We start from the raw sequence: 130,862 nt of genomic DNA on the forward strand, positions 1-130,862 counted from the left end.
AGTCTTGGTGGTTCCAAACATTTTCGATTTAAGAATGATGGAGGCCACTGTGTTTTTGGGGACCTTCAATGCTGCATAAATGTTTTGGTAATCTTCCCCAGATCTGTGCCTCGACACAATCCTGTCACGGAGCTCTACGGACAATTCCTTCAACCTCATGGCTTGGTTTTTGTTCTGACATGCACTGTCAACTGTGGGACATTATATAGGCAGATGTCTGCCTTTCCAAGTCATGTCCAATCAATTGAAATTACCACAGGTGAACTCCAATGAAGTTGTTGTGTAATGTGTATGCTGGGAGTCAGGAAGCAAGTACCGGGAGTGCAAATGTAATAATAAATAGACCATATTACAAAACAAGAAACACGAAAAGCGTACAGACACGAAACAGATTCAATAACACCTGAGGAAAGATCCAAAGGGAGTGACAGATATAGCGGAGGTAATCAGGAAGGTGATGGAGTCCAGGCGAGTCCTATAAGGCGCAGGTGCGCATAACGATGGTGACAGTTGTGATTTAATAATGAGTAAACTGTCGACAACGAGCGCCAGAGAAGAGGAGCAGGAGTAGACGTGACAGTACGAGTAAACGTCGACGTCAAGCGCGGGAGAGGGGGAGCAGGACTAGACGTGACAGTACCCCCTCCCCGACACGTGGTCCCGATGACCAGGAGCGGGCCGATCGCTTCTGCTGTGGCGCAGGAACCTGCATAGCCAGATGAAGCGTTATTCTGTAACATGTAGCTAATAATCGGGAAGCATGTACAGGGAGTACATTTAATAAATAAACAAACAAACATGGACCACCACAAGAAACACGAGAAGTGTACAGACATAAAACATATAAACAGAAAGAATAACGCCTCACCAAAGGGAGTGACAGATATAGGGGAGGTGATCAGGAAGGTGATGGAGTACAGGTGAGCCTCATGAGGCGCAAGTGCGCATAACTATGGTGACAGTGTGTAATAATGAGTAAATTGGAGACAACGAGCACCAGAGAGGAGGAGCAGGAGTAGACGTGGCATGTAGACTCATCTCAAGTATGATCAATGGAAACAGAATGCACCTGAGCTAAATTTCGAGTCTCATAGCAAAGGTGCTGAATACTTATGTAAATAAAGTTTCAGTCTTTTCTTTTTAATACATTTTCAAAAAAAAGTGTTTTCGCTTTGTCATTATGGGATATTGTGTGTAGATTGCTAAGGAAAAACATTTATTTAATCCGATTTAGAATAAGGCTGTAATGTAGCAAAATGTGGAAAAAGTCAAGGGGTCTAAATACTTTCCAAATGCACTGTATACTTCCATTAATGTTTTTAACTGGTACTGGGTGACCTTCAGTCGAGTCTTGTAAAGCCACGCGAGGCGCTGAAACCAGCCGAGCCGGTAAGGCGTGGGAACCTGTCGAGCCGGTTGAGGCATGGGAACCTGTCGATGGCATGGGGTATTGTATGTAGATTGCTGAGGAAAAACATTTATTTAATCCATTTTAGAATAAGGCTAAGTTAATGTACTTTTGTACATTTCTAGATTGTCTCTTGCGTGCTTTGTTAGGAGTTACTGTGTGTGATCCGTCTGGAATGTTCCAGAAGTGTTGTTGTTTTTTTTACAAATATTTTATAACATCACATTTTCCTCATTGCGTTTACAATGAGTTTACATTTTATAAACATAATTATAGATGCAATACTTTTTTAATTTCCCCCTCTTTTTGAACAAACCACACTTGTGCTACCCTGTGAATACTATGTCTCAAACAATTACCAACAATGCCTTGGACAATACCAAACCATACAACCATGTTATCACATAAAACTCATATCAAAGTCTAAAATCCTACCAATCATTAACTAGGACTCATGCCTCACTAACTTCCTTAGCCTTGTCACAAAAACATCTCTGGTCACTTATTCAACTATAACATAATATGCAAAGTCATCTTTAATCAAAGAATACTAAAATAAAAAAAACAAATTAACATAACAAATAGTTTATCAAAGATTCCGTATGATTTTTATGATTACTCACAATGCTCTATTTAGAGTAACAGTTACACATAACCAGTCAAAGTGATGAAATAGTATAATGAATAGTTCTTCCTCCAAGCCAAGTTATCAAACTTACCTTGGTATCCAAAATGCCAGGAGAAGATGAAGTATTGTATCACACTGTCTACGTATACCATCCAGGTGTAGAGATCAGTGAGTGACTGAGTGACGCCTCAAAACGCCTTGTGCCAAGCTACTCTCGGAGACGGCAGGTCAGGTAAAAAGGTGTGGCTGCTATTTTTGTTTCCTCTTCACCTGGTTGTCTGATGCAGCCAGGAAGTTTATCAAAGTATGAGTGTACTTTTATCATAGTTATTTAGACCTAACTCCACATTCAAAAAGTGAACTTGGAGCATAGTTTATTCTCTCTAATGAGTTCTAATCATTTTTTATTATCGTTGAAAGCTGTCAGAGACACTGTATATAATACAAGAGGGCGCAGTTAATAGGTTGGTCCACACCCCCTCGATAATGAGTAGCCTACAGTACGTAGGATTTGCATCAACACAATCAACGGGTTATTTTACCTGACAAATAGAGCCCTCAACAGTTTTGTCCCAGCATCAATACGACTTTAACTTCTTTGGTCTTGTACAGTATCTTTCATGTAGTGTGTTATTGTGCTATTATTTGTTGTACTGTAAGTTATTACCCCTGTGGTATTCCAAGTTCATTGTTTTGAGTTGTATATCAGTTGTATGGACATATCGAAGTAACTTTCTAGCTCACTTTCCATTTGAAAAACAACCTATGCTAATTTTACATTGGATTGTGAACCTGCCAAAAGCGAGACACACCATCAACTCCATGGTCACACCCCTATGGTTAAAATCGCTTTGATTAGACCTTAACATGATAGAACAAGAAGATTTTTATTCCCAAGAGACCTTACCTATTTCAATTTGTCTGACTCATTTATGGTTATGCCCACTAAGAGATCCTGATCATGCACAAATTCATGCTGTTCCTATGACCATAGAATGTGTATTCCTTAAAGAGGTGGGGTTTCAGGTGTCTCCGGAAGGTGGTGATTAACTCCGCTGTCCTGGCGTCGTGAGGGAGCTTGTTCCACCATTGGGGTGCCAGAGCAGCGAACAGTTTTGACTGGGCTGATCGGGAACTGTGCTTCCTCAGAGGTAGGGAGGCGAGCAGGCCAGAGGTGGATGAACGCAGTGCCCTTGTTTGGGTGTAGGGCCTGATCAGAGCCTGAAGGTACGGAGGTGCCGTTCCCCTCACAGCTCCGTAGGCAAGCACCATGGTCTTGTAGCGGATGCGAGCTTCAACTGGAAGCCAGTGGAGAGAGCGGAGGAGCGGGGTGACGTGAGAGAACTTGGGAAGGTTGAACACCAGACGGGCTGCGGCGTTCTGGATGAGTTGTAGGGGTTTAATGGCACAGGCAGGGAGCCCAGCCAACAGCGAGTTGCAGTAATCCAGACGGGAGATGACAAGTGCCTGGATTAGGACCTGCGCCGCTTCCTGTGTGAGGCAGGGTCGTACTCTGCGAATGTTGTAGAGCATGAACCTACAGGATCGGGTCACCGCCTTGATGTTAGTGGAGAACGACAGGGTGTTGTCCAGGGTCACGCCGTGATGGCGAGATCATGGAACGGGCAGTCCTTCCCCGGGAGGAAGAGCAGCTCCATCTTGCCGAGGTTCAGCTTGAGGTGGTGATCCGTCATCCACACTGATATGTCTGCCAGACATACAGAGATGCGATTCGCCACCTGGTTATCAGAAGGGGGAAAGGAGAAGATTAATTGTGTGTCGTCTGCGTAGCAATGATAGGAGAGACCATGTGAGGATATGACAGAGCCAAGTGACTTGGTGTAAAGCGAGAATAGGAGAGGGCCTAGAACAGAGCCCTGGGGGACACCGGTGGTGAGAGCGCGTGGTGCGGAGACAGATTCTCGCCACGCCACCTGGTAGGAGCGACCTGTCAGGTAGGACGCAATCCAAGCGTGGGCCGCGCCGGAGATGCCCAACTCGGAGAGGGTGGAGAGGAGGATCTGATGGTTCACAGTATCAAAGGCAGCAGATAGGTCTAGAAGGATGAGAGCAGAGGAGAGAGAGTTAGCTTTAGCAGTGCGGAGAGCCTCCGTGACACAGAGAAAAGCAGTCTCAGTTGAATGCCCAGTCTTGAAACCTGACTGATTAGGATCAAGAAGGTCATTCTGAGAGAGATAGCAGGAGAGCTGGCCAAGGACGGCACGTTCAAGAGTTTTGGAGAGAAAAGAAAGGGATACTGGTCTGTAGTTGTTGACATCGGAGGGATCGAGTGTAGGTTTTCAGAAGGAGTGCAACTCTCGCTCTCTTGAAGACGGAAGGGACGTAGCCAGTGGTCAAGGATGTGTTGATGAGCGAGGTGAGGTAGGGGAGAAGGTCTCCGGAAATGGTCTGGAGAAGAGAGGAGGGGATAGGGTCAAGCGGGCAGGTTGTTGGGCGGCCGGCCGTCACAAGACGCGAGATTTCATCTGGAGAGAGAGGGGAGAAAGAGGTCAAAGCACAGGGTAGGGCAGTGTGAGCAGGACCAGCTGTGTCGTTTGACTTAGCAAACGAGGATCGGATGTCGTCGACCTTCTTTTCAAAATGGTTGACGAAGTCATCCGCAGAGAGGGAGGAGGGGTAGGAGGATTCAGGAGGGAGGAGAAGGTGGCAAAGAGCTTCCTAGGGTTAGAGGCAGATGCTTGGAATTTAGAGTGGTAGAAAGTGGCTTTAGCAGCAGAGACAGAAGAGGAAAATGTAGAGAGGAGGGAGTGAAAGGATGCCAGGTCCGCAGGGAGGCGAGTTTTCCTCCATTTCCGCTCGGCTGCCCGGAGCCCTGTTCTGTGAGCTCGCAGTGAGTCGTCGAGCCACGGAGCAGGAGGGGAGGACCGGAAAAGGATACAAGGTAGTGGTCGGAGACTTGGAGGGGAGTTGCAATGAGATTAGTGGAAGAACAGCATCTAGTAAAGATGAGGTCAAGCGTATTGCCTGCCTTGTGAGTAGGGGGGAAGGTGAGAGGGTGAGGTCAAAAGAGGAGAGGAGTGGAAAGAAGGAGGCAGAAAGGAATGAGTCAAAGGTAGACGTGGGGAGGTTAAAGTCACCCAGAACTGTGAGAGGTGAGCCATCCTCAGGAAAGGAACTTATCAAGGCGTCAAGCTCATTGATGAACTCTCCAAGGGAACCTGGAGGGCGATAAATGATAAGGATGTTAAGCTTGAAAGGGCTGGTAACTGTGACAGCATGGAATTCAAATGAGGAGATAGACAGATGGGTCAGGGGAGAAAGAGAGAATGTCCACTTGGGAGAGATGAGGATTCCAGTGCTACCACCCCGCTGGCTCGATGCTCTAGGGGTATGCGAGAACACGTGGGCAGACGAGGAGAGAGCAGTAGGATCTGTGGTAATCCATGTTTCCGTCAGCGCCAGGAAGTCTAGGGACTGGAGTGTAGCATAGGCTGAGATGAACTCAGCCTTGTTGGCCGCAGACCGGCAGTTCCAGAGGCTGCCGGAGACCTGGAACTCCACGTGGGTCGTGCGCGCTGGGACCACCAGGTTAGAGTGGCAGCGGCCACGCGGTGTGAAGCGTTTGTATGGCCTGTGCAGAGGGGAGAGAACAGGGATAGACAGACACATAGTTGACAAGCTACAGAAGAGGCTACGCTAATGCAAAGGAGATTGGAATGACAGTCTCTTTGACAGTCTCTCTGTGGTCATGGTTTTAAAAGTCCTTCATTCCTATAGTCTTTGAGTAGTCGTCATTTTCTAGGTATCTACTAAAATGTCTCCCATAGGCCTCTACTTTGACATGCCTACTGAGCTCGTTGAACACCTGTACCCTCTTGTAGTTTGGGTTCCAGTTGCTCACTACCCAACAGGCTAACTTGTCCTTTTTGGGCAGCTCAAAGATTTTATCCTCACTGGTTACCTCGACAAGCAACCCAGCAGGAACCTTGATATCAGAATCCAGTCGATAACTCGCAGTCAAATTGAAGTCTATGTCAAAGGTGTGATCAAGTGGCCAAATCAAAATGATAGTCATCCTGAATGGTTGTCTGGGCATGGTGTGTTTGGTTCACCCTCTGGTTCCTTGCCCTACGTACTTGAGTGCAAGGAGGACAGCGAGCCTTTCCCGCGTGGGATGCCTGGTTGATAGGGCATGAGAGGAACTTGATCTAGGGTTTGTAGTACATTAAGGATAAGCCCAGTAAGAATGTCATCATCAGAACAGGCGGTAGAACACCCTGGAAAGCCGGAGTGGACATACCTTGACCCTTGAAAGAGAAAAGAGACCAATCAAATCCACTCTAGAATATCAACAATAGCCATCTTATAAAATGACAATACACCATGGAATCCAGGGAACAAAATACACAAGGAATACAAAATGCATCACTAGTGAAACATACCAACATTCAGTGCTGTTGATGAATTCAGCATTTATGTTGCCCATGTGTCAAACTCATTCCACAGAGGGTTGAGTGTCTATAGGTTTTTGCTCCTCCCTTGTACTTCATTGATTAATAAAGGTCACTAATTAGTAAGGAACTCCCCTCACCTGGTTGTTTAGGTCTTAATTGAAAGGAAAAACCAAAAACCCGCAGACACTCGGCCCTCCGTGGAATGAGTTTGACACCCCTGATGTGAACGCTCTGGTTGTCCTATATGATGACGTACACTACAACCTTCAAACACAACTCTGGATCTCGAAGCCAGTTCCACTGCATTCTTTCATTGTTCCCTTCTATTCAGGGACTGATTTAGACCTGGGACACCAGGTTGGTGCAATTACTTATCAAGTAGAACAGAAAACCAGCAGGCTCTGGACTTCGCAGGGTGAGAGTTGAATACCCTTGCACAGCAAACCATGTGCACAATACGTAGAGCTACGTAAACAGTGCTTTTGTACATTTGTAGTTTGGCTTGAGGGCATTGTTGGGAGTTACTGTGTGTGATGATAAGTCTGGATTGTTCCAGTTTCTGGTTCCATTTTTTGTAAATACTTATCATAATGTTGTCCTCTGTGTACATATTTTCAAATAAATGAAAGGCAATACTTTTCATTTCCCCCATCTTTTTGAATAAAGTCCACTTGTGTTATCCTGTGAATACGGCAAGTATAGGTTCAGCAATATCTTATACAAGGAACAAGAAGGTCTTAGACAATTCCAAACCATGTTATCACATCAAAATCATATCAAGCATTACTCCTACGGGGACTAATGAGAGTCCACCGGGACAGCTCGCAAGAACTGGCTGAACAAACAGGACACAAAAAACAAACTGTTACATGGAGCAAGTGTCAACCCTGAGCTGCTGCTGCTTCTTCAAGGTTTATTGACAGACTACACTCAAAAGGTGCATTGACTCCACCTACTGTAGAGTGTTGTGAGAGAGAAAAAATCTAACCTGAGCTGAGGAAAAGTACAGCACTTTTTTTATTTTACCTTTATTTAACCAGGTAGGCCAGTTGAGAACAAGTTCTCATTTACAACTGCGACCTGTTGTCATGACTGTCCTGATCAGGTCAGGGTACAGGAGACCACCACCCTACAGATTATCTCCCAAACCCCCAACAGAGGAGGAGAGATCTAGGGGTCTGAAGATGTGGGGGTTTTATGACACCTCATGCCCATAATAAACCTTAGGTCACAGAGAAATTCCTTTGTCCTAACAATGGAGAACTGGCCTCAGAACATTAAACATGCAATAAAGGGACTTTGGAACAATGGTTTCCGTCAGCCACAATGGTGGTCATGACGAGAGGTGGAATATTAAAATGTATGTAACTTTTGTATTGTTTTTAAAGGTTAAGAGATGACGTTATTATGAAAACATTGTACCTTTAAGAGTTTTCCCAGTATATGCCTGATGTTTATACATTGTACGTTGTGTGGAAAATATCCAAATCAAACAGAATGTTTTGGTAAAGATGAAATGTGAAGTTAGTGTCTAAAATTGGATTTTTAGTCAAATCTAGGCCTTGCCCCTTTACTTGGTCCGCCCAGAGAATTGCCCTACTTCTGACCCGAGGGTATAAGACAGGAGAGTGAAGAATTAACATAGGAGACTAATTGACCCCAAGCTGCAGCGAAGGTCTAACAAAGTCGACGAACCCCAAAACGAAACACAAGGTTGAAGACAAAGAAATCTTTTTCTACACGAGCTACGGACGAGTAGCTGTGTCTAAGCGGGTGAATTCAAGCCGAACCACCCAGTCTCCACTCTCCATCAAATCGTGGTATCTTCACCGTTCGAGTCCGACGCTGTGAGCTCTGAGCTACAGAGCTGTCTGTCCTCAGAAGACCGCGAGGGATCAGACCACTAAGCCAAGAAGGACACTGACATCGTGAGGACAACCAGAGAGTTGCGCCGGAGAAGTGCGTCATTGAGAAGGACCCACGCGGAGCTTCCCACCTGAGACCTCCAACACGTAATTACATCATTATATTCTGACCCATAAGAGCGGCAGTTCGGGGCAAGACTAGGTTTTAAATAAGCATAGCTGACAAATGAACCCAAATGTATATTTCTCTCGTGTACTTCCTTTGTTTCTCTCTCTTTTAAATCCCCATTTTGGGTAACACGCGCCATAGTGTGTTGGCCTGTTATGCTAAGTCCTAATCAATAGCTAGACTGTGTTTTGTGTATGTGTATTTTTATCATCATTTTAGCTTGCTAGTAAATAAATAATCAACTAAGATTGGTGTGGTAAATTCATTGGTGAAGCCCGGGTCCGTGCAGATTCCCGGATTATGCGACGTTCAGAATGAGACTGTAGAGGAAATTGATTAATTGAGCGACTGTTGTAAAATCGATATTCTGATATCCTTTGAGTTAATTTGGGAAATAGAAACTCAATCAAAACAATGTTCCCATGGTGCCCCAGGTTAATGAGTTAATAATTGCTTGATTCATTGCTTAATTCATTTAATCACGCAATTATAAACCGTTAATCATTCGATGAGCAACAGTCGTCACATTAACTAATACAACGTCACGACACTGGCCAAGATAAAGCAAAGCAGTGCGACAAAAACAACAACACAGAGTTACACATAAACGTACAGTCAATAACACAAAATAAAATAAAAATGGAAAAATCTATGTACAGTGTGTGCAAATGTCGAAGAGTAAGGAGGTAGGCAATAAATAGGCCCTAGAGGCGAAAATAATTACAATTTAGCATTAATACTGGAGTGATAGATGTGCAGATGATGATGTGCAAGTAGAGATACTGGGGTGCAAAAGAGCAAGAGGTTAAGTAATAATATGGGGAGGAGGTAGTCAGGTGTGCTATTTACAGATTGGCTGTGTACAGGTACAGTGATCGGTAAGCTGCTCAGACAGCTGATGCTTAAAGTTAGAGAGGGAGATCTAAGACTCCAGCTTCAGAGATGTTTGCAATTCGTTCCAGTCATTGGCCGCAGAGAACTGGAAGGAAAAGCGGCCAAAGGAAGTGTTGGCTTTAAGGATGACCAGTGCAATATACCTGCTGGAGCGTGTGCTACGGGTGGGTGTTGCTATGGTGACCAGTGAGCTGAGATAAGGCGGGGCTTTACCTAGCAAAGACTTATAGATAACCTGGAGCCAGTGGGTTTGGCGACGGATATGTAGTGAGGGCCAGCCAATGAGAGCATACAGGTCGCAGTGGTGGGTAGTATATGGGGCTTTGCTGATAAAACGGATGGCACTGTGATAGCAAACTGGATGCAGTCTGAGTAGAGTGTTTGGGGCTATTTTGTAAATGACATCGCCGAAGTCAAGGATCGGTAGGATAGTCAGTTTTACGAGGGTATGTTTGGCGGCATGAGTGAAGGAGGCTTTGTTGCGAAATAGGAAGCCGATTCTAGATTTAATTTTGGATTGGAGATGCTTAATGTGAGTCTGGAAGGAGACCTTACAGTCTAATCAGACACCTAGGTTATCCACATATTCTAGGTCAGAACCGTCCAGAGTAGTGATGCTAGTCGGGCGGGAGGGTGCGGGCAGCAATCGGTTGAAGAGCATGCACTTAGTTTTACTAGCATTTAAAAGCAGTTGGAGGCCACGGAAGGAGTGTTGTATGGCGATGAAGCTCGTTTGGGGGTTTGTTAACACAGTGTCCAAAGAAGGGCCAGATGTATAGAGGTGGATCAGAGAATCCCCAGCAGCAAGAGCGACATCATTGATATATACAGAGAAAAGAGTCGGCCCGAGAATTGGACCCTGTGGCACCCCCATAGAGACTACCAGAGGTCCGGACAACAGGCGCTCCGATTTGACACACTGAACTCTATCTGACAAGTAGTTGGTGAACCAGGCGAGGCAGTCATTTGAGAAGCCAAGGCTATTGAGTCTGCCAATAAGAATGCTATGATTGACAGAGTCGAAAGCCTTGGCCAGGTCGATGAAGATGGCTGCACAATACTGTCTTTTATCGATGGTGGTTATGATATCGTTTAGGACCTTGAGCGTGGCTGAGGTGCACCCATGACCAGCTCGGAAACCAGATTGCATAGTGGAGAAGGTACGGTGGGATTCGAAATGGTTGGTAATCTGTTTATTAACTTGGCTTTCGAAGATTTTAGAATGGCAGGGCAGGATGGATATAGGTCTATAACAGTTTGAGTCTACAGAGTCCCCCCTTTGAAGAGGGGGATGACCGCGGCAGCTTTCCAATCTTTGGGGATCTCAGACGATATGAAAGAGAGGTTGAATAGGCTAGTAATAGGGGTTGCAACAATTGCGGCGGATAATTTTAGAAAGAGAGGGTCCAGATTGTCTAGCCCAGCTGATTTGTAGGGATCCAGATTTTGCAGTTCTTTCAGAACATCAGCTGTCTGGATTTGGGTGAAGGAGAAGCAGGGGGGTTTGGGCAAGTTGCTGCAGGGCGTGCTGAGATGTTGGCCAGGGTAGGGGTAGCCAGGTGGAAAGCGTGGCCAGCCGTGGAAAAATGCTTATTGAAAATATCGATTATTGTAGATTTATCGGTGGTGACAGTGTTTCCTATCCTCAGGGCAGTGGGCAGCTGGGAGGAGGTGCTCTTATTCTCCATGGACTTTAGTGTCCCAAAACTTTTTGGAATTAGTGCTACAAGAAGCAAATTTCTGTTTGAAAAAGCTAGCCTTAGCTTTCCTAACTGACTGAGTATATTTATGTTTCTGACTTCCCTGAAAAGTTGCATATCAAGGGGGCTATTCAATGCTAATGCAGAACACCACAGGATGTTTTTGTCCTGGTCAATGGCAGTCAAGTCTGGGGTGAACCAAGGGCTATGTCTGTTCTTAGTTCTACCTTTTTTGAATGGGGCATGCTTATTTAAGATGGAGAGGAAAGCACATTTGAAGAGCAACCAGGCATCCTCTACTGATGGGATGAGGTCAATATTCTTCCAGGATACCCGGGCCAGGTCGATTAGAAAGGCCTGCTCGCCGAAGTGTTTTAGGGAGCGTTTGACAGTGATGAGGGGTGGTCGTTTGACCGCGGACCCAGTGCGCACGCAGGCAGTGATCGCTGAGATCCTGGTTGAAGACAGCAGAGGTGTATTTAGAGGGCAGATTGGTCAGGATGATATCTAAGAGGGTGCCCATGGTTACGGATTTATGGTTGTACCTGGAAGGTTCCTTGATGATTTGTGTGAGATTGAGGGCATCTAGCTTAGATTGTAGGATGGCCGGGGTGTTAAGCATGTCCCAGTTTAGGTCACCTAACAGTACGAACTCTGAAGATAGATGGGGGCGATCAATTCACATATGGTGTCCAGGGCACAGCTGGGGACCGAAGGGGGTCTATAACAACTTCTACCTTTGCTTCTAAACGCCACCCGTAATGATTAACCAATGAGAATGTACATTTAATTAGCTGAACTTTACTTTGTTAATTAGACCAGGTAATACTATGGAAAACATTATTTAAGTTAATTACATTTATTAGTTTAAATTACCATATTTAGTCAAGTACACGTTGGTTTAAAAGACAGCGCAGCATCAAATTGAACATGATTAGAGTTTCTACTTATAGTAATTAGGGAGACTGAATGCATGGGTGAGCAGCAGGCCAAGTATCTAACTCACCACACCTGGCTGAAACCTGAGCAATCAACTTGGTAGCAAACCATTAATAAGGTCAGGCACACCTAAAATGGTGGAGGCCCTTCTGTCTGCGCTATAGCCTAACTACAGCAAATAAAAAGGGTCAAGGGATCCGAGGACCTAGATGACAGAAGTGAGGGAGAGGCTGGAAGCTGTGGCTAGCGATCAATCGTTGATCAACAAACAATCAAACTGTTCTCGGTGTGGCGGTGGTTCAGCACTGGGTCAAAGATGGTAGATAGTGATGGAGACGAAAGTGAAGCAAGTATGGAGCATAGTGGTACAAATACATTTAGGAATAAGAAAGAGAAATGAAGCGGGAGAGAAAGGGAGTAATGGTTTGAAGGGGAGCGAAAGGTCTATGGAGGCAGAGAGGAGGCAGAAAAGGATGTTTGAGGAGAGCAACATAGCTTCCAACGCTAGCAGCAGTTCAGAGGTAGAGCGTGCCGAGGAAGGGCAAGATAAGTCGCGAGGGGAGCATGGCGGTGAGGAGGCGCATAAAGTGATTCTGAAGTTTAGGGAGGAAGGGGAAGATGGGGCAATGAGTCCGATAAGGTTGACGGCTGTGATAAGAGTTGATTGGGGAAGTTGTCCATGCTAAAGTGTTAAGAGACGGGAGCTTGTTGGTGTTCTGTAAGGACATGGCACAGAGGGGAAAAGTATAAGGTGGTGTCAAGCAGCTGGACTCATCAAGCAGGGAAGCAGTGGATTAAATGGGCAATAACAGGAGTGGGTGGGGGCGGCTGGATGGAAATGGCCAAGTGATGGAAAATCTGATAGAAAGGAAAGATCTGGTGTGCCTGAATGATGGCCGAGGGGCCAGGATTGATGTAGCCACAGGGAAAGAGTCTGCCTTGGACCTCACTCTGGTATCTAGTGTGATGGCTGGAATCTGTGAGTGGGAGGTATGGGAGGAGTTGACAGTAGGGAGTGATCATTACCCCATAGTATGCACAGTAGGCCAGAGGGAGGAGGAGGTGTCAGTGGATGGAGTGGGCAGGTGGGTGTTTGGAAGGGCAAAGTGGGCTCAGCTTCAGGAGCTGAGTGAGCAGGTGATGGCTCAGGTGGATATGAGAGGAAGTGGATAGTATGAATAACTGGGTGAGAAGTGTTAGTGGGGGCAGCTACTGAGGCTATACATAAGAGTTCAGGGAGGAGGAGTGTGAGGAGTAGGAACAGGGCATTTAGAGTACTGAAAAGGACTCATAACTTCCAACATCTGATTCAGTATAAGCAGGCCCTGGTGAGGAGAAATATCCGTCAGGTAAAGAGGTCATGTTGGCGTCGGTTCTGTGACACCATTGGAAGAGCGACACCCGTGGGAGATGATTAAGAGGATGAGTGAGTGGGATTATCCAGTATTGACGAGTGGGAAGGATGTGGCAGTAACAGATGAGAAGGCAAAGATGATGGCCAAAGTATTTGTCGAAGTGCATAGCTCTGCAAATTTGTCAGAGGAGGGGGAGAGAGAACGAGAGAGGAGCATCCTGGTGTGCTGGATAGGAGGGAGGATGTAAATGATGCGTTGAATGCACCATTTACCATGGCAGAGGTGAAAAGGGCAATAGATAAGGCTGGGTTAACTTCACCTGGGAAAGATGAGGTGTGCCATGCTATATTGGCCCATCTTTGTCATGAGGCACTGGATAAGGTGTTGGTGTTATACAACAGTGTGGGAGGAGCGGAAACTACCAGGCAGCTGGAAGGAGGCAGCAGTGTAAACAAGCCAGGGAAGGACCCAATGAGGTCAACAAGCTATCGGCCAATAGCTTTAACATCACATGTATATGTAAGATTACGGAAAGGCTAACTTTCTTCCTGGAGTGCAGGGGGCTAGTGTCGCCACATCAGAGTGGGTTCAGGAAGGGTAGGGGAACTATGGACCCAGTGCTCTTCTTAGAAGCAGAGGTCAGGAAGGCTCAGGTGAACAAGGAGACAGTTGTAGCTGTCTTTGTTTGATTTGGAGAAGGCGTATGATATGATTTGGAAGGAGGGGATGTTAATCAAGCTTGATATTATAGGGGTAGGAGGAAAAACGTACAACTCGATAAAATATTTCCTGTTTGGATGGTTTATCCAGGTGATGGTGGGGAAGTTTATCAGGAAGCTACCTGGTGGATAACGGTACACCGCAGGGGAGCGTGATTAGTCCTCTGTTGTTCTCAATCATGATCAATTATGTTTACTCTCAGGTAAGGACAGATATTGGGAGGTCGTTATTTGCAGATGATGGGGCCTTATGGAAGAAATGTGCCATACATAGTCAGGAAGGTACAGGAAGCAATTGATGAGGTAGAGCGATGCAATTAATGTGGGGATTCAGGTTCTCTGTAGAGAACTCGGTGTTCTTTACCAGGAGGAAGGTGGGAGATGAGGTAGGCTTGAGGTTATATGGGAGAAACTTGGAGAGAGTGGGGGCCTTCAGGTTCCTTGGGGTATACTTTGACTGACCTGGGCAGAACACGTTGAGAGAATGGTGGAAATGTGTAAGAAGGTGCTAAATGTGATGTGCTGTCTGACGGGGAAGGAGTGAGGGGCTGGGCGTTCCTCATTGAGGACCATGCATGTTGCGTTGATCCGATCTGTAATAGACTATGGCAGTGTAGCGTATGGTTCAGCAGGCTGGACCTCATTGCAAAGGCTATATCGTAGAGGGGCATGGACTCAGAATATGTAGTGGGGAGTTTCGGACCTCCCCAGTGTCTGAACTACAGGTTGAGCTGGGGGGGATATGCCATTGCAGATTAGGAGACAGCAGCTGGCAATTAATTATTGGATCAACCTACAGGGACATGGGGTGTCTCATCCTGCAAAAGGGATTTTACAGGCATGCTGGGAACATGAGTGAAGACAGAACACAAGCTTTGGGTGGGTGGGTAATACCCGGGCGAAGGAGATGGGACTGTATGGAAGAGAGTTTAGTCCAACGGTAGCTATTCCTGTAAATTCACCATGGCTACTCCCACCTCCAGTAGTTGATCTAGAAGTGTTGGAGAGACTACAGAAAGACATGATGTTTAAGAGTTGTCTGGATATGGTGTATCAGGATTTTGTAGCCATTTACACAGATGGTTCAAAAGATCCAAGGACAGGACGTACTGGGTCAGCATTTGTAATACAGGAATGTGGGGTGGCAGTCAGGAAATGTATTACAGATCATCTGGCTGTATATATACGGCGGAGCTGATGGCCATACTGTTGGTCTGGCAGTGGGTGGAGGAAGTCAAGCCAGACAGTGGTTATTTGCTCTGATTCATGTGCAGAGTTGATGAGTCTCGAGTCCTTTAGCTCACGTAGCAGACAAGACCTGCTTTATGAGGTGCTACAAACCCATTGCAGGATTAGACAAATTAGTATACAGATAAGATTTACTTGGGCCCCAGCCCATGTGGGGGTGGAGGGCAACGAGGCAGTTGGCTAAACAAGCACTTAGTAGTGGGGATGTTGAGGTTGTAGTTCCAATGAGCAAGACAGAGGCAAAAAGCCTGATATTGACAGTGATGGTGCAGAGATGGCAGGAGCAGTGGAATAGAGATACTAAGGGCAGGCAATTATTTAAAGTACAAAGGAGTCGGGGAGGCCGGCAGGAAGGGATCAAAGAGGAGGCTATTTTTACAAGATTAAGGGTGGGACACAGCCATTTGAAAAAGACCTTAAATGTGATGGGAAAGCGTCCAACAGGAAAGTGTGATTATTGCCAGGAAACAGAGACCGTGGAGCATATATTGCAACACAGTGGGCAATATCAAAGGGAAAGAGAGAGGCTGAGCTCTAGTATGAGGGAGAAGGGGATACAGGAAATGAGTTTAAAGAGTATATTGAGTAAAATGTCATTATATATAAACTCAAATATTTTATCTTTTTTTAAGAGCAACATGGCTGGCAGGTAGGATTTAGTTTCTCCCGGTCTCTGGCCCACACTCGAGTACAGTAGGTGTCGGTAATGCACCATAACGTTGGATGCCAACCGCCAATAAACCACACTGAAGAAGTAAAAATGGTGGATAACTATGCATGGCAATGAACTAGTGCACTTTTTCCAAATCACACTGTATAGCATTTTAGATTATAATATTAAAATATAATAGACCAGGCTAAGGCTGCACTATTACATGCCCAAGTTATCAAACTTACCTTGGTATCCACAATGCCAGGAGAAGATGAAGAATTGTATCACACTGTCCCCATATACCATCCAGGTGTAGAGATCAGTGAGTGACTGAGAGAAATGCCTTATACCTACCTTTCAGAGAGGGGACCGGGTCAGGTGAAAAGACATGGCTGCATTTTATGTTGTCTAATCACCTGGGGTGTGTTCAGTTCGCCTCAACGGTTGCGTGATGGTTTGTACTGTATGACACGTTTTCCCAAAATGGTGCGCACCGTTCTTTAACAACCTTTGAAGTACGTTTGGTACCGTTTGGTGGTTGTGGCGAGGTGTGGCCTGATCAATACGGGTGTGAAATGGAAGTGAATAAGGGAGAATTATCGGAGGTGGCATGTGCAGTGAAGTTCTCGGAGCTTGCACCGATGGTCAGGATAAAGATTAGTCTGACGGTAGGAGTGTTATTTTTTGACAAAGTGGACCCCTGCCTTTTTGCTGATCCACATGTGGTTTCAGGGTGGGTGAAAACAAAGTTGGGTGCAGTGGAATCGGTGAAGGTAACCTGAAGTGGTCTTGTGATAATTGTTTGTGTTTCTGCCAGTCAGAGGGAGCGGGTGCTTCACGCTAATTGGGACGAGAGCTGTGACTTGTTTTGCTCTCAAGAAAAGGGCACCATTGAAAGGAGTGATTACTGGGTAGCAGTAAATGTGAAAGTGGACCAGCTGAAGGGAAAGATTCCCGGTGTTTGTGATGCTTGTCGTTTGGTGTGACGCAAACATGGTGGTGTGAATGGTAAAACAGAAGAGTCATTGTCTGTTCTTTTGAGTTTTGATGTTAAGTATTTGCCCAACAAAGTGATGTTAGGAAATTTCAGTTATCCCGTACGAGCCTTGGTGCCGAATCCATTACGTTGTTACACGTGTCAAGCTTATGGGCATGTGGCAGCAATGTGTAGGTGTGAGGTTCCTAGGTGTGAGAAGTATGCAAAAAGAGATGAAACAAAGGAATGTGTTGTATTGGGGAAAGAAGTGGTCTGTGTTAATTGTATGGGTGCCTATGGGGCTGGGGATCAGAAGTGTCTGATGAGAGGCAGGTTGAGGTTACCAGGGTTAGAGTAGTGTTGAGGAAGATGGGTCAAGGGGGAGGGATCCTGAGAGGATTTGTGTGAGTAGTAGATCTGTGCCATCACAGAGGGATAGGTCATTGAGTGATATATGCTTCAGTAAGACTGGCTTTTTAGCGCTCATCAATGGGCCGATGGACTGCAGAGATGGAACATAAGTCACAGAAAAAAGAGGTTGTGGTGGCAGCTGCAGAGAAGTATTTAGGTGTACGAGATTTGACCAGTTACAGGGTGTTTTGAGTGGTGGTGTCCCATCCTCCCAGGCCATTGACCTGAGGTAGGACCAGATGGGTTTGAATAGGGTGGTGGGTTTTTAATGTGTAGGGTTAGATGGCAGGGTTTGTTTTTTTAAATGTTTTTTTCTCCCTTTTTCCACTCAAAGTATAAGGGATTTATACCCTTGTCTAGTTGGTGGCGGTAATGCAACATTTATTGGATGCCAACCGCCGTTAAACCTCATCGAAGAAGAAGCTACGTCACATCCTTTTTCACGATGGCGGGTGATTTAACTCCGAGGTTTAGACGATTGAACAGTCGAACACGGTGCCTTCGTGAAAATGTTCAACCAGGTGAGAAATTAACATGAAAATCTTTATTTTATAAACCGTAACAAGCTTTCAACGTTTTGTTTTCATATCCAAAAACACAGCCAGCGTACAAAGCTGTGTTCGCTCATCTGGCTAGCTTAACTTTAGCTAGTTAACCTCGTTGGTTAAACTGCTAGCTAAGTATAAACACATTAAATTCTAATTTAGCTAGCTACATGTCGTGTTTTATGGCATATGGCCACAACCCTTATATTTTACACAACTGAGTATACTGAAGTTAAACGACCATACTAGAGGCGTGTTATTATTGGAGTGAAGGGTAGCTAACTAACTAGATTCAGGAAGGTGACGTCATCACACACGGCGTGGCGACATCCTACAAAAATCAACAACCCCTCCTCAAAAATCTGAACTGACAGGAGCCAACAGCTCTCTTGGCAGATTTTAACTCTATCGTGGTGTTGTTTTATTTATTTTGCATGCAGTCGCCATACTGTTGATGAAATATGTCTGAGTCTACCTGACTATGTCATCACATAGGATTCTCTGGGCCCTTCCACGCAACACAGCTGTGGCACAACATCATCCAGGCACTGCAGACACAGGTGGAGGTGCGACGAAGGCGGCGAAACCTGCGTGTCCACCCTGACTGCTTCACGGGCTCGGATGCTGTAGACGCTGTGCTCAGCTACCTGATGCAGAACGTCGTCTTCTGCGCCAGCGAGGTGTCACGCCTCAAGGCCGCTAGGCTCTGTCAGGCGCTCATGGAGGCCAAGGTGTTTGAGGCGGTGGGGACCAAGCTGTTCCGCCAGGACAAGGAGACCACTTTCGAGGACACGGGCTGCAGCCTCTATCGTTTCCAGGACTGCAGCTTGCTGCCCGGCTCAGCCATTAAGGCTGGGACGGATGGGGACACAGAGAACATGGCCCCTGAGGACTTAGTGGGGAAGAGGAAGAAAGGCTCTAGGTTTGTCTGAGTCACAAACATGCACACACGTTCTTATTCTTTTTTTTCTTTCTCACACACGGTTTTACTATACCTCACTACATCATCACTGCTCTCTCTCTGCAGACTGAATGAGCTGAGGACCATCTCTAACCCCCTGGCGCTGGGCCCCTCAGACCGGAGGGTAGAGAGGCTGCTGAAGACCATCAACCTGCAGCCCTCCCTCCCTAAGGCCATTACCAAAGTCCCCACCACCATCTTCCTTTCAAAGACAGGTGAGATGACAAAGCCTGGCTGTCTCCACCTGGCCATGTTGGAAATTACTATATTGGAAAAGATAATGTACTTTTCTTTTTTCCTCTTTTCCATTCTTTGTATCCCTCTTTCCCCCCTCCCTTTTTCTGACTTATTTTTTTTCTTTCCCACTCTTGCTTGTCATTCTACCCCTCTCTCTCCTCCCTCTCTCCCTTCTCCTCTGTCCTCAGTGGTGGAGGAGGTGTGGAAGCAGCAGACATTGCTTCAGTTGCTGCAGACGGTGGAGCTACCCGTGCTGGACTGCATCCTGGCGACTCCGACCCGGGGGGCCCAGCCCCACCCCCAGGCTGCCGCCCTGCAGCTGCTGCAGAGCCACCACCAGGACCTGGTCATCTCCAACACCTGCCTGGACCGTGAGCTGCCCCAGACCCTCAACCTTCCCGAGTTAGTACCTAACCAGCCGCCATATGATTTCATGGAAAAGATACTAGGAATTCTAAGCATTATTTTGTTGGTCAAAACCAGGGATTGGAACCGGTTTATGGAACAGAACACTGAAAAAGTCATTTGAGGAACGGAAACTGAACTGGGAATGAAAGTGATCTCGTGTTCCGGGAAACAGAAACATTATTTTCAAATCTTTAGAATGAGTTAATAATGTTATTTTTGTTCCAAAAATATTCTTAATATCTAGTATATAATTTGGTATAAAGTTCTAATGCTAGTAATAGCCTAAACACATTCCAGTTCATGTCATGATGTTCAGCGCTTCAAGCCAAGCTTGTCTTTCTCCCCCCACTGGTAATAGTGCAGGCGTGAGATGCGACTGAAATATCTGACCAATCAACATGTAAACAACTAGCTTACGCTTCCATAGCAAGCTTCTCTATCAATGCTATTGTGTTGAGTAAATGAATGAGCTATTTTGTAAAAACTGTTGATTTCACTGAATGAAAAGGAACTATATGAACCGGTTCAGAACTTTTTCTGGTCGGAAACCTGGAACGGAATGAATTTAAAATGTTGGTTCCAACCCCTGGTCAAAACATTAACAACCTCCCATTAAATTATATTTAAGCTTCCTCTCCCTGTGACACTGTAGGCTGGACGCATGGCTGGTGGCAGCCGCTGACTGCCTGGAGCTCTTCCCTGACCAGCTAATTGTGTTGGCGGGGGAGCACCTCCTCCAGCAGGGCAGTACCACAGAAGAGACCAAGGGGGCAAAGAGGCTGGCCGGCCAGAAGAAACTGCTGTTTGACACCATGGCCAAGCACTACGGAGGCCAGGAGAGGTCCCCGCTGCTCACCGGACGCTACCTGGACATCCACATGGCCATACTGGACCTGCTGGGTGAGACTGGCTGGTTGAGGAATTATGGTGGGGTATTGAGTGTTAGTGTGTGATATAGTGTTTTCATCATGTTAGACTCCTGTGACTATACGTGTCTTTGACATACACTGACATACACTCCCACCCACTCTCTATCTTTCCTCTTCCTGTGTGTGTGTGTTCTCAGACTGTGGGAAGGTGGATGATGCTGTCAGGGCCTATCAGCTGTGTCTGCATCTGCTGGAGCCTGCTGGGAGAGATGAGCTGAGGAGGCTCCTGGCCTTCATGGCCACAGCAGCCCATCCAGATGCATGCCGTCTGCACAAACAGGTATTCCCACTCCACACACACCATTTGAAAACCATTGTTTCTCAAATAATGGGTCAGGGCCCAATGATAAATACTATAGACATCAGTAGTGGGCCAATCATACCCTGTGACTGTGGGTGTAGGTTTTTGCTTCAGCCAAAGTGGTAACACTGGTGGTCCACTGTGTGACTGACCACTCAATATGTCCAGACAGACAACAGGGCCCTGGTCAGCAGGACATTTCTGAAGGCCATCGTGCAGAATAAAGAGCTGTCTCGTACCCAGAGCGAGAGGCTGCTGCTGTTTCTGATGGACAACCACACTCGGCTCTTTAAGGTAGGCACATGAAATCCCTGATCCTCTTCCCTGGCCCTCTTCTGACAGACCCTCACCCGCAGTCCTCCGATACCAAAATAAACAAGTTTAGGGCTGCATTGTTGAACGGAAATAGTAGCTACAGAGGGAGGCTTTAAAATCAGGATTTGGACACATTGCCTTTATAAAGTCAGGCATCTGAAGACTTAATACTGCACCCTATTCTCAAGAGTGTAATCCGTACTACAACGGTAGGGAGGAGGTACTACAACGGTAGTTTCAATTTGTTTCGCGTATTTCTGACATTGCCTGATACATTAAGTGCAGCATGTATATAATTTGTTTATGTGAATAAAATAACCTTTTATCAACCCTTCTCTATCCATAATGGAAATAGACCCCCACATCGCTGATTGATGCTGTGAGGAGAACACTGCAAATCCTGCAGCAAGGAAGAGATCCGAACAACATTGCGAGTGAGTTCAATTCAACTTGAGTACATTCAGCCCCACTTGATACATCATTTTAGGACATGGTGATCTACAGTATATGCCCTTTTGTGCTTATGCTATTATCATAACAGTACTACATAAAATAGTGAGTCGTCCCTAATCTTCAGTAATGAAAAAAAACACCATCAGTGTCGTGTTCACTAGCCATGAAATGAAATAAAACCGACTGAAACGGGCAGGAACTACCAATGAGAAGCTAATTTCCGTTTTCCGTGATGCGTTCCCTAATAAATACACCCCTGTATTGACCCCCTTTTCCTCATCCTGTGTTGCAGTGTTTACGTTCTGCCAGCAGGTGTCGCTGCAGCAGTATGAGGACCAGCGAGAGGCAGCCACCCTGGAGAGCCTAAAGCAGCTTATCAGGGACATCTGCCTGAGCAAGGCCCTGTCTGTCAAGGAGAGGAGGAGGCTGGTCAAGGAGTTCCAGAAGCACCATCCCATAGTCTTCCTCCAGCACTTCTCCTCCACTTTCTAGGGGGGGAATGTAATGAGTGGTGGTAGACCCAACCTAAAATCAAACCTTACCCCGCCATGCATTTGTAGATTTGGAAGGATTGGATTAGTTATAAGCAATTCCAGGTATAAGTGTTCCACTTACCAATCAGAGGGTAAGGTCATTCCAGGGCCATGTTCAGTTGCTAAATGTTTTTGAACGTTACAGATTGAAATGAGCCGATGTGATTCCTTATTCTACATGTCAGAGGCATGTTTGATCTACATAGCATATTTATATCTGAACGTTTAATCCTGCTGAACATGCCCCTGGTCTACACAAGGGCATACTGCATAGAGGGTGGGCCTAGGGGTTGATTTTGGAATTGGGCAGTAGGGATCCTTGTCGCCTTAACAAGCGCGTTTTGTTCTTCGTTATGCCAACATTTTCCACAGTGCTGGCAATAGTTTTGTCCCAAGACAGGATATACAGTAAGTTTTTGCCAGGTGATTATCAGGACTGTTTGTGCTTTACATGGGATGAAATGACTATTTTGATTTGATGTAGGCCTAGTTAGTGTTATCTTTTAGCGATGTTACTCTTATGAGGCTTTGCTTTTCAAGCGTTCTTATGACTCTGGCTTACGGAATGCATTTGCACTAGTTTGTAGGCTATAGTATGTTCTCATCAACAGTAGATGCTAGTGGTATGATAGTAGCAATGTTTTGTTCTAACAAGGGGAGATGCACTTACCCAGGTGCCTCAAGGGTTTATTTCTGGTGAATGAGAGCATTCTCTGCTTTCCTTAGCTGATGCCTGTCAGGAAAACCTTTTGATTTTGTTGAAATCTACACAGTGGGGAATGTGTAATGTTGGTGGAACATTTATCTAAAACTAACAGGCATAGGATCTAAGTGAATTTATTCAGGGCTGGTTTTGGTATCACGTATCTAGTTTTCTCAGGTAGATTTTATTTAGGTACTGTAAATAGAAGTTTAGACTGGATATTAAGCTTGAAGAGGAATCTCTTTTTGATGAGTAAGCATTACACTTTATTTCTATACCTTAAATGAAATGTAACACACTTGTGTTGAGTCTTAACAAATGACATATTGTTTTGGATTTCGTTGATTGCATCTTATAACTGGTAAGGGAATAATGCTGGTAAATGTAACACTACTTTTATATCTGTACATTTTCTGTTGGGGACTAACTGAATTATTTGAAGTGGTATTAATTTAGTTTTTTGTGGAACTGTTTCCCACTGCTGTCAAGAACCTATATGAAATCTGTTAATCACATAGTTGACACTAACTATTCTATTGGATTGTAATAGGCTTTGATTGCATGGGTTTGCAAGTTTAATCATAAATTGGTAAATTTAAGGTGGAATGTTTAAAATGCAGCCAAAAGTTTTTACTTTTGTAGTTTATTGGTGGTCTTACAAATGAATGCTTTGTCTCAAATAAGTGCCATGTTCTTAACTTGAAGGTTGAGTGAATTTAATTTATTGAAATGAGTGTAAATCATATAATCCAGGGGTGTATTCATTAGTTGCACACCCTAGAACAAAGTTGTGCAACGAAAATGAGTTTCTGTTGGACAAATTCAAATGGGTCCCTGTTTGTTTCCGTTTTCCTCTGGTTCCTAGTGAATACACCCGGGTTACTTTTTGAGTTACATTGTTAATTAAGTTGTTGCATCATTGGTACTATGTTTTAAATTCTTGAGCATTTTCTGTACTGCATGTTGCTGCCTAGTTTTGAGCTTTACATATCTTAGTCAACAGAATAGTACACATGATATGTAACGTTGCCGATTCGGGTTTTATATTTAATGTTGAATAGTTTTGAAATGCACTTTGTTGAAAAACTGTATTAAATACAGTACAATGACTTTCATTAAACCATCATTGGAAGTTTCAGTTCTCATTTGAGCAACCATTGGACATATAGATATGCATGAAATATTTAAACACTATACAGAAGGGTATAATCGCCTATCTAGTATAATCATGAGAAAGGTGCTCCTAAATTAACAGAACGGAAACTTATCTAATAGAGTAGCCGGAAGTGACGTTTACAGTAAGTGGCAAGCTAGCTTAGCAAAGTCAACCAGAAATTTGGACTGGAGAGATGGAGGCTGTGTACCACAGCCATCACTGACAGCTGTTTTTCAATTTAAACAGTACTTGGAATCATAAAACCACTGACATTCCCTTCGTGACACAGGTAAGCAAGATATAGTTAGATTCGGACCCAGAAACGCAACACGGCATTTCAACAAACGTCAAAAGTGACGTCTCTCTAACTAGCTTCCTACCTAGCCTACTACTATGCGATAGCTATCCATGTCAGGTTATGCGGCTAGCTGACTGGGTAGCCACATTAACAAAAACCGGTTAAACAAGACGTATTGGTTTCGCCAATACGTTAGCTAGCTGGAAGATAATCGTAGCTAGCTCTAACCCTGTCACACAACCGCGTTCCTTCCGCAATTGCTGAACTGGCCATCGGCAGACTCACTGGTATGGATAGCCTATCCTAGAAGCCAGCGTAACGTTAACTAGCTGCTTGTGTTTGTTCAGCTTCAGAAACCCTGCCCGAGTCACGTGATCTGGCTACTTCGTTAGCTACACAGACGGTGAGGTGACGAGGGGAAAGTCGCTGTGATTGGCACATTCACATTTCCAGTGGGAAATAAATGCAACCAATTGTAACAAGTAGTTAAATTGATAACAATTTTATGATCACAAGGTCCATATTGAAGTGGAGTGTTAAATGTAGCCTAACTTATACATTATCCAGAGAGATACTTTAGATATATCATATTCCAACATTGCATTGCATTTTGCTTAGGATATAGAGTAGCTAGGTCTCCAAGCTTGCAGACATATATTTTGGTCTAATTCATACATTCATTCAGCTCTATTTCAATATCTGTCATCAATGTGAGGATCTCAATAGGACAGTAAGGTGAGATTCTGGAAATTGAAATACTCTTTATTGAAATGACACGACTGCATTCAGGAATAATATTATGTAAATCTTTTCACAGCAGACAGATGTAGACTTTGATACTTTTTAGGCAACATCAATCTTGATTCAGGATGTCTCTGCTGTAACCAAGAAGCTTGATCTTGACATCTAGCCACTTAGATAGCAAGTTAGAAAACAAAATGCATAGCTGGAGCCCTGACCTGGATATAATTTATTGGATACGTCTTACATTTCTTGTAGTTATATTTAACTTCTAGTTAGTTATAAGCAGTGGCGTAGCCCTAGTCCACACATTTAGTTTAGGACAGAATTTTCAGTTCATTGTTATGGTGACCGACGTGTGAATCATTGCTTTTTTTCTAGTGCGTGTTCCACAGTGTTTGGGACATGATGGATTAGGCAGTAATGAGAGACAGAAAGTTAGTCACACACACAGTGGGGAAGAGGCTGATTAAGTAATGGGTTTTATGGGCCGGTTGGTTTTCTCCCTGCTCAAGATTAAAGCCCTTGGCTCTGTCCACGTCCAGCAGTGTCCACTGACTCAATTATGGCTGTTGGCAACAACATCAGCACCCAGGTGTTGAGGAGAGCAATGACGTTATGCCCTGCCTGCAGGAGACCGACAGGACAGATAGAGGCTTCAGACAGTGACTCAATAAGGTTTATAATTAAACATGGGGTCAATGGCTTCCTCACTAGTCTGTTTGGCATGCGAACCCACATCTCCAGCATGCGTCCCAAATGGCACCCTATTCCCTATATAGTGCACTACTTTTGTCCAGGGCCTAGTGCACTTGCCCACTGTGTGTGTGTGTGTGTGGTACACGTCAGAGACATCGATAGCTCTGTCTACAGCCATCACAGGACACTTTAATGTGCAACATTTTGTGATTTTTGCTCTCGGTGGCAAGCTGTCAATGTGTGTTGCTAATAGACTACGTTTTTTCCCCATATTAAAGGGGTGTGTGTGTGTGTGTGTGTGTGTGTGTGTGTGTTAAGCCTTTTTTTCAGAATACCGTATAGTTGTGACCTCTTTGTCTCTCTTCCCCCCCAGGGGTCAAAGGTCAGGCTGAGTCACCATGGAGTCCATGCTGAACAAGCTCAAGAGCACTGTCACCAAGGTGACGGCCGACATGACCAGCGCCGTCATGGGCAACCCGGTGACGAGGGAATTTGAGGTGGGCCGCCACATCGCCAGCGGCGGGCCCGGCATGTGCTGGAGGATCTACAACGGAACCAAGAAGTCAACCAAACAGGTGAGACTGCCTGGGGGCTTCATGGACCGTTCTATACTTAACTAGAACAATGTCTCCCAACCCAGTCCTTGGGCAGCCTGAGAACTTACACATTTGTTTACCACAATTTGTTCAAAGGATAGATGGGACTCATTTTACCATCTCCAACTGACACAAACTGTCAGTGTCCTGATGCAGAAGGTAATTCCTGTTTTATTGTTTGTTCTTCCAGGAGGTGGCTGTGTTTGTGTTTGATAAGAAGATGGTGGATAAGTATCAGAAGTTTGACAAGGACCAGATCATTGAGTCTCTGAAGAGAGGTGTGCAGCAGCTCACCAGACTGCGTCACCCTCGTCTGCTCACTGTCCAGCACCCACTGGAGGAGTCGAGGTGGGTTAAGTCTGCTTCCCAGTCCAAACCGCGTATATTCTGACTACATTTTGTGACATTTTTGTTTGTTTTGGTGTTCTGCAGGATTTTTTGGGGCTGTTCGAACACACCATTTAATTTTTTTTTTTCTTGAGGCTTCTCCAAGTTTGGTAGCTGAAGTATACACCCCTTCGTCTGTGATTGGTCAACAGTAGAGATTCTTCAATGAAGTGTTTGTAGTTATTCAACGACAGACTAATCGTTTTCATGCAAATTCTTTCACTTCAGAAATACTCCTCCAAACATCTTGGTTAGATGTTAAATTGCGAGACTAAGACCTCATCTGCAAAAATGTCAAAATTATAATTACAGACCTCTTGAGGTATCTTAGATTAATTCAGACTATTTTAAGGATGTGTACTAGCTGCTACGGTGTCTCAAGCGGGACAAACAGTAATATTGCCACTTTTTTCTAGTTTTTCAAGTGAGGGTATTTTAAGGGAGTATGTGAGCACAGATGTTCACTTCGCCTAGCCGAGTTCTGCTAGGAGCCTTTACACACACACACGCGTCATGCATACACACAAGGAAGTCATGCTTACACACCCATGCAAAAAATGTATTAACACACACGACAGATGATGCAGCAAGATATGATGAGAAGTTTTGGGCCTAGCTCTACAGACTTGGCACTGAATAATACATACACCTGCCAGAGGAAGTGGAACAAGAGGTACTCACTCAGTCTCTCTCTCTCTCTCTCTGTCCTACTCTCTTTCTTTCTCACTCTATTTCAATTCAAAGGGCTTTATTGGAATGCTCACTGAGTCTGTACATAGTCAAAGCTTTCCTTAAGTTTGTGGTATTCTGCCACTGTGTACTCTCTGTTTAGGGACAAATAGCATTCTAGTTTGCTCTGTTCTTTTGTTAATTCTTGCCAATGTGTCAAGTAATTCTCTTTTTGTTTTTTCATGATTTGGTTGGGTCTAATTGTGTTGCTGTCCTGGGGCTCTATGGGGTCTGTTTGTGTTTGTGAACAGAGCCCCAGGCAGGACCAGCTTCCTTAGGGGACTCTTCTCCAGGTTCATCTCTCTGTAGGTGATGGCTTGGTTATGGAAGGTTTAGGAATCACTTCCTTTTAGGTCATTGTAGAATTGAACGGCTCTTTTCTGGATTTTGATAAGTAGAGGGTATCGTCCTAATTCTTCTCTGCATGCATTATTTGGTGTTTTACATTGTACACAGAGAATATTTTTTCAGATTTCTGCATGCAGAAATTTGGTGTTTGTTCCATTTTGTGAATTCTTGGTTTGTGAGTGGACCCCAGACCTCACAACCATAAAGGGCAATGGGTTCTATAACTGATTCATGTATTTTTAGCCAGATCCTAATTGGTATCTCTCACACTACCTCTCTCACACTACCTCTCTCACTTGCTCGCACACACACACACACACTACCTCTTTCTCGCTCTCTCTCTCACACACACTACCTCTTTCTCTACCTTTTTATTACTCAATCCTTCCTCTAGTTCACCACCATCCACCGTCTCTTTTGTTCTTTATCTTACTGTTCCTCTTCTCTTTTCTGTCATTTTTAACACACTCCTTCTTTCTTCATCGTTGTTTGTAATAATTGACACTGTTGTTTCCTTTCTCCCTCCCTCCTTCAGGGACTGCCTGGCGTTCTGTACAGAGCCAGTGTTTGCCAGTCTGTCCAATGTGCTGGGTCAGTGGGACAACCTGCCCAGCCCCGTGCCCACAGACATCAAGGACTACAAGCTGTACGACGTGGAGACCAAGTATGGCCTGTTGCAGGTGAGACCCAATACACACATGCAATCGTGCACATACACACACACAGTCTGAAATGAACACACACACGTCTTGTTGCTATGTATATTGCTTGGCAGATGTATGTTTCAAACCCAATTGAACTAACCACACCTCTCTTTCTGTTTATCAAATTGTGTCCCAGGCATATTTTTTGGAGATAATTGCCAAGTCACACAGCTATTTAAAGGGGCAATCTGTGATTGCTACATATATTTTCTTAACTTTTAAATTAACGATATCTACCCATTGATTCTTGAAGAATATAACTTATGAGCTTAGTTCAACTGTCATACCCCATCAGAACCCAAAGCTTGTTTTACTATTTATTTATTTTACCCCCTTTTCTCCCCAATTTCGTGGTATCCAATTGGTAGTAGTTGTCTCATCGCTGCAACTCCCGTACGAACTTGGGAGAGGTGAAGGTCAAGAGCCATGCGTCCTCCGAAACACAACCCAACCATGCCGCACTGCTTCTTGACACAGCGCCCATCCAACCCGGAATCCAGCCGCACCAATGTGTTGGAGGAAACACCGTACACCTGGCGACCTGGTCAGCGTGCACTGCGCCCGGCCCGCCACAGGAGTCGCTAGTGCGCGATGAGACGAGGATATCCCTGCCGGCCAAACCCTCTCTAACCCGGACGACGCTGGGCCAATTGTGCGTCGCCCCATTGTGCGTCTGCCACAGCCGGTCGTGGCCGGCTGTGGCAGAGCCTGGGCTCGAACCCAGAATCTCTGGTGGCACAGCTAGCACTGCGATGCAGTGCCTTAGACCACTGAGCCACCCGGGAGGCCTTGTTTTACTCATTTGTTTGGTATTGTAAACAAACACTAGCCTTAACATGGTTAAAACTATAATGTTGATGTAATGGATGGTCAGTTCTTGCATCCATAGCTCCGTCTAGGAGTTTGGGAGTGGTAAACATTTTCCAGCCCCAACCTTCGGCTTTTTACCAAAACATTGGCAGAGTTGCGCTTTGTTGTTGTTTGAACTGCAGATTGCCCCTTTAACATTTTAGTCATTTAGCAGACGCTCTTATCCAGAGCGACTTACAGTAATGAACGCATACATTTCATACAATTTCATACATATCATACATTTTTTTTCTGTGCTGGCCCCCCGTGGGAATCGAACCCACAACCCTGGTGTTGCAAACACCATGCTCTACCAACTGAGCTACAGGGAAGGCTAAAAAAGAAATCTCCTTATTGTCTACATTTTACATTACATTAAGGAGGAATGGTGTGAAATGTCAATGTTACATAATTGTTCTGGGTTGGAAAAAAACCTCCGTCAAGTACAGCTTCAATGTGTGTGTTATGGCGTGAATGTTTTTTTTTGTCGTCTTCTAAAATGCCTGGGACACGTGAGATGAAGTAATCAGACTAAACTTTACTGATCCCCAAGTCTTTAGTTAATATCACAGATTGTCTTTCTGCTTCTCTGCTCACTGTCTTACCTCTCCTATCTTTATCTGCTTCATGCCTCTTTCTTTTCCTTTGTCTTTTTCACTCTCTTTCTATTTTGTTATATCCTCTCCCTGTGACTACTCTCATCTCTCTCTTCTCCCTCCCTCCCTCTCTCTCCCCCTCCTTCACATCTCCCTCCCTTCCTCAGATCTCAGAGGGCTTGTCATTCCTCCACAGCGGGGTGAAGATGGTCCATGGGAACCTGTGTCTGGAGAACGTCATCCTCAACAAGAGCGGAGCCTGGAAGATCATGGGCTTTGACTTCAGCATCTCCTCCACCAACCCCTCCGATGCCGAGGTGAGACGCTCAGCGCATCTGCCTGTGTGTGGCCTGTGTGCACCTGTATGTAGCTCTTCCTCTGTGTGTATCTGTATACATCCATACATACCTGTCTCCACCTCCCTCAGCCCAAGTATTCCTGTAAGGAGTGGGAGCCCAACCTGCCGCCGCTCTGCCTGCCCAACCCAGAGTATCTGGCACCCGAGTACATCCTGTCGGTGAGCTGCGACGCCGCCTCGGACATGTACTCGCTGGGCGTGGTGATGCACGCCGTCTTCAACGAGGGCAAGCCCGTGTTCCAGGTCAACAAGCACGACATCTTCAAGAGCTTCAGCCGACAGCTGGACCAGGTGAGGGGGTGGGGAGTGAGATGAAGGCTTGATGGCCAAAACATGTCCACGTGATTGCTAATAAAAAAAATTACATCAAAGTTGTGAGTGCTGGCCCTCTTCATAAAGTTAGAGTTCTCTGGAGCGACAGCACCCAAGGACCTCATTCAGGCAGCAGACCTCAGGTAGAATGCATCACGTCTTATGTAGCATTTTGGGGAGAAAAGGACAGAGGGAGAGATATTAATGCCAAAGTATACTGCAATATTTGTAATGCTTCATTGATTCCATACTTTTTGAATTAGTAGATCTCTCTCTCTCTCCCCCCTGTCTGTCCATAGCTCAGCAGACTGTGTGATCTCTCTCTCTCTCCCCCCTGTCTGTCCATAGCTCAGCAGACTGTGTGATCTCTCTCTCCCTCCCCCCTGTCTGTCCATAGCTCAGCAGACTGTGATCTCTCTCTCCCTCCCCCCTGTCTGTCCATAGCTCAGCAGACTGTGTGATCTCTCTCTCTCTCTCCCCCCTGTCTGTCCATAGCTCAGCAGACTGTGTGATCTCTCTCTCTCTCCCCCCTGTCTGTCCATAGCTCAGCAGACTGTGTGATCTCTCTCCCTCCCCCCTGTCTGTCCATAGCTCAGCAGACTGTGTGATCTCTCTCTCCCTCCCCCCTGTCTGTCCATAGCTCAGCAGACTGTGTGATCTCTCTCTCCCTCCCCCCTGTCTGTCCATAGCTCAGCAGACTGTGTGATCTCTCTCCCTCCCCCCTGTCTGTCCATAGCTCAGCAGACTGTGTGATCTCTCTCTCTCTCTCTCTCTCCCCCCTGTCTGTCCATAGCTCAGCAGACTGAGCCCCACCATGTTGAATAAGATTCCTGAGGAGGTGAGGGAGCACGTCAAGATGCTGCTGAGTGTCACGCCCAACGTCCGGCCTGACGCTGACCAGATGACCAAGGTCAGATCACCCCCCCGTGTCACCAACTATGACCTTATGTCACTAATACAACAGGATACACAAGACTTTTTACATATTAAAACAGGCTCACTAAGTCAGCTAACTGATAAATAGATTTAGATTTTCCTTTAGATTTTCTGATTCATTAATTAATATGTGTCGTCGGGTGAATATGTGTCGTCGGTTGAAGGCCCGTTTCAAGATCGTCTTCCTAAAAAGTTATGTCAGAGAATTTAAGCAAGATGATGTCATTGATCCTGCTTCATGACAGACCAGCCTGGTCAGTTGAATCATCCCTTCTCTGTGTCTGGGTGCTTCAGATCCCCTTCTTTGATGACGTGGGGGCGGTGACGCTGGCCTACTTTGACTCCCTCTTCCAGAGGGACAACCTGCAGAAGTCCCAGTTCTACAAAAACCTGCCCAAGGTCTTGCCCAAGCTACCCAAGGTTAGTGTTCACTGTGTGTGTGTTGCTCTTACAGGTCATTTTGGTGTCCTAGCTGTACACTCCTGCAGTAGAATGCTTCATGCTCAGTGGACAGGTAGTTTGGAATGTGGTCTTTAATAATACAGTCAAATTGGGATTTGCCTTTTTTTTTTTTTTTTTTGTCTACTATATTCAACTGCAAATATGTGTTCAAAGGTGACTTAATACAAATGATTCTGATTAAAGCCACTATTCCTAACCCCATTGTGTCCTGTCTCTTCCTCTCCACCAGAGAGTGGTGGTGTATCGTATCCTCCCAGCCCTCACCTCAGAGTTCCTGAACCCAGACATGGTGCCGTTCGTCCTGCCCAACGTGCTGCTGATCGCAGAGGAGTGTACCAAGGACGAGTACGTCAGACTCATCCTGCCGGACCTCACCCCTGTGTTCAAGCAGCAGGAGCCTGTCCAGGTACACACACACACACATAGGATCTAAAGGACACACACACAGTGTATCCCCATACCCAGTTTCCAGGCCTATCTTCTATGTTTGCTTGATGTGTGTTACAGGGATGGCATGGTTAGATAACAGACTAGAGGATGCTGTACGCTTTATCTGGTGACAGGGCTGTATGTATCATACTGTTTCTCTCTCTTCTCCTTTCCACGCCTTCAGGCAAGCAATATGGTGAGTGGTCTTTGCTAAGAGTGTGTGTGTGTGTGTGTGTGTGTGTGTGTGACACTCTAATGCTTAAAAAAAGAGCTCACTTCATTCCTATTTTCATTTCACTGGTAGTTACACATCTCTCTCTTTGTATCCGTCACTCTCCCATCATTAAGCCTTGATGAACCGCGTTTAACCCTCTGTGTCTCTCAGATCCTGCTGATTTTCCTGCAAAAGATGGACCTGCTGCTGACCAAGACCCCACCGGAGGACATTAAGAACAGCGTTCTGCCCATGGTCTACAGAGCCCTGGAGGCCCCCTCCATCCAGATACAGGTACCAGGGACAAGCACATCATGAGTTTACAAAGTGTTTATTCCACCGGCAGAAAGAGAACTGCAATAGTAATGAAATAAGGTTTAGGATTGAGGTTAAAGTTACGTTTTAGTTTGAGTGTGATTCAAGGTAAGTATAAATTAGCATACTGTCATCCGTTGCCATACGTTTTCTGCCCGTTAAAAATACACCACCTTGATTTAATGCGTAATTTGTTGGCCAGGTACTGTACATTGTAAAAGACAGACATCTCTATTTACCTATCCAAATGAGTCAGTGATGTAGTGTAGGAGGATAATTGCAGCGTTAACGTCTAAACACTGATTGTGGTACAAGTTGCCCCTAACCACAGCTCTAGAATCCCATTGCCTGACCCCAAATCCTAAACTAATCATTGAGAGGATAAGAAAAACCTGACCCTGGACCAGTGGTTAGCAGCACATTCAACCAACTCTGTAAAACTCACATGGGAACCTCCACAGAGATTCTATAATACCCCTGACCAACACAGACAATATTTTGCCGTTGCTATGATCCCAATGTCCATTCGAGAGTTCTAGGCTTTATGTGATTCTATGGAAACCCCTGCCGTTAAGTCATCAGCAATGCTGTGCCATATATTTGTGTGCCCCCCCCAGGAGCTGTGTTTGAACATAATCCCTACCTTCGCCAACCTGATTGAGTATCCCTCCATGAAGAACGCACTCATCCCCCGCATCAAGTCTGCCTGTCTACAGACCTCCTCACTTGCAGTCAGTCTCTCGCTTTCATTTGACTCTTTCTTTGTCTGTCCTTCTCTGTCGGTCTCTCTCTCTCTCTCTGTTGATCAAATGCACACGGTTGTTTTTGACTGACTGTGTGTGCGTATGTTTGACCTGTGTGTGTAGGTGAGGGTGAACTCCCTGGTGTGCCTGGGGAAGATTCTGGAGTACCTGGACAAATGGTACGTCATTGACGAGATCCTTCCCTTCCTGCAACAGATCCCCTCCAGAGAACCAGCCGTACTCATGGGGGTTCTAGGTAACGGAACATCTAGAACGTCTTAGAATCTAGATGATAGTCCTAGGGACTGTTTGGGAAAAAAAAAGCTAACTAAGAAAATCTCAACAGAAAAATTATTAGTACTGTTGAAGAGTTCGATCTCATTTTAGAGTCTCCTAGGATAAAATTAATCAACTCACCTAGGATGAAATGAGTCAACTCACCTCGGATGAAATGAGTCAACTCACCTCGGATGAAATGAGTCAACAACTCACCTCGGATGAAATGAGTCAACAACTCACCTCGGATGAAATGAGTCAACAACTCACCTCGGATGAAATGAGTCAACAACTCACCTCGGATGAAATGAGTCAACAACTCACCTCGGATGAAATGAGTCAACAACTCACCCCGGATGAAATGACAAATTGAAATAGATCATGTTTTTAAGTGTTAGCCTATCGCTTTAACAGTATTGCTGCGTTGTGGTTCTGATCTATTGTGGAATGGTTGTTTCCTCCCATAGGGATCTACAAGTGTACATTCTCCCATAAGAAACTGGGCATCCCCAAAGAGCACCTAGCCGCCAAGAGTCTGCCTCACCTAGTCTCGCTCAGTATAGACAACAACCTCAACCTCAACCAGGTAGGTAGTTGCTGGCGCGCGCACACTCACTCACTCACTCACTCACTCACTCACTCACTCACTCACTCACTATAGACAACAACCTCAACCTCAACCAGGTAGGTAGTTGCTGGCGCGCGCACACTCACTCACTCACTCACTCACTCACTCACTCACTCACTATAGACAACAACCTCAACCTCAACCAGGTAGGTAGTTGCTGGCGCGCGCACACTCACTCACTCACTCACTCACTCACTCACTCACTCACACAGACAGACAGACAGACACATAGGTTGTATTCCCACCTCTCTCTGTATGTTTCAGTTTAACTCCTTCATGGCTGTGATCAAAGACATGCTGACTCGTATGGAGGCAGAACACAAGACCAAACTGGAGCAGCTACACAGCATGCAGGAACAACAGAGGTATCAGTCAAATCATTCTCTCCCTCCTGTCTTCCTCTGACGTTGTAATGTCACGTGCGCCAGTACAGTGAAATGTCTTTCTTGCAGCTCTAACCCCAACAATGCAGTAATCAATAACAATGTTTTACTAAAAATCAATGATGATGAATCCATAACAATGTTTTACAAAAAATAACAAGGTAGAACAAAAACGCATGAGATATAAAAAATAAGAACAACACAATAAAGTATGTATGCATACTATATACAGGGTCAGTTCCAGTAGGGATACTGGATCTATAGAGGTAGATATGTATAGGGGTAAGGTTACTATATACAGGGTCAGTTCCAGTAGGGATACTGGATCTATAGAGGTAGATATGTATAGGGGTAAGGTTACTATATACAGGGTCAGTTCCAGTAGGGATACTGGATCTATAGAGGTAGATATGTATAGGGGTAAGGTTACTATATACAGGGTCAGTTCCAGTAGGGATACTGGATCTATAGAGGTAGATATGTATAGGGGTAAGGTTACTATATACAGGGTCAGTTCCAGTAGGGATACTGGATCTATAGAGGTAGATATGTATAGGGGTAAGGTTACTATATACAGGGTCAGTTCCAGTAGGGATACTGGATCTATAGAGGTAGATATGTATAGGGGTAAGGTTACTATATACAGGGTCAGTTCCAGTAGGGATACTGGATCTATAGAGGTAGATATGTATAGGGGTAAGGTTACTATATACAGGGTCAGTTCCAGTAGGGATACTGGATCTATAGAGGTAGATATGTATAGGGGTAAGGTTACTATATACAGGGTCAGTTCCAGTAGGGATACTGGATCTATAGAGGTAGATATGTATAGGGGTAAGGTTACTATATACAGGGTCAGTTCCAGTAGGGATACTGGATCTATAGAGGTAGATATGTATAGGGGTAAGGTTACTATATACAGGGTCAGTTCCAGTAGGGATACTGGATCTATAGAGGTAGATATGTATAGGGGTAAGGTTACTATATACAGGGTCAGTTCCAGTAGGGATACTGGATCTATAGAGGTAGATATGTATAGGGGTAAGGTTACTATATACAGGGTAAGTTCCAGTAGGGATACTGGATCTATAGAGGTAGATATGTATAGGGGTAAGGTTACTATATACAGGGTCAGTTCCAGTAGGGATACTGGATCTATAGAGGTAGATATGTATAGGGGTAAGGTTACTATATACAGGGTCAGTTCCAGTAGGGATACTGGATCTATAGAGGTAGATGTGTATAGGGGTAAGGTTACTATATACAGGGTCAGTTCCAGTAGGGATACTGGATCTATAGAGGTAGATGTGTATAGGGGTAAGGTTACTATATACAGGGTCAGTTCCAGTAGGGATACTGGATCTATAGAGGTAGATGTGTATAGGGGTAAGGTTACTATATACAGGGTCAGTTCCAGTAGGGATACTGGATCTATAGAGGTAGATGTGTATAGGGGTAAGGTTACTATATACAGGGTCAGTTCCAGTAGGGATACTGGATCTATAGAGGTAGATGTGTATAGGGGTAAGGTTACTATATACAGGGTCAGTTCCAGTAGGGATACTGGATCTATAGAGGTAGATGTGTATAGGGGTAAGGTTACTATATACAGGGTCAGTTCCAGTAGGGATACTGGATCTATAGAGGTAGATGTGTATAGGGGTAAGGTTACTATATACAGGGTCAGTTCCAGTAGGGATACTGGATCTATAGAGGTAGATATGTATAGGGGTAAGGTTACTATATACAGGGTCAGTTCCAGTAGGGATACTGGATCTATAGAGGTAGATATGTATAGGGGTAAGGTTACTATATACAGGGTCAGTTCCAGTAGGGATACTGGATCTATAGAGGTAGATATGTATAGGGGTAAGGTTACTATATACAGGGTCAGTTCCAGTAGGGATACTGGATCTATAGAGGTAGATATGTATAGGGGTAAGGTTACTATATACAGGGTCAGTTCCAGTAGGGATACTGGGTCTATAGAGGTAGATATGTATAGGGGTAAGGTTACTATATACAGGGTCAGTTCCAGTTGGGATACTGGATCTATAGAGGTAGATATGTATAGGGGTAAGGTTACTATATACAGGGTCAGTTCCAGTTGGGATACTGGATCTATAGAGGTAGATATGTATAGGGGTAAGGTTACTATATACAGGGTCAGTTCCAGTAGGGATACTGGATCTATAGAGGTAGATATGTATAGGGGTAAGGTTACTATATACAGGGTCAGTTCCAGTTGGGATACTGGATCTATAGAGGTAGATATGTATAGGGGTAAGGTTACTATATACAGGGTCAGTTCCAGTAGGGATACTGGATCTATAGAGGTAGATATGTATAGGGGTAAGGTTACTATATACAGGGTCAGTTCCAGTAGGGATACTGGGTCTATAGAGGTAGATATGTATAGGGGTAAGGTTACTATATACAGGGTAAGTTCCAGTTGGGATACTGGATCTATAGAGGTAGATATGTATAGGGGTAAGGTTACTATATACAGGGTCAGTTCCAGTAGGGATACTGGGTCTATAGAGGTAGATATGTATAGGGGTAAGGTTACTATATACAGGGTCAGTTCCAGTAGGGATACTGGATCTATAGAGGTAGATATGTATAGGGGTAAGGTTACTATATACAGGGTCAGTTCCAGTTGGGATACTGGATCTATAGAGGTAGATATGTATAGGGGTAAGGTTACTATATACAGGGTCAGTTCCAGTAGGGATACTGGATCTATAGAGGTAGATATGTATAGGGGTAAGGTTACTATATACAGGGTCAGTTCCAGTAGGGATACTGGATCTATAGAGGTAGATATGTATAGGGGTAAGGTTACTATATACAGGGTCAGTTCCAGTTGGGATACTGGATCTATAGAGGTAGATATGTATAGGGGTAAGGTTACTATATACAGGGTCAGTTCCAGTAGGGATACTGGATCTATAGAGGTAGATATGTATAGGGGTAAGGTTACTATATACAGGGTCAGTTCCAGTAGGGATACTGGATCTATAGAGGTAGATATGTATAGGGGTAAGGTTACTATATACAGGGTCAGTTCCAGTAGGGATACTGGATCTATAGAGGTAGATATGTATAGGGGTAAGGTTACTATATACAGGGTCAGTTCCAGTAGGGATACTGGATCTATAGAGGTAGATATGTATAGGGGTAAGGTTACTATATACAGGGTCAGTTCCAGTAGGGATATTGGGTCGATAGAGGTAGATGTGTATAGGTTTGTGTATGTGTGTTGGAGTGTCAGTGTGGGTAGGGTGTAGAGCCCTGTGAGTGTGCATAGAGATGGTCAGACTTTTGTATTTTATTCTCTATGCACACTCACAGGGCTCTACACACTTTATGTTTTAGACTTCTGTTCTTTCTGTATTTACTATCTTCCTACTTCTCCTTTTATTAGTCAACAATGACTCAGGAAAGATGTGATGCAAGTTAATGTTCAGAATCTGATTAGAAAGATGAGGGTTGAGTATTGTTTGATTATGTTTGTGCGAGCCAAATTCCCCTGAATCAAATAGTTTGAGCTATCCTGTCTGTCCTCAGGAGTATGAATATTAATACCAGTCAGACCAACCAATCGGAAGAGACGAAGCATACCCCCAGCCCTGGCAACCAGGTGAGAGGTCATTTCCTTGACAACGAGGGGAGAGGCGATTGCCCAGATGAGGCAAATGCATGAAGGATTGATTTAATAAAGGCTTGTTGTATGTGATTTCATACACTTATAAGGCCAAATGTATAATAAAAATGTATTTTTCCAGATTGATGATGTCTTTGGAGGGAGTTCTGGGAGTGCAGGGGTTAATGGGAAAGCGAACGGAAACTCAGCTCCCCAACTCAACAGAGTACGTACTCTGCATCTTATTCAGTAGGCACAGACTGGAGCAAACGTATTGCACTGGAAGTCTGTTAACGTTCCTGTTAAATTAGCTTGGGTGGTGCATGTTCTGTTTGATTCTCTTTTTGTGATTGAACGTTACCAAACCCATCTTATCTACCCTAACCTTGTATAGCTGCTAGTGTATATTTCAGGGATAAGGGGTTATTATTGTTTTCTGTTCTTTTTCCCTTCCCCCCCTCTCCTCCTCTCTCTCTCTCTCTCCCCCTCTCTCTATAGATGTCTCTGACTCTGGAGGAGAAGCAGCGGTTAGCCAAGGAGCAGGAACAGGCAGCCAAACTAAGAAACCAGCCAGCACTAGCCCCCCAGAGTATCAAACCAGCTACTCCTTCTACCCAGGTAGTAGACACACACACATACTCACGTGAAAATGTAGCCATCCATGGTTACACGTTTTGAACTCCTCATATAGAACAATCACAATATATCTGTATGATTTATTAGTTTGATGTTTAGAGTGACGTAATCTACTTTAGTTCCCACTTCAAACCTGCCACCTATTTGTCATTGAGATGATGACCTGATGTGTTTGGCAGGCCAAGGACCTGACCAGCTGCCTGCTGAACAATATGACATCCCTGGGCAGCCTGTCCCTCACCTCTCCCCCCAGACCAGGCCTCATCCAGGGCAGCACCATCTCAGCCTACCCCTCCACCACTCCCATGGGCTCTATGGTCAGCAACGGCTACAACCCAACCATGGGCTTCCAGACAGGTGGGCTGGGCATGCGGCCCCCAGGCCCCGGCCTCTACGGAGGGATGGCCACCACCACCAGCACCCCTAACTTTGGTGCCCTGACCCACAACCAAGGGAGCACCAACACCCCTGACATGTCTGCCTTGGACTCCTTGTTCACTTCCAACAAGCCCAAAGTCAGCCTCAACCAAATGGCTCCTCCCAAGCCCACCCCTGGGACCACCGCCACCCCCTGGCTTAATCAGTTTGGTTCAGCCCAGCCCAGTCAGACTGCCCCGATGCAGGGCACGCCATTAGCCATGGGAGGGGGGACCAGCGGGTTCGGGATGCAGGCCAACCCTTTCTTCAGCCCGCAGAACTTCTCTCAGCCCACAGCCGCTCCCGGAATGAACGCGGGTGGTGGGCTCAGACACAGTTCGTCCGTCAACAACGACCTGAAAGACCTATTTGGCTGAAAACAACTTTCCCCTCTTTTAATGACGACAGACTGATGAAAGGGGAGTTGGACTTTTGAACTGCAAACAAGAAGAAAGAAAAATCCACTTTTTGGACCGACTGTGAAAATGATGATGAAATCCACTTGATATTTGTTGCTATTTGTATTTTAATCTCCTGTGGTTTGGGTTGCAGTGTGGTTCTTCTAAGCTCCCATCGAACTGAACACTGAAGACTCAGCTTTTCAATCTGCACGCGGATTCCAAACCTTCTTGACTAGAGAGAGATAGGGGGTTTCATATGGTTTCTTACCTGAGACACGTTGGGGTGAAAGGTTTATTCTAGAATGCATATCTTCTCCATAATCCCTGTTCTATGTGCTAGGATGAGCAGTGGCATGGAGACCAGTCTTTCTCAGTCCATTTATTTTCAGCCCAGTGCTAACACACGTTATTCATGCTGCCCACCTCAGCAGCCTGCTATATCATATCAACGTGGTTCTTTGTAGTGGGGTCCTGTTGCTGTAGAATCGCCGGCTAAACCGCACGGGCGGAAAGGCCAAGTCTCCATGGAAACGGTCTCCGCAGTAACACCCCACTCCATTTTGAGATTTTTAGTACCTATGCTTTCTGTTCTCTGCCTAGAAGGAGATGATGAATAAGGATTCAACAGTGATGTCATAAGTGTCAAGATTATTACAGTATAAATGAATCCAAATGAAACTGGATGGAAGTGAAAATCTAATCGAAGTTTATTGGTTGCGTACACAGTTTAGCAGATGTTATAGTGGGTGCGGTGAAATGTTACTAGCACTTCTGCAGTCTCTACATCTAGACCTAAAGAAAGGTTATTTTCTGAGCAGAAATTCAACGAACAGTTTGAAAAGGGAGGGGTTGATTGTGTTTAGGTTATAAGTCTGGTTAGGGATTGTTATCCACGCAGAATCCTGTGCGTGCTGTGAGGGTGACGTTACATATGTCTACCTTCTTAATTGAAGTAACTCACCTGCATATGTACTGAATGGTTTGCTGTAAGTGAGTGATTGGTCGATATATACTGGGAATTGTGAATGAATGTGAAGTAGAATACACAAATGGGTGCATATTGAAATGTCAGCACAATCATCATTCATTGAGTTAGTTTGCCCGGTGTCTGGTAACTTTAGCCCTGTGTGTTCCTGTTTTGTAATACCCCCTCTGACTTCATCAATGTGTTCCCTTCCATCATGTTACTGACCTGACCAAGCTGGGACACCACAAACAATTGTGATCCTGTTGAAATGTTGTGAATTTAGTAATGACTTATTTTATTCCACGCATCAAACCAGGCTGCTTTCAACAAAGCAAGCAGTCCATGCATTTTTAAGTTAATTGTTGGACATATCAAATGGAGTTTTTATATATATATATATATATATATATATATATATATATTATGAGTTGAGCACTTTTTCATTAAAGGGGACCTGTCCTAAATTGTAGATAAATACATCTATTTAAAATGGGAGAGCTCTTAAAGGGGCCCTTGGATTGTTGTGCTCTTGTGATGATGAATGAAAGGCCATAGAGGAGCGCTGTGTGCAGTAATAATCCTTGGCGGTGGAACTGCATCTCAATAGTCAAAAGTAGTCTCCTTTCCTCGTCCCCTTTGCCTATCTCCTTCCCTTCATCTGCACTGATCTGAAATCCCAGGATAGGTGAAAGCCCTATGGGCCAAATGGGACAGGAGAGTGTCATCTCACTGATCAACCTGTTGCAGACTAGTGCAGGTGAAGGAAGGAGATGAGAAAAGGACGCCATTGTAGACTTTTGAGACCAACCCCCTTGTGTGAATCCTCACTGAATGCTGCTTGCAGACCGGGGGATGTAGGTTTTGTTAGTTAACTGAACACATGCTCATTTATATTCACAGGTCTTTGTTGGATCTTAAAAAACAAAAGTATGCCTACTGTAAACCGTGACTAGGTGAGCTGTCACTGAGTTGGCACAATGATAATGTCATGGGCCAGTGTATAACAAAAAAGGTGGTCCTTCTGAGTTGTAAACCTCTTTCTATTGGACACAAGTGATGGAGGTCTGTCCTGATTGTGCAAAGACCTCTCTGATGTCCATCTTTCACGGAAGGTAGCCGCAATGTTCATGTAATTGTAACTATGACGACGGAAGCCTTTTTGAGGGCGAGAACTGGATTGCATTTCCTGTCATCGTGATTCGTGCGTTTGGACGCGAGGACAAAAAAACGAAAGCCTATTCTTCTACAAGAGTTCTGATCCTTTGTATACTACTGCTGTCGTATGTGTCGTGTGGCCTCTATGAACTATGTACTGTGTGGTGTTGTCTGAGGTGGTTCAGTGAAAATCTGTACATATATATGAAAATACACAATCTAATATTCTCTATGATGTCTGTGTATTTGCGTCTGAGCCAGAGATTTGAAGAGTAACTTTGAGTTCTGGAATACGATGGCCTTAATCGGTAGATACTTGAAAATCACCTTTATTCAAACTAAAGACAATGAAAATGTACATGCTAGCATGCTCAAAAGGCTTGTTCCTTTTGTACCATTGGCAGTGATAGGGTTCTTTTTCCAGTTCACATTTTTAAAAAAGTATTGTGCAGATTGTCAGAAGCTACTTTTCTAATAATAGTATTGGTTTTTAAGTATATGCACAATGTCGAAAAAATAACAGGAAATCCATGAAAACATATGTAAACAAGTTTCATTTTTAGGAGGAAGTGGAATGGAAGGGGTCCCATCTCAGTACCGGACAGTGACTTCACCTTCACTGTGCACATGAAGAAATGGAGTTGAGAGGAAGCCACTTTAGACAATTGAGATACACCCAGGGTACAGTGGAGGCTGGTGCGAGAAGCTATAGGAGGACGGGCTCATTAATGGCTGGAATGGAATAAAAGAAACGGAGTCAAACGTTTCCATGTGTTTGTGTTTGATGCTGTTCCATTTATTCCATTCCAGCCATTACAATGAGCCTGTCCTCCTATAGCTCCTCCCACCAGCCTCCACTGCCAGGGTATTGCATTTCGCCCCTGACAGAGGACAGTGTGGTGGGCAGTGATTAGTTCAGGCGTCGAACAGATCGGGTGGTCTGAGTGGACAGGTTTCTTTGGGTCAGTGCTGCGAATGACAAATCAAACAACTGTTGGGTCATGACAATAATGTTCTCCAACACAGGAAACACTTGGTTTGGAGTTTGGATTCATCAAATCAACTATTCCTCAACCTTCAACCAACCGCACTTGTCAAACTCATTCCACGGAGGGCTGAGTCTCGGCGGGTTTTCGATCCTCCCTTGTACTTGATTGATGAATTAAGGTCATTGATTAGAAAGGAACTTACCTGGTGGTTTAGGTCTTAATTACAAGGAAAAACCAGCGGACACTAGGCCCTCCATGGAATGAGTTTGACACCCCTCCTATAGGCACTTGTTCTGAGAAGATGATATATTTACCGGAGAAGTCCAGGTGATAGCTGAATCTCCTGGTAGTGAAGTTCATAGTTCCATTTGGGTTCTGCTGGTACTGGGCTTCAATGTCATGGCTGGATACACTGCAGGTGCCGCTTCTCTACAGGATTAAGTCAACATACACACGCTGCTCAGTCATGTGTTTTTAATGTAGTAATATGAAGACTACTCTTATGGAGTCTGATGAGGGAGAGCAGTAAAACGGTTCATCTTACTTTGGCAAAGTCTTTCCAGCTTCCGTCCACGTCTTGAAACTGCCAACGGGACTGTAAACCCATACCTCCACTGTGAGAGGAGGATGGGAATTAGACATTGAGGTTTTCATTATTTGTCACATTGTACAGTTGTTACACATGGGTTCTATCTAGCGGGTCTGAAAGGCCTTGACTAATGACCAGGACATCTTCCTGACTACATGACCAGACCAGGAAAAACCCTTGGCCCTAACTTATAGGGACAAGACTTTGGTCAAGACTTTGGTCAGTAAAACTCCTTGCTCTAGGTTCCCAGCCTGTATTGTCCATACCTGCTTGTTTGTTGAGCTTCACATTGAGTTCTCCTCACAATTCTTTTGGTCCCGATGCGAACGTTGGTCTGACACATGCCTGGAAGAGACACAGAACACTTCAGGAGTGTTCCTAGACAGGTCACGTTACGGTACACCAGTATTTAAGTCAGTCTGACCTGAGAAGTCGAGGGTGTAGGAATATCTCCCAGCTTTGAAGCGTATCTGTCCCTTAGGGTTCTTCTGGTAGCATCTCTCTATCCCAACACTGTCCAGTGAGCAACTCTGGAAATAGTCACATATTATGTGCTGCTATACCATGACTGTCTCCCTCCCCCTTTCTCACCTTAATGAGGGCATATACAATATACAATCTGTCATGTAGTGTGCTATTTGCAAGGGTTCAAGGAATAAAATAATGTCCCACTCACTGGAGTCTGGTATTTTATCCACACTCCCTCCTCACCCATGAATTCCCAGGTGTAGCCAGCAGAGGGAGGTGGTGAGGCAATTGCGGTGGGGGCTGATTGGGCAATGGATACGCTGCAAAGAAATAGTGAATTTATACTTCAGTGCTGCTGTGACAAGAAACTAGGTGTGAAACTATAGATGATCACACATATGTCAGGAAAGTATGGAAAGTTATCTTGACACTGAGTTGAGGTCAAAGGGGAAACCAATCACACTAGAGAGAAGCTGGAAATTTTTGTTATAAATAATGTATATTTAATTCTATTATGTTGTGGCTATTTTGTTTTGGTGTTTGTAACTTTTTCTGTATAGATTTGATGAAGATTTATATTGAATAACACCTACAAGATTCCTATAGGCCAGTTTGTATACAGAAAGTCTGCATTCCAGGCTGACTACGTTGCAGATGGCGGCCAGATCTCACAACGCCTGGATAGGTTTAAATAATCAGCTAAACACATCATATAATACAGCTGCCTGAGTGCTCAGCCGATGATGCAATACAATGAATGCAATGAAGTTGACCTGGAACGTTCCCATTCAAATAACTTTGGCAACATAACCATCACACAGGTTAAATTGAGGCAGGCGCTTAACGGTGTATATAGATGAGGTGATACCTGCTGTTCATCGTAGGTCCTAGGGGAAGAGGCTAGGGGCCAAAATACCTGCTGTTCATCGTAGGTCCTAGGGGAAGAGGCTAGGGGCCAAAATACCTGCTGTTCATCGTAGGTCCTAGGGGAAGAGGCTAGGGGCCAAAATACCTGCTGTTCATCGTAGGTCCTAGGGGAAGAGGCTAGGGGCCAAAATACCTGCTGTTCATCGTAGGTCCTAGGGGAAGAGGCTAGGGGCCAAAATACCTGCTGTTCATCGTAGGTCCTAGGGGAAGAGGCTAGGGGCCAAAATACCTGCTGTTCACCGTAGGTCCTAGGGGAAGAAGCTAGGGGCCAAAATACCTGCTGTTCATCGTAGGTCCTAGGGGAAGAGGCCAGGGGTCTAAATGGAATAAGGCTGTGGATAAAAACCTCATACCTGCCATTCCCTGAGACAACGGAGTTGAACTTTGGACGCCGCCGGACTTTTCTCTGTACCCGGGTGGCTGAATTGGTCTGTGTCATAGCTGAAGAGAAAGAGAAACCTTTGTACTGTATGGGAAAATGCTGTCTGGCAGGATATGCAAAGTATTGTCGATTGCTCTACAACAACAAGAAATAAGCTTAAAGCGGCAATCAGCAGTTGAAACAATAACAAATCATTCTTCATGCCCCTGTTTTGGTAAATAGGTAAGGGAGGAAGCTGGAGAAATGTAACCAATCTCAAATTCATAGAGCTATGATTGTAAGGACTGACCATCCATGATATCAAAAGTATAGTTTTCACCATGTTTTGAGGCTAATAAATGATTGTTTACATTTGCAAACACGAGTAAAACAAGCTTGTATTTTGGGTTCTGATGGGGGTATGACAGTTGAACTAAGCTCATAAGGCATAAGTTATATTCTTCAAGAGTTAATAGGTACATATCATTAAGTTCAAAAGGTGATGTAGCAACTGATCAATTCAATCCATAGTGCAGAAGACCTGCCTTGTAGTGCAGTTGACATTTAAAGGTCATTTACAATTGAGCCAAAATATGCAGCGTTTATGTGAATGCAGTCTCCGCAAACGTGGTAACATTGCCTTTAAATGTTAATCGTGCTAAAGCGCAGATCTTCCACGCTATGGATTGAATCAAACCCCAAATGCCAGATCTCAACCCCGGTGTTCCCTCTTTAGCTACTGGCTACTTTCTCTGTCACATCACACTGTATGTGGTGGGATAAGGGGTAAAATAGTACATCATTGGGAGGGATTATATGAATTTATTATGAGAAACACTTGTTTTGTTGTTTTTCTGCACGTTTCGAAACGTTTTGCTACAGCATGACCTACTGAATACGGCCCTGTGTGGAGTCTACCTGTGAAGTCTAACGTGTAGCTGTTGCTCCCCACAGTGAAGTGGAAGGTCCCCTGAGGTCTGAGGATGTACTGTTGTTCCACATCACCACTACTGACTGAGGACGAGCCCTGATCTGGACCCTGGGGTCGGGAGAGGGGGGGGAGCAGAAAGAGAGAGAGAGAGAAATGAAATATGCAGGGAGAATTTCAGTTTTATTTAATTCCAATTTAAAATGTTGTATTGTAGGACCATTTGGGAACTTTCAGATTCACTCACCAAAGAACCGTATTCACGCCATATCAGAATGTCTTTGAAGTACCACCCGATGTCTTCACTTTGACCCTGAGGTAGGAACGTCAGTCGCCGTACACACATGGCAGCGTTTTGAGCCTCAATCTGATCAAAATCTATATAGACCTGCCTAGAATACACAGAGCAGAAAGGCTACACACACAATCCGCCTGTTTGTTCAAAAACAGTCAGAACTTAGGTTACTGAACTATTGTATAACATATAACAAATACATAATCAGATCCTAGGTTTGAGTCTTAATTCTCTAAAAATGCTTCCTCTCCTGTTCACTTACTTGAACCAATATTATCTATCAAGGAAAGGGGACAAGGAATGAACACTATTCAAGACTATTGGGATGCAACTTGTATAATAGAAATTGCCACTAAACGGCTACTGTATACTGACCCCATGTGTGATGGGTAGATGTTCATTCCTTTGGCCCCAGGCTGGCAGTAGTGGGTCTCGATCACATGGTCATTGCCAATACTAAGCCATCTCCGTCCTTCATACAGCTGCCACTCAAAGTGGCTCCCCCTGGCTGTCGAAATAGGAATAGCTATAGCAATTGTGCATCATCTGAAGTTGCCCCCTTTGCACTGATCTAAGGTCAGTTTCTGTAGTTCTTTACCTTTAACTTACCTGAGGCAGTCTGACTAGATGTGCTCTGCTCATAGTTCTCTTCCTCCTCCTCCTCCTCCTCCTCCTCCTCCTCATATTCCTTCAATAAGGATTAGACCGGTAATAAACAAGTCTGAAACTATTTCCTATAAATAATGTACATCTACAGAATGATATACCGGCAGGTCTTTGGGCTCTTATTCATTGTTAAATACTTGATTTTCTGCTATGGCCGATTTATTGCTCAAGTAGTCAGTTGTGACATCAGCATTAGGCATTTGACAATAAAGTGTTTTGTTGGTGTGTTATTGACAATAGCCTATGCAAACAATAATGCAACTGAGAAATGTTGACCTGTAATGCTCGTAAACTTACCAGAGAACTGTTGCCAAACCCACGTAATGACACTGTAAATAACAGATATTAAACGTACTCATTATAACAAAGTTAAAAACAATCTAGGCAATGACGCGCCGACTTGCTTGCTTTAGAACAAAAAACCTCCCAAAAGATTAAATGCGTATTAAATCATGTATAGGAAAGTTATTTGAATGGCTAGTTATTTAAATATAATAGTCAAATGGTTGTATATAAAAAACACGTCTTACTTTTAGTTGAAAATATAGAGTGGAAGTTTCATTCGTCTTTACACATCAGTCATGACTTTCTTCTGTATTGCTTTCACTTTCATTTCTTGGGCATAACGGGCGCGGCTCTGTTTCGCATAAAACATAACTCTCAGATTGGAGAAAGATAAATAAAGATGAACAAAGGGTTGGTGAAACGCAGATTTATTAGAACCAAGAACAATCATGGAAACTACCAGAACACAAAATAAAAGCATTCAAACATTTCAGATTTTATTCTGCTTTTAATCAAAACCTTATTTCATGGAAACATACACTGTTTTTGTCTTTATTCATTGTGTACAGTAACAATATGGCAGTTTAAGCTTTCAATCATATTAAAGGTACCTAAAACGAGCGTCAGCCCCTTTTTAGGAACATTTTAACGCAGTGTTATTCCAACATTGATACTACCACATTACTGTAGATTGTAATGCATTGCTTTTCATAAAACATAATCAATTCATCATTGCTAAAAGTCAAACTGTTCAACTGTTCGTAACAGAATTTGTTTACTCACAGTTCTTCTGAGAATTTATTGCAGCAATAAAAATGTAACTCATCTAGGGGTAAAGTACAAGGCAGTCTGTTTATTCTGAACAGCCATGTTAGAAATGAACACAAGCTAGATGACCAATGATGTGTATATACATCATTGGCTATGACCCTTGATTCAAATAAATTATTCAATTAAAATATTAAGACTTATTTAACGATGGCTTTGAATATTCCCGTCTTTTCGAACAACACCCGAGATAAAAGGTATGACCTACATTTCAACATCATGCACACAAATGTTATCTAACTAAATGTCCCAGTTACTTGATCATGGCAATCTGCTACAGCATTCCTCATATATGTATACCCTACAAAGGCAAAGTGCAATATCTGCTTAAAATAATTAACAGAAAAATCTGACTTCAAAGTATTTTTCTGTCCAGACTTACAGCAATTTCTGGTACTTCATGATATATTCTGATTGACTGGGTTGTTCTTGTCAGGAAACTAAATGCCTTATTATCACATATTACACCAGGCCATTGCAACAGACCAAATCTTTTTTACCAAATTTGCATACACTGCACTTTACTTTTGCAGGACAAAAAAAAAAAAAAACACAGAAAAAGGTAAACAGTTTGTTATTGTGTATGTTGTTTCATACACAGTGTATACAGGAGTATATCCAATATCTGTAGTCCATTTCTGCAATAGGCATGTATTTCGTTAGTGAGCTAATGGCAGGTTCTTGTATGTAAACAGTAGCAACCCAATTCTACTTCCCCTAAAATAAACAGGCAATGATGATGTTGGAGTGTTGCGTTGTTCATCATGCTCTCTAGACACGCCTGATGTTGCGCGTCACCCTTGTAGACTGGTTGGTTTGCTTCATGGCTGCAAAAGACAGAGACATTTAGAGAATGCTTCAGACAAGGCCTAAATACATATTGTCATTCCTTTTCTAGAAAATCTAATTGATTAAGACCTACTATAAGAATGATGACCTCCAAAAGAGATCCCACTGAAGTTATCTCTCCTCTAACATGAGTTACACATCATCTGCAAGGCTACACGTCTTGAGGCCTTCTACCTGAGAAGTCCAGCTTGTAGGTCTGTCCGTTGACAGTGTAGGACATGCATCCCTTGAAGTCCTGCTGGTACTGGTGTTCAATGTCAGCACTGTCTTTGAAGGTGTGCCAGCGCCCACTTTTCCCCCCAAACTGCCACTCTGGAGATTCACTCTGGCCCACTGGGGACATCTTCACTCTCTGGAAAGCAGACGTCACTCGACCAATTCTGTTCAATCAGAGAGACCGTTTCGTTTATCTCAAGTAAAATATCAATACATTCAAATCAGCACATTCAAATAATGAGGGTTTTATCTACGGCACAGTCAATGTCTTCTCCTAAAGGGGCAATCCGTTCGATTGTGTTTGAACTTACAGATTTCCGCTTTGAGGTGGTTGGTACTTTGGACGACGGACAACTCTCCTCTTCCTCTTCCCGCTCACCTGTCTCATTTCTGACAAACACACAAACACATAATGAACAGAGAAATGAATAAGCAACGCAGAACATGTTTATTCACATACTTTCACTTTCCCAGTTACGTTGAGTCTTTCTGTTTTGAGTGAGTCACAGACTGGCAACCGCTTGGCATCGACCAGTGAAGGACATGGATCCGTTAGCGCGTACGGCCCAGTACATCCAGGAGCTCTATAACAGGCGGTGTATATATGTGTATTTATATATATACAGTTGAAGTCGGAAGTTTACATACACTTATGTTGGAGTCATTAAAACTTGTTTTTCAACCACTCCACAAACTTCTTGTTGACAAACTATAGTTTTGGCAAGTCGGTTAGGACATCTACTTTGTGCATGACACAATTCATTTTTCCAACAATTGTTTACAGACAGATTATTTCACTTAAAATTCACTGTATCACAATTCCAGTGAGTCAGAAGTGTACATACACTAAGTTGACTGTGCCTTTAAACAGCTTAGAAAATTCCAGAACATGATGTCATGGCTTTAGAAGCTTCTGATAGGCTAATTGACATAATTTGAGTCAATTGGAGGTGTACCTGTGAATGTATTTCAAAGCCTAGCTTCAAACTCAGTGCCTCTTTGCTTGACATCATGGGAAAATCAAAAGAAATCATCCGAGACCTCAACAAAATTGTAGACCTCAACAAGTCTGGGTCATCCTTGGGAGCAATTTCCAAACACCTGAAGGTATCACGTTCATCTGTACAAACAAAAGTACGCAAGTATAAACACCATGGGACCATGCAGCCGTCATACCGCTCAGGAAGGAGACGCGTTCTGTCTCCTAGAGATTAACGTACTTTGGTGCGAAAAGTGCAAATCAATCCCAGAACAACAGCAAAGGACCTTGTGAAGATGCTGGAGAAAACAGGTACTAAAGTATCTATATCCACAGTAAAACGAGTCCTATATCGACATAACCTGAAAGGCCGCTCAGTAAGAAAGAAGCCACTGCTCCAAAACCGCCATAAAAAAGCCAGACTACGGTTTGCAACTGCACACGGAGACAAAGATCGTACTTTTTGGAGAAATGTCCTCTGGTCTGATGAAAGAAAAATAGAACTGTTTGGTCATAATGACCATCGTTATGTTTGGAGGAAAAAGGGGGAGGCTTGCAAGCCGAAGAACACCATCCCAACCGTGAAGCACGGGGGTGGCAGCATCATGTTGTGGGGGTGCTTTGCTGAAGGAGGGACTGGTGCATTTCACAAAATAGATGGCATCATGAGGCAGGGAAATTATGTGGATATATTTAAGCAACATCTCAAGACATCAGTCAGGAAGTTAAAGCTTGGTTGCAAATGGGTCTACCAAATGGACAATGACCCCCAAGAATACTTCCAAAGTTGTGGAAAAATGGCTTAAGGACAACAAAGTTAAGGTATTGGAGTGGCCATCACAAAGCCCTGACCTCAATCCTACAGAAAATTTGTGGGCAGAACTGAAAAAGCTTGTGTGAGCAAGGAGGCCTAAAAATCTGACTACACCAGCTCTGTCAGGAGGAATGGGCCAAAATTCACCCAACTTATTGTGGGAAGCTTGTGGAAGGCTACCCGAAACATTTGACCCAAGTTAAACAACTGAAAGGCAATGCTACAAAATACTAATTGAGTGTATGTAAACTTCTGACCCACTGGGAATGTGATGAAAGAAATAAAAGCTGAAATAAATCATTCTCTCAACTATTATTCTGACATTTCACATTCTTAAAATAAAGTGGTGATCCTAACTGACCTAAGACAGATAATTTTTACTAGGATTAAATGTCAGGAATTGTGAAAAATTGAGTTTAAATGTATTTGGCTAAGGTGTACATAAACATCCGACTTCAACTGTATATATATATGCGTTATTGTTATTTTATTGTGTTACTATTTCCTTTTTTTCTTTAGCAAATGTTTCTTACTTTTTAACTCTGCATTGTTGGGAAAGGGCTCGTAAGTAAGTATTTCACGGTAAAGTCTTTACCAGTTGTATTTGGCGCATGTGACAAATAAAATGTGATTTGATTGATTTGACATGAACGTTTTAATGTCAATATAAGTGTTTGTCTAAGGTTTCTTTCAGTCTGACTCACGTCTGAATCGGATCTCGAAGATATCGGAGCCGATGTTGAACGTAAGAGAACCGTTACGGTTGCCTTGGAATTTCTTCTCGATCTCAGAACTCTGGATGGGGCCTGGGTTTCCCTTGGAATCCTGAGAGAAAAAACAAACACTCTTTCTGTCACTCAACAATAGTTTCTGTGACACTTTTTCTCTCAATAGCATTACATGTCATATGATATTATGTTTCTAAGCTGAATTAAGACTGGAGAAGAGGATTCCAGAGTTCCAGAAGAGGTTTCCATGGTTCAGTTTACTTCCTGAATTGACTGAATTGAAATGGAATTGACCTCAAACCTGGCATGTTCCTAAGTTCAGCTTCTAAAGATAACGGTACACTTGGGGTTGTTGCCTGGTGTTCTGCTGTACCTTTTCTCCATATTTGGTCCAGCCTTTGCTAGTTGAGTAGAACCAGATCCACTCTGTCTGCTGACCATCCAAACGCCTCACCCTCAGATTCTTCTTACCGCGGACTCTCATCGCCTTGAAATCAATACTCACTGCTCTACAGAGAGAGAGAAAGAGAGACGGACGGACAGAGGGAGGGAGGGAGAGTGAGTCTCAATTACCAAAAGTATTCTTTCAAAGTCCTTGAAAGAATTTTGATCAGTCAACCAAACCAAAACCGTTCAAAAGTTTGGGGTCACTTAGAAATGTCCTTGTTTTTGGAAGAAAAGCACATTGTTAATGTTGTAAATGACTATTGTAGCTGGAAATGGCAGATTTTTAATGGAATATCTACATAGGTATACAGAGGCCCATTATCAGCAACCATCACTCCTGTGTTCCAAGTGTATCATTTTAAAAGGCTAATTGATCATTAGAAAACCCTTTTGCAATTATGTTAGTACAGCTGAAATCTGTTGTCCTGATCAAAGAAGCAATAAAACTGGCCTTCTTTAGACTAGTTGAGTATCTGGAGCATCAGCATTTGTGGGTTCGATTACATGCTCAAAATGGCCAGAAACAAAGAACTTTCTTCTGAAACTCATCAGTGTATTCTTGTTCTGAGAAATGAAGGCTATTCCACGTGAGAAATTGCCAAGAAACTGAAGATCTCGTACAACGCTGTGCACTACTCCCTTCACAGAACAGCGCAAACTGGCCCTAACCAGAATAGAAAGAGGAGTGGGAGGCCCCAGTGCACAACTGAGCAAGAGGTTAAGTACATTAGAGTGTCTAGTTTGAGAAACAGATGCCTCACAAGTCCTTATATTATATATATATAGTATATAAAGATAATGTATGTAGGCCTATCTGGCTCTGAACTAAACTAATACCATCAGGTGTACTTCTTCTCCTTACCCGTAGGGGGTGTTGTAGATATTGATCCCCTTATTATTGGGTTGGGAGTACTGTGCCTCCAAAATGTGATCGTTGGCTATGTCCTTCCAGCCATGTCCATCTTCCAACTGCCATTTGTAGGGCCCGCTAAAGACACGCTGAGCCTCTGACAGGGAGGCACAAAATGAAAACAGGTCAATTACGCTCCCAACACGCTCATTCATTGCATACATAAATATCTCTGTTCATGGTCACAAACACAAACATATTAGCTTGATTTGGCCATTGTCCATTTTCAGTCTTGGTCAATTAACATTTCTAAACGTTTCAAGCTTTATGGATTGAATTGAAGCAAACATGTCGACTCCCTCCCTCCCTCCCTCCCTGACCTTATTACAGCCTAGTACACGTCTCACCTCTAGATGAAGACCTTTCCCTGGCCCGGTCTCTTCCTCTCCCTCCAGATGAAGACCTCCTCCTTTCTCTCCCACCTCCTCCTCTCCCTCCAGATGAAGACCTCCTCCTTTCTCTCCCACCTCCTCCTCTCCCTCCAGATGAAGACCTCCTCCTTTCTCTCCCACCTCCTCCTCTACCTCCAGATGAAGACCTCCTCCTGTCCCTCCTCTCACCACCTCCATTCCTGTCAGAGGAGGAGCTGGGGTGCTTGAGGAGACACTTGGCTCCATAGCGACAGTTGCCTCTCAGGGCGTATTTGCAGACGTGTCGGTAGTGGCATCTTTTCCCATCCCGGCAGCAACCACTGTTGTAGTACCGGCAAGGCTCTTCCTGATCCTGATCAAATATAATATTATCAATCAAACTGAAATAGATATGAGCGCATGAATTACACAGAATATGCAGTGCCTTCAGAAAGTATTTAGACCCCTTGATTTTGTTACGTTACAGCCTTATTATAAAATAGAATTTTTTAAAAATCCCTCAGCGATCTACACACAATATCTCATAATGACAAAGCGAAAACAGGTTTGTAGAAACTTTTGCAAATGTATTAAAAATAAAAAACAGAAATAAGGGAAAGGGGGATACCTAGTCAGTTGTCCAACCACCAAATGTATTCAGTTGAAATGTGTCTTCCGCATTTAACCAATAACCTATTTACACAAGTATTCAGACCCTTTGCTATGAGACTTGAAATTGAGCTCAGGTGCATCCTGTTTCCATTGATCATCCTTAAGATGTTTCTACAAGTTGATTGGAGTCCACCTGTGGTAAATTCAATTGATTGGACATGATATGGAAAGGCACACACCTGTCTATATAAAGTCCCACAGTTGACAGTGCATGTCAGAGCAAAAACCAAGCCATGAGGTCAAAGGAATTGTCCGTAGAGCTCAGAGAAAGGATTGTGTCGAGGCACAGATCAGGGGAAGTGTACCAAAACATTTCTGCAGCATTGAAGATCCACAAGAACACAGTGGCCTCCATTATTGTTAAATGTAAGAAGTTTGGAACCACCAAGACTCTTCCTAGAGCTGGCCGGCATGGCCAAACTGAGCAATCGGGGGAGAAGGGCCTTGGATAGGAAGAAGATAAGAGAACCTTACAGAAGGACAACCATCTCTGTAGCACTCACCAATCAGGCCTTTATGGTAGAGAGGCCAGACGGAAGCCACTCCTCAGTAAAAGGCACATGAAGCCCGCTGGGAGTTTGCCAAAAGGTACCTAAAGACTCTCAGACTTTGAGAAACAAGATTCTATGGTCTGATGAAAACAAGATTGAACTTTTTTGCCTGAATGCCAAGCATCATGTCTGGAGGAAACCTACCACCATACCTACAGTGAAGCATGTTGGTGGCAGCATCATGCTGTGGGGATGTTTTTCAGCGGCAGGGACTGGGAGACTAGTCAGGGTTGAGGCAAAAATGAATGGAGCAAAGTACAGAGATCCTTGATGACAACCTGCTCCAGAGCGCTCAGGACCTCTGGTTTACCTTCCAACAGGACAACGACGCTAAGCACACAGCCAAGACAACGCAGGAGGGTCTTCGGGACAAGTCTCAATGTCCTTGAGCGGCCCAGCCAGAGCCCGGACTTGAACCCGATCGAACATCTCTGGAGGCCTGAAATAGCTGTGCAACAATGCTCCCCATCCAACCTGACAGAGCTTGAGACGATCTGCAGAAAATAATGGGAGAAACTCCCCAAATATAGGTGTGCCAAGCTTGTTGCGTCATACCCAAGAAGACTCAATGCTGTAATCGCTGCCAAAGGTTCTTCAACAAACTACTGAGTAAAGGATCTGAATACTTACGTAGATGTCATATTTCATATTTGAAATGTTTTATACAACGGTCTAAAAAACGTTTTTTGCTTTGTCATTATGGGTATTGTTTGTAGATTGAGGGAAAAAAACTATTTCATATATGTTAGAATAAGGGTTAGGGTAAAACCATCCGCTAAATTACCATATTATATGATATCATATTATTCACACTTTTATTTTTAGAAGGAATTATATTGGGTGACGTTTGTAAAATTGAACAGTTCATTTGTACAGGCTATTTTATTTATTTTTTACGCAAAAGGTTTCATTTGAGCCCCAGATCGAAACGACAAAAAAATAGGATGCTTGATATTTTTAGGGGCTTAGTTCTGACCTGCTGACACTGGGCTGAGGTAGATGACGTGTGCCTCTGCCTGGGTCCTGCTGCATCACTGTCTGATTCCTCTTCTGTAGCACTGCTCTCAGAGTTACTCTCAGAGCAGCTGATGACCTCCCGGTAGCTGCTCCCTTGACTAGGGTCTGGACAGGGAAAATAGAATAGAAATACAATAGAATAGAACAATAGGAAATAGAAGAGAAGCTGTGATTACAGTGTGATATTGGACCAGTGTGATATCAAATTGTGTTTTGTACACTGTAAAAAAAATCCTGTAATTGTCACGGTAAATAAACGTATAATCAACAGCAACAAACTGTAAATGCTGAATAGAGTAGGTTACTGTAAATTACATTGCATTGTGGGGATTTTTTTTTACGACTGGGAAATATTTTAAGTATTTTGTACCGTAAAAAATGCTATGTAAAAACACAGTAGCAGTTCACTTACACAATACATTTAATATTTTATTATTTGTTAATTGGTACCAGTTTTGTTATTTTATATGGATTACTTTGTTTATGGCAGTGCTGTTTGTATATTTTTTGTATAATATAAATCAGAAAGGCACATCATACAAATAATTTTCCATTGTTAAAAGTAAACCACAAAAATAGGAGCTACATGTAAAATGCAGGCCTCATTTCAGTACCAGTAATGGTGCCGTCAATGGATTCCAGCCAGTGAGGTGGACAATTTGTGAATGCTCAGAAGACAAGTTACAAGTTGCTCCATGTTTCAGCTGTATTTGTGTGTGCATAATATGAGTGAATATTTTCAATATGATGTACACTGAGTGTACAAAACACTAGGAAAACCTGCCTTTTCCATGACATAAACTGTTCAGGTGAATCCAGGTGAAAGCTGTGATTTCTTATTGATGTCACCTGTTAAAGCTACAATATGTAACTTTTTTGGGGACCTGACCAAATTCACATAGAAATGTGTGTTATTGTTCTGTCATTCGCATTGAATGCCAGTCTAAGAAGCGGTAGATCTGTTCTATGTGCACTATTTCTATGCTTCCCGTTCTTAAGTGTTTTTTTTTTTTTACTTTCGGTTTTGTACACCAGCTTCAAACAGCTGAAAATACAATATTTTGGGTCATGGAAAATATATTTCACAGCGGTTTAGATGGTACAATGGTTCTCTACACTATACTTCCTTGTTTAGTCACATAAACTATTCTAATTTTAGCAACCAGGAAATGGCAGAGCAATTTCGGCATAGTGCATCTTTAAATACACTTCAATTAGTGTAGATGAAGGGGAGGAGACAGGTTAAATAATCATTTTTAAGCCTTGAGACGACTGAGACATGGATTGTGTATGTGTGCCTTTGAACAGGGTGCCAAGCGCACCGGTTTGAGTCTGTTAAGAACAGCAACGCTGCTGGGTTTTTCACGCCACCACCCAAAGGACATCCAGCCAACTTGACACAACTGTGGGAAGCATTGGAGTCACATGGGCCAGCATCCCTGTAGAACGCTTTTGACACCTTGTAGAGTCCATGCCCTGACGAATTGAGGCTGTTCTGAGGACAAAAAGGCATCCAACTTAATATTAGGAAGGTGTTCCTAATGTTTTGATAACTCATTGTATGTTACATGCTGTCGGGGGGAGAACTCTGTAAGATAATTATGTGCGTTGTCATTACTAGCCAGTTAGCCAGGCTAACTAGCTACCTTTCCCCTGTGTCCTACACTGTGTATGCCTTACTTGTAAGCAGGGTTGGGTAGGTTACTTTCTAAATGTAATCCGATATAGTTACAAGTTACCTGTCCAAAATTGTAATCAATAACGTAACTTTTGGATTACCCAAGCTCAGTAACGTAATCTGATTACATTCTGATTACATTTAGATTACTTTCCCCTTAAGAAGAGGCATTAGAAGAAGACAAAATGTATGTTACCAATTGAATGACATCTATTGCAGGATAAATCGATGTCAAAGTTTACATAGCGGGCCATATATGGATGTTAAATTTTACTTTACGGGTTGGTTACATAGGCTTCTTCTAACCCATCGCTTTCTACTACATATAATAACATGATTAAATTCTATCTTTACATTAAAAACCAAAGTATATCAGAATTCCAGTCATTCCAATAAATGTTATACCCCTTGATGTTCAAGAATAGGACTTGGAAATATGGAAGTATAGATTAGCCAAATTGTTTTACCTGAGCATGACCCCAAAACTAAGGACTTATTAGCCAGCCCTACCCTGTTGTTTATGATTTTGTTGTCATGGAGGACTGATTGGCCTCATAGATTTGAGTTGAAAAATAAATGCTGCGCTCATGGAATGGCATGCTTTGCCAAGAGTGTGCAAAGCTGTCATCAAGGCAAAGGGTGGCTACTTTGAAGAATCGAAAATATAAAATATATTTTGATTTGTTTATTACTACATGATTCCTTATGTGTTATTTCATAGTTTTAATGTCTTCACTATTATTCTACAATGTAAAAAAAAATATCTAAAAAAATTAAGAAAAACCCTGAGTAGGTGTGTCCAAACTTTTGACTGGTACTGTATATATAATTTATACGTCCAAAAATGGATGTAGCAACTACAGATTGCCCCTTTAAGTCTATCAAAAGTGTGTAAGTTTGAGCATGTGTCCATAATTTTTTTTATCAGCTTGAATTAGATTGAGCAATAAAAGCCCCACTTTTATTCCAAAAACTTGAATCCGCACTATGCAGCTGATGCAAGAACACATTTTTCACTAGGTGTCCACTCGTTTCAAAAACAATGATCGATAGGCAGTTTAAACTTCTTGAATTCAACCATTATTTCATTCAAATACACATTTAGATTTGTGAACAGCCATCCACAACAACCACAATCCGTAAGGTGCAAATAGCTAAACCAAATCAAATTTTATTAGTCACGTGCGCCGAATACAACAGCTGTAGACCTTACAGTGAAATGCTTACTTACGAGCCCCTAACCAACAATGCAGTTAAAAAAAATACAAATACGGATAAGAATAAGAAATAAAAGTAACAAGTAATTAAAGAGCAGCAGTAAAATAACAATAGCGAGACCATATACAGGGGGGTACCGGTACAGAATCAATGTGCTGGGGCACCGGTCAGTTGAGGTAATATGTACATGTAGGTAGAGTTATTAAAGTGACTATACATAGATGATAACAACAGAGAGTAGCAGCGGTGTAAAAGAAGGGGGGGGGATGCAAATAGTCTCGGTAGCCATTTGATTAAATGTTCAGGAGCCTTATGGCTTGGGGGTAGAAGCTGTTTAGAAGCCTCTTGGGCCTAGACTTGGCGCTCCGGTACTTCTTGCCGTGCGGTAGCAGAGAGAACAGTCTATGACTAGGGTGGCTGGAATCTTTGACAATTTTTAGGGCTTTCCTCTGACACCGCCTGGTATAGAGGTCTTGGATGGCAGGAAGATTGGCCCCAGTGATGTACTGGGCCGTTCGCACTACCCTCTGTAGTGCCTTGCGGTCGGAGGCCGAACAGTTGCCATACCAGACAGTGATGCAACCAGTCAGGATGCTCTCGATGGTGCAGATGTAGAACCTTTTGAGGATCTGAGGACCCATGCCAAAACTTTTCAGTCTTCTGAGGGGGAATAGGTTTTGTCGTGCCCTCTTCACGACTGTCTTGGTGTGCTTGGACCATGTTAGTTTGTGGGCTACACTGCAGCCCCGTTGATGAGAATGGAGTCGTGCTCGGTCCTCTATTTCCTGTAGTCCACAATCATCTCCTTTGTCTTGATCACGTTGAGGGAGAGGTTGTTGTCCTGGCTCCACACTGCCAGGTCTCTGACCTCCTCCCTATAGGCTGTCTCATCATTGTCGGTGAGCAGGCCTACCACTGTTGTGTCATCGGCAAACTTAATGATGATGTTGGAGTCGTGCCTGGCCGTGCAGTCATGAGTGAACAGGGAGTACAGGGGGGGGGGGGGTACTGAGCACGCACCCCTGAGGGGCCCCTGTGTTGAAGATCAGCGTGGCGGATGTGTTGTTACCTACCCTTACCACCTGGGGGTGGCCCGTCAGGAAGTCCAGGATCCAGTTGCAGAGAGAGGTGTTTAGTCCCAGGGTCCTTAGCTTATTGATGAGCTTTGAGGGCACTATGGTATTGAAAGCCGAGCTGTAGTCAATGATTAGCATTCTCACATAGGTGTTCCTTTCGTCCAGGTGGGAAAGGGCAGTGTGGAGTGCAATATAGATTGTGTCATCTGTGGATCTGTTGGGGCGGTATGCAAATTGGAGTGGGTCTAGGGTTTCTGGGATAATGGTGTTGATGTGATCCATGACCAGCCTTTCAAAGCACTTCATGGCTACAGACGTGAGTGCTACGGGTCGGTAGTCATTTAGGCAGGTTACCTTAGTGTTCTTGGGCACAGGCACTATGGTGGTCTGCTTAAAATATGTTGGTGTTACAGACTCGGACAGGGAGATGTTGAAAATGTCAGTGAAGACACTTTCCAGTTGGTCAGCGCATGCTCACAGTACACGTCCTGGTAATCCGTCTGGCCCTGCGGTCTTGTGAATGTTGACCTGTTTAAAGGTCTTACTCACATCGGCTGTGGAGAGCGTGATCACACAGTCTTCCGGAACAGCTGGTGCTCTCATGCATGTTTCAGTGTTATTTGAATCGAAGCAAGCATAGAAGTAGTTTAGCTTGTCTGGTAGGCTCATGTCACTGGGCAGCTCTCGGCTGTGCTTCCCTTTGTAGTCTGTAATGGTTTGCAAGCCCTGCCACATCCGACGATCCGTATGATTCGATCTTAGTCCTGTATTGATGCTTTGCCTGTTTGATGGTTCGTCGGAGGGCATAGTGGGATTTCTTATAAGCTTCTGGGTTAGAGTCCCGCTTCTTGAAAGCGGCAGCTCTACCCTTTAGCTCAATGCGGATGTTGCCTGTAATCCATGGCTTGCTGCGTATAGGCATGGCTTCCTTGTTTTTAGTCTACCAGTTTGTCTATCCTGAGCATTATAGGACATTGTTATGAGTTACAGAAATGAAAGTGAAAGCATGTTAGAACTTCCTAGAAACAAAATCCTACTATTATAGTAACTTTACCATAAAGACTATACCTGAGAACAAAGTAAACATAGAAACGTGAGTTTTATATAAAACGCCTAAATTAACTTTAACGTGTTGTCAAGTTGACTAGAACCTATTGAATCAAAGCCGTCAGTCTGACACGAAACAACAACAATTCACGCATCATACCGCTTGATATGAAACATAAAGGGAAGGGAATAAAACAAAAATAAAACATTGTAAGAAAATAATATAATCAGTTCATATTTAATGCGTCTTACCATTTACGCTGCTGGACGCCATGGGGAGAATAGTAATAGCTTTCGTTTCCCAGTGAAGCTTGCGCAATCATTTTACATTAGGGACAGATCGAAATTTATTTTGCTTTGGGGAGGGTTGTGTGTGTGTTTTCTTTTTATTGGGCACAGGGGATGGTAGTGTGTTTTTTCCTAGGTTGACATTCACTCTTTTGCATTTTTTACTATATAATTCTTCCATCCTAGCCAATGTCCCCATCTGCTTGCATGCGCCTCCCCTATAAACAAGGTGTTTTGGTACTTCCCTTGTGCACTACCTTTTCCTTGCACTAACTTTAATTATAAACTGGGTGGTTTGAACCCTGAATGCTGATTGGCTGACATATCAGACCGTATACCATAGGTATGACAAAACATTTGTTTTTCCTGCACTAATTAGGTTGGTAACCAGTTTATAATAGCAATAAGGCACTTTGGGGGTTTGTGGTATATAGCCAATATACCACGGCTAAGGGCTGTGTCCAGGCACTCCGCAACAGCCCTTAGCTGTGGTATGCCATATACCACACCCCCTTGTGCACTTTGTCACCAAAGCCCCATATACTACCCACCACTGCGACCTGTATACTCTCGTTGGCTGGTCCTCGCTTCATATTTGTCGCCAAACACACTGGCTCCAGGTCATCTATAAGTCTTTGCTAGGTAAAGCCCCGCCTTATCTCAGCTCACTGGTCACCATAGCAGCACCCACCCGTAGCACACGCTCCAGCAGGTATACCTCACTGGTCACCCCCAAAGTCAATTCCTCCTTTGGCCGCCTTTCCTTCCAGTTCTCTGCTGCCAATGACTGGAACGAATTGCAAAGATCACTGAAGCTGGAGACTCATATCTCCCTCACTAACTTTAAGCATCAGCTGTCAGATCAGCTCACAGATCATTGCACCTGTACATAGCCCATCTGTAAATAGCCCATCCAACTACCGCATCCCCATATTGTTCTTTTTTTTTCTTCTCTCCTTTGCACCCCAGTATTTCTACTTGCACATTCATCTTCTGCACATCTCTCACTTCAGTGTTTAATGGCTAAATTGTAATTATTTAGCCACTATCGCCTATTTATTGCCTTATCTCCCTAAACTTACTTAATTTGCACACACTGTATGTAGACTTTTCTATTGTGTTATTGACTGTACCTTTGTTTATTCCATGTGTAACTCTGTGTTGTTTGTGTCGCACTGCTTTGCTTTATCTTGGCCAGGTCACAGTTGTAAATGAGAACTTGTTCTCAACTGGTCTACCTGGTTAAATAAAGGTGAAATAAATAAAAATAGTCACTCCACCCTTACCTACATGTACAAATTACCTCTAACCTGTACCACTGCACACAGGGGGTACCTCGTTATTGTTATGTTATTGTGTTACTTTTTATTATTTTTACTTGAGTTTATTTGGTCAATATTTTCTTAACTCTTCTTCAACTGCACTGCTGGTTAAGGGCTTGTAAGTAAGCATTTCACGGTCAGGTCTACACTTGTTGTATTCGGCGCATGTGACAAATAAAGTTTGATTTGATATGTGGATAACACAAAATTCGTCCTAAATATGTACCTGGGCCGCTAGCTAGACTGTGACCCGCTGCATATCTTACAGCTTTAGTAATAAAACGTTCTGATGTAGGCAGTGGCACTTGCGAATGTGAGGTGAGGAATGGTAGTATGTGGTGCGTGTGCACAGTCTGAACTGTGGGTGGAAGCAACATGCCTAGATGCGACTAATCTGCGGCCGGAACCCAACACGAAGAAGAAGAGACGAAGGGCGGAAGAGACGAAGTGCACTCCGTTGTGGTCCCTTCACAGTGCTAGCTAACATGGATGCTACAATGGAAAATATCGAACACACGCTACCGCTATACTCTAATAATGCAAAAAAGAAAAGTAAAAAGAAAGTGAATTCAGAATACACATACAAATGTAAGTAGTCATTTTATCCTTTATATGTTTATTTCGGACTATAAATGAAGTAAGGAACTCCGAGCTAGTTAGCGAGAAAGCTAGCTAACGTTACCTACAAAGGGGACATCATGGCGCCTTGTCTCGAATACTTGTTCGAGCAGATGCGTGCCTAGGCATCAGACGGCGCGATCCACATTTGTCCTATTAATCAAAATGTGAATGTTATTTAATTTCAATTACATTGTATGTAGTGATTTAAAACAAATATCTATTTATTTCAGTGTCTGAATATGAAACAATGGACTTTGTGAAATTGCGCGTATCAAATCGCTACATGTTTACGGGGAGGAGAAATGCCTCTCGACTGGCCTGGAGGTGAGTTCAGATACTTACCCGATATCCTCCCAGTACACGTTTTGTTAGATGGGTTTTTTCATTTTTACCTGTCATTGAGACAAGTCAATGTGTATGTTTTGAAATCGAAATGATCATTGTGTACCTTTTTGTTGAAGGGCCATCCTCAAACACATGGGCTTGCAGGGGAAGATGACTGCCAGTCAGGCAATGAAAAAATGGGAAAATCTGAAGAAGAGATACAAGGTAGCAAATGCATCCTACATACACTACATATCCAAAAGTAAGTGGACATCTGCTTGTCGAACATTTCATTCCAAAATCGTGGGCATTAATATGGAGTTGGTCCCCTTTTGCTGCTATAACAGCCTCCACTCTTCTGGGAAGACTCTTCACTAGATGTTGGAACATTGCTGTGGGGACTTGCTTCCATTCAGCCACAAGAGCATTAGTGAGGGCGGGCACTTATGTTGGCTGATTAGGCCTGGCTCGCAGTCTGCATTCCAATTCATCCCAAAGTTGTTCGATGGGGGTCAAGGCTCTGTGCAGGCCAGTCGGTTGAGGTCAGGGCTCAACAAACCATTTCTGTATGGACCTTGCTTTGTGCATGGGGGCATTGTCATGCTGAAACAGGAAAGGGCCTTCCCTAAACTGTTGCCACAAACCTGGAAGCACAGAATCGTCTAGAATGTCATTGTATGCTGTAATGTTAAGATTTCCCTTCACTGGAACTAAGAGGCCAAGCCCGAACCATAAAAAAACAGCCCCAGACCATTATTCCTGCTCCACCAAACTTTATAGTTGGAACTATGCATTGGGGCAGGATGCGTTCTCCTGGCATCTGCCAAACCCGTCCGTCTGCCTGCCAGATGGTGAAGTGGGATTAATCTCTCCAGAGAACGCATGGCTGCAAGCTTTACACCACTCCAGCCGACGCTTGGCATTGTGCATGGTGTTCTTAGGTTAGTGCGCGGCTGCACGGCCATGGAAACCCATTTCATGAAACTCCCGACAAACAGTTCTTGTGCTGACATTGCTTCCAAAGGCATTTTGGAACTCTGTAGTGAGTGTCACAACCGAGTATAGGCAAAAAATTTTTTTACGTGATTCGTGTTTCAGCACTCGACGGTCCTGTTCTGTGAGCTTGTGTGGCCTACCACTTCGCAGCTGAGCCGTTGTTGCTCCTAGATTTCGCAGTAGCAGCACTTACAGTTGACCAGGGCAGAAATTTGACGAACTGACTTGGAAAGGTGGCATCCTATGACATCCTATGCCACGTTGAAAGTTACTGAGCTCTTCAGTAAGGCCATTCTACTGCCAATGTTTGTCTATGGAAATTGCATGGCTGTGTGCTTGATTTTATACACGTCAGCAACAGGTGTGGTTGAAATCGCAGAATCCGCTAATTTCAAGGGTTGGCCACATACTTTTGGCCATGCTGTGTACCTCAGGATGGAAACCTCTGAAATTGACCCTTTAATAGGCATCCTTGTTCTTAATAACCCTGCCCTACAGACATCCTGTGCCTACTACTTTGTCCAAGCCGAATGTCTACTCAACTATTCATCAAATCCTTCATTATCTGACTACCTACTAATACTGTTTATCCTTCTTTTGGGGACAGGAGCTGAAGTACCCTCCCCCAGGGGTGCAGGTGTTCCCCCACAGTTGGCGTTGGTACGATCTGATGAGTGACGCAATGGAGGGGCGTCTGGCAGGCTCAGCCCCCATCATCGGCCCACTCCCCCCGGGCACTAGCGATAGTGATTTTCTCCCTGATGCCCGGCCCAGGAAGAGATCCATGATGGGTGGAATAGGGGTGATGGGGATGCACTGCGACCTGGACGAGATGGACACCGAGAGGGCGACGCTGGAGACCGAACGGGCGGCATTGGAGGGCGAGCGAGAGGTGATGGGGAGAGAGCGGATGGCGCTGGAGAGAGAGCAAGCAGGGCTGGAACGAGAGATGGCCAACCTGGACCGGGAGCGTGCCCAACTGGAGAGGGAGAAGGCAGCGGTGGAGAGGGAGAGGGGTCTGATAGAGAAGGAGAAAGCACAGGTAGCCAGGGATAGGCTGGCTGTGGACAGAGATAGAGTTCTACTGGCGGAGGGTAGATCAGCGGAGGAGAACGGTGCGGAAGGACAAAGCTGTAAAACAGGAGGACAGAGGGTCGTTGGGTCGTTGGAAAGAACCGAGAGATTCCTCAAGATGTTTGAAAAGTTGGTTGAACGTATGTGAAGAACAATTACATGTTTGTTTACGCTAGACTAGACTATTCAATTGGAAAGTAATTGGATATAATTTGTATTGGTTTTATTTTCTATGAATGTACAAAGTTTTCAATGACAAATCCTTTTTGTATTGCTGTTCAGAGATGCCTGTATGCCTATTGTTATCTGGGCTAGAAGTATTTGAACATTAACTGCCTAAACAGTTGTACTCAATCAGTTCATTTCAAAATCAGTTTGCAGTTACACACCTTACCGGTCAATTCTCAATTAAAATGTTAAGCCATTGAGGTCATCAAAACAACTTTATTCAATTGTGGTATTTCCATACAAAGCACACAATAGCAGGCTGTTTCTTCTTGTTAACCCCATCCACACCCAACAGACCCCCCCCCCCCTCCCCAGTCATACAATAGTCTTGATCTTTATTGATATAGGCTATTGTTGTCATAACAATAACTTTGAAATGTAATATGCCAAATATTGCAGTTCATGTAAAAAAAGTTACTTCAGAATATATTTTTATATTACAGTAGACTTTACAAATGCTTGTTTAATTGCTTCTTTTATTGCATTGATATTCAATTTAGCGTTCCAGTAAGCTTCAGCTTCAATTAGTTTATGCTAGTATAATAGTTTTTTTAAATAGTGTAGATTTCTGTAATATAATTTTTTTTCCTTTACAAAAACATATTTAAACAATATTACTGGTTGTCATTGCCAGTCGTGAACAGACATGAAAGAATGTTTGATTGTTGGATCAATAAAATGTCACATTTTCATTGTCTTTTTGTTTGCTTCAAGTTGCTGAACAGTTTGGCTTTTGACAAAAAGTTATCTGGGGTGTATTTGTGTGTGTGTGTAGGAATGAGAGATACGCACCATCACTCTCACTGTGTGTTATGTATGCGATTAACAACTGACCAGGCTTAAATTAGGGAAGGTAGGTAGTGTGTTCCGGTGTTTACTGTATGTGCAGATTGCAATTGAACTGAGACTGGACAACTTTTAGGATCTGTCTCCAGTAGGTACGTGTGTGTATGGTATGTACATATGTCTCGTAGACAATGAGTTGAGCTGTGTGAAGATGCGTGTGTATTGATCAGTGTGTGGTTAGATGTGGTCTCCGATGGGGACGCGGGGCAGACACACATAGGCCTGTGGGGTCCTGCTGAGGTTAATGGGGTTGCCGTCCAGGCGAATGTCCTCCAGTGCGTTCCTGATGTAGTTGAAATCTTTCAGGTTGCAGAACGTGTCCTCGTGTATCATCTGAATGTTGTTGCGCTGGAAAACAAGGCATTGGAAATCTAAGAAAACACTCCGAAACAACACATTCATTAATCTATGGGCCTTAAAAAACGATCCATGACGAACTAATGCTTGTTTGAGATTCTGCACCGGTCTGACACAGTGCTGGAGAAAAGTACAGTTTAAAAATACGATAATTTGCACTAAAAGCTGAAACTGATGGCAGAGAATTGGCCAGAATGTTTTGAAACAGCTTGCAGAAAGAGGGGATACCGTGGTCAGTTGAGCAAAAATCCCTCTAGTCACCACCAGTGTACAGTGGGGAGGTAATCCTATAGTTCCCACATCACCCACATAGGGGCAGTAAAGAGGCAGAGGTGCAGGTACCTGTAGGTGCAGAGAGCGCAGGCTGTCCGGTAGGGGCACAGGGATGTGGTCGATGTGGTTGTCTGTTAGGTACAGGTACAGCAGACCTGTCATGTCCTAAACAAAACACGTTGTTTACATTTAGAGTGGAGTCATTTATGCCAGACAGTCTCTCAATACATCCCTGTTTTTGTTTAATCCCAGCACTCACACCTGATTCAACTCATCAAGGTCTTGGTGATTAGTCCAGTATGGGAATCAAATGTGATAATGCTGGGAAAAAGCAAATCAATTGTTTGTGATCCTTGTTAGACCTACATACCTTGAAAGCCTCTTTGTGGATGCCTGTGGCGCCAATGTTGTTGTGGCTGGCGTCGATAAGGGTCATCACGGGCGGAAGGGCAGGCAGCTGTGACACGCCGTTCTCACGGAGCACCAGCTCCTCCAGCACGGGCAGGCCGGAGAACGCATCATCAGCGATGGAAGCAATCTCGTTGGCGGTCAAGTCGATCCTCTTCAGCTTGTCTGCAAGAGAGAGAAGGTAGTTTAGTGCTTTCATTAATTGAAACAGCCATTGAAAAGCAGGAAATCTCACGGGCTGTGCCTTTAACATGTGACACCTACTCATCTGAGCGAAGTCGCCCTTGTTGATCTTGGTGATGTGGTTGTAGCGGGCGTAGAAGTGAGTGGTCTCTTTGGGGAGAGGCGGCACGCTCGTCAGCTTCACATCATCACAGTAGACAGAACCACCCAGACAGGTGCACAGCAGGCAGGTAGGCATACCTGAGACAGACAGGACAAGGAAGTAAGATGGAGGTAGGCGATACACTTGAGAGAACAGTTGATAGGTCTGAGAGGTTGTGTGATGAAGTTTAGGCCACCAGCCTTCGATGCAGTAACAATGGGTTTGTAGAATGGTGGAGACGTGTACTCAGTGTTGATATGATTTGTTTGTTTTACCTCTTGCATCACGAAATGTTGTCAAGTCTGGATTGGATGCAACTTTTGATGTGACAAAGGTGTGCACATTATGAGGGTTGTTGCTGAAGTGCTATGGTTGAGGTTTAGTGCATTACCAATGTTAGACATATTGTGTAAATGGTGTTCAGGACAGGTTATAACACAGACGTTAGGTGAAGATGACGATAACAGATGTTACAGACTCGTATCGTAGAGCAACTTGATAGTAAACACATGATACAGACAGACACCTGATAGTGTTTGTGACAGGTAAGGACAAGACATAAGTCATGTAACGGACATTACAGATATATATGGCTTCAACACAGTTTGTGATCAGTTTTAACAGGATGCACATAAGATTCAATAACCCTATTCAATCAAAACCAGGGTTTCTGGGGTGAAATGAAAGAGACAACTCGTATAAAGATATGAGAAAATATGTTTCAATATGGGAATGTGATAGACCCCATATACTGTATAGTGAAGTAGAATAGACCCTATAACAGGTTTTGATTGAATAGTTAGTGTTTGTGCTGGATACTGACCTTTAATGTCCAAGTCAACCTCTGGCAACCCAGAGCCCCCTGAGCCTACTGTACCTCCAGACTCCTGAGGCGTTTTCGGAGTAGTCAGGAGCACTTCCTCCTCTTGTTAGAGATAGAGATGAGGTATTAAAGAGACAGCATGGACAGACACGACAACAAGTGCTGTTTGCCACGGTGAGAAGTCACAAATAGCAAGGGAGTTATGTTGTTGTCGTTGTTTGTGACACATTTAACTGATTAAATTAGGTAATAGTTAAATGGAATCTTGGGAATGGATTTTGAGAGTTAATCAAATTATGTTATGTGGATATATGTTTAATATAAATACAGTTGAAGTCGGAAGTTAACATACACTAAGGTTGGAGTCATTAAAACTTGTTTTTCAACCACTCCACAAATGTCTTGTTAACAAACTATTATTTTGGCAAGTCGGTTAGGACATCTACTTTGTGCATGACACAATTCATTTTTCCAACAATTGTTTAACTACAGACCAGTATCCCTTCTTTCTTTTCTCTCCAAAACTCTTGAACGTGCCGTCCTTGGCCAGCTCTCCTGCTATCTCTCTCAGAATTACCTTCTTGATCCTAATCAGTCAGGTTTCAAGACTGGGCATTCAACTGAGACTGCTCTTCTCTGTGTCACGGAGGCTCTCCGCACTGCTAAAGCTAACTCTCTCTCCTCTGCTCTCATCCTTCTAGACCTATCTGCTGCCTTTGATACTGTGAACCATCAGATCCTCCTCTCCACCCTCTCCGAGTTGGGCATCTCCAGCGCGGCCCACGCTTGGATTGCGTCCTACCTGACAGGTCGCTCCTACCAGGTGGCGTGGCGAGAATCTGTCTCCACACCACGCGCTCTCACCACTGGTGTCCCCCAGGGCTCTGTTCTAGGCCCTCTCCTATTCTCGCTATACACCAAGTCACTTGGCTCTGTCATATCCTCACATGGTCTCTCCTATCATTGCTATGCAGATGACACACAATTAATCTTCTCCTTTCCCCCTTCTGATAACCAGGCGGCGAATCGCATCTCTGCATGTCTGGCAGACATATCAGTGTGGATGACGGATCACCACCTCAAGCTGAACCTCGGCAAGACGGAGCTGCTCTTCCTCCCGGGGAAGGACTGCCTGTTCCATGATCTCGCCATCACGGTTGACAACTCCCTTGTGTCCTCCTCCCAGAGTGCTAAGAACCTTGGCGTGATCCTGGACAACACCCTGTCGTTCTCCACTAACATCAAGGCGGTGACCCGATCCTGTAGGTTCATGCTCTACAACATTCGCAGAGTACGACCCTGCCTCACACAGGAAGCAACGCAGGTCCTAATCCAGGCACTTGTCATCTCCCGTCTGGATTACTGCAACTCGCTGTTGGCTGGGCTCCCTGCCTGTGCCATTAAACCCCTACAACTCATCCAGAACGCCGCAGCCCGTCTGGTGTTCAACCTTCCCAAGTTCTCTCACGTCACCCCGCTCCTCCGCTCTCTCCACTGGCTTCCAGTTGAAGCTCGCATCCGCTACAAGACCATGGTGCTTGCCTACGGAGCTGTGAGGGGAACGGCACCTCCATACCTTCAGGCTCTGATCAGGCCCTACACCCAAACAAGGGCACTGCGTTCATCCACCTCTGGCCTGCTGGCCCCCCTACCTCTGAGGAAGCACGGTTCCCTCAGCCCAGTCCAAACTGTTCGCTGCTCTGGCACCCCAATGGTGGAACAAGCTCCCTCACGACGCCAGGACAGCGGAGTCAATCACCACCTTCCGGAGACACCTGAAACCCCACCTCTTTAAGGAATACCTGGGATAGGATAAAGTAATCCTTCTAACCCCCAGTGGAACAACCACTTTACAATAGTGCATCTAAATCTTTTAAGGGGGGGGCCCCTTAAAAGATTTAGATGCACTATTGTAAAGTGGTTGTTCCACTGGATATCATAAGGTGAATGCACCAATTTGTAAGTCGCTCTGGATAAGAGCGTCTGCTAAATGACTTAAATGTAAATGTTTACAGACAGATGATTTCACTGTATCTTAATTCCAGTGGGTCAGAAGTTTACATACACCAAGTTGACTGTACCTTTAAACAGCTTGGAAAATTCCAGAAAATTATGTCAAGGCTTTAGAAGCTTCTGATAGGCTAGTTGACATCATTTGAGTCAATTGGAGGTGTACCTGTGGATGTATTTCAAGGCCTACCTTCAAACTCAGTGCCTCTTTGCTTGACATCATGGGAAAATCAAAATAAATCAGCCAAGACATCAGATTTTGTTTTTTAGACCTCCACAAGTCTGGTTCATCATTGGGAGCAATTTCCAAATGCCTGAAGGTACCACGTTCATCTCTACAAACAATAGTACGCAAGTATTAACACCATGGGACCACGCAGCTGTCTTACCGCTCAGGAAGGAGATGCTTTCTGTCTCCTAGAGATGAACGTACTTTGGTGCGAAAGTAAAAATCAATCCCAGAACAACAGCAAAGGACCTTGTGAAGATGCTGGAGGAAACAGGTACAAAAGTATCTATATCCACAGTAAAACAAGTCCTATATCGACATAACCTGAAAGGCCGCTCAGTAAGGAAGAAGCCACTGCTCCAAAACCGCCATAAAAAAGCCAGACTACAGTTTGCAACTGCACATGGGGACAAAGATCATATTTTTTGGAGAAATGTCCTCTGGTCTGATGAAAGAAAAATAGAACTGTTTGGCCATAATGACCATCGTTATGTTTGGAGGAAAAAGGGGGACGCTTGCAAGCCGAAGAACACCATCCCAACCGTGAAGCACGGGGGTGGCAGCATCATGTTGTGGGGGTGCTTTGCTGAAGGAGGGACTGGTGCACTTCACAAAATAGATGGCATCATGAGAAGAAAAATTATGTGGATATATTGAAGCAACATCTCAAGACATCAGTCAGGAAGTTAAAGCTTGGTCACAAATGGGTCTTCCAAATGGACAATGACCCCAAGCATACTTTCAAAGTTGTGGCAAAATGGCTTAAGGACAACAAATTCAAGGTATTGGAGTGGCCATCACAAAGCCCTGACCTCAATCCTATAGAAAATTTGTGGGCAGAACTGAAAAAGCTTTTGCGAGCAAGGAGGCCTACAATCCTGACTCAGTTACACCAGCTCTGTCAGGAGGAATGGGCCAAAATTCACCCAACTTATTGTGGGAAGCTTGTGGAAGGCTACGCCAAACATTTGACCCAAGTTAAACAATTGAAAGGCAATGCTACCAAATACTAATTGGTGTATGTAAACTTCTGACCCAATGAGAATATGATGAAAGAAATAAAAGCTGAAAGAAATACATTTCCACTATTATTCTGATACTTAAAACAGAGAATTTTTACTAGGATTAAATGTCAGAAATTGTGAAAACTGAACTGTATTTGGCTAAGGTGTATGTAAACTTCCGACTTTAACTGTAGGTACATTGGAACAGTGTTCTTAGCTGGAATTGGAGATTCATACTTGTCAACCACAAATCCTTTGAAAAGCACCTTCTCTTGTCCAAATACGGACATGACAACAGAGCATGCTTTCTGCTCAAAGTTTTTGGGACCTTTACCCCTGTTATCCTTACACATATGACACAATGGGTTGATACCATAGAGATCTGTTTTCTTATTGTTTCTTTATTTGGTGGTACTGACCTTCATCAGGGTCAGGGATTAATGTGACCTCTGACACACCAGAGTCGGAGCCCCCAGGCCCTGAGGCCCCTGAGGTGCCAGAGGCCCCGGACTCCCCAGAAGCACCCGATGCCTCCTGGGGGGTAGTGTCAGGAATGAGGGGCAGCTCCTCCTCTTGTTAGAGCCAAGGGGAGGGGTTAGGAGACAGGTTAGTGCTTCTCATGGGATGCGATGGACTGGCAATCAACAATCATTCAATCAGCCAATCAATCATTCTGAAACATGGTTTGACAGTGGGTTAGGTTGACAATGATTAGGAACTTATGGTAAGTAATGCAATGACAATGGTAGGACAATGAGTGACGTTTACAATCACAATGGTAGGACAAAGAGTGATGTTTACAATGACAATGATAACTGTAAGTGACAAAGCAATGACACAGGGTTTACAATTACGACAAGTAGCAAATCACAAGAAAGCATTATCAATCCACATTTAACCAGCACAAAGCAGTTAAATGAAAAGGCATATTTAGAAATCCCATATAGTCTTAGCGTATCAATCAGCGCTTGGAACTGTACTAGGTTGACAAGGTCACTATAGGCCCAACCAACTATCTGTATACTTCTACAGTCTAGTCTGTATAAGTATAGGTACTGACCTCCAGATATAATTATTATTCCTGAGTCCCCGGAACCTCCAGAACCTCCGGAACCCCCAGTACTGGAACCCAATATGTCCCTGGAACCCCCTGAGCCTAGGAGGGTGCCGGAACCTCCAGAGCCCCGGGAAACAAGATCCCCGACACCCCCAGAGCCTCCAGAACCAAGGTCCCTGGAACCCCCAGAGCCTCCAGAACCAAGGTCCCCGGAACCCACAGAGTCTCCGGATCCAAGGTCCCCGGAACCCACAGAGTCTCCGGGTCCAAGGTCCCCGGAACCCACAGAGTCTCCGGATCCAAGGTCACCGGAACTCACAGAGCCTCCGGATCCAAGGTCCCCGGAACCCACAGAGTCTCCGGATCCAAGGTCACCGGAACTCACAGAGCCTCCGGATCCAAGGTCCCTGGAACCCCCAGAGTCTCCGGAACCAAGGTCCCTGGAACCCCCAGAACCAAGATCCCCAGAACCTTCTGAACCAATTTCCCTGGAACCCCCTGAGCCTCCAGAAGCCAAAAGGTCCCCAGAACTGGAAGCCAAAAGGTCTCCAGAACCGGAAGCCAAAAGGTCTCCGGAACCCCCAGAACCTCCGGAAACCCCAGAGCCACCGGAACCTCCAGAACCCGTGGAACCCCCGAAGTCCCCGGAGATATGAAGAATGTCAATGGGACTCAGGCGCAGCTCCTCCTCTTGTTAGAGACAAGATTAGGTGTTAGAAGAGACAGGTTAGAGCAGAGTGGACCATGATTCCGTTTAGGGCTAGTGAGTCATGTTTCTAATGATGATTAGGTGACATTACAAAAAGTTAATGAGATTTATGGTTGAGTACCACACATTTAACTAATGTCAGACAGTTAAATGGAACTCATGCATTTGGAAATGACGAAGGATGATTGTAAAAAGGGGTCGATTTGCATGGGTAGGCATTAAGAGGGAAGGTTGTGTGTTATGTATCACTGTCAGTACTGGACACATACCTTCATCTCCCTGTGTGTATGGGCTCATAGTGTGAGGTGACAGAGTGGATGTGCTGTGGGTGTGTGTATACAGACCTCCCTGTGTGTATGGGCTCATAGTGTGAGGTGACAGAGTGGATGTGCTGTGGGTGTGTGTATACAGACCTCCCTGTGTGTATGGGCTCATAGTGTGAGGTGACACGGTGTATGTGTGTGTATGTGTGTATACAGACCTCCCTGTGCGTCGGGGCCCATGAGTACCCCAGACCCCCCTGAGCCTTGGGGGATGAGCTGAGGTCTTAGGGGCAACTCCTCCTCCTCCTCCTCCTCCAGTGATGCAGGGCCCCCAGGTCCAGGGTAGTTATAATCTGGTGGGGCCAGTGTGCCAATCTCTATCTGTGGGAAAGACAGCGACAGAGGGAATTTGTAAGTCGCTCTGGATAAGAGCGTCTGCTAAATGACGTAAATGTAAATGTGAATGAGTCAATGCTAATGCAGGAGGTGCGCTGCCAGAGAGCGCCAGAGACCACCAGAGACCGCCAGAGAGCGCCAGAGACCACCAGAGACCACCAGAGAGCGCCGGAGACCACCAGAGAGCGCCAGAGACCGCCAGAGACCGCCAGAGAGCGCCAGAGACCACCAGAGAGCACCAGAGACCACCAGAGAGAACCAGAGACCGCCAGAGAGTGCCAGAGACCACCAGAGACCGCCAGAGGACGCCGGAGACCACCAGAGAGCACCAGAGACCACCAGAGAGCATCAAAGAGCGCCAGAGACCGCCAGAGAGCGCCAGAGACCATCAGAGAGCGCCAGAGACCACCAGAGAGCGCCAGAGACCACCAGAGACCACCAGAGAGCTCCAGAGACCACCAGAGAGCTCCAGAGACCATCAGAGACCACCAGAGACCAGCAGAGACCACCAGAGACCGCCAGAGAGCGCCAGAGACCACCAGAGCGCGCCAGAGACCACCAGAGCGCGCCAGAGACCACCAGAGAGCGCCAGAGAGCGCCAGAGAGGGCCGGAGACCGTCAGAGACCACCAGAGAGCACCAGAGACCGCCAGAGAGCGCCAGAGACCATCAGAGAGCGCCAGAGACCACCAGAGAGCGCCAGAGACCACCAGAGAGCTCCAGAGACCATCAGAGACCACCAGAGAGCGCCAGAGACCAGCAGAGACCAGCAGAGACCGCCAGAGAGCGCCAGAGACCACCAGAGCGCGCCAGAGACCACCAGAGCGCGCCAGAGACCAGCAGAGAGCGCCAGAGACCACCAGAGAGCGCCAGAGACCACCAGAGAGAACCAGAGACCGCCAGAGAGTGCCAGAGACCACCAGAGACAGCCAGAGACCACCAGAGACCGTCAGAGGACACCGGAGACCACCAGAGAGCACCAGGGACCACCAGAGACCATCAAAGAGCGCCAGAGACCGCCAGAGAGCGCCAGAGACCACCAGAGAGCGCCAGAGACCACCAGAGACCATCAGAGACCACCAGAGAGTGCCAGAGACCACCAGAGAGCGCCAGAGACCAGCAGAGACCAGCAGAGAGCGCCAGAGACCACCAGAGAGCGCCAGAGACCACCAGAGTGCGCCGAGACCAGCAGAGAGCGCCAGAGACCACCAGAGAGCACCAGAGACTGTCAGAGACCACCAGAGAGCACCAGAGACCACCAGAGAGAACCAGAGACCGCCAGAGAGTGCCAGAGACCACCAGAGATAGCCAGAGACCACCAGAGACCGCCAGAGGACGCCGGAGACCACCAGAGAGCACCAGAGATCACCAGAGACCATCAAAGAGCGCCAGAGACTACCAGAGAGCGCCAGAGACCACCAGAGAGCACCAGAGACCATCAGAGACCACCAGAGACCACCAGAGAGCGCCAGAGACCATCAGAGAGCGCCAGAGACCACCAGAGACCACCAGAGAGCAGTAGCCTCACTTATTAAGTAACCGGAGGCTTCAAAAGCCAACTGTCGCTCATGGACCGGAAGCTCTACGTCTTTTGGTCTAGCCTTGCAGAGTGTGAAGCACTGATTTTGAGTTCAATATCAGTAATCATCTCATCAGTACCCAATTTATGTCACAGGACAATGTTATGTATGACCATGCTCAATAGGCAATAAAGCTTAACAGCAACCAAACAAGAATGAAATATTTGGATACAACACGAGTAGCTAAAGAGTGCCAGGAAAAGGACCAGGCACATGAGGACTTCTAGACATCCTGACTTCTACCGTTCAGAGAGAATAGAAGATCCAGAGACAGTTATAGTATCAGTCATTCACAGGTGTAGCTTAACAGGGGCACCTCAGGGCTATGCTGTTTCACCTCTACCATTTAAATACAGATGACTGAAGAAGAAACCAGGAACGGAGACACATCATTAAGTATGCAGATGACTCAGTCATGATAAACCTCCTAAATGATCATGACACTGGTAATGGCCAAGTAGTGGAAGACTTGGTGTATTGCTTCATATCTACAGGTGAATGTTTAAAAAAATGTAGGACATGAATATTGATTTGAGGAAGACCCTCAACGGTTGCCCTCCCCCCAAAAATCCCAGCCAGGAATTGGAAAACGTGGATACAAATGTCTGGGTACAATTTCGGACCACAAACTGAGATGAGAGAAGAATACAAGTGCAATCTGGGTAAAGGCACAACATAAAGTGTTTTTAGTGGGGAAACTTCACCTTCTAACCAAGGATTCTCACCCTATTTTACAGATATTTTATTATAGATTTTTTACTGTTACCACATTCTCCATGGTCTGTTGGTTTGTAAATATAATATGTTTGGTCAAAATTAACAGGATAGTGAGCATCAGTTCAAACATCACAGGTGTGGCACAAACCAACTTTTCGTCACTTTCCAATAGGAACGTCCTCTAAAAATGAAACATCATTTTCATTAAAGGAGAAGTTCAGTATTTTACAAATTAATGTAAGATACTTCCTCGCTCTGAAAGTAGTCTATGGACCAGGGGAAACCGTAATCCATGGTTGTTTTAAAAAAAAAAGACCTTTTCAGTGTGATGAACCATTCGACAACTTGTAAAATACTGAACTTCCCCTTTAACTGACTGTTGTGGGTCTTCAACTTGGGGACTGCATAACCTGCACAGTAGGCTTACCCATGGCAGTGGTGTCCTGGTAGGATGCTCTGTGACAATCACTTCCTGGGTCAAGTGACAGAATATACCCATAGGGGTCACATTCAGACAGTACATACAAACCAAAAAATGGAAGAATCCGTTGCAAATGGAGAAGTTAGAATGGCTACAGTGTGAAAATGTTGTAAACATGTCAAACCTGACCCAGCTGAGATTAACTATGACAAATTGTAAAGAGGAATTATGCCATTTATGAGCAGTTTGCGTGTTTCATGTGGAATGATGACCACAGCAGGTGTTTGGTTTGTTTAGAAAGCAAATAAACAGTCACACTACAAGGTAGGCCTACGTCAAAAGAAAATCTCCTAAACTCAGTCACATCTTATCCTGTTGACCTTTCACCTCTTCATGTTCTCACACTCCTCAGAACCCAATGAGGAGTGTGTGTGTGTCAGAAGGTCAAAGCATATCGACTCAAATTTACCGAACAGACAGCCGAAATATGCAATGTCAAGAGGACATTTTGAAATCCTAATGGCACACTTTCCAGAAGCGGTCTTTGGCTGTCAGAGGGCCCCCATAGTATGTTGTGATAGTGCCTCACAGCAAAGCACGACACACTCATTGTTTTAATACCAGTTATGATATCAACTGCAACTGCATCTATCTACTGTGCTTTAAGCCATACATCTCACCTCCTAAACAGATGAACATAATGCAAATCTTCCAACACAGCTACTTGTTCCTATGTTATGTAATGTGGAAGGGAGGGGTAAGAACTGTCATTCTTGTTTTGTTTGTTTGATGTTATGTCTGGCCTATGCCACCTGACCACAGTGCATTTTCTTGCACATAAAGCAAATATCTGAAAATCAGACAATAAAGAATGATCTACTCTCAACTAATGTTAAGAATGTGATAGAGACTTCAATGGCTATCTGCCTTCATTGTCCTTGCTGTTCAGCAAACCACCAGAGTAATGCCATGCAGTTTTATTATTAGCCACACAGGGGCGCTGAAACCCCACAATGTGCAAAAGGTAATATTTGACTCTCTTACACCCATGGGCTGATTCTATCTTCCAAAACAGGGAATGGTCCTTGTGGAACCAAGAGACACATGGTAGCTGCAAAAATGCATATTTCACTCCACTTCTCTCAACCAATGTTGAGAGAAGCTGTCCATCAACTTTCACTCCAAGTCAGACAGATTCCCAACCTGAGGTAGCCTGAGAGTTACCTAAAGGCAACTCTACACAAAGTGTATGTTGCTGTATAATGAAATTCCTAAAAGTAGATACACATTTAGATGCAAGGAAAGGCATGTACAGTAAAATGGGGACTTTGTAAATGTAGCCACGTAGAACGGGTATGAAATTGAAAATGCACGTCTTGAGAGTTTGGCAGTGATAGAGTTCAGGAGACAACAAGGTAGGCCTTTGAGTAGTCTTGCACAGAGTTAGTTTGCTTGCTGCTGATGCCCCTCCTCCTCCTCCCCCCAAAAAGCAAACATACAAACTCGGGGGAAACGAGGGGCGATAGCTTGGCTACCCCAAAAAAGAAACAACTCTGGGAAACAACGTGGGAATACAAAATGTGCAGAGAGAGAGTTTTGAAGTTCCATAATGTGAAATAGAGGAGCTGATTTGAAGCATACAGATCTTTGTGTGCAGCACTGCACTCTTGCTCACTCACAAACATTATTTTCTGGTCTATCACGCCAATGCATCTCTTTAGAAACTTCACAACTCTAGAGAGATCGATGCATAATACCATCACTCTTCCAAACCAAGCTGTGACACCCTAAAACACGTCACAAAACCAACCAAGGAATCCCATTTACCAAAAAGTCCTAGCCTCACAGAATGGTTTATATGTTAGGTCATTGTCAGAGTGTATACCACATATGATCACCCATTTGGATGTAGTTTATTTGCACAGATAAAACCAGGAAGTTAAAACAATGTGCAGGAAGAGGCTAAATGGGTTTGTCTAGGAGTCTTCTAGTTGTCAGACAATATCAGGCCTGTTTAGGACCAAGAAGATATACAATGGAACCCAAAACCGGCAAATGGAATGAATAACTTTAGAATATGTGCTTCTTTACATATAAACAAGAATGTTAAACAAATACAGTGCATTCAGAAAGTATTCGTACCCCTTCCATTGTTCCACATTTTGTTACGTTACACTTATTATAAAATTGATTCAATATTTTTTTTCTCATCAATCTATACACAGTACCCCATAATGAAAAAGCATTTTTGGTGTTGAATTTTTAGCAAATGTATAATAAAAAATAAAAATAAAAAAATACCTTATTTACATAAGTATTCAGACCCTTTGCTATGAGACTCAACATTGAGCTCAGGTGCATCCTGTTTCCATTGATCATCCTTTGAGATGTTTCTACAATTTGATTGGAGTCCACCTGTGGTAAATTCAATTGATAGGACATGATTTTGAAAGGCACACACCTGTCTATATAAGGTCCCACAGTTGACAGTGCATGTCATAGCAAAAACCAAGTCATGAGGTCAAAGGAATTGTCCATAGAGCTCCGAGACAAGATTGTGTCGCGGCACAGATCTTGGAAGGGTACCAAAGAATGTCTGCAGCATTGAAGGTCCCCAAGAACACAGTGGCCTCCATCATTCTTAAATGGGAGAAGTTTAGAACCACCAAGACTCTTCCTAGAGCTGGCCAAACTGAGCAATCTGGGGAGAAGGCCCTTGGTCAGGGAGGTGACCAAGAATCCGATGGTCACTCTGACAGAACTCCAGAGTTCCTCTGTGGAGATGGGAGAACAACCATCTCTGCAGCACTCCACCAATCAGGCCTTTATGGTAGAGTGGCCAGACGGAAGCCACTTCTCAGTAAAAGGCACATGACAGCCCTCTTGGAGTTTGTCAAAAGGCACCTAAAGACTCTCAGACCATGAGAAACAACATTCTCTGGTCTGATGAAACCAAGAATGAACTATTTGGCCTGAATGCCAAGCGTCACGTCTGGAGGAAACCTGGCACCATCCCTATGTTGAAGCATGGTGGTGGCAGTATCATGCTGTGGGGATGTTTTTCAGCGTCAGGGACTGGGAGACTAGTCAGTATTGAGGGGAAGATGAATGGAGCAAAGTACAGAGAGATCCTTGATGAAAACCTGCTCCAGAGCGCTCAGGACCTCAGACAGACGCAAGGTTTCACCATCCAATAGGACAACAACCCTAAGCACACTGCCAAGACAACGCAGGAGTGGCTTTGGAACAAGTCTCTGAATGTCCTTGAGTGGCCCAGCCAAAGCCCGGACTTGAACCCGATCTAACATCTCTGGAGAGACCTGAAAATAGCTGTGCAGCGACGCTCCCCATCCAACCTGACAGAACTTGAGAGGATCTTCAGAGAAGAATGGGAGAAACTACCCAAATACAGGTGTGCCAAGCTTGTAGCGTCATACCCAAGAAGACTCAAGGCTGTAATCGCTGACAAAGGTGCTTCAACAAAGTATTGAGTAAAGGGTCTGAATACTTATGTAAATGTGATAATAAAAAAATAATGTTAGCAAAAAATTATAAAAACCTGTTTTTGCTTTGTCTTTATGGGGTATTGTGCGTAGATTCATGAGAAAAAAACAATTTAATCCATTTTAGGATAAGGCCGTAAGGTAACAAAATGTGGAAAAAGTCAAGGGGTCTGAATACTTTCTGAATGCATTGTATGGGTTCAATGGCAGGCATATGGGACTGTACACACATTTACATCTGTATGCATACGTTCCATCTGCCTTTGTGTAGTATTCCGTGTATCTTTTTCAGGGCCCACTGCCCCTCTCTACGAAGGCCAACTTCGCTCAATGATGGCTTCATGATAACACAAGATACATTGCAGCCACACTGCAAAAAAATGTCAATCTTACGTAGATTTTTCTGTTGTATTGAGATAAGGAAGGTAACATGACTTGTTTTGAGTTTCTCTCACTCACCCAGAAAATGCATTTACTTTTTTTGGTTGATTTTGCTTCCCCAGGAAATACAAGATAATTCAGACTTGTTTCAATCCTGCCAGTGCACTAAAATAATTTACCTTGGTAAGACATCAAGTTAATGCATTCTAATGGTAAGAAATACAATATCTTGGTAAGATCAAAACATTTTGCAGAGCGCTTGTTTACAATATGTTGTCCATTGAAAGGCGTTCTGCTATAAAGCTTGGTGACCTAGTTACACGTGATGAAGGACTTAAACACTTGCTTAGCTCCCTGGGCTCACGTTTAGAGTTTAGCTAAGTGGGCTAATAGGGACTTGTGGTGCCCAGATGACCCGGGTTCAGCATGCGTGACCTATAAGTTGATGAAAACACTAATCCCTGTCCACGTGCAGCAACTGCCAATTACAAGGTCATAGGTCACCTGAGCGATCAGAGGTACATGTCTGTTTGTTTTCAAAGCAACAGCACAGACTTTAATTTGAGAAATAGCCGAAACAATGGCAAAGTAGTCATGTATTATGATATAATAAATAAAATGCATATGCAATGATTGTATTTTTTTTTTTAAATGGTGGATCTTATGTGGAATTGCAGTATAGATCAGACTTCGCTAAAATATTTAAAAAGTAAAATTTGAGCTGATCTTGATTTAATTTGAAATTGGAACTTTAGGGACTATTCTATTGGTTCTATTGTAACGGAAAAGCTAAATGAAGTGCAGCTCAAGTGTTTGAAAGTATTTTCCATAGCTGGCTGTATTTGACCCAGGTCTGGTATTAAGATCTTTAAGGACACCACTAGAGGCTAATGACAATCAGGTATAAACAGAATAAAGCTACGGATTTTTACTACATAACTTCACTTGTTTTCCAGGAGTGGCCCCTAGCACCGTCTCTAAAGCTGCTACTCTGAAGCTGCTTAGAGGTACCATTTAAATAGACCAAAGAGATCATTACAAGCTTCTATTTGCATGTTGCTGATGCAATGTGACCTGTGACCTATTCACAACAGACACTCTACAGTGCTCTAAACCAAGTCAGCTCCTGTTCTAGGAGTGTCTGCAAAGAGCTTTAAATGCACCAGATCACTAACTCTGGCCTTGGATTACAGTTTACAGGAGAAAAGTGTGAAGCTTCTTAGGGTTAGGGTTAGAGGAGCTGCAGAATAAAGAAAGGCAATAGAGAGCCGGAAAGAGAAAGCAGAGGTCATCATTGAGTCTCCTCTGACTTGGTGAGGGAGGACTCCTTCCAGTCTGCATGATCCCCTTACCCACTCTACATCCTTATTCCTAAATCTGCCCTCTCACCCTTCAGTAGCCTACTGTATCAAGGGTAAGGGCTGCCACACACTAACAAATATTCTATAATCACACTGAAAATGTTAATCATGTGAGAGCGATCTAGAATATATTTTCCCCGGCACACACACACCACTGAAGAGAAGGTCTGAAGGGAACTGCTGGAGTTTTTCCTGTCTTCTAGCTACACTATTGTCACGGGTTTGTTTTCTCCTGTATCAGTTTCTCTTTCCCCTGAATCATTCCAAGGCTTTTGGATTACATGCACTATACTCCATCTGTCCTGTTTATACTGAGAAGAAGAGTTTGCATTTGGACAATGTAAATGAGATGTAATTAGCTGTAATTGCTTGAAATAAAATGTGGGGATTTAACAGATGTGATTATCCAAAACAACACACACACACACACACACACACACACACACACACACACACACACACACACACACACACACACACACACACACACACACACACACACACACACACACACACACACACACAATGCATTAACATCACCTTCCTCCACCAAACTGAGCCATTAGAACATTCTCTGAGATTGCACATTGATAAACCAGCAGACTAATGAAAGACTACAACATTGTTTTGTACACAGATCCCTCATGTCATAATAGCCAAATGCGCATTGGATTGTGGGACTGACTTGGATGGTGGCATACCACATCGGGTTCAGTTTAAATGGTTTGGCTCAAGGGGAACTAGTCGAAAATCTGATCCCGCTGTTTAGCCTCATGCCAGCCTGACATCGGTTTGGCATTGTGTCTTTGTTACAAAAGAAAATAAACGGGAACGTTGGCTGAAATGGGCTGTTTTAGTGTTCTCTGTCCAAACCTGCATGGCAGACTAGTTGCATCACATCCAACTTGGGCCGTTGAAGGCTACTTCTGTCATGGGCAGCGCTCTCTCTGCTCACTCTCCTCTTTCCACAATTTTGGACTCATTTGGGTGCTTTTTATTGTTCAGATTGTTTAATGTCCGACAGAACCCTCTGGCCCACTAGAAACCCTTTGGGTTCTGGCTAGCACAGAGAAGTTTGGCCCATTTTAGCATGCTGATGTCAGACCTGGGCCAAATGTGGGTTAGAATTGAACTTAACAACAAGGGCTATAATATCCTTTGCCACATAGGCCATCAGTATCTACAGGCTACTGTAGAAGGTACTAACACCTCTCACAAACTGCAACGCCACTCATTTACTTTGACCCATACTTGCCATAATAGTTCCATGTCTAATGTAGCTACATTCCTATCCTAATTGTATCCCTTCCCCAGGCCTTTATGAATACATTGTATGCATGTGAGTTGAAAGGCTCGAACCCTGCAGCTGTATTTACTTATTTTATTTTTATTTAACATTTATTTAACTAGGCAAGTCAGTTAAGAACAAATTCTTATTTACAATGACGGCCTACCCCAGCCAAACCCGGACGATGCTGGGCCAATTGTGCACCGCCCTATGGGACTCCCAATCACGGCCGGATATGATACAATGCATACATTTCAATCCCCCCCCCCCCCAGCCCCAACACACAAGCACAATATTTTCATGCATGTTTTTCTTCTCCCCAAAGACAATTTGAAATATTCTGAAAAATGGGCAGTTTAAACCAGCAGTGACAGTAAATCAGATGTCTCGTAACATTGAACAATAACTGATCTAACTGACACATAGGCAGAAATATCCAGGTGGTAACGGCAGGATATAGGGCCTGCCCCCTACTGTGGATGAAGGGTTTAACCAGGCAAAAGGCATCATGATGAACTTGGTAATAAACCCAGAACCAACCAAGTAGTAATCCCAAAGCGGGGAAAGATACACCTGCTTTCAGAGTGAGATTGAGTACTTGAGTCTGACAATTGCATTGTATGCAAGGCTTTTGGATCCTATGGACTATACTCCATCTGTCCTGTTTATATTGAGAAGAAGAGTTTTAATTGGGCCAATGTAAATTAGATTTAATTAGATGTAATTGCTTGAAATAAAAATGTGGTAATTTAACAAGTGATTATCCGAAGCAACACACACGCCCACATGCACATGCACACACGCCCACACGCACACACACTCTGCATTAACATGACCTTCCTCCATCAAACTGAGCCATTAGAATATTCTCTGAGATTACGTAATCTGCAAAACTCATCAAATTCGAATCACTCTCATTAGAGAAAAAAAGGCTATGATATCATGTACACGTTGATAAACCAACACACTACTGCAAGACTACAGTATTGTTTGTAGTCTACAATCTCATCCCAGAGGGGGGAAATACAAAAATGAGTTGTATGAGCTCAGGTCAATGAGGCCTACAGGCCATAAATAGCAAATAGAAGTTCAAAACTTGTAATGTTCACAAGAACTGAAGTTGATAAAAAGATGAACACAACATTAGGTGATAATATGTATTATTGTGGATTTATAATCAGCTATAACGGGGTGGTCATTTTGGACCGGGAACACAGAACTAAATAACATGAAATAAACACAACAGGAAGGTTAACTAAAATGTCAAACAGTCCTACCGTGCATTATTAGTTCACCAAAGGCAGTGAACATAAAAGGGAGCGCAGCACACGGCTTTGAGGGAAATTCAGTACCTGACTCTGACTAACGATAAAGAAGATTTTCGACATAGATGAATAAAATGTTATTGTATGCATTATTCTCTGTCTGAAGGCATTGTAGCTGAGGAAAAATGTTCACTGAGCCCATCAAGTCATGTCTACAGACACAGCAACTGCAGTATTTGACTCTGAACGCTACACGGCTGTAATAGCCCTACATGTAATCTAACAATCAGAGTTGAGAAGCATGGAACCTCTAATCCCACCCAACTCAAAACTCAACTTCTCCCTTCAACCATTGCTCTTCATAGAAGAGTTAATTAGATGTCTCTCAAAAATGTTCAAGACTCCCTAGTTTCAGTCCATGCATACAGTACAATCCATCAGTGCCAATCAACCCTTGAGGGGGGAGTGAACGAGTGCAGTTTGGAGAGAAGGGGGAGGAAAGGGATACATGGAATTGGGCCAAAGTGACAATGTTGAAAACTACAGTCAGCTATGAGCATTCAAACTAATAAGCAGGAAAACTTGTGAGGTTCTATCTGACATTTTGGTCAAAAAAAGAATATTCACATAGAGTTGCTCTTTAAGTGGTCCTTTACAAGTAAATGTACAATATAATCCAAACATCTGAAAGTTTTATCTGCACAAACAGCTGTTCATTTGGTGCTATAAAGTTCTATATGCAATCCAATCACACAATGCTGGTTTGTCAATTAAAAATAATTGTATGTGACTGTATACATATTGAGTCACGAAAGAGGAAGACATCACAAAACAGTTCTGAGATCTGGGACTTGAAAATACAAATGATCTCAAAACGAGACATTTTGCAGATAAAAACGTATAGTCCCAAGTCCTTGGGTCTCGAACTCTTCCAATGTTTCAGTAATGCAGATTCCATCATCGAGGCTCAGGATACTGTAGGGTGTAAGCCATAATAAGTCCCCATCAACGAATTAACACACTATCTTCCACAAGATAGAATGTCAATGCTTTATCCGCCAACTTACATGGCACTTTGACATTGATGTCTGAGTCAGGAAATGAAGCTAGCAAAGTGCAGGCAACATCAACCAAGGCAAAACAGTAATGTGATACGTACCATGTACAAAATTCGAAGTAATACATTCACCTTCAAACATACCTTCAAACACTATGATGTGAGGTTCCTTCCTCTGTCACTGACCTGTCATAACTGAGTCAGTGTAAGCTATAGTATGTAATCTGATAGTTTCTTTTACCTATCGCACTGATTAGTGATTGCTTCAAGGACGTGTGGATAGAGGGATACATTCTTAGAATGTTCAAACGGGGTCTGAGGTCAAATCTCAGCATCTCTGTCACCCATCCCTCCAATTTCCCCCCAGTATCTTACCTGAGGTTCGTCAATAGTCAGTCCATCTTCATAATCATAGACATCCTGGTTCTCCAAATTCAAGTTTTCTAGATCCACATCATAGTTGGCGCTGTCGTACGTGTCTAATTCCAACTGCCGGGCAAATCTGGGGTTGGCCACCACTGCTTTGAGGACGAAGAGTCCCAATATGAGCCTCGCCAACATCCTCATAGTCCACCTGGAAACAAAAGACGAGAGAGATATGTCAACCAAGCACTGAACACAGAGAGTGAGATCATGAACCCTGAACCCAACCTGAACACTGATAAAGAAACATTTTGGTGAAGCGTTAATAGTACAAAGAAGACATATTGATTAAACCTTCAGTATATTTTATTTTACTGAGGAAAAGGGATTTTTTTTTTTTACTGAGACTTAGAAAGTAGTGGGCATTTACACTACCAGTCAACATTTTCAACACCTACTCATTGAAGGGTTTTTCTTAATTTTTACTATTTTCTACATAGTAGAATAATAGTGAAGACATCAACACTATGAAATAACACATATTGAATAATGTAATAACCCAAAAAGTGTTAAACAAATCAAAATATATTTTATATTTGAGATTCTTCAAGTAGCCACCCTTTGCCTTGATGACAGCGCTGCACATTCTTGGCATTCTCTCAACCAGCTTCATGAGGTAGTCACCTGGAATGCATTTCAATTAACAGGTGTGCCTTCTTAAAAGTTAATTTGTGGAATTTCTTCTTAATGCGTTTGAGCATATACAGAAGTTAGCCCTATTTGGTAAAAGACCAAGTCCATATTATGGCAAGAACAGCTCAAATAAGCAAAGAGAAATGACAGTCCATCAATACTTTAAAACATGAAGGTCAGTCAATGCGGAACATTTCAAGAACTTTGAACGTTTCTTCAAGTGCAGTCGCAAAAACCATCAAGTGCTGTGATGAAACTGGCTCTCATGAGGACCACCACAGGAAATGAAGACCCAGAGTTACCTCTGCTGCCGAGAATAAGTTCATTAGAGTTAACAGCCTCTAATGAACAAATTGCAGTCCAAATAAATGCTTCACAGAGTTCAAGTAACAGACACATCTCAACATCAACTGTTCAGAGGAGACTGTGTGAATCAGGCCTTCATGGTCAAATTGCTGCAACGAAACCACTACTAAATGACACCAATAATAATAAGAGACTTGCTTGAGCCAAGAAACACGAGCAATGGACATTAGACTGGTGGAAATTTGTCCTTTGGTCTGGTGTCCAAATTTGAGATTTTTGATTCCAACCGCCATGTCTTTGTGAGACGCGGTGTGGGTGAACGGATGTTCTCCGCATTTGTATTTCCCACCGTAAAGCATGGAGGAGGAGGTGTTATGTTGTGGAGGAGCTTTGCTGGTGACACTGTCTGTGATTTATTTAGAATTCAAGGCACACTTAACCAGCATGGCTACCACAGCGTTCTGCAGCGATACGCCGTCCCATTAGGCTTAGTGGGACTATCATTTATTTTTCAACAAGACAATAACCCAACATACTTACAGACTGTGTAAGGGCTATTTGACTAAGAAGGAGAGTGATGGAGTGCTGCATCAGATGACCTGGCTTCCACAATCCCCCAACCTCAACCAAATTGAGATGGTTTGGGATGAGTCAGACCGCAGAGTGAATGAAAAGCAGCCAACAAGTGCTCAGCATATGTGGGATCTCCTTCAAGACTGCTCGAAAAGCTATCCAGGTGAAGCTGGTTGAGAGAATGCCAAGAGTGAGCAAAGATGTTATCAAGGCAAAGGGTGGCTATTTGAAGATAAAATAAAACATATTTAAACACTTTTTTGGTTACTACATGATTCCTTACGTGTTATTTCATAGTTTTGGTGTCTTCACTATTATTCTACAATGTAGAAAATAGTTCAAATAAAGAAAAACCTTTGAATGAGTAGGTGTTCTAAAACCTTTGACCGGTAGTGTGTATGGCAAAGGCTGTATCATCCATCCTCAATCTTCAGAGACAACAAAGGAAGTCACAAATATCATTGCTATGTCTTCGCTAAATGTCATGGCATTCCTACAATGCATATACTGTACATGCAAGCCTTTGAATTTCATAGAGCGCCAACACACACATTGGAAGTCACATCTCTGCATTAGATACAGCTCTAATAGCCATGGAAACCAATCATATCCAAAGGAAAAGGATTTGTTTGCCCATGTTACAGTACCTGCAGGGACATTTCATGGTAACAGAGTGATGCTGAGACTAAAATGTATGTCAAACAAAAACCAGTAATTGTAAAGTTAAACAAACCATACAACTCATTGGATGACTTATAACAATTTCCACAGATTTTTTTACAAAATCACATTTACTTGAAGAACTTTGGTAACAGAATGGTGGCACCAACAGCACAAACAGTCATTGTTACCAGATTTTGCATCTGCAATGTTCTTCTAGTAAAGGTTTTTTGTTGTTGTGTGGAAACCATTAAAAGTAGTCCTTGTGCATATGGTTTGTTTAACTTTGCAGTCATTGGTTTTTGTATGACAGATTTGAAAGAGTCTCAGCATCACTCCGTTACCAACTGCATGGGTGTGCTGTGGGTCTGGTTTGGTTTGGTTGGTAGAACACACCTTTGAGGTCAGGGAACTCAATATTCATTACCAAGGTACAGACAGCCCAAATAGATGAAATATGAGTCCCCAAAATTCCCCTGAAACCTCCTTCCTTAAAGCCCGGAGCTCACTATTATAAGAGGTGGTGGCCATCTTGGTTTTAATCATTGGCTGCCTGTGGTGTGTCAAAGGTGAAGGGTCAGAGTTGATCTGGTAAATGCTGCTGTACCTGCAATTATATTCAGTGGTGTCGTGGGAATGTTTTTTTGCTGAATCTTCCCAGCACATTGGTTTACAAGGTGCTGGGAAATATGGGTTGTTTCCCCCTGTTCATTTTTGGGACATTTTGTCTTACTGCTGAATCACTATTGTTTTTTTATTCCCTACTAGAAAATGTCATAACATTTTGACTATGTTATCATAAGAAGTTTTGGTTCACTTGAATTGGTGAACATTTATCATGTGTGCTTTTCTGCTTGTTGTGCAGAAAACTCTGAGTCAGACCTCTTTCTCTCCCTCCCTCCCTCCCTCCCTCCCTCTCTCTGTCTCTCTCTCTCTCTCTCTCTGTCTCTCTCTGTCTCTCTGTCTCTCTCTGTCTCTCTCTCTGTCTCTCTCTGTCTCTATGTCTCTCTCTGTCTCTCCCTCTCTCTCTCTCTCTCTCTCTCTCTGTCACTCTCTCTCCCTCCCTCCCTCCCTCCCTCCCTCCCTCCCTCCCTCCCTCCCTCCCTCCCTCCCTCCCTCCCTCCCTCTCTCTGTCTCTCTCTCTCTCTCTCTCTGTCTCTCTCTGTCTCTCTGTCTCTCTCTGTCTCTCTCTCTGTCTCTCTCTGTCTCTCTGTCTCTCTCTCTCTCCCTCTCTCTCTCTCTCTCTGTCTCTGTCTCTCTGTCTCTCTCTCTCTCCCTCTCTCTCTCTCTCTCTCTCTGTCTCTCTCTCTCTCTCTGTCTCTCTGTCTCTCTCTCTCTCTCCCTCTCTCTCTCTGTCTCTGTCTCTCCCTCTCTCTCTCTCTCTCTCTCTCTGTCTCGCACCACCTCCTTGGACGAGAGCTTTGATGCTAGCCTTCGTACTTAATTCCCCACGCACTCCACACAAACAGTAACAGTGTCTGACACGACCATCTGTAGGTTATAAAGGACTATCTCTGGACACTATAAAAGAAAGAATGACAATTCCAGATGGACTGTTGGCTGTGAAGATACTGAGCCCAGGAAAAGAAAAGGCCAGTCTAACTGATGTTCAGTAGATCATTGACAGCTACATTCTGTAATGTGTAGAAGGGCCAGACAGCCACTTGTGAGTGCAGCCGCTACAGTAACACAGGGTCTGACTTTGGGCTGAACTGAAACAGGCCGGTCAAAAAAGGCCCTGGAAAATGAGAGGAGAGAGAGAGTCCTCTAGGCCGGCAGGGAAACGGAGAGCGAGGGGAGAGAGAGTCCTTTAGGCCGGCAGGGAAACGGAGAGCGAGGGGAGAGAGAGAGTCCTCTAGGCCGGCAGGGAAACGGAGAGCGAGGGGAGAGAGAGAGTCCTCTAGGCCGGCAGGGAAACGGAGAGCGAGGGGAGAGAGAGAGTCCTCTAGGCCGGCAGGGAAACGGAGAGCGAGGGGAGAGAGAGAGTCCTTTAGGCCGGCAGGGAAACGGAGAGCGAGGGAAGAGAGAGAGTCCTTTAGGCCGGCAGGGAAACGGAGAGCGAGGGGAGAGAGAGAGTCCTTTTGGCCGGCAGGGAAACGGAGAGCGAGGGGAGAGAGAGAGTCCTTTAGGCCGGCAGGGAAACGGAGAGCGAGGGAAGAGAGAGAGTCCTTTAGGCCGGCAGGGAAACGGAGAGCGAGGGGAGAGAGAGAGGATTGCGAGAGACGTGGATGAGGCACTGGCCCTCAGGGTTAGCTGGAGAGAGTGAGGGAAAATATCACTGTGAGAGAGAGAGAGAGAGAGCTGACTCGCCCCCTCGGCCTTCACAGTGGTTCTTTATGAGTCCAAGTCCCGGCCTGTCTCAGCACTGACACTCGAAATTCCACCGAGGTTTGTAGACAGGATGGCAGTGAGTTACGACTGCAAGGAAAACCTTCATTCAATGCACACACACACACACACACACACACACACACACACACTTGCAGACACACACATACACTTAAACACTGACTCACACAAATACCACTCTCACAGAGACACACACACCTAAGACACCTATCTTTCAGAAAGAACATTGAGTCTCTATTTTTAGGATGAGTGCTGATTAAAAAAACAAAAAACAGCTTATTTTAGTCAGAAATCCATTCTTTGTTGATATGAGGTAGAGATTAATCTAAATGTGGTTTTATACCTCTGCTATTTATAAAAGCACACTTTCTACTCTTTATTGGTGCATAGAGGAAGGTCTGGGACCTGTCAGTTTTCATAATGTCATGAAACCATGACAACGCATGGCAACGGTGAAAGAGGGACTATACTAAAGACAGAGGCTTGCTTTTATACACGCCATCACAGCACACAGTGTGTGTGTGTGTGTGTGTGTGAGTGTGTGTGTGTAGCCTACAGACTGCCTCTGTGTTTTGCTTGGCTCTGCGTTGGGCATTCCTGATATTCAGTGATTTGACAGTTTTTCTTATTCTTCCCAATAGCTGGAAGCAAAGCTGATTTATATTTGACAGACTTACATACACAAAATTAGCAGTGAGACTAATTTGTGCAAAACTGAAGAGCCAAAAGTACAATCAATTACTGTAAATTGAAATTCAGGCAAAAATGGCCCAGTGTTACTAGATCAAAATATGAATAGACCAATTGCCAAATATAACATCTCCAATCACTTCAACCTGCTGATTCCAATCCAGGGTGCCAATTTCCCTGTCACCACAATGGTTATTAGAAGGGATCAAAACTCTTGATACAACGCGCTAACAATCCAACGAAAGGATCCAATCAAGAATGTGTGTAACTTCATCCCTAAAAAGTATGTCAACCACTGCTCTGTTCAGTATGAAATTTGACATCGGACAAATGTTAAGGTCCCAATTGAGGACGTGTCAAAAGTGCCGTCTCTACTCCTCGAAGTCACCTGCTCACCTATACCTGAACGGTCACAATTACCAAGCCAGTTGTGCACTAAGCAAGAAATAGGGAAACACTCAATAAATAAATAAATATATTTACTTGATATTATCAAACACTAGACATGCAAACCAAGAATAGATGTAAAAATCCCAAAGCAATAAAAAAATTGAATATCAAAACCTCTATCAGAAATTAGCCAACGTGTCCATGCACTGCACAAACCCCTGTGAACAGCGCTTTTTAGAGGGGTTCATTTTGCTAGAGTGCCTTGCAAATCCTGCATACTAAAACCCATAACCCATAGTGAAGATAGCACCCAGAAGGCTTACCTCTGTCTCCTGTTTTCTTGAATGGTCCCTTCAGCCGTGATGGAGATGCTGAGGGCTAGGGGACCTGGCCAATGGTGAGAGGTTGCTCAGGGTGCTGGGAAGAGAGAGGGTGGGTGTGTATAGGTGTGTATGTGTGTAGGTGTGTATCGGTGTGTATGTGTAGGTGTGTTTAGGTGTGCGTGCTCTGGCAGACCAGAGCAGTGTGCCCTACCTTGCGTGTGTGAAGGTAGGCACTGAGAACGATCGGAGGGGAGCGGACTGCTTTTGGTCACTCGGACTTGGGCTGTGCACCCACCCCGTACCATGAAAACTTTTCACACACACACACACACCCACTCTCACTCACATGGAGAACCTGCTATAACAACAGACACCAGATAGACACACACACACACACACACACAGAGAGAGAGAGACAGAGAGGGACAGATAGAGAAGCACCCAAATTGACAAAATATCTTTATCCCTAACAAGAGTAGCCTTTATTTTTCTAGAGGGGTGCGTGGCTTAATCAGACCTGCAGTGTGACTCAGAAATGTTTGTCTTCCTTTTCATAAGGTGAAACTCTGGCATGTGCGGCTTTCATGTGTGGTGAGGAATCTACGGGGTCCCAGAAGATAATGGGGCCTCTGTGAGGAGCCTCTGATAGCACGCTGCCGAGAGGAAGTCCCTGCCTGGAGGAGAACGGCCTCAGCTCTCCATACACTGGTATCGCTCAGCTACGTTTCCTCCTAACCACAGGTCAGTTTTATCTTCAATTCCTATTGTTGTTTCCTCCTAACCACAGGTCAGTTTTATCTTCAATTCCTATTGTTGTTTCCTCCTAACCACAGGTCAGTTTTATCTTCAATTCCTATTGTTGTTTCCTCCTAACCACAGGTCAGTTTTATCTTCAATTCCTATTGTTGTTTCCTCCTAACCACAGGTCAGTTTTATCTTCAATTCCTATTGTTGTTTCCTCCTAACCACAGGTCAGTTTTATCTTCAATTCCTATTGTTGTTTCCTCCTAACCACAGGTCAGTTTTATCTTCAATTCTTATTGTTCAAGACTTGGACTGGGAAATCAAATCCTGTATCTGTGGTTAGGTCTTGGTGCAGCACAGTCAAGGCCCAATGCAGGCAGAGGTTGGGATTAAATGCAGATCCAGGGTCAACTCACTCAATTCTAATTCCTAATGTTAAACCGATAGGAGGGAAATACAAACTGACCTAGGACCTGCTATTCCTACTTCCACCCAGGCCGGAGCAGTAGACACAGACTGGAAGTACCTTACTTGCTTTCATGTGTCAGTTTAATCCTACGTTTCTGGTTTTCTGGCCTCAATTGTCACTTGACCCCCCAAACCTATCTCTTTCTTTCTCCCCAAGTAAGTGGAGCTTTCGCTGAGTGAGTGAAATTAAACTATGCTGGAATGCTGGGAATTGTTTGGAATCGTTTAGAATCATTGGGAATCGTTGGGAATCGTGCTACACCTGCTACCAGGAATGGTGACATATGCTAAGTGTACAAAACATTAGGAACACCTTCCTAATATTGAGTTTCACCCCCTTTTGCCCTCAAAACAGCCTCAATTTGTCAGGGTGTTGAAAGTATTCCACAGGGATGCTGGTCCATATTGACTTCAATGTTTCCCACAGTTGTGTCAAGTTGGCTGGATGTCCTTTGGGTGGTGGACCATTCTTGATACACACGGGAAACTGTTGAGCGTAAAAATTACCAGCAGCATTGCTGTTCTTGACACACTCAAACTGGTGCGCCTGGCACCTACTACCATACCTCGTTTAAAGGCACTTAAATCTTTTCTCTTGAACATTCACCCTCTGAATGGCACACATACACAATACATGTCTCAAGACTTAAAAATCCTTCTTTGACCTGGCTCCTCCCCTTCATCTACACTGATTGAAGTTGATTTAGCAGGTGACATCAATAAGGGATCATAGCTTTCACCTGGATTTACCTGGTCAGTCTATGTCATTTTATAATCCAAGATGGCATAGCAGTCAGACGTCCTTTGTCCTCGTCTTGTCATGTCCCGTGTATATATATATTTACATATTTTCTTCACATATCTTTTTATATATATTTTTTCTAAAAACTCAACTTCAAAACACTCTCCTGCAACCCGCCTCACCAATTAAAAAAAAAAGTATTATTTACCTCAAATCTGAAATCCACACCAGAAGTTAGCCAGAAGTTAGCCAGTTCACTAGCTAACGTTAGAATTCAGCTAACCACGGTTGGCAGTCATCAGCTATCCCTTAGCTCAAAAAGCTATCGGCAGTTTTGTACAACGTGATTCAGACCAGAGCATACTGGACCTATTTTCTCTCCATATCACCGGATTTCTACCGCAAGCTCTGGACATTTACACCTGGATCTTGCAGCTAGCTAGCTGCTATCCGAGTGACTATTGGCTAACGTCGGTCCCGGAGCTAGCATCAATTATTCCGGAGCTAGCCAGTTGAAGAGTTCCATCAGCCACTCCTGGGCTACAATCACCACCCGGACCCGTTTTACTGCCGATGCGGAGCCCCATCGGGCCTTCATGACTGGGCTACCGGCGTTATCTGCCCGAGGGAGTTATCCAACTGGCCCCTCCGTCGCGACGTAATCTGAACGCCCATCTGCCGGCAGCTAATTGTTAGCTGTCTTATCGGCTGCTATCTGAATGGGTCTATTGGCCAATTTTCTTGGGCCACTATAACTATAACTATTTTTGCCAATTGGATTGGTCCCCTCTACCACACGGAACCCCACTACTCTACCGACGGAAACGCACGAGGTGGCTAAAAACAGACCATCTTCTGCCAACTTGCTACCCATAGCTGTCTGAATTGCCGTGACCGCAACCGACCTCACTACTCACTGGACCCTTTGATTACTTGGCTAAGCATGCCTCTCCTTAATGTCAATATGCCTTGTCCATTGCTGTTCTGGTTAGTGTTTATTGGCTTATTTCACTGTAGAGCCTCTAGCCCTGCTCATTATACCTTATCCAACCTCTCAGTTCCACCACCCACACATGCGATGACATCACCTGGTTTCAATGATGTTTCTAGAGACAATAGCTCTTTCATCATCACTCAGTGCCTAGGTTTACCCCCACTGTATTCACATCCTACCATGCCCTTGTCTTTACATTATACCTTGAAACTATTTTATCGCCCCCAGAAACCTGCTCCTTTTACTCTCTGTTCCAGACGTCCTAGACGACCAATTCTCATAGCTTTTAGCCGTACCCTTATCCTACTCCTCTGTTCCTCTGGCGATGTAGAGTTAAATCCAGGCCCTGCAGTGCCTAGCTCCACTCCTATTTCCCAGGCGCTTGATGACTTCTGTAACCGTAATAGCCTTGGTTTCATGCATGTTAACATTAGAAGCCTCCTCCCTAAGTTTGTTTTATTCACTGCTTTAGCACACTCTGCCAACCCGGATATCCTAGCCGTGTCTGAATCCTGGCTTAGGAAAACCACCAAAAACTCTGAAATCTCCATCCCTAACTACAACATTTTCAGACAAGATAGAATGGCCAAAGAGGGCGGTGTTGCAATCTACTGCAGAGATAGCCTGCAGAGTTCTGTCCTACTATCCAGGTCTGTACCCAAACAATTTGAACTTGTACCTTTAAAAATCCACCTCTCTAAAAATAAGTCTCTCACCGTTGCTGCCTGCTATAGACCACCCTCTGCCTCGAGCTGTGCTCTGGACACCATATGTGAACTGATTGCCCCCATCTATCTTCAGAGCTTGTGCTGCTAGGTGACCTAAGCTGGGACATGCTTAACACCCCAGCCACCCTACAATCTAAGCTTGATGTCCTCAATCTCACACAAATTATCAATGAACCTACCAGGTACCACCCCAAAGCCGTAAACACGGGCACCCTCATAGATATCATCCTAACCAACTTGCCCTCGAAATAAACCTCTGCTGTTTTCAACCAAGATCTCAGCGATTACTGCCTCATTGCCTGCATCCATAATGGGTCAGCGGTCAAATGACCTCCACTCATCACTGTCAAATGCTACCTGAAACACTTCAGGGAGCAAGCCTTTCTAATTGACCTGGCCCGGGTATCCTGGAAGGATATTGGCCTCATCCCTTCAGTAGAGGATGCCTGGTTATTTTTTTTCAATGTTTTCCTCACCATCTTAAATAAGCATGCCCCATTCAAGAAATTTAGAACCAGGAACAGATATAGCCCTTGGTTCTCTCCAGACCTGACTGCCCTTAACCAACACAAAAACATCCTGTGGCATTCTGCATTAGCATCGAACAGCCCCCGTGATATGCAACTTTTCAGGGAAGTTAGAAACCAATATACACAGGCAGATAGAAAAACAAAGGCTAGCATTTTCAAGCAGAAATGTACTTCCTGCAACACAAACTCAAAAAAGTTCTGGGACACTGTAAAGTCCTTGGAGAATAAGAGCACCTCCTCCCAGCTGCCCACTGCACTGAGGATAGGAAACTCTGTCACCCCCGATAAATCCACTATAATTGAGAATTTCAATAAGCATTTTTCTACGGCTGGCCATGCTTTCCACCTGGCTACCCCTACCCCGGTCAACAGCACTGCACCCCCCACAGCAATTCGCCCAAGCCTTCCCCATTACTCCTTCTCCCAAATCCAGTCAGCTGATGTTCTGAAAGAGCTGCAAAATCTAGACCCCTACAAATCAGCTGGGCTAGACAATCTGGACCCTTTCCTTCTAAAATTATCTGCCGAAATTGTTGCAACCCCTATTACTAGCCTGTTCAACCTCTCTTTCGTGTCGTCTGAGATTCCCAAAGATTGGAAAGCAGCTGCGGTCATCCCCCTCTTCAAAGGGGGGACACTCTTGACCCGAACTGCTACAAACCTATATCTATCCGACCCTGCCTTTCTAAACTCTTCGAAAGCCAAGTCAACAAACAGATTGCCGACCATTTCGAATCCCACTGCACCTTTTCCGCTATGCAATCTGGTTTCAGAGCTGGTCATGGGTGCACCTCAGCCACGCTCAAGGTCCTAAACTATATCTTAAACGCCATCGATAAGAAACAATACTGTGCAGCCGTATTCATTGACCTGGCCAAGGCTTTCGACTCTGTCAATCACCACATCCTCATCGGCAGACTCAATAGCCTTGGTTTCTCAAATGATTGCCTCGCCTGGTTCACCAACTACTTCTCTGATAGAGTTCAGTGTGTCAGATCGGGGGGCCTGTTGTCCGGGCCTCTGGCAGTCTCTATGGGGGTGCCACAGGGTTCAATTCTTGGGCCCACTCTTTTCTCTGTATACGTCAATGATGTTGCTCTTGCTGCTGGTGAGTCTCTGATCCACCTCCATGCAGACGACACCATTCTGTATACTTCTGGCCCTTCTTTGGACACTGTGTTAACTACCCTCCAGACGAGCTTCAATGCCATACAACTCTCCTTCCGTTGCCTCCAACTGCTCTTAAATACAAGTAAAACTAAATGCATGCTCTTCAACCGATCGCTGCCTGCACCTGCCCGCCCGTCCAGCATCGCTACTCTGGATGGTTCTGACTTAGAATATGTGGACAACTACAAATACCTAGGTGTCTGGTTAGACTGTAAACTCTAGAAAATAATGGAAAGCCGCACACTCTAAGAGCTCAGATGCAAAAATGTAATAACCAACGTTTCGACAGCAAAGCTGTCTTCATCAGGGTATCATCACAAACACTGCGAGATGAGTCATTTATAGTGTCAAGAGACACAAAGGTGTTTGTAATCATGGCCAAGTGTGGCCTAATATCATTGGTTAACTCAAATATTTAAAAAAATGGCATACAAGAACATACAAAAAGATAAACAAATGGATAGCATACGATCACAGCATTTGTAGTCTAAAATGTATCTAACAAACAATTACAATGGCAAAATCACAATAATCACAAGAATGGCTTCAGATCAAAGTCTATGTTGAGACCGAAGGGAGCAAGGGTCTTTAAATTAAAGATCCAGGCAGCCTCTCATTTTAACAATAAATTATCAAGGTCACCCCCTCTCCTCGGGAGGGTGACATGTTCGATGCCAATATAACGCAGAGACAAAATCGAATGGTTTGCTTCCAAAAAGTGTGCCGCAACTGGGTAAGTCAAGTTTTTGCACCTAATGGTGCTACGATGCTCTGAGATACGTACTTTTAATTCACGCTTTGTTTTACCCACATAATTTTTACCACAAGGACAAGTTATAAGATAAATAACTGCCTTAGTGGAACACGTAATAACACCTTTAATTGGGATAGATTTCCCTGTTTGGGGGTGTTTGAAGGATCTACATTTATAAGTGCCATTGCATTGAGCACAGCCATTACACTTGTAATTTCCATCCAGTATGGGCGCAAATAGACGTTGTTCAGGAATATCTTGGGGTGGTAAATCAGAGTGTACCAATTGGTCTCTGAGATTTCTGCCCCGCGAGAATACGACCAGGGGAAGATCAGAAAACACATTACTGAGACTATCATCATATTTCAGAATGTGCCAATGTTTGTGAACGATTCCTTTAATTTGTTCAGAGCACTTTGAATAGCGGGTAGTGAGAACGCAGGAATGACTGTAAACTCTACTTCCAGACTCACATCAACCAACTCCAATCCAAAGTTAAATCTAGATGTGGCGGCTTCCTATTTCGCAACAAAGCATCTTTCACTCATGCTGCCAAACATACCCTCGTAAAACTGACCATCCTACCGATCCTCGACTTCAGCGACGTCATTTACAAAATAGCCTTCAACACCCTACTCAATAAATTGGATGCAGTCTATCACAGTGCCATCCGTTTGGTCACCAAAGCCCCATATACTACCCACCACTGCGACCTGTATGCTCTCGTTGGCTGGCCCTCGCTTCATACTCGTCGCCAAATCCACTGGCTCCAGGTCATCTACAGACCCTGCTCGGTAAAGTTCCCCCTTATCTCAGCTTGCTGGTCACCATAGCAGCACCCACCTGTAGCACGAGCTCCAGCAGGTATATCGGCCAATTCCTCCTTCGGCCGCCTCTCCTTCCAGTTCTCTACTGCCAATGACTGTCTCCCTCACTAGCTTTAAGCACCAGCTGTCAGAGCAGCTCACAGATTACTGCACCTGTACATAGCCCATCTATAATTTAGCCCAAACAACTACGTCTTCCCCTACTGTATTTATTTATTTATTTATTTAGCTCCTTTGCACCCCATTATTTATATTTCTACTTTGCACTTTCTTCCACTGCAAATCTACCATTCCAGTGTTTTACTTGCTATATTGTATTTACTTCGCCACCATGGCCTTTTTTGCCTTTACCTCCCTTATCTCACCTCATTTGCTCACATTGTATATAGACTTATTTTCTACTATATTATTGACTGTAGGTTTGTTTTACTCCATGTGTAACTCTGTGTTGTTGTATGTGTCAAACTGCTTTGCTTTATCTTGGCCAGGTCGCAATTGTAAATGAGAACTTGTTCTCAACTTGCCTACCTGGTTAAATAAAGGTGAAATAAATAAAATAAAAAAATACATTGAAAAAGCATGTGTTCATAATGTTTTGTACATTCAGTGTATAGCTATGGTCAGGTGGAGTTCTGATTTTACTAACCCCAGCATGATTCAGAGAAGGGATTGGTTTATGATGGTGGTTAATTTATTAATATTTCAATCTGAGACTGTTACCAGCTAAAATATAAAGCTACAATCAATTAAAAACACCAACCATGAAAAGGAAAGAGAGGTTTAGAGAGGGAGAGAAAGTTCTGAAGAAGGCGATATGAAGCGAGAGTGATTGATCACATCTGACACGAGGAATGCTTGCTTCTGGCACACAATAACAATCCCTGTCAATTCTTGCACGTTGTTGCATTACTGAGTGTGTTCACCACTGTTGTGGTATTCCTGCAAGAATAGTATTCTGACTGCTGTCGATTCCATCGGTCACCAAACATTGGCTATAGCAGAATGGTGGAAATGTGTCCTGAGAGAGACCATAAAGTGACAACATCTTCATGATATCATTACCAGGCCAGCAGCTTGAGACTCAGTGTTTTCTCTGGTCTTCCTCTGGCACTGCTTCCTTGGTGCATGTGGAAGTGCATTCTGGGAGATCTTAGCTCTCCAGCTATTAAGCAGTAAGTCATAGAGACTACCGCAAATATGCACTCAAAGAATGTGTGGTTTCTAGGTCTGTGTGAGTGTGATTGAGTCTCTCTGTCTGTGTGTGTGTTTGTTACTTAGTGTGATTGAGTCTCTCTCTGTCTGTGTCTGTCTGTGTGTATCTGTCTGTGTGTGTGTGTTTGTGAGTGTGTCTATAGAAGTGAAGGTGATTCATGTAACATATTTCTTCCTTCATTTCATGTTTTTCCAGAAAAATGTTTTATTTAAATTATTGACTATGTAAGGAATTCACAACTTAACATATTCTTAAAAAAATGTAAGCATTCCAAAATTGCTTTGGCATTTCCAAAATATGTAAGATGACTGCAAAAAGATTGACCCATTGAGTACAAAATGGAATTTCACATTTGAGACAGTGATCAAGAATTCAGTGAATTCAGTGAAAAACAGACAATTAAATAAATGAGCTAAATGTGAAAGAGCAAACAATTGCATGTTTGTGTGGAATAACGTGTCTAAAGTTACCTCAACATATTCCTATTCACAGAGAACTTGAAAATAAAATAATTTGCATTTAATTTGGTTTCAAGTCTGATATCATCAATTGAAGTTATTCTGTCAGAGGGGAGCAGTATAAAATGTTTAAAAAGTATTAGTTTGGTATTCACAAAAGATGATCTTCCATTCAAAGAAAGCGAATGGGGACAATGAGTCATCAGAAGATTCAACATGCCTTAAATACATACTGTTTATAAACAATATTCCTCCTATCTTGTTCCGATCACATTGTCATAGTAAATTATTGTCTTTTTTAGAGTTTTGGAAAAACACAATTTCAAGGTTTTCTACCACTTTCAAACCAATGTGTGCTGTATTGAAGCAGCACACTTAGACATACTGCACTGTTGCATTAAGCACTTGTGACTATAGGACTAACATAAGGCACAACTAGTGGTCAAAAGACAGTAGTGCAGTCCAATCACACTATCTACAGATTGTCAGGTGACCTTCACCCAACAAGGTCGAGGTCAATTCCATTCCCATTCTACCAATTCAGGAGACTCAATTCAACAACTGAAAATGGCCCATTATTTTCTATTGACCAATTAATTGCATTAATTCTTAAATTGATCGAGTTTGGTTTGACCCCAACCCTGGCGTCTAATATGTGGTTCTCAACATAAGTATGCAAATGAGTAGTCCACAGATCAAAAATCCATATAGATTAGCATAGTCACTTCCATTCGTTAGTAATCATCTGTCCTTGGATCCGGGAGACTATAGCTAGATGCGATTGGCTGGTGGAAGTGTATTTCTTATATGACGATGGACCTGAGGAGACGGAAGCACACCATAAGGTCTCTGGGTATTGGTGGCTTGACCTCATTGCCATCGAGACGGAGGTAGCGGAGTTTAGGAGCGGTCTCAGTGGCATAGCCCTCCAGAGCATCAGCCGACACAGGGCAGATATCAGATCCATTCACACCTGCAATTGCAAATACACCATCTTAGCAAAACAGTCCTACAACTCATCAAAGACATTTTCCACTGATTATAATAATACAATTATCTGGATTTAAAAACAATCATCAGTTAACCATACAGGCAGTCAGTCAATGTATCAATGAAACTAGAACAGTGTCAAAAACGCACTCTTAATCTGGTTGTGGTCCAGGTGGAGGTGTTCCAGGCCTGAGGGGATCATAGGAACCTGAGTTAGCTGGTTATGGGACAACTGCAGGTCCAGGATGCTGGACATGTTGAACACGTTCTTGGGCAGCCCGCCGTTTCCCAGCTTGTTGCGGTTGAGCCTGAGGAAGGCCACCTTGGGTAGACCCTTGAAGTAGTCAGCGGGGATCTTCTCAATGGCATTGTTGTCCAGGAAGAGCTGGGTGATGGTGATGGGGAGGCCCAGGGGCATGGTGGTAAGCTGGTTCTTGGCCAGGTTGATCTGGACCAGGTTGCTCAGGCCCTTCAGGCTCAACTCGGTCACTGTGTCATCCTGGAGCTTGTTCCCCTGCAGTTCCAGCAGTGTCAGCCGATCCAGACCTGAGAACACCCCGGCGGGGATCTTGGAGATGCGGTTGCGGGAGAGGCGCAGCTGCTCCAGGCTGGAGGGCAGCTTGGCTGGGATGGAGCTCAGCAGGTTGTCATCCATGTAGAGGTGGACCAGGCGGAGCATGGCGGCCAGGGCACCCTCCTCCATGCCCTCGCTGGTGATGCGGTTGTGGTTGAGGTTGATCCAGCGGAGCTGCGTGGCGTTGCGGAAAGCGTCTATTGACAGTACGTCAATGAGGTTGTTCTGCAGGTAGAGATACCAGGTGTGTGGGGGGATAGTGGGGATGCGCTTCAGAGCCTTGTTGTCGCAGTAGACGGCATTGGGGAAGCTGGGTGGGCAGCGGCACTCTTTGGGACAGGCCTGTACCTGGGCCATGTAGTCTTCGTAGGACATGTCCGGGCTCTGTGCCAGAGCCGGACCGACCAGAAGGAGGACGGAGGAAAGGGCCAGGAGAAGGGCCATCTTAACACTCAGCCTGGGGTAGAGGAGAGAGAAAACACATGAGATGAGACTGACTCTTATGCAAAACACAGACACAGATACCGGCACAGACACAAACCCTGAAGACAAGATCAAGAACGTGGTTGAACAAACACACCGATCCAAATACACAGATGATGATCTCTGCATGTTCCAAGATAACTCAACATGGACCGGATTGAGGACTAGGCGTTAGCACTTCATTGGGACCTATCCTGTTTTTTTTTATAGGCGAGTCTCGTTTCCTCTCACCTTATTTTAGATTAAGTGCTTTCAAGTACAGATGAGCTTATTTGGACATGGTGCATTAAGCGTGCAAGTGTTCATTAAGCTGCCTTAAGTTCATTCACATGTAAACAACAACGATTCCAGGTGTCTCATTAATTTAGTCCCTTATTGAAAAAACTGCCAGGCCTTCCATCAATGGCTAGCCCAAACTAGCTGTAGCTAGCTTCAAATCTCCTGCATTGACGCAAGGTCATTAGCATTCGAGTTTACATGAAGTTAATGAGTGTTGGCACATCATGCGGTCAGGCCAGCTGTCCACTGGGTCCATGGGAGATTATAAGCTTTCTTAAGGACAGGATGCACTGCCAGGTCAACTAATGGCCTTACACGAATACTTCTGATTGGATGCTAATCTGTCAAATCGGCACATGCAGGAGGCAGTTGAGGTTGGGCTGAGGTTGTGTGCTCCTTTAGGAGTAAAACACAGAGCAAACCAAATCCACCTGACTCTGTTGTGGATGAAGCACAATCTGTTACACCAGACATTGGTAATGAATTAAAATGCCCACCAACACACCTAGCCGTGGAATGCCATATAAGCATTTATACATACAGTACACAGATGCATATAAAAGCAGTTACATTCTCCACGCAATCATGACAGAGAAAGTGGAATTAACCTACATAGTAGAGGAAAAACATGGAGAAAAGAGGAACTGGGGATGATAGTGAGACAAGAAGCCAAAGTGACAAAGAGATTGACAGAGGCAGACAATAACTCAGTGGCATCTAAACTCTGCAATAGCACATCCACCCATCCTGTCCCAGAATGCTTGATTCCTCTCAACTGTCATCTGGTGCTGGTTTAAATTCTTGGTGTGTGCTCCACACGTTGGTCTGGAACTCATTTTCAACAGGCCTGGTTATGCCATGGCTGGGCCCACTTCAAAGATGTGGCCCGCTCACCTGGTTCTGGGGCCCCTGGCACCGCGTATCTCACTGTATGGGGCCAAAGATCTATGGAACACCATGTGTCCATGCCCCTAACCTTAGAGACCCAACTGTTGGGTTAAACTTTCCACCTGACCATAACTAGAGCTGCTAGTATTTAGTTTGGCCAAGGTCAGGAAAAGTTACAATTACTTATCACATTTGTCAAATGTGAAATTCCTGTTAAGCAAACTGCCGTAAAGACCATAACTGGAATCTCTCCAGAGCCTCACTCGTTCAAAGCTTCAAAGCCATTCACAAGTTCTGGCTTTTCAGTGCAAGATGACCTACAGTATAGTACAAATGAACACAGAAAATCGCCAAATAAAGGTCTAGCCACTCAATTTGCCTCATCTGTCACCTCCCAAAACTGAACTCACATTGTCTTTGTGACCATTAGTTTGCAAGCAAAGTCCCATCTATACCTACTTTTCCTCAAACTGGAAACCCAATTTAATCGTCCACTAGAACCACACGTACCTTTGAGTTCAAGTGATTTTCCAAAGTCTGTCTATGCACCCTGTTTCTGCCTTGCTCAAGAAATGTGGTTGCAACTGCAGTCCCAAACTCAGAGAAACACCGCTCACCTCCCCTGTATTTGTACCATCGGTGTCTTCATTCAGTTGGTGGGAACCCTTCATTGACAGTCACACTGTAGTTCCTCTCGGCCAATCAGAGGCCTGTAATCAGAGGTCATAATCCATGCAGTGACTTTTTCCCTGTTAAGCCTGCGGCGGTGTGGTAGCTGAGGCCTTGAGACTTTGCCCACTTCAAAATCAGGCTAATACGGGCCTATACTCACTATGAAACCACCCAAACCCTTCTGTCCACTCCCTGTTCTCCCACAGTTGGCACTTGGCACCATCTCTCTGTTTATGTCCTTCAGGTAAATGTCCTGCTGAGATCTCTAATGTTCTTAGCGCTAATCAGACAGCGATGTCTGAATGGAACAACTCAACTCTGTTTGAAAGAAACAAATCTACATCTTCTTCTCATTTTTCTGTGCAGAATGGTGCAATAGCAATCCATGTGTTCCTCATAATAGTGACTTGGCCATAAAAACCCAGGAGAAATATGGTCACAGTGTCTCCTTGTGTTGGCATGATAAGGGATATGCTGATGGCCCTCTTTTGGGCCAACTCCCAACAATAGGATTATCCTACTTATCCTACGTATGGCTTTGACAATGTCTTTCAGTCCTTGGTGTTCTTTCTGACAGTTCTCTGAATTGGAATTCAGAGAACTGTAAACAAATACACTGTGGGAACAAATTGGCTTTTGCTAATGATTCAGATTTGTTTAAATCCTTTCTGATGCGGACCCACCCAACAATCTTCAAGCACAATCGGACACAATCAGACTCTGACCTTAAAAGACATCAAACCCAGTACAATTAAGTACACATCGGTCTGTCCAGACATGAGACTTAATGGGGTAGGGTTACAGTGAAAATAAGGGGATTTAAAAGGTGTAGACTGGGTTGGCAAAGGTTTCTCAAGTTAGCATTGGGGTTGGGCTAGCTAGTTAAGTTGGGGTGGGTAGGTTATTTTGTTTTGCTCATTCTCATTTCCTTTGAAGCTGCCATAGGCCCACCTAATACCTTGAGATAATCCCATCTGATTGGCTTGTCCAGGTTGGAGCTAGCCTTGATCCAAGATGTGCCGCGAGAGACCAATAGGGATCGTCTCGTGTCTGGCAAGCTGCTTGCGCACAATACAGTCACTCCTCAACACAATGCGAGAGGTAGAAACACTCTAACCCCTTATTAAGAGAATTTAGCTACCTTAAATCCCGAACACATTTAAACTGACTACACTTCAAAGGTCAAAGCGTAAAACGCAAGGTAAACGAATGAACAGTGACTGTGCATCAATCACGGTGCCTATCTCCTCACAGGTTATTTTACCTCAATGGGAACAGACACCATGTTGCTCACACTCAAAAATAGAAAACTGTTTTCAAAACCCTGGAAGTTGCAAATCAGTGATGCATATTGTTTACGTCATGTCCACTTATATAACGAAAATATGTGAGTTTCTGGTTTGGCATATACAGCATCTCATCTGACATGCTCTCAGATAAAGGTCTACAGTTTGTTTGACCTCCATCTCCATCACAAAACACCTTGCTGTTGAAAAGACACCCTCGGCATACGCCCACCACTCTATAGTGGTAGCAGTCTAGCAGAGCTGGTATATCAATAAAGATGGAGAAAGGTGTGGTCATTGCCAGAGTCAAGTGCTCCAAACCTACACATCATCCCCAGCTTCCAATTGGCTCATTCATCCCCCTCCTCTCCCCTGTAACAATTCCCCAGGTCATTGCTGTAAATGAGAATGTGTTCTCAGTCAACTTACATTATAAAATAAGGGTTACATTTTATTTAAAAAATAATCTGTTTCTCTTTAGAGGCACTTACACATCAGCAGTAACTATATAGTAAAACTGGTCATGAGAAATGTGCATGAAATCGACACACAACAGTTAATGAAGTGTTCTGCACTGCAAACCCACTACAGCAACTTGGCAGTACTTCAGTCATGTTTTTACCTTATCTTGATGGAAATCAGATGTCTCTAATCAAATGAAAGATTAGACTGCAGATATGCACCTCAAGGGAATCCATCCATTAGGATTTTCATTATACATTACTATTGATTTAATGGCAAAGTTTTCAGAATCTCACTGTATTGACTTGTGACTCAGGGCTTCTCACTATGTTGCAGAATGGAACAAAACAGGCTTGAAAACAAATGCTGGCCACTTTCCTGTTTGACAATCTGAAAGGAAACATGTGGAGGAGTATGATAATGTGAATTTCCTGGAAGAGGTTTCCAGTCAAAGCCAGCTATGTTAATTAGTTAAAGGACTGTGTTTGAACGGGCTTCAGTTGGGTTCAGCTCTACTTGATGACTGCGCTGAAATGAAATTGACTTCTCTCCAGCATTGATCAGAGGACATTCAGCTCAGTTACAGCTGTGTTAAACAAGCCCTGTGTCTACGTAAGACTACAAGGCTCTGGAAAGCACAACTATGTCTGGCATTGGAATATCAAACATGATGCAGTTTTTATCTCTGCAGATTTTCCAACCGTATCTATGGATATTTACAAGAGACTGATTATGGAATAAACTCTTCAACTTGAAAAGAACAGAGGCCCGCACACTGAATATGCTCTCAATTGACCACCTGCTTTTGACCTGACAAAGTTCAGTGCTGGATTGAACCGTTGCCTGTAAAAGGTGGTAAATTGGGAGCATATTCATTATGCTCTGTTTTTTTCAAGTTTAATTCTTTAGCCCAGCACCTACGTTTTTAAGGATGTGTGTATGACCACACACATTTCTATAAACTCTTCCACTGCTATCATAATCAATCGGTTACTGCATTATTTCTTTCCACTAACAAACTTCAAAACATACTTTTCAAGGGAGACATTTAACTAAGAAATAATCTGTGAGTACACTTGTGCCAAAAACCTGTTGTAATTCTAATTGAATTTCACACCCCTGCAAGACCGCAGCAAACTGCACAAGATACTGCTAGATCTCTTGAACGCATTGCTCCTTTTTGGAACAGAAACTGGCACAAGATCAAAGGTAAAGACCAGAATACTTCTCATATCAATCTCTCCAGATGTAAATAATGCCCCCCAAAAGAAAAGAACCGAAAAGGATGACCCATCTACACCCCTTTTAGCCTTTCACCCCTCTTCAGGAAAAACAATACCTGCTTCTCCAAACGGTGTTTGTTGGTAGTGTATGGCCAGGTGATGCTTGGCTCAGGGGTAGTAGTGGTCGTCTGGTCCTCCAGTACTCTTCTCTGGTGCTGGTCCACAGTGCTCTAACAGTCTCAGTTGCTCCCTGCGACCAAGGAGGAGAGAGAGAGAAAGCCCTATCAGATTCTGTATTGTTTTTAATATTATTTCCTCAAGGCTGTACCTTTGACATCCCCTGGTGAAGCAGAGAGAGGGTGTGTGTGAGGGTGAGAGTGGGGGGGTAAGAGTGGGGGTAAGGGTGAAGGTGGGGGTGTGTGTGAGGGCGGGTGGGGGGTACGGGTGGTGGTGTATTTGTGGGTGAGGGTGGGGGTAGGGGTGAGGGTGGGGTGTGTGTGAGGGTGGGGTGTACGGGTGTACGGGTGAGGATGGGGGTGAGGGTGTTTGTGTGTGCAGGTAAGGGTGGGGGTATGGGTTTGTGGGGATTGTCTTTTCCGGAGTGTTAATTGGCTACTTTTCAACAGCCCAGCATACAGCAGGTTTTTAAAGGACCAAAGAGTTTGGTCTGCTTTTTATTGACATTTTTGCCATGGAAATAAATATGGTGATACTGGTATTGTCCCGGCCCTAGCTGGAACATCGGCCTGTACCCCATCATCATCGATAGCAATGCACATGACCTCTCCATAGGTTATGTTTATCATAGTGTCAGTCCAGGACTGAGTGGAGCTTAGGGAATTGTTCAGGCACCTTGATAATCAAGAATGTAAGTACTGAGTACTGACACTCACAGGCATTTAGTGACACAAACAGAGCAACATGCATGCACACACACAAAGAACATTGACAGGGTTAACATTGCAGCCCTCTACCTCTCTCTCTACTCTCCCCCTTCATCCCTTCAGGCCCTCTGTTTATGTATTCCGTTCTCTCTCTCTCTCTCTCTCTCTCTCTCTCTCTCTCTCTCTCTCTGTTTGTGTGTGATAAACAGGGCTGGCCCAGGGAGGACAGGAGCAGAGCGGGGACATCTGGACCATCTGGATCCTGCTCTCTGTGGAGAGAGAGAGGGAGAACGAAACGGGGAGATGGAGAATTGAGGGGTCGAGAGAATAGAGGGATATGGGAAAGAGAGTAGGGAGAAAACTTGCCCCCCAAGTTTTCTGAGCAGAAATGATTTTCATTGTTGGATATAAGAATATAAAAACACCAGGAAATCAGTGATTTAGGAAATCTCTTCCCAAGCATTCTCATGCATAGTACAGAGACACACAGATTGTATACAAATGTAAGCAAGATTTAAAATTATTTTGTTTTAGTCAAATATTATATCTGTTTGGGCTTCTTGCAATGAATTTGCAGTCTACAAATGATTTGTAATTATATTCCAGCCCCTCGACCATCCTCTCAAGAAAAAGATTGTCCCATGGCTGAATCTAGTTGATGATCCCAGGAATGGACTATTCAGACAGAGAAAATAGAGAAAGGAGGGAGGGAGAGAGGGGAGACAAAAACATTTCACAGAGGAGGAAAGAAAGAGCAGAGTGAGAACAGCTGGAGAAGGTGCCTAGGATGGGCCTTTGAGCCGAACGTCCTGGCCAGGCAGCTGATTAAACTTTCATGAAACATTTCCAAAGGCAGGGAAGAGGAAGTGCGGGCCATGACTTTATGAAGGGCTTTATTGTCTAGACACGGCAGCAAGAGCTCCAAGCTATTCTCCAACGGAGGAATGGCGAGGAGGAAGAGGAGGAAATTATATTGGATTTGGGATCAGTATGAATGGTTGTGCAAAAACACAGTAAGACGTGAGCAATATTGTAAAGACTAATACGATACATGTCATCTAGGTAATTTAGGGGTTTTATAAATCCTGCCGCCATGCTTCAATTGGTTCAAATTTCCGTAGGACGTCATTTGAGGTAGGTCTCTTGTTTAGGTCACAGAATATCCAGGAATATTTTAGAGCGACTAGACATATAGAAGCACCGGCAGAATAGCACTCAGCCTACAGTGAAAGAAAACCACTGTGTCAAATATAATATAGCTCTCTCAACGATATTATTTGTGCAAGAGGAGCAATTGCAAGGTGTGATTGACTATAACAGCGGGATCTTATTACGAGTAACAGGCTGGAAAAATTGAACGTCTGGCAACCCGTTCAGTGATACTCGCTAAAGACGTTAAGCTAATCAGCTGACCTGGAGCCTGTAGATAGTGCCTGCTCTAATTAGGCATGCACGAGTTAGCCGACACCACTGATCCCAGCACAGATCCCATCCAAAATTCGACTTTACAAAGGCAGCATGCTAACAGTTCACTCCTACGACACATTAAAACAGAAATGTCTTCAGTATAAAACTACACAAGAAAACCAAAAGATGCATATTTCCACGTGAGGGAGTAAATGTTTTAAAGTATCCCTCCGGCAACACCGGCACTTTCGTGATTTCTCAGCCTCTGCGTTTGAACTGGAAGAATTACTTCATCAAATTAGTCCAACGTTCCCCACTCTGGACGGTATATTTTTCTGTGGACTGTCTGCGCCATTAATTTGCAATGTCTGGTCTTTGAAAAAGATGAGGAGGAGTGAATGGGATTACGGCTTGGTACAATGTGAGAAATGCATTAGTCCACTGGTTCTGCTCATCCATCAGCTCTTCCCTGAAATCCCCTCTCCCTATCCCAAATGGACTCCCCCAGTCCCACCCACCCTGGACACTTTAGAGAGGTTGTCAACATCTGCAAAACCAACTGCAAAAACAACCAGTGCCTACGTGTACACCTGTTTGGAACACGTAGGCACTGGCTTACGTGTTTATGTAATTCTGATGGAAAATCACCACTGGGCCATACTTTAGTTATGATCCTGTGTTGGAGGTGGTGCACACTGCACAAATGACTCTCAAAGCACTGAGTGTTTTGGCACAAAATTGCCGCCAAACATCACCCAAGTGGCAGCTTGACCTGTTTGGTGTTACTTACTGTTGATTAAGTTACAGGCATCCTTCTGTCAAATCACCATGTAAGGAACACCAAAAACCTGTTTACCACACATTATTACATCAAAACTAACCGTGTGGATAGTTACAGCTACCTCAACTGAGCAGTTCAGCTCTGATTTCCAGTCAAACCCTGCAACCCCTGCAGCCCTCCAGGACCATAGGATCTACATACCTACATGCCTGCACTGGCACTACATCCACCCACCCACCCTCCCACCCATCCACCAAACCCACCCACCCACCCATCCAAGGAGAATATGGAACAGATCAGAATGTTCCACTTGATATTCATGTGCAGAGACACAGCATGACACTGGGAGAATATCCATTTCCTGCAGGAAGAGAGTTGCCAACCATCGTGGTGCAGGCCCAAACACAACACATTAACCCCTAAAACACAAACCACTCAGGAAAGCTTAAAGTAAGAAGCAACATTCATGTGTCAGTGTAGGGCCTGGGGGGTAAGAGACTAGATAGATCCCATTCTTCTTGTGTCACGTGTAGGGCCTGGGGGGTAAGAGACTAGATAGATCCCATTCTTCTTGTGTCACGTGTAGGGCCTGGGGGGTTTGAGACTAGATAGATCCCATTCTTCTTGTGTCACGTGTAGGGCCTGGGGGGTAAGAGACTAGATAGATCCCATTCTTCTTGTGTCACGTGTAGGGCCTGGGGGGTTTGAGACTAGATAGATCCCATTCTTCTTGTGTCACGTGTAGGGCCTGGGGGGTAAGAGACTAGATAGATCCCATTCTTCTTGTGTCACGTGTAGGGCCTGGGGGGTAAGAGACTAGATAGATCCCATTCTTCTTGTGTCACGTGTCCTCAGGAAACAGTATATGGTAAATGTAGTCATTTAAAAAAATCTTCTGCTGAATTTACGACTGAGTATTATTGGTTTAAAACAAACATTTACCACACATGAGTATTGGAAATGTAGTTTATTCAAATGTATTTTATGTCCTCACAGTAAATTCACCAGCGATTACTGAGTCAAAAGCCATAATGAAAATAAATCTGGATATACTCTGCCCAAATAGCACATGACAATCCACCAACGTTGCAACAACAGAGCAAGATAAAGTTAGCGTCACAACAAATTGTTGTTATTCTGATAAAGCTATACGGGCAAAAGCACACATCAAACATGGCAAACAAGGTAACCATGAATGGACAAAAACTTCAAATGCTAGCTTTTATTATCATACAGAGTTACCATGAGATGCATGCAAGCAATGCAAATGTTGTATAAATGTCGGCATAACAACGGTGATCTGCAATAAATGGGCAATTGACTCTTATTTAACTGCATAATAACTCGTTAAAAAAACAGTAAATTACTTCAACAGAGCTATTCAGTGTCAAGCCTTTTAATCTTGTCGATAAGGATTATTAATAACTTGTTTTTTAAAAACTTTCCCCCCAACATTCATACAGAAAGATGGGTAATATACCACAGCTTTTGGCATGACATATGAGTTTTAATTTGGTTCCAAAAGTGTTCCACTGTTCAACATTTCCCCAGTAGACATTACACCAGAGTACACAACACAGCTCTTGTAGATACTTTTATTCCTTACCTGCAGGTCTTTTGCACAGCAATATGATTCTGGGTGTGTACTGACTAAATACAAGGAACCTTTAAAAAACATCATGACAAACATACAATAGAGGAATGGGCAATGCATTTATTTGCAAGTGAGATTTATTCCCATATTCCTCAATGTACTTCTCTGAAAACAACATGTGCCACTACTTTTGGAATGTTTGAAGTGTGTGAGCTGCTTTTTCATTAAAACCAGTTCATTCAGGAATCACTATGTTCCTATATTGTCTCTTTTGCACAAGAAAAGGCACCTGTTGTTTGAAACAAGTACAGACAAGTACAGTTTGAGTGCTTTTTACGAGGCACCATTACATTATATTGTGGCCGATTGTTTGATTTGCCGCAAATTTGGGTAAAACTATTGGTACAGGGCCAGCCATTTGCTACGGCCAAAATACCCTATGGTTGTCATGAGAACACCATGATGCACTGCAAAATAAAAGGTTTCTCCGGGGTTTATAACCTTTGTTGGTTTGTTATTTCATAGTCTGTGTTTACAGAAAGGACTACCGATGAGTTGACAGAGGTGACCTCGATTTCGCCGGTAGGGGGAAGGATGCATATTTAGGGTTATCCACACTAGCATTCCACTTAGAATAAAGAAACATATTGGGCATATACTCTGAGTAGTATGCTATTGTAGATATTGAAATATAGCCACATTGTGTATATCGGGGTTTGAAGGATTAGTTTAGGGTAGGTCGTGGTGCCGGGGGAGGGTCACACAGGGAGACTTGCGGATGAGGGGAGGGTCCTTAGTCGAAGATGATGTCAGAGGCCTGGCGCAGGCAGTTGGAGGAGTCATGGGGTAGGTCGGCATGTGTGAGGTTGTTTCCATCCAGACGCAGGGTCTTCAGTCTGGAGTAGTTCAGAGGGCCAGAGAACTTGCAAATATTCTCCAGGTTGAACTCTGGAAGGGTGGGAAGGGGTTTGGTGAACTGACTCATACATGATTCAACATTTCCTACTGTATGTACACATCCTACACCGATTGCCTGACACTTGCTGGAGGCAGACTTGAGGATGGATTATGACTGATTTAGATTTACTTGTAATTGCAATGTCGAAATAGAGAAAGAGAACGGAAAGAGAATGTTGAAAGAGAGAAAAGAGAATAGAGAAAAGAGAGAGAAGAGAAAGAGAGAAGAGAAAAGAGAATGAAAAAAATAGGAAATACAAAGAAAATCACTCACTGTTGATTTGGTTGACCTGCAGATAGAGATGCTCCAGCTGTTCGTTGATCTCAGGGATGGACTGCAGCTTGTTGTAGGACAGATCCAGCTCGATCAGGCTCGTCACGTTTAACACGCCCGCCGGAATCCCTGCGTCCGCCATCTGATTGTAGGCCAACCTCAGGTACGCCAGCTTGGGCAGCTCTTTGAGGTCCCCGGCGGCGATGCTGCTGATGTCATTGTGATCGCCATAGAAGGTCTCCAGCGAACTGGGCATGCCTGAGGGCAGCTTCTTCAGCTTGTTGTTGGTTAAATCTATGGCTACCAGCTTGTTGAGGCCCTTGAAGACCCCGTTAAGAGCTTTAGAGGTCAGCTCGTTGTTCTGGAGGTGGACCGAGGTCAGGTTCTGCATGCCGGCCAGACTCCCTGCAGGGAACTTGGACAGCTGGTTGTTCATCATCTTTAGCTCGTCCAATGACTTGGAGGGAGGGATCACAGCTTCCGTCAGTTTGTTGAAGCTGAACAAGATCTTATGAAGTCCGGTCAGCTTGTCGATGGTTCCCTTGGCCACCTTCTCATTGGTGATCTGGTTATGGTCCAGGACCAGCCAACGGAGTTCAGCCGTGACGTTGTCGAAGACCCCAGCCTTGATCTCCTCGATCAGGTTGTTCTGCAGGTACAGGTACTTGATGCCTGAGGGCACAATGGGCACAAACTTAAGGTTGCGGGAGTCACAGTACATGGCAGTGGGGAAGTTGATGGGGCACTCGCATTCCTGGGCACAGTTGGCGCTGGATGGGCCGTACTGGGAGGCCGGCTGGTAGTCGTAGTCATCGTACTGACCCACGGTCAGGCTGACCAGCACGGCAAAGATGGGGACACGGAGGGGAAACATAACTGTACTGGGGAGAGGAAAACAGACAGTGGGAGAAATGGAGACAAAGAGAAAAATGTAAAGTGAAACGGGGAGAAAGTCAGCAAAAGTTTGTCTACCACATCTTGAACATTTCATACATAGTCTTACCTACTATTATCCTGAGTGGTACTTTGATTTTAAAATCTACAGGGAACAAACTCTATTTGAACAGTTAAATACATGACATTTCAATTGCATGATAGACGACATAAACTGGTAAAGAATGGACTTGTTACAGATTCCAAGTTAGAAACATTAATCTCAGGCTACTAGGGTTCCCTGAGAGAGAAAAAACATCTATTGAAAAAGCTCAATTGACCAAAACTATTCATGAATCCCCCTAAAGCAGCAATATGGTAAAACCAGTGAACTGCAAATCTCTTTAAAAAAATAGGCAGATCCCTACTGTAAATACTCAGAACTATCTATGAACCAACAATGCAGGTTTTTCAGTGAACACACACTTTATAATGTCAACAAATAAAGGCAATAAATATCATCATAACATATTGAAACTTTTAAGATGATTTAACTCAATGTGTTGACTTAAAGTATGACATGTAATCACATGATAATACCGTACTGCAAATGCAAACACATTAATGCCTTTGCCTAACAAGACTTTGACTAGCAATACTGTGCATCAATACAGTGTATTCATTTTATAAATGCATTCATGCCATGGTGCAATATAAGAACAACACATTGTCCAATGCAACATGAAAAGCATCAGATAACTTCAAAGTACAAAAATCTCTCCACTCCTTTCCCTTGTCAAGTGACAACTAGTTAACCCTGTATCACACACAATCCTCCCCCAGAGTTTAGCTGGGACTGGGATAGCTATTAATCCCAGCATGGAAAGACCAAATACCTAGGGACAACCGAGCAGGAACCCTTCAGGAAATGACAAGAGTCCATTCCTCTTACCTTTCTCTCCTCTCTCTCTCTCTCTTCCTCTGCGTGTGGGATGGAAGGTCAGCAGGTAAGAAGACTGTGGTTGCTCAAAAGCCAGATGTCTCTGGAGAGAGGGAGGAGAACGAGGGAGAAAGGGAGAGGGAGGGGGAGATAAAGAGAGTGAGAGATAGAGAGAGCGAGGGAAAGGGGTGGGAAAGCTACTGCTTCTTCAGATGACTGTGGTCCCGGATTGACAGAAGGCAGCTGCCCAAACTGAAGTTACACTGTAGTATACAACAACGACGGCATCAACATGAGTTTTTAAGGCATGGAATCGGAGAATTATGGGCTCCGCCGAACAAGTCACAGGTGCACCAGTGCAGTCTGGGATACGAGGTCCGCTTCATGCGTGAATGAGGATGCGAAGCCTCACAAAAGACACATGGCATCATATATATCTGTCATTTTTCCTCCCTCTCAACCAAACAACCACCTCCCTTTCTTCCTTTCCCCTACTAACAAAAAAGCGAAGTGGATACAAGTTAAAACAAAAGGTTCCTGGAATGGTAAAGAAAGTGTATGGAAAAAATCTGTCTGCAGCCAGAGCCAGCTGCCAATTATTATGCTGCAGCATGAAACCTTAAATAGGGTCTCGGAAAAAGTGACGAGGTCTTAGTGGACCAGAAAAGGATTATAAAACAGCCTATGCTGAATCCCAAATTGACCCCTAGCCCCTAACCTAACGTAGCAGGTGTCAGAAGACTCCTGAGTCCCCACATCCGTTTTTCAGGGGAAACGGAAGTAAGGTTGAAAATACCGTATCCCTGAAAACTGTAAACATCCGCTTTCTTCCGAGCGCGTGGAGAGTGCCTAGCCCCTAAACCCTAACCTAATCTGCCTCTTCATGGTAAACACATGGTACCATAATAGAGGAAAGTAAGGTGAGGCAGACGTGAGTCCAATGAATTTCATATGTCCCCAGCAGAGGAGGCTGGTGGGAGGAGATATGGGAGGACAGGCTCATTGAACCCGTATCAAACACATCAAACATATGGAAACCACATGTTTGACTATGTTCAATTCATTCCATTTCAGCCATTACAATGAGCCTGTCCTCCTATAGCTCCTCCCGCCAACCTCCTCTGATCCCCACTGTAAATCACTCAAGTGTCGTCAGACCCCTTCCTTCTCCTCCTCCCTCCATTTATCTTCACACACTTCAAAGTGCTCTTCATCTCCTTCCATATCCAACTATCCGTCTGCAGACTGCACTGCATCTACAGTACACGTTTCAAGACAATGGCTCTTCTAGAAGATTTTGTTGAAATTGCTGAAGAAGACTGACACTGTAATGGTTTCCCATTTTCACCTTTCTTTGTTTATGTTCAATTCTTGCGTCACTGCAGGGCTGTCGTCTGCATTCAATTGGTCACAGTCCCATGTGTGACTCCACGCACATGTCTTTCAGTCGTCACTAGTTACCACAGCCACAAAATCATAAACCCCACCCATTTCAAAAGAATATCTTCTTAAAATGTGATTTTAAACCTAACCTTAACCACACTGATAACCTTATGCCTAACGCTAACCTTAAATTAAGACCAAATAAGTAATTTTTGTTTTCAAATATTTTTACGATATAGCCAATTTTGACTTTGTGGCTGTGGTTACTAGTGGAAACCATAGCTGTGTACGAATACCCATACTAACATACTGTATACTACATACTTCATGAGTATATACTATACACTATATACTATTAGTTCATTTTAGTATACTATAAACGAACAGTATGCTTTCATTTGAGCGTACTAGCTCTTCGCCTGTCTACCGGAAGTTGATGCTGTTGCTATGCAACCTCTTGTTAGCTAGTTAGCATAGCAAATGACTAGTTAGACATTCCCCAACTTCGGGTGTGTTCTTAAATTCAATGTGGAGCGCCAGAGTGCGCTTGTAAATTCAGAGCGTTTCGCTCTCTGGCAACAATTTAATTACGCTTTTTTTGCCGATGTTTACATGACACCGGCCATTTTCAATGGGTGTTTTGCCAACGTTTACTGACACTGGCCATTTTCAAAGGGGTGTTGAGCGCTCGTAAATTCATTATTCTGCACTCTGGTACACTCAGACGAGAGTGCTCTGAAATCGGAGTAGATAGCCAGGCCGAATTTACGAAAGCACCCGAACGTCCATTGAGCACGCACAACGACTATACCATTTAGCAAAGCTAAGAATGACTGGAATAATCAAGTCAATAAACGCTGGGTAGTTAGATAGCCTATAGTTAATATACTGGCAAGTTTGACATACCGGTACATACTGGTGTAATGATATGCTATGTGGTTCGTAAGGACAGCGTAGCTAACAAATTGTCAGTCAACATAACGTGTAAGGTAACTTATTTGAAAAGTCATTACTTTATTACATTGCTCAAACTTTTCTTAACATTTGTCATAATTAGTTAAAGCAATGAATTTGTATCTGCTCTCGTTGTACTTCGGCTGCATATTTTCCGCCATTTTCTACAAATCTGAAAACGATGTGAAGCCACGCCCATTTCCTGAAGAATTGCATTATGGGCCCTAAAGTACGGAAATAGTGTCCTCTGCGTGTATACTTCATATTTTGGCGACACCCGGGAACTTTTGGCATACCAACTATATCCATACTATGACCAATAAACATACTATATACTCAATTCACGTCACAAATAGTACAGTTACTGCGGTTAGAATGAGTACTCGAACACAGCTCATGCCTTTCTGGTGGCCATCTTAGATTGAAAAGACTTCCCGCATCAACCTTGGACTGCAGAAATGATTTGTGGAGGAGCATGTGTGTACTTCTTTTTTGAGTGTTTCCAAAGGAACCACCGTGGCCTACAGCTGTGTAGCCTATCGCTACAAAAACCCATGATTCATTTAACAATGAACATTCTTATTACTCACACCCTAGTTTTCTTGGAAACAAAACCACTGTGGCCTACTGGGAAGCTTATGGCTACAAAAACCAATGATTAATTTGACAATGAACATTTGTCCTACTCACACCTAACCGAATTGCTCAAGATTCTAGACTTGACAAATTGCAGTAGCTTCCAGACACTTCTGATAAGACTAGTATCCTCGAGAGCTTTGACCATATGTATTGCTTTCCAACCATTTTAAAAAGCCATGTCCTTGCTTGCTTCTGTGTTCACCTCCATCCTTCTTATCTTTAGATAATTTTCTTCTTCATGTCCCCCATGGTCGTCCCAAACTAAAGCAACTGTCCCTCGATATCTCCTCCATCTCACCATCTATCTAGTTGAAGACCTAGGTCATGGTTTTAAGTGGAAACATGACCGAATACAAACAGTGTAGTTATTCCCTCCGCAAGGCAATCAAACAAGCAAAGTGTCAGTATAGAGACAAATTGGAGCTGCAATTCAATGGCTCAAACACAAGACGTATGTGGCAGGATCTACAGACAATCACGGATCACAAAAAGAAAACCAGCCTCGTCGCGGACATCAAAGTCTTGCTCCCAGACAAATTAAACAACTTCTTTGCGCGCTTTGAGGACAATACAGTGCCACCGACACGGCCCGCTACTCCTTCTCCATGGCCGACGTGAGTAAAACATTTAAACATGTTAACGCTCGCAAGGCTGCCGGCCCAGACGACATCCCTAGCCGCGTCCTCAGAGCATGTGCAGACCAGCTGGCTGGTGTATTTACGGACATATTCAATCAATCCCTATCCCAGTCTGCTGTCCCCACATGCTTCAAGATGGCCACCGTTGTTCCTGTTCCCAAGAAAGCTAAGGTAACTGAACTAAATGACTATCCCCCTGTAGCACTCACTTCTGTCATCATGAAGTACTTTGAGAGACTAGTCAAGGATCTTATCACTTCCACCCTACCTGTCGCCCTAGACCCACTCCAATTTGCTTACCGCCCCAATAGGTCTACAGACGATGCAATTGCCATCACACTGCACACTACCCTAACCCATCTGGACAAGAGGAATACCTATGTAAGAATGCTGTTCATTGACTACATCTCAGCATTCAATACCATAGTACCCTCCAAACTCGACATTAAGCTTGAGACCCTGGGTCTTGACCCCGCCCTGTGCAACTGGGCCCTGGACTTTCTGACGGGCCGCCCCCAGGTGGTGAAAGTAGGAAACAACATCTCCACGCTGCTGATCCTCAACACTGGGGCCCTACAAGGGAGTGTTCTCAGTTCTCTCCTGTACTCCCTGTTCACCCATGACTGCATGGTCATGCACGCCTCCAACTCAATCATCAAGTTTGCAGACGACACTACAGTGGTAGTGAGGTGAGGGCCCTCGGAGGGTGGTGTCAGGAAAATGGTACATCCACACAGACAGCGTGGTGAAGAAGGTGCAACAGTGCCTCTTCAACCTCAGGAGGCTGAAGAAATTTGGCCTGTCATCTCAATTCCTCACAAACTTTTACTGATGCACAATCGAAAGCATCCTGTCAGGCTGTATCACCGCCTGGTACGACAACTGCACCGCCCTCAACCGCAAGGCTCTCCAGAGGGTAGTGTGGTCTGCACAACGCATCACCAGTGGCAAACTACCTGCCCTCCAGGACACCTACAGCACCCAATGTCACAGGAAGGCCAAAAAGATCATCAAGGACAACAACCACCCAAGCCACTGCCTGTTCACCCCGCTATCATCCAGAAGGCGAGGTCAGTACGGGTGCATCAAAGCTGGGACCGAGAGACTGAAAAACAGCTTCTATCTCAAGGCCATCAGACTGTTAAACAGCCATCACTAACATAGAGAGGCTGCTGCCAACATACAGACTCAATCACTGACCACTTTAATAAATGGATTTAATAAAGGTATCACTAGTCACTTTAAATAATGCCACTTTAATAATGTTTACATATCCTACGTTACTCATCTCATATGTATATACAATATTTTATACCGTCTATTGCATCTTGCCTATGCCGCACGGCCATCACTCATCCATATATTTATATGTACATATTCTTATTCCTATCTCTTTACATTTGTTTGTATAAGGTAGTCGTTGTGAATTTGTTAGATTACTTGATAGATATTACTGCACTGTTGGAACTAGAAGCACAATCATTTCGCTACACTCGCATTAACATCTGCTAACCATGTGTATGTGACCAATACAATTTGATTTGATTTGATGATACTGTAAAGGACTTGGGTTGTGCTGACCTTAGAAGCAAGGGAAGTTTACATGGTTAGCTGGACGGTTAGGATTAAACAAATGGAAAGAGCTAATTGCTCATTGAATGCACGCATGTTGCAGGTCTAAGTAATGCATAATGTTTATTTTGGAATGAGCATCCATTTTGGCAGCTTTGATTCTAACTCTGATACATTCTGTAGTAGACATGAATACCAGTTCAGACATCTGAATCCATGTCCTCCACCCTGCACTAGTGGTGGCCTTTACACATGACTTTTACATGTTGATCTGGTCTCCTAATTAGACAGTCACCTCTACCACCTGCTCTCTGCATCTTGCTACTGTTATTTTAGTAACCGGAGACAGACCCCCTAAAGAGGTGGTGCTGTTTATTCTCACTAAGCTATTAGCATGATTAATTAGGGGTCAAGAATGTATTACCTGTTAACGATCAGTAAACACAGTCATTAGATATACTGATCTACTTTTAGGCTGAGTGGTTAAATGTGTTACATTTATCCAAATACGTTCCCTTAGCTGATAACATTCAAAGTGGGCATTCTGGCATTGAACAAGGCAATTTATTGTTTCAATCATCTCTCGAAGGGCAGAAGATTGACAAAAGGTGGAAAATATACTGTTATGAATCCGCCAGAAAAGAGTGCAATCCCACTGGTTGAATCAACATTGTTTCCAGGTAATTTCAATGAAATTACGTTGAACCAACATTGAATTGACATTTTTGCCCAGTGGGATGTTTCTTAGTGCTTTCCATTGTCCAGTCCTGTCCTTGTGGGTTGGTTTACCACCTCATCATCACCCTGTGCAGAGTGTTTATGTCTTGAAGGTGATGTGTTGACGTTTCAGTCCTGTTATTGCTGCACTTTCCTTTGGAAAGACTCCAAACCCCTATTCAAACCCTCAAAAGTTCGGAAAACAGATGTTCTTTCCAGTCACCTTGCTTCCTCTGTTCGCTTTGATGACGTCAACCCTGATGCTCTCACATCCTCTCCACGTCTCAGAACTGAGCCAAGGGTTTGAAAATGATGAGTCTTGGCTCTAAGGACTATTTTCCCCATTTATATTTCAGTAACATTGTTTTTCCTTTTCTGGTGTTAATACTGGCCACGTTCTAAGTCTCTAATGGATGGCACTGGAACGTTATGTCATCAAAAGCTGTTTCGGTACAGAATACAACCTGTTTCCAGTCCCATTTTCTTCCCAAACCAGTAACCCACAGTTCTTCCCAAATGAACTATTGCAATATATGTAAACACGTCAAATTATGTCTGTTTCATTGATGGAAATATTGGAAGTATCTTTTTGCTTTCTCAGCAACTTCTTAATTACATCTATACATTTAGATGAACTGCAAGACTCTGCTCCAACACATTGAAATAGGTATTTATACCATTTGCTATTAAGCTAGCTTATTTAGCTAATGAGCTAAATCACTCTATTTCTGTAGGTTTATTGATGTCTAGCCATTAGGTACAGCATATGGTTTCAATAAACCAAAAAACATGTATACAGAACATTATGTCAGCTCAGTTAAACAATGCATCACAACTTTATACAATCAATCCAGAAATAACAAACTCCATTCTGTTCTGTTTATTGGGATGCTCAAATTTTCCAGACATTCCATATGTAACACTTCCATTCTATTCTGTTTATTGGGATGCTCAAATTTTCCAGACGTTCCAGATTTAACACTTCCATTCTATTCTGTTTATTGGAATGCTCAAATTTTCCAGACGTTCCAGATTTAACACTTCCATTCTATTCTGTTTATTGGAATGCTCAAATTTTCCAGACGTTCCAGATTTAACACTTCCATATGTGAATGTAGAACACAAGCACACTCTCGCACACGCGCACGGACACACACAGACAGACACACAAAATGATATGTCCACAACAGGAAATACACTGGTACGTTCCTGGGAAACCAACAGCTTGTTAACCAGGTCATGATCTTAATAATGATCTCATGCTAAACCATACTCTGAGCTATCATTGGATGACACAAACACACACACACGCCTCTTGAGCCATCCCAAACTGTACACACACCCCTTATGTCTACAGGGAGAAAATGGGATGTCATGCACGCCCACGCACGCACGCACACACACGCACGCACACACACGCAGGCACGCACACACACATACACACACTTTTTGTTCGCACTCTGTGTTTAATTTGTCTTATAACAGACTGGCTCATCCCTGGCCAGATCAGCCCATCCCCTCATCCTGGCACTCACACACTGCATGAGGTACTACATGTGCAGCAGGACCATTGACCAGCGCTGACCGAAGCATTAAAATTACAACCAATAGATGCACTTAATGTAAGATGGACTAAGCTGGTTAAGCCGAATTTATACAACACACACACTTGAGTATCCACACAAACACAGACACACACGCACAGAGCATTTGGTTTCTAGGATTTCAAATCAAAATCCCATTTTATTTGTCACAAGTTTCAGGTGTAGACTAACATGAAATGCTTAATGACGGGTCCTTTTCCAACAATGCAGAGTTAAAGATAAAGATAAATGAGATAAAATAGAAATAGTAACACAGGGAATAAATACAGTGAATAATGAATAACAGCTAGTAAAAATACATGGCTATATACAAAGAGTACCAGTAACGTGTGAATTGTGGGGGACCGGGGGGGCTCAGCTCCCCTGAATGAGATGTTAGCTCCCCTAAATGCAACAAAATTTGAACTTTGGGGGGGGGGGGGTTCAGGTGCGCGTGGGTACTGGTGTTCTCCGTGCCGTCCGGTGCCAGAAGTACCAGACCATTTATATAGCTTTATTACTTTCTATCAATATTTGTTTTCTTTCCTGGATCAGCTGATGATGATCGACAATACCACTAGACAACTATCCTACAGCTAGACACCAATGCGCATCCAATCCATCCATCAAGTATATGTTAATGACAGTAGGTCTATAGTTGACTCTTTGGGTTAGAAGCGTTACATTTTGCAATGGCATAGTCCTACATTATTTTGAATTTGTGTGCCCATGAGAACTGTTTTCATAAAGAAACATCATTAAATGTTACGTAGGCATAGTTAAACTTACAGTGCATTTTTCGAGATCTCCAAGATCCATGATTCGTACAGGGTTTAAGTTACATTCTCTAATTCAATTGGTAAATGCTTAGTAATTGTCACGCCCTGATCTGTTTCACCTGTCTTTGGGATTGTCTCCACCCCCCTCCAGGTGTCGCCCATCTTCCCCATTATCCCCTGTGTACTTATACCTGTGTTTTCTGTTTGTCTGTCACCAGTTGGTCTTGTCAAGCTTACCAGCGTTCATCCTGTCAGCTCCTGTCTTTTCCCAGCCTCTCTTTTTCTCGTCCTCCTGGTTTTTGACCCTTGCCTGTCCTGACCCTGTACCTGCCTGCCGTCCTGTACCTTTGCTCCTACTCTGGATTGTCGACCCCTGCCTGCCTTGACCTGTCGTTTGTCTGCCCCGGTGCTTACAATAAACATTATTACTTCACACAGTCTGCACTTGGGTCTTACCTTGATTCTTGATAGTAATGACAAATAACACTGTCATAAATGCCATTAATGTAAAGAAAGAAAGGTTATGTTTTATGTCACACGATCTGTGAAGACTCCAAGCATTTAACTCATTAAATATGGACAACTCATGAACTATGGTGTAAAACATGTTTTAATGGAACTCATGTATTATATTGAAAGTAGACTACCTATTCTGCGTGTGTTCGTGTGTTTAAAATTGCCTTGGCTGAGATGGTAGGCTACCGGCAGGGGTGTAGGCCTAGTTGAGGGTAAACCCACCTAAAAAAAACAAAAAAACACTGAAAGCATAGGTAGAGATACGCTAATTGGAGTGGGTCCATGGTGTCTGGGGGGATGGTGTTGATGTGAGCCATGACAAGCCTTTCAAAGCATTTCATGGCTATAGATGTGAGTACTACGACGTGATAGTAATTTAGGCAGGTTACTTTGGCGTTCTTGGGCACGGGGACTACAGTGGTCCGTGGTAGTCTGCTTGAAAGAAGTTGGTATTACAGACCGGGTCAAGGATAGGTGATTTCTTATTTTTTGTTATTTTTACTGGATTGTTGGGTATAGAGCTTGCAAGAAAAGCATTTCACTGTACTTGTGCACATGACATTAAAACTTGAAAATTGAAAATGTCAGTGAAGACACTTTCCAGCTAGTCAGAGCATGCTCTGAGTATGCATCGTTGTATTCCATCTGGCCCCGTGGCCTTGTGAATGTTAACCTGTTTAAAGGTCTTACTCACATCGGCTATGGAGAGCGAGATCACACAGTCTTCCGGAACAGCAGGTGCTCTCATGCATGGTTCAGTGTTGTTTGTGAGCATTGAAGACATTTAGCTCTGGCAGGATCGCGTTGCTGGGCATCTCACGGCTGGGTTTCCCTTTTGTAATCCGTGATAGTTTGCAAGCCCTGCCACATCTGACGTGTATTGACACCTCCTTTTTGATGGCTATATATGTTGTGCTCATTCCAGGCAACATGTTTGTCATACAAAAGATCACCGTTCTGATCAAAATACCATAACATTTCAAATAGACAGGAAGGCACATTATTCAGTGTGTGTTCCAAATACTGCCACTCACAATTGCATCCCATGCAGTTGACTTACTTTAAATAATCATGATGCAGAGATTGTTTTATGATATGTTTTGCACAGATCTGATGCTCTTTTGCTTGACAATAATGTCACCCTCCATTTGCAGAGTGATGTTTTTCTGTTTGATTTGCCCAGCACAGGTGGGTATTAAGCATGAATATACTGTATATATTTTACCATGCAATATATATATATATATATATATATATATATATATATATATATATATATATATATATATATATATATATATATATACAGTATATATATATAATATACCATAGAGTCAAAGATAGGGTTGGATTGAACCCTATCTAATAAGAGCTACAGTACATGCATATATGCATTTAAACCTATGTTTGTACAAGGCTAACGAATAATGAGTGCTGGTATCAGGTTAATGTTGCTCAATATGTCAGTAAGGATACAACTGAACGCATTCAACCAATATGTGTCTTCTGCATTTAACCCAACCCCTCTGAATCATGGAGGTGCAGGGGGCTACCTTAATCCACGTCATTACCGCCCGGGGAGCAGTTGTTGTTGCTGGTCACTGCTTCGGTCAAGGGCAGAAAGGCATATCTCACTCACATACATACTGTAGTCTCACTCACACGTACTGTAGTCTCACTCACACACAAACTGTAGTCTCACTCACTCACACCTACTGTAGTCTCACTCACACCTACTGTAGTCTCACTCACACACATACTGTAGTCTCACTCACACATACTGTAGTCTCATTCACACACATACTGTAGTCTCACTCACACACATACTGTAGTCTCACTCACACCTACTGTAGTCTCACTCACACACATACGGTAGTCTCACTCACACCTACTGTAGTCCCACTCACACACATACTGTAGTCTCACTCACACATAATGTAGTCTCACTCACACCTAGTGTAGTCTCACTAACACCTAGTGTAGTCTCACTCACACACATACTGTAGTCTCACTCACACCTATTGTAGTCTCACTCACACTTAGTGTAGTCTCACTCACACACATACTGTAGTCTCACTCACACCTAGTGTAGTCTCACTCACACACATACTGTAGTCTCACTCACACCTAGTGTAGTCTCACTCACACACAAACTGTAGTCTCACTCACTCACACCTACTGTAGTCTCACTCACACCTACTGTAGTCTCACTCACACACATACTGTAGTCTCACTCACACCTAGTGTAGTCTCACTCACACACATACTGTAGTCTCACTCACACACATACTGTAGTCTCACTCACACCTACCGTAGTCTCACTCACACATAATGTAGTCTCACTCACACACATACTGTAGTCTCACTCACACCTACTGTAGTCTCACTCACACTCATACTGTAGTCTCACTCACACACATACTGTAGTCTCACCCACAGATACTGTAGTCTCATTCACACGCACTGTAGTCTCACTCACACCTACTGTAGTCTCACTCACACCTAGTGTAGTCTCACTCACACCTACTGTAGTCTCACTCACACCTAGTGTAGTCTCACTCACACCTAGTGTAGTCTCACTGACACCTAGTGTAGTTTCACTCACACCTAGTGTAGTCTCACTCACACCTAGTGTAGTCTCACTCACACCTACTGTAGTCTCACTCTCACCTAGTGTAGTCTCACTCACACCTAGTGTAGTCTCACTCACACCTAGTGTAGTCTCACACACCTAGTGTAGTCTCACTCACACCTAGTGTAGTCTCACTCACACCTATTGTAGTCTCACACACCTAGTGTAGTCTCACTCACACCTACTGTAGTCTCACTCACACCTAGTGTAGTGTCACTCACACCTAGTGTAGTTTCATTCTGACACGGTTTCACTCTGACATATGGGTACATGGATAGAGACATTCACACTGTCATGCACCTTCTCCTGCCTGTCTCTCCCTCACACACACACATATGCACATGATGCAAGCCATAACACACACATGCATGTACCTGCCAACCCGTGTGTGCATTATGTATACACACACATGCACACACACTCACTCTCTCACACACACACACACACACACACACACACACACACACACACACACACACACACACAGAGAGAGTGTGTGTGTGTGTGTGAGAGAGAGTGTGTGTCTGTGTGTGTGCAGAGGGGGTCGACAGAGAGAGCGATGGAGAGAAGCCAATACCCACCACATGGGGGCGACAGAGAGGGGCAGGAGACCCATGATGCTGTAGTGTGACTAACAGATGTGTGTGTGCCACTGCCAGAGGCTCCAACACTGATGCATTTCTGTCATGGATCTACATGCTTCACCTTCCTTATAATGTCCACCAATCACCTTACTGGTTGGGGCTCCAGCCCTGTCAAATAGCTCTCTGGTAATCCTTATGTTATGGACAGTTATTTAATTGAAGACCTTGTTTGATTATACAGCAAGTCATAAAAATCATAAATCTCTCTAGAAATAACAGTTTTTAGATGGACAGTGCAATTTGTGTTCTGGTAGAATAGGCTTATTTGGCACCTACCTTTTCTTCTGTTAGAGAAGAGCATTCTGTAGAGCATTTAGTATTACTGTGTATTACACACTAAATAACAGGCCCCATTGTGACAAGAGGTACATAACACCAGAATACTGTTCCATTCCCTCATCTGATATATTCCAGGTGAGGTGAATTGGGTTAAGGTTAGAATAAGGGTTAGGGGAAGGGTTAAACTAAAATGCAACGTTTGGGAGTAACTGATTACGTAGTCAGTTACATGCCATTTGATTACAAACAAACTGTAATAAGTTACGTTACCAGCAAAAATATTCTAATCAGTAATAGGATTCCAGATACTTTGAAAGTCAGAGAATACTATGATGACACACCAAATGCATTTGATGGGTCCTTTTTGTCTTCTTCTAATGCTTCTTAAGGGGAAAGTAATCCAAAAGAAACTGAAAGTAGTCATATTATTTGACTGAGTTTGGGTAATCCAAAAGTTACATTACTATTCACAATTTTGGACTGGTAACTAGTAACTAACGGATTACATTTAGAAAGTGACATACCCAATCCTGCTAAAATGCTACAGTTGTCCCCGATATGACTTGAACACGCAACCTTTTGCTAGACGGTCGCGGTTTAAGCCAACCCTTCCTCCCCGACCAACCTCCATACTTTCTGTCTGAAGTAGCTAGACCATTAGTACATATCATATGTCTTAGAGGTGCTCAGAAATAGACGTGTTGGCTGACAATGTCACGAAAATGATGCACGCACAGCGATGTGGTCGGAAGTGATTCTGAACGATCAGAAAGCTAGCAAAAATGATAAGCTGCTATGTGGGGAATCATAGGTGGCTCGTTTCACCTAGTTTAATCTTGTTCTTGATACCACGTCTTGTTTTGAGGTGTTTTGACTGATTTCATGTCAATGCTAAAATGGCTAAAATTCTGTAACAACGTATTTAAGAGACAACAAGTGCTCATTGTGCAAATTCACTTGTTTTCAATAAACATTTGGAGACTAAATATAGTTGACATGTTGTCAACAATCTAATTTTGCCCCATAGTTGCGCACGCGTTGGTTTTGTTGCTAAACAACCAACTCGCCTATATGTATAGTATGTTTCGTATGGCTCTGAGGCCAGGCTGAGCGCACCTGATTTTAATCTAGGTTTGAATATAAGTTGACCAGTTGGGAGTACTCACTGAGAGGTTTGGGGAACACTGCTGTATAAATATCTCCCTGTCAATATGCAATATGTGTATTGTCTGGTATCTCAGTGTGTGTAAGTGACCCAAATCTGCAAGGAATCATGGAGGCTTTACAGACATATCTTACACCGTGAATGATATCAATACGATTACGGTAAATATACTATATCGGGTTTCGTACGTTTTTTTTTTAAAGAGTCAAGGGAGCCAACTTGTTTTAAAGTGTCTATCTCTGTTGTTAACACAACCTTCCAATAGTTCATAGGTCCAGGGCATGCTGCCTGTTGTGCGGGAGTATGATTCATGAAAAAGACTGAACATGTCCCCCAGACATGTTTTTGAGGAGAAATCTTTTTTTTTTTACCACAGTTATCTGGGTGTCACTGGCCTCGTATGAAATCTGTCAGCTATTAAACAATATACAGTATTTACGATGTATCTTGATACCCAAGACTATTCAACCACAACCATAGGCAATTTACATTTTACTTGATTGGTTGTCGCTTTTAAATATTTAATCTAAAATCCAGAAATGTAGCTCATATCCACTGAAGCGGTGTGAGTTTTAACACTCCTGTTGCCTTCAGCTTGTTGTTGATATAATATTATTCTGGTGTATCTACATTACATCACTCTTACTGTTTACCTTGGATCCTGTTTTTTTCAGATGTCCAGTCCCCTCCCTGAACTTCTCTGAAAACCCCACAACAGAGAGACAGCACAACAATAGTTCTGGCAACTACAGAAAACATTGCCCCTTATAAATACACCATTCAATTCAGGCTTGATAGCCCATCAATCCCCTAAAGCCTTGATATTTCACCTTATGGTTATAGTTGTTGTTTTGCACAAAATCACTTATGCTTACTTGTTATGAGGGCCTTTCAACTTTTAAGAGTGTTCTAAGAGTCTCTCAAGTACTCTGTGTTTGGTGTGTGATCGTAGAATATTACAGTGTGAATACTTTCTCACCTGTTCCTCCTCACGACCTTGTTCACCTGGAAACTCCGTCCATCACTGTGAAGTCTATACTCGTTTGACTGTTCCACAGCTCCATCTAGTTACAGGGCAAGTAGCGCCCTCCACACACCGACCATAGTTGGTTAGAGGGCACACCTGCCACAAAACCTATACTATCACAGAAGCAATAATGTCAAAGATAGGAGGTGGGCCCTCTTTCCAACTCTATGACAACGACACGTACAATGTGGACATACCAAGGGTTATGACCTCTGATGGCGACACCCCCAGAAAAATGCTGCTTTTTAATTGGTATTTTTATTTGGTTCAGGACGCCTTAGGCGGAGCCCCTGCTCAGAAAAAAGAGAGGAACATCTTTATTGTTGATATATTAAGTCTGAACTACTGTAAGTGCTTGTGCTTTTAAGCAATGAGAGTTTTTTTTATACAGCATTTATATACAGCGTCTATACATACAAACATTCACACTAACATGGGCAGTGAAGGCATGACAGTTCGCCTGCAGCCTCCAATTCTCTTCAGACTTAAAACAAAAAGGAAAAAAGAAAGGCAAAGAAGAAAAGAAGAGAAACAAAACAGGCATTAATATGGCATTCCAGAAACCACAACCTTGCTTCAAGTCAAAAGAAGAAAAGCATGCGTATAGATCTTTGGGCATGGCTTCTGTTTGGGA

At 43.8% G+C, this 130,862-nt stretch overlaps 10 protein-coding genes and 1 long non-coding RNA gene across 15 annotated transcripts in view; 3 read left to right on the forward strand and 8 right to left on the reverse strand.

The window, feature by feature from the left end:
- LOC115199079 (alpha-(1,3)-fucosyltransferase 9-like) overlaps nucleotides 1–2,377 on the reverse strand; it is a 15,048-nt gene extending 12,671 nt beyond the window's left edge. The window contains exon 1 of the mRNA XM_029761631.1: nucleotides 2,128–2,377. The gene's annotated coding sequence lies outside the window, so the exon portion shown is untranslated. The remainder of the gene's footprint in view (nucleotides 1–2,127) is intronic.
- A 15,348-nt stretch (nucleotides 2,378–17,725) lies between these two features.
- Nucleotides 17,726–23,896, forward strand: depdc4 (DEP domain containing 4). The gene is made up of 9 exons (XM_029761634.1): nucleotides 17,726–17,900; nucleotides 18,420–18,846; nucleotides 18,952–19,100; nucleotides 19,311–19,524; nucleotides 20,183–20,430; nucleotides 20,597–20,739; nucleotides 20,929–21,054; nucleotides 21,431–21,509; nucleotides 21,821–23,896. Exons 1-9 carry the CDS (start codon nucleotides 17,768–17,770, stop codon nucleotides 22,018–22,020), a joined length of 1,719 nt encoding a protein of 572 aa, XP_029617494.1. The 5' UTR covers nucleotides 17,726–17,767; the 3' UTR covers nucleotides 22,021–23,896.
- Nucleotides 23,897–24,075: 179 nt separating this feature from the next.
- Nucleotides 24,076–42,375, forward strand: scyl2 (SCY1 like pseudokinase 2). Of its 2 annotated transcripts, XM_029761632.1 has the most exons (19): nucleotides 24,076–24,209; nucleotides 26,032–26,233; nucleotides 26,445–26,602; nucleotides 28,254–28,398; nucleotides 30,035–30,184; nucleotides 30,295–30,516; nucleotides 31,331–31,447; nucleotides 31,768–31,893; nucleotides 32,165–32,341; nucleotides 32,549–32,560; nucleotides 32,750–32,872; nucleotides 33,511–33,624; nucleotides 33,760–33,892; nucleotides 34,380–34,498; nucleotides 34,805–34,905; nucleotides 38,494–38,566; nucleotides 38,712–38,795; nucleotides 39,068–39,187; nucleotides 39,385–42,375. In XM_029761632.1, exons 2-19 carry the CDS (start codon nucleotides 26,057–26,059, stop codon nucleotides 39,997–39,999), a joined length of 2,766 nt encoding a protein of 921 aa, XP_029617492.1. In that variant the 5' UTR covers nucleotides 24,076–24,209; nucleotides 26,032–26,056; the 3' UTR covers nucleotides 40,000–42,375. The 2 variants fall into 2 exon arrangements, with proteins under 2 accessions (XP_029617492.1, XP_029617493.1); XM_029761633.1 differs by lacking the exon at nucleotides 32,549–32,560.
- Nucleotides 42,376–42,458: 83 nt separating this feature from the next.
- On the reverse strand, nucleotides 42,459–48,032 carry LOC115199083 (uncharacterized). Its single transcript, XM_029761636.1, has 13 exons — nucleotides 47,899–48,032; nucleotides 47,666–47,697; nucleotides 47,312–47,390; nucleotides 47,078–47,210; nucleotides 46,655–46,799; nucleotides 46,398–46,518; nucleotides 45,472–45,559; nucleotides 44,400–44,511; nucleotides 44,148–44,253; nucleotides 43,990–44,068; nucleotides 43,679–43,748; nucleotides 43,449–43,563; nucleotides 42,459–43,114 (listed from the first exon to the last, which is right to left on the reverse strand). Coding segments are annotated over exons 1-13 (1,140 nt in total). The 5' UTR covers nucleotides 47,900–48,032; the 3' UTR covers nucleotides 42,459–43,055.
- Nucleotides 44,731–45,448, reverse strand: LOC115199084 (uncharacterized). Its single transcript, XR_003879341.1, has 2 exons — nucleotides 45,108–45,448; nucleotides 44,731–45,059 (listed from the first exon to the last, which is right to left on the reverse strand). It is a non-coding gene; the product is annotated as an uncharacterized LOC115199084 (long non-coding RNA).
- A 109-nt stretch (nucleotides 48,033–48,141) lies between the features above and the next one.
- Nucleotides 48,142–61,389, reverse strand: LOC115199082 (protein mono-ADP-ribosyltransferase PARP12). The gene is made up of 9 exons (XM_029761635.1): nucleotides 61,286–61,389; nucleotides 55,974–56,119; nucleotides 53,772–54,147; nucleotides 53,377–53,521; nucleotides 52,441–52,576; nucleotides 52,044–52,164; nucleotides 49,858–49,936; nucleotides 49,505–49,710; nucleotides 48,142–49,308 (listed from the first exon to the last, which is right to left on the reverse strand). The coding sequence occupies exons 1-9, from the start codon at nucleotides 61,305–61,307 to the stop codon at nucleotides 49,253–49,255; spliced, it is 1,287 nt and encodes a 428-aa protein (XP_029617495.1). The 5' UTR covers nucleotides 61,308–61,389; the 3' UTR covers nucleotides 48,142–49,252.
- Nucleotides 61,390–63,017: 1,628 nt separating this feature from the next.
- On the forward strand, nucleotides 63,018–66,578 carry LOC115199087 (uncharacterized). The gene is made up of 4 exons (XM_029761639.1): nucleotides 63,018–63,231; nucleotides 63,495–63,588; nucleotides 63,726–63,813; nucleotides 65,192–66,578. The coding sequence occupies exons 1-4, from the start codon at nucleotides 63,027–63,029 to the stop codon at nucleotides 65,804–65,806; spliced, it is 1,002 nt and encodes a 333-aa protein (XP_029617499.1). The 5' UTR covers nucleotides 63,018–63,026; the 3' UTR covers nucleotides 65,807–66,578.
- Nucleotides 66,083–92,871, reverse strand: LOC115199085 (uncharacterized PE-PGRS family protein PE_PGRS54). Of its 2 annotated transcripts, XM_029761638.1 has the most exons (11): nucleotides 92,717–92,871; nucleotides 92,506–92,599; nucleotides 86,534–86,732; nucleotides 74,409–74,571; nucleotides 73,222–73,908; nucleotides 72,581–72,733; nucleotides 68,919–69,020; nucleotides 68,035–68,193; nucleotides 67,733–67,935; nucleotides 67,432–67,527; nucleotides 66,083–67,080 (listed from the first exon to the last, which is right to left on the reverse strand). In XM_029761638.1, the coding sequence occupies exons 3-11, from the start codon at nucleotides 86,723–86,725 to the stop codon at nucleotides 66,910–66,912; spliced, it is 1,926 nt and encodes a 641-aa protein (XP_029617498.1). In that variant the 5' UTR covers nucleotides 86,726–86,732; nucleotides 92,506–92,599; nucleotides 92,717–92,871; the 3' UTR covers nucleotides 66,083–66,909. The 2 variants fall into 2 exon arrangements, with proteins under 2 accessions (XP_029617498.1, XP_029617497.1); XM_029761637.1 differs by having other exon boundaries at nucleotides 92,506–92,746.
- A 7,987-nt stretch (nucleotides 92,872–100,858) lies between these two features.
- LOC115199088 (keratocan-like) lies at nucleotides 100,859–108,313 on the reverse strand. Of its 2 annotated transcripts, none has more exons than XM_029761640.1 (3): nucleotides 108,107–108,313; nucleotides 102,274–103,154; nucleotides 100,859–102,106 (listed from the first exon to the last, which is right to left on the reverse strand). In XM_029761640.1, exons 2-3 carry the CDS (start codon nucleotides 103,139–103,141, stop codon nucleotides 101,937–101,939), a joined length of 1,038 nt encoding a protein of 345 aa, XP_029617500.1. In that variant the 5' UTR covers nucleotides 103,142–103,154; nucleotides 108,107–108,313; the 3' UTR covers nucleotides 100,859–101,936. The 2 variants fall into 2 exon arrangements, with proteins under 2 accessions (XP_029617500.1, XP_029617502.1); XM_029761642.1 differs by lacking the exon at nucleotides 108,107–108,313 and adding an exon at nucleotides 104,858–105,247.
- A 3,701-nt stretch (nucleotides 108,314–112,014) lies between these two features.
- lum (lumican) lies at nucleotides 112,015–116,154 on the reverse strand. Of its 2 annotated transcripts, none has more exons than XM_029761643.1 (3): nucleotides 115,657–116,154; nucleotides 113,888–114,768; nucleotides 112,015–113,604 (listed from the first exon to the last, which is right to left on the reverse strand). In XM_029761643.1, exons 1-3 carry the CDS (start codon nucleotides 115,701–115,703, stop codon nucleotides 113,450–113,452), a joined length of 1,083 nt encoding a protein of 360 aa, XP_029617503.1. In that variant the 5' UTR covers nucleotides 115,704–116,154; the 3' UTR covers nucleotides 112,015–113,449. The 2 variants fall into 2 exon arrangements, with proteins under 2 accessions (XP_029617503.1, XP_029617504.1); XM_029761644.1 differs by having other exon boundaries at nucleotides 115,713–116,146.
- A 14,313-nt stretch (nucleotides 116,155–130,467) lies between these two features.
- Nucleotides 130,468–130,862, reverse strand: part of LOC115199091 (decorin) — a 29,962-nt gene continuing 29,567 nt past the window's right edge. Inside the window, exon 8 of the mRNA XM_029761646.1 lies at nucleotides 130,468–130,862. This exon is cut by the window's right edge and continues 1,758 nt beyond it. The gene's annotated coding sequence lies outside the window, so the exon portion shown is untranslated.

This window comes from Salmo trutta, chromosome 8, assembly GCF_901001165.1.
Source record: "Salmo trutta chromosome 8, fSalTru1.1, whole genome shotgun sequence".
Taxonomy (NCBI): Eukaryota; Metazoa; Chordata; class Actinopteri; order Salmoniformes; family Salmonidae; genus Salmo; species Salmo trutta.

Excerpts from the sequence above, each read along its gene's own strand:
- depdc4 (XM_029761634.1), top strand. The coding sequence starts at position 17,768 with ATGCCAACCGCCGTTAAACCTCATCGAAGAAGAAGCTACGTCACATCC. Across the intron at positions 20,431-20,596 it reads GGCCATACTGGACCTGCTGG|ACTGTGGGAAGGTGGATGAT; the intron begins GTGAGACTGGCT and ends GTGTGTTCTCAG. Across the intron at positions 20,740-20,928 it reads CATGCCGTCTGCACAAACAG|ACAGACAACAGGGCCCTGGT; the intron begins GTATTCCCACTC and ends CAATATGTCCAG.
- scyl2 (XM_029761632.1), top strand. The coding sequence starts at position 26,057 with ATGGAGTCCATGCTGAACAAGCTCAAGAGCACTGTCACCAAGGTGACG. Across the intron at positions 28,399-30,034 it reads CCAAGTATGGCCTGTTGCAG|ATCTCAGAGGGCTTGTCATT; the intron begins GTGAGACCCAAT and ends TCCCTTCCTCAG. Across the intron at positions 38,796-39,067 it reads CAGCTCCCCAACTCAACAGA|ATGTCTCTGACTCTGGAGGA; the intron begins GTACGTACTCTG and ends CTCTCTCTATAG.
- LOC115199083 (XM_029761636.1), bottom strand. Across the intron at positions 46,519-46,654 it reads GGCGTGAATACGGTTCTTTG|GGTCCAGATCAGGGCTCGTC; the intron begins GTGAGTGAATCT and ends TCCCGACCCCAG. Across the intron at positions 44,512-45,471 it reads GTTGTCTCAGGGAATGGCAG|CGTATCCATTGCCCAATCAG; the intron begins GTATGAGGTTTT and ends ATTTCTTTGCAG.
- LOC115199082 (XM_029761635.1), bottom strand. The coding sequence starts at position 61,307 with ATGGCGTCCAGCAGCGTAAATG. Across the intron at positions 53,522-53,771 it reads GGAAAGGTCTTCATCTAGAG|AGGCTCAGCGTGTCTTTAGC; the intron begins GTGAGACGTGTA and ends CCTCCCTGTCAG. Across the intron at positions 52,577-53,376 it reads ATCTACAACACCCCCTACGG|AGCAGTGAGTATTGATTTCA; the intron begins GTAAGGAGAAGA and ends CTCTCTCTGTAG.
- LOC115199087 (XM_029761639.1), top strand. The coding sequence starts at position 63,027 with ATGCGACTAATCTGCGGCCGGAACCCAACACGAAGAAGAAGAGACGAA. Across the intron at positions 63,232-63,494 it reads TTCAGAATACACATACAAAT|TGTCTGAATATGAAACAATG; the intron begins GTAAGTAGTCAT and ends TATTTATTTCAG. Across the intron at positions 63,814-65,191 it reads ATCTGAAGAAGAGATACAAG|GAGCTGAAGTACCCTCCCCC; the intron begins GTAGCAAATGCA and ends TTTTGGGGACAG.
- LOC115199085 (XM_029761638.1), bottom strand. The coding sequence starts at position 86,725 with ATGAGGATGTTGGCGAGGCTCATATTGGGACTCTTCGTCCTCAAAGCA. Across the intron at positions 74,572-86,533 it reads TGACTATTGACGAACCTCAG|ATAGAGATTGGCACACTGGC; the intron begins GTAAGATACTGG and ends TCTTTCCCACAG. Across the intron at positions 73,909-74,408 it reads GGGCCCCGACGCACAGGGAG|AGGAGGAGCTGCGCCTGAGT; the intron begins GTCTGTATACAC and ends GTCTCTAACAAG.
- LOC115199088 (XM_029761640.1), bottom strand. The coding sequence starts at position 103,141 with ATGGCCCTTCTCCTGGCCCTTTCCTCCGTCCTCCTTCTGGTCGGTCCG. Across the intron at positions 102,107-102,273 it reads GGACCACAACCAGATTAAGA|GTGTGAATGGATCTGATATC; the intron begins GTGCGTTTTTGA and ends TTGCAATTGCAG.
- lum (XM_029761643.1), bottom strand. The coding sequence starts at position 115,703 with ATGGACTCTTGTCATTTCCTGAAGGGTTCCTGCTCGGTTGTCCCTAG. Across the intron at positions 114,769-115,656 it reads TCCTGCTCGGTTGTCCCTAG|TACAGTTATGTTTCCCCTCC; the intron begins GTATTTGGTCTT and ends TCCTCTCCCCAG. Across the intron at positions 113,605-113,887 it reads GCAGGTCAACCAAATCAACA|AGTTCAACCTGGAGAATATT; the intron begins GTGAGTGATTTT and ends CCACCCTTCCAG.